General features: G+C 36.4%; 1 protein-coding gene across 2 annotated transcripts; it reads right to left on the reverse strand.

The window, feature by feature from the left end:
- Positions 1–17,507: 17,507 nt before the first annotated feature.
- Positions 17,508–118,093, reverse strand: ADAMTS16 (ADAM metallopeptidase with thrombospondin type 1 motif 16). Of its 2 annotated transcripts, none has more exons than XM_034411805.3 (23): positions 117,571–118,093; positions 117,205–117,292; positions 110,432–110,757; positions 94,112–94,385; positions 92,490–92,689; positions 91,024–91,107; positions 85,984–86,143; positions 85,299–85,404; positions 84,190–84,327; positions 83,228–83,381; positions 81,774–81,869; positions 70,810–70,958; positions 68,983–69,155; positions 67,617–67,747; positions 64,177–64,300; positions 62,075–62,319; positions 58,756–58,894; positions 46,582–46,708; positions 30,012–30,213; positions 29,050–29,244; positions 27,350–27,568; positions 20,372–20,519; positions 17,508–19,251 (listed from the first exon to the last, which is right to left on the reverse strand). In XM_034411805.3, the coding sequence occupies exons 1-23, from the start codon at positions 117,628–117,630 to the stop codon at positions 19,136–19,138; spliced, it is 3,654 nt and encodes a 1,217-aa protein (XP_034267696.1). In that variant the 5' UTR covers positions 117,631–118,093; the 3' UTR covers positions 17,508–19,135. The 2 variants fall into 2 exon arrangements, with proteins under 2 accessions (XP_034267696.1, XP_034267697.1); XM_034411806.3 differs by having other exon boundaries at positions 27,337–27,568.
- Between the last annotated feature and the right edge of the window lie 26,086 nt (positions 118,094–144,179).

Genomic DNA, 144,179 nt, shown 5'->3' on the forward strand with positions numbered 1-144,179 from the left:
AGATACTAAAACTATTTTAACAACTATGTCACTCTGTGTAAGTGACATACTGGTAATACCCAATTGTAAGAAGTAAAATGTGGATAGGTTTAATATGACATTAAGGAAAAAATCAGAGTCAATTCCTTGAGTGTCCCATGTGCTTTTTTTTTTTTTTTTGGTCCCTAGATGCCACCTCTTGCCATCATCTTTATTTCTGAGGATTCCTATGAGCTTCCTATGCAGGAATTTCTATAGGCATTTTACAGATCCAATTGCCCTTTGCCATAAATACCATGAAGGATACAATTTTCAGTGGCAGCTACTTACTATCAATGGTTACCAGTTGTGATACTTAGGTTCTTCCTTACACTTGAATTAAAATTCTATCCACCAGCTCTTGCAGAGAACTATAAAAATAAAGTTTATTGACATCATTAGTGGTCTTTATCCTGTCACAGGTTTTTCCTTTCAAAGGGGTGTCAAATTGGCGGCCCACAAGCCAGATGCATCACGCGCTGGCCACGCCCTCCCCAGCTCCACAAATGGGAACAACATCTTGAAACATCACGTGACGGCAATGTGACACGTTGACACCCATGAGCTACAGGATACTTCAAGGTCAGTTTCTAGGGGTTTATTTCCCCTCTCCCCAACACAATTGCCCAGCAGGAAAAGATCCAGCACTCTTTTTGAGATAGGCTTAGACAAGATTTGCCTGTCAAAACTTAAATAACTTAAAAACCAATAAAACTGGTTTTATGCAAGTGTTTGGCATGGGTGCCTTCAAAGAGAGCACAGTTTGAGATGAGCCAAGTACAGGAGAAGAACCCAGGTGGGATGAACTGGATTTTCCCATTACTTGAAATAGAATAGTCATGGAAGATAGTGCAGAAGAACCAGGGGACAGAGGGCAGATGCCCATCAGTCTAAATGAGTATATGCTAGGCTGATTGCACCTTCCAGGGATCCCATGATTGTGACACTGACTAAACAGTTACTGAAATTGACAGCACCCACAGCAAAATGGGCTTGTCGTACTCCTAACATGGAAAAGAGGACTTGAACTGTCTAATTGCAAAGGATGACTTTAGAGCTGGTTTGATCTGGTGGTTAAGGCATCAAGCTAGAAAGCGGGGAACCATGAATCCTAGTCCCACCTTAGCCATGAAAGTCAGCTGGGTGACTTTGGGCCAATCACTCTCTCTCAGCCCAACCCGCCTCTATTTTGTGAGGAAAATAGAAGGAGGAAGGTGTTTTGAATATGTTCACTGCCTTGAGTTATTTGTGAAAATAATAAAGGATGGATATAAACAGATAAAATAAAATTACTTTATGTTACTTCAGGTATAGATTGGGGATGAAATAAAATGATTCTTTAGGAGTTTCTTTTATGGCATACAGTTTTTTTTCATTCAGGAGGGTGCCAGATTTGTAATATATCCCCCATTGCAAAAATCTTTAAATTTCCCAGTAAGTTACCTTACAATCAATTGGGAAGATGCCACAAACCATAATGGAATTTGTTTGGTTTTGGCTCAGTGCAGGAGTTTTACAATACTTTAACTCCCTAAAAGTAGTAAATCAATATAACTGATCCCTCCCGGAATAGAACAAAGGATTTCTTTGAAATTAGTGTTGGGCAAGAAATCAATATACTTCTTTTAATCATTAATTGCTATATGTCAAGCAAACAATGAATAAATCTTAAAACTTTATAAAATAAGACCACTTTATTGGAAATAGGCAAGCCCAATAAAATATATATACATCTTTTTAAAGAAGTGAACTTTCTTACTTTTGCCTAAATTTTATAATTCTTTTGGTTCCATATTTATTTTTGATTAATATTTGCTTTGTAGAACAGCAATTCTGGGATAATTCTTATTTGATAGATAGATGATAGATAGATAGATAGATAGATAGATAGATAGATAGATAGATAGATAGATTTATTCATTATGTGCCATCAAGTCATTGTCAACTTTTAGCAATCACATAGATTTTTTCCATTGTGACCTATCTGTCCCTAACCTGGTCTTTCAGGTTTTCCAAAAGTATTAGCACAAATAAAATGTTGGCAATGAAATTTGCAATCATCTAAAATTCATAATGAGATCATGATAGGAATTTTCAAAGAGATCTCAGATCAATGATTTTTTTTTTATTTTTACTAAGGAGTATATCAGCTATAAATTTAATATCAACTAAAATAACAGATAAGAATACTGAACTTCATTAACACATAAACATCTACAATCTATGGATATACAACTATGCACCTATGCATAGTTGTATATCCATAGACTATATATAGTCTGTGGATATACAACTAACACATGGATATTTCTGAGAGAAACCGAACTTTGTTATTGATGGTCAGTATCAATGGGTTTCCAATATCTGATAATAGCTGGTCACATGTGAGATGTCAGTTGTTCCCAACTACAGAAATGAAAGTTTTGTCCATTATACTCGCATTAAAAATCCCATTCCACGAAATATTTACAAGCACCCCTTGTTTAACATCCCCTAATTCAGTGACCATGAAAAAGTTATGATGGTGTTGAATGAGAAGTAGTTATGATAGGTCTTCTTTTTTTTTTTTTTTTTTTTTATTGAAAAGGTTTTCAAATACAAATTTTTCCCCCTTTTTCCCCCCCTCCCCCCCTCCCTAACCCCCCCTCCCCACCCTTCCCCCCCTGTGACTTCTTCGTAACAAAAAAAAACCCTAATTCATAACAGATTACTTACTCCCTCCTCAAAATACTGACCTTTACTTACTAAAAGTATTATAAATCCCCCTTTATCCATACATTTCAGAAAAGAAGAAGAGAAAAGAAAAAAAAAAAAAAAGAAAAAAAAAACAAACACATTATACTATAACTATTATAAAATAACTCTAATTTAGCATAATAGTGTTTTATATCTATGCATTGTTGCAACAATTCAAAACCACCTTCCACTTTAAAACTATACAATAAGTCCTACTTTAATAACATTTCAAAGCGGGCTCCCCATAAAATCTAATTTAACATTTATTCCACTCTATCCATTTCCTCCACTCCCCTAAATGTATCACTTAAAAATCCCTTTTCTTAAACTAATCAGTCTGTAGCTAGCTTATTCACCCACTGTCTTACAAATTTACCATACACAACAATTCTTGATATCTTTAATTCACTGCCCACACTACTTAAAAATATATATATGTATATATTCCATTATATCTAAATAAAAAAAGAAAAGACAATAACTTTAAATTTATAGTCCATATAATATCTTCTTGAAGTCTTTCCACTGGATTGTTAAAACCAACATCCATAATAGGGTGACATAGCTTGCGGATGCAACAGTTTATTCAAGATCTCCAATCATATCTGCCCCCATCAGTAGTAAACATCTTCTTATATATATAAAAGTAAAAACAACCACCCGAGTGACATTATAATTGTATTCCGTATAATAATAATTGTGGGTTTCATCAGGATTATTAATTTCCATCATCGTATTGGGTAACAACCCGATCTTCTGCATGTCCCAATGTGATTCTCTTGCCTTATAATTCAAGATAATTATAATATATTTATCAACACAAAAAGAAGTTTCAAAGTAGATAATTCAAAACCATCAATTTGAGGCTCTTTCCATGTCCCAAAATTACGGCAATGCAGAGATCTGCCACTATCCTCAGGATGATATTGACCAATATGTCGCCTCCTCTATGTTTTCACATAATCATTCATATTTTAAAATCACTGGCTTCACTGTTGCTTGGGTTAGAAATTTCTATTTTTGTACAACCTATTTCTTTTTTTGTTTTCTTTTTGTGGGTTTGACCTCCATCCTAATTTTTTGTGTCTCGCATTTCTTTTTTATCCCTTGTATATCCTCTAATTGGTTTCCATGCTTGTCCTTGCCTTGATAAGTCATCACATTAAAATCAGATGGCACTTCTCTCAAATTTGTAGATAATCCAGCTGGGGTATCCGATAAATCCAAAGGCAATTTATCTGGTACAGTCTCTGTCTTTAGTTCCAGCTCCTTCTGCTTATCCTGTATTATATCTGAAGACGTTAAATTCATTTTCAACCTATTTTGATAAAATTCTTCCGCCCTTTCAACAGTATTTAACTGGTATCTTTCTCCTTGATATCTCAATATAATACCAACTGGGACGTCCCACCGGAATTGAATATTTCTCCTTTTTAACTCAGACACCAGAAAGCCAAATTTCTTCCTTTCCATTAGTATCTTAGGTGGGAGTTCCTTGTAAATCCAAATCTTTCTTCCATACAATTGCAAATTAGAATTGAAGGAATTTTGCACAATTTTATTCCTAATTTCTTTATCTGAAAAATAGATTACCACATCTCTAGGCAATTGCCTTTGCTTGGCAGTCCAAGAGTTTATTCGATAAGCTCTGTCAATCCTACAAAACACTTCCTCAGGTTGAATCTTTAAAATCCCAGCTAGAAATTCAGAAGATATTTTCCTTAAGTCATCTCTGTTATTTTCCTGCAAACCTCTAAGTCTTATTGCATATTCTGTGAAATTATATTGTATCTTTAGAACCTCTTTTTGAATCCTCTGTTCCAGATATTCTACATTACCAGACTTTTGGTCAGCATCCATTTTAAATTTTTCTTCTGAACTATAATCCTGAATATTTAACAAATCATTTTCAATTTTTTGAATTCTATTGTCCAATTTATCTTGAATTTCATCCATTTTTGACTCTAGTAAATTAGTATTTGTATCCAACCGAATCATGAATTCTGGCAATTTTAAAATTTTTTGCTGCAAAAAGTCAAACTTGGATTTCACCAATTCCTTAATTTCCTGCTTAAATTTTTCAAGTTGCTGATTCACAATCTCATCCCTTCTTTCAATCTCCTCTAAGAGAAATTCTATTATATTAAAATCAGGTTTCTGGGACTGAAGAGTTAAAACATGTTGCTTTAAATTCTTAGTGGGGGAATCCCCCCCACCTATTTGTTTGTCTGACTTCACAAACCTCAGTGCCATGTTTCCGCCTAAGCAGGCTTTGTTAGAAGAAGAAAAAAAAAAACAAGACAAAAGACTTCCAGCCAGCAACACTCAAGCCTCCAGGGAAAAAAGAGAAAAACAAAAACAGGAGCGGAGTTTTGTCTACAAATGTAGCCAGTGGTATTTATTCCGCTACATTGTAATAATAAAAAACGGAAGAACTTTCCCTCTCAAACTCTTCTCCAGCCACGGCAGACGCCATTTTAAAAAGAAACTTTTTTCCTCTTTCTCTTCCTCTATTCTCTTAAGTAATTTTTAAAAGATAAGTAAAATACTTGCGCTTCAGTATTACAGGTCCAGCTCACATTTTCTTTGAGTAATCTGTCAAATTCGCAAGCTTGCTTTTGATGCCTGGCTCTGCATTAGCAGAGGTCTCCCAAAGCCCGGAGCAACGGCTGGGGATATGGGGCATCTCATCCGCTCCATCCCAAAAGTAAAAGAAAAACTTTTGGGACTCTGCAGAGAGTTCTACCCACCCCTGCCGGCTCTATCTCCGTTTCCTCATGGGAACGGAGTTTTTTCGAGCCGCCGTTCCGTTGTGAAGGCGGCTCTGACAGGCAGTGGAAGCTGACGATCCCAAAGGAACGTCTGGCGGCGGCCAGCAGCAAACAGGAAGTCCTATGATAGGTCTTCTTAATTGCAGCCATTGCAGTGTCCCCAAGGTCATGTGATCACAATTAGGGTATTTGGCAACCAACTCACAATTACAACATTCCCAGTGTCCTGCAGTCACATCATCATTATCTGCAATCTTCAGTGCTGTCTTCTAGCAAATAAAGGCAATGGGGAAACTGGGAGGAGGTTGCAAATGGTAATCATATGACTGTAAAATGCTGCAATCATGTGGGTTTCACCAAATGAGGCCAACTGGAACTGCTGCAGCTGCCATTGTTAGTCGACATATGTGCCATATGACTGATTGCTTAGCAATGGAGTTCTCGGTTCTAATTATCCTTAGTATGTGAGGACTACCTCTGTATGTTAATCAAAGCAAATTGTTAGTTTTTGATGTAAAGACATGTGGTAAACAAATTAAAACTGAACCAACAGATCATTGAACAAATCAACACAAAGTTGTCCCTTGAGGTTCAAATGAGCAGGCTCAAATTAAGATATTTTGGCACCTTATGCAAAGACTTAGCTCTCGGGAAAAGGATCTAATGCTGGGAAAGGTGAAGGAAACAGGAAAGCATGAATAACAGCTAAGTGGTTGGTTCAATTACTATGGCCATATGGCCTGAAAAGTTAGGGGCAGATAATCTCGGAGAAAATATATGTGGTTGCTATCTTTTCTTGTCTCCTCATTCTCTACCTTTTCTTGTGATTCTGGAGATGTGAAGCCATTTTATTCTCTGTTTTTTCACCCCTCTTCCCCTTTGCAACATCCTGACAACATTATCTCTTAACCATGATGTCTCCCCTCTTTCTCCACACAGCATATGTCAGGGTTCCAAGTAATATACCATAGCAAACAGAACTCCAAGGCAAGCAGTTTTATCAAAGAACAAGTTTATTGGATATATCATATTGGCACACACAGCTGAAAATTGACTCTAAAGTTTCCCATGGTTTTCATCTAATTAAAAGTAAAAGTTTTCTCCCCTTTCCCAAACATTCAGTCACATGGTCCAATCAATGTGCTGTCCAGTTGCTTGGAAACTTTACTCCTCCTCTCTTCAGCCAACTGTGGGAATATCCTTGGTTCTCAGGGGAAACTATTTTGTTTTGGCTACAAAACCCCAGCTATCTCTGTTCCCCCCTCCCTATCCCTTAGCACCATTGTGGCAATACTGAAGCCTCAGTCAGGCTAGCTTCAAAGTTGACAGAATAATTATGCTAATATTTTAAGTTACCGGTAATTAATTGTTTCACCATTACTATCAGTATTGCTAATTTTATTTGCCATCCACCCCACAATTCTAGGCAACTCTGAGTTCCATACTGCATACTATAATGTTATATGTTGCTATTGTCAACTCAGAATAGTTTAGAGAGAAAATATGAAAGTGATTAGCCATTGCCTTTGTCTGGATTTTTGTTAAACAACCTAGTCTAGCCTACAACACTAGAATTTTCTTGTGGTATTAACAGGGTCAGGTTCCTTTTTTTTCTTCAGGTAGACCAGCTTTTAATTAGTAAAAGGATTCAACTATTAAACAAATATGTGGAAAGAAATTGTGAATTGTATAAGTTTAGCCTATTGAAGAGACCTGATTTGGATGCTGCTGCTGTCTCTTTCAAGAATTTTATTTGGAGATTTTTTTTTAAAAAAAGAGGTTTTTTTCTTAAGAAAGGAGAAAGTAATGTTTAGATTGGCTCCCTGCCAGCATCCCAGAGAGCTTCTTGTACAATTGAAACCACACACATAGAGCAGGTATAATATAGAAAGACGCCTGGGCTTCAAGCAACTGAGCCAAGATGCATCCAGCAGAAAGCAAGAAATGCTATTTTTATAGCACGCTAATGAGAATTCTGTGGGGCTAAATATTACTGCTTAATTGGCCTTTATTTCATTTCATTTACAGTCCCTTGTTGCTGAAGGTCAGTCATCTACTAAGCCTTCTAAAAAGTTCCCAAGCCAAGTGGTCAGGCTAGAAAGCATAACTGCTGTAGAAAAGAAAGAATGATATTATATTGACACTTATCAAAGGTTCTGGAAGAGAAGCGGATCAACTTTCTCTTCCAGGACAGAATGTGATCCTGCATGGAGGATATTGAATCAATGACTCATGTTCTGCTGAGCTGCCCATTGATCCATTCATGATACCCTGAATTAATATTAGCCCTCCTTATAGATCCCTATAGCTGTTCTATTGAAAACAAGAGATTCACCTGCCATAGAAAGGAAGGTGTGAAGCACATGAAACCATGGCTCCTATTCTGTTCTGAAACAAGTCTGGAAACTATACTCCCTTCTTCATTATATAGCTGCCCACACATTACCAAAGGGAATACATTAAGAAGCTGTTGGCTTATAGTAGCTCACACAGCAACGTAGTACATGGAGTTAACCTATAGATGGAGGTTAATGCCGTAGTACATGTAATGCTATTCAGCAGGTTCTGACAGGTTCTGGAGAACCGGTAGATGAAATTTTGAGTAGTTCAGAGAACCGGCAAATACCGCCTCTGGCTGGCCCCAGAGTGGGGTGAGAATGGAGATTTTGCAGTATCCTTCCCCTGCCATGCCCACCAAGCCACACCATGCCCACCAAGCCACGTCCACAGAACTGATAGTAAAAAAATTTGAATTCCACCACTGGAATTAACCCATATATAGATGATGAGTTTCTACATTAATTCACTTTTCTCTCATTCTCCTGCACCAGATTTACAAAGTGTGAAATGTTATGCCACTTAGTATTTGTGTGTCATGAAATTTTGCTTATGTTCAGGATTTCTGACTTCCTTGTTACCCAGCCTTCTTCAACCTGGATCCCTCCATATATGTTGATTATCTAGTCCAGCAAAAGATGAAGAATGTCCTGGCTTGGAAATGATAGATTAAGTCCAAGACATCTGGAAGGCCCTGGATGGGGGGAAACTAGAGCCTGCATTACTGTCTCATTTTCACAGAGTCTATTATAGTGCTTAAAAGATTTATGATATTTGAAAATGTATGATCATAGCAATGTTTATTAAATATCTTGAAAATGTAATGGATTGGCTTTTAAGAAACCACAGTATTTTACTTCTGCGGAGAAGTGGAATGCCTACCGCTGAATTTATGAGTCTGACTCTATGATAAAATGCCTCAATTGAAATAAATAAATTACAAGACATTTCATTTATTGCTAGGGAAAGAATAACATCAGAATGTTGGGTTTGAAAGTTTATTCTCTCTTCATGGCCAAAGCTCAAAAGTTAAGAGGTGATAGATGCAAGCCATATACTTAATTCTGCTGGATTTCTTTCCCTATAAAGCAGAATGTGTTGTAGTAAAAATTAAACAGTGTCTTATCCAAAATAAATAGAAAACTGGCAATAGCTTGATTTTTGTATAAATGATTTTTACAGAAAAGCCAGTATCTCTCAAGCAGATATGCAGTGTATCAGTTTATGCCAGAGAAATTATGTTTTGTGGACAATGTTATTTCAACCAGTTGTAGAATTTCTAGGTTGATGCACAGCTACAGAAAACCCACATTGACTTTTTCTTCAGTCCTTCTAAGGCAGGAGTGTCCAATTTTAGTAACTTCAAAATTTGTAAACTTCAGCTCCCAGATTTTCCTAGCCAGCCATGATCAGAATTGAACCCAAAATTTCTGCTGCTGAGCAAGACAGTTGTGAATCTTGCCCCATTTTATGACCTTTCATAAAACAATGTTAAAGTTGTTAAGTTTGTACTTGTCTTGACTTAGGGGAAAGTCATTTCCTTATTTTCCGTAACCCTGAAGATATGTCTTGTTTAAGATTGTTGTAAGTAGAAAAATAACTGGGTTGAATTTATTTTTCTAATAATGTATATTATGTCTTTATGTGAATTTTTCTAGTCAATCTAGAAACACATTAAGAAGGCAAAATAATGCTTATAAAGAAGTCCTAATAATTCAGTAATCAATATTAAAGAGGTTTTTCATCCATTCAGGCTTCATGCCCATTCTAATTCTTTTTAATTTTATATTGCAGCATTTATAGATCATATCTTAATGATCTAAATAAATATCACACAATATTAAGGATTCAGACCAGTATGTGACTTCAAACAAAACTGATAAATTAATACCTGTTTTTCAAATTTTGAAGAGTAGTCTACCTTAAAGCTTCCCTCCCTCCCTCCCCCCTTCCTCCCTCCTTTCTTTCTCTTCTTTCTCTTCTTTCTTTCTTTCTTTCTTTCTTTCTTTCTTTCTTTCTTTCTTTCTTTCTTTCTTTCTCTTTTCTTTCTGCCTGTCTTTCTTTCTTTCTTTCTTTCTTTCTTTCTTTCTTTCTTTCTTTCCTTCCTTCCTTCCTTCCTTCCTTCCTTCCTTCCTTCCTTCCTTCCTTCCTTCCTTCCTTCCCTTTCTTTCTTTCTTTCTTTCTTTCTTTCTTTCTTTCTTTCTTTTTCTTTCTCCTGCCAAAAAGTATGGGGCAATATTGAAAATGAAAACAGTATGGGAGATGAATTGTAATATTTGAATTTCATTTTGAACCTGGCAGATCTTATAATTCCTTCCTGTTATAAACCTAAATCTACAAATATGAAAGAATATAAATAAAATGATTTATTAATGATATTAAGTCTGATGATGTTTTTTTAGTCATAGTAACTGTGCTGGCATGAAATGCGGTGAACTAATGAACCAAAGCACTGAAGCATTATTTATATTCAATAGAGTTAATGATGCAGGGACATGTAGGGACATGGCAGGTTCATGTAAGCAGCAGCAGCCGTAAGGATTGCAGAACTGGAAATAGGGTATGAATCTTGCAATTAGGAATCAGACAGAGTGAATGTGGCACACTTTACAGCAATAACTGAAAAACTGGCAGCTCCATTCAATTAATCAAAAGATCCAAAAAAAAAAAAAAACCCCAACACATGGTACTTGTTTCATGTAATGAAATAAAAATGTATTAGTACATTTGATGGGATAAATTTTTGGAAATATGCCTGAAATGTTCTTAGATTTGCTCTAAGATAGCTTTTAATGAACTGCATGGATAAATGGATGTATGAAGTATAAAATTACCTGCATAGGATAATTTTGATGTCTCTATTGTTCTAATGACCCGTTATGTTTGAGATGATGGAAGTTAGAAGAAAGCAACTCAAAATAAAAACTGTGAAAGAGTAAATATTGACCCATGCAATTATTTTTAAATGAACACAAGATGAAATAATTACAGATATGGGGAGGAGGGGGACCCCTATATCTGTTACTATTGTTCAAGAGAAGCTATTTCAATTCCGGCTCCCTTGCTGATAACATACATTTGCAGAGATCCTAATTTTGTACAGATATTAAATTCGTAAATTCCATGTTCTCTTTGTTACATGATCTCCAGCTCTTTAGAAAGCTGCTCTCCAAAAACTGGCAACAACATTAGGTAGGGCAGTAAGGTATTCTACTCAACATCAATAATATAAAAGGGATATTGTAAAGCATCAGATCGGTAGTTTATCTGTCTATCCATCTATGTCTATCATTTATTTATTTATTGTTGTTTTTAGCATTTAGTCATGTCTGACTGTTGGCAATTTTATAGACAAGTGCTCTCTATAACAATGTATGTATGTATATATGTATGTATGTATGTATGTATCTATCTATCTATCTATCTATCTATCTATCTATCTATCTATCTATCTATCTGCTATTTGAGATGAAAAAAATATGCATTAGAGGAACAATCAGCATCCCTTCTGTTAGTTTATAGTATACTTTAATTCGTTCTTCCTTTTCAAGGAATCACATCAAAGGTCACATTTACATCATTGGGGGTAATTCGTTATCTTGGGAGGATGATCAGTGTTGTCATGCAGTATCTTCTATAAAGGAGAATATTTGTAGTTTAGGGTTGAAATGAGGGATCCTTGGTGCTCTCTGAGCAGCAGTCTTGCAGACATTTAGTTACCAAACTATATAAAGTAATCAGTGCTAGTCCTGATGATGTTATCTAGTTTGGGTAATAAAACATCTGCAAGAAGAGCCTTGGTAGTACAGTGGTCTAAAGCACCCTGTTATTAAGACCAGCTGCCTGCAATTACTGCAGGTTCGAATCTCGCCAAGGCTCAAGGTTGACTCAGCCTTCCATCCTTTCTAAGGTAGGTAAATTGAGGACCCAGTTATGGGGGCAATAAGCTGACTTTGTATAAATATACAAAAGGATGAAGGCTATTGCTTAGCACACTGTAAGCCGCCCTGAGTCTCCGGAGAAGGGCGGCATATAAATCAAATTAAAAAATAAATAAATAAAAAATAATAATAAAAAAAAAAAGAAATCAAGCAGGCTTGGAGAGCACCAAGGACATTCTTCTATAATGAGATTAGGACTTCAAGATCAAGCTCCTCATCCCTTTAATTATCCCCAAATGCCCATTTTCTGACTGCATTGCCCGTGTGTGTGTGTGTGTGTGTGTGTGTGTGTGTGTGTGTGTGAGAGAGAGAGAGAGAGAGAGAGAGAGAGAGAGAGAGAGAGAGAGAATTTATGCAAGACTGCCACTGAATTGAATCCTTAAGCTTATTAAACAGACCTTGCCCCAAGGCTGCACTTTTTGCTACTCTGAACCAATGCTTGATATTTTGCTGAACTATTAAGGTAACTGTTTCTACTGTCTGCATAGATAGGCTGTCTCTAATTGTAAAGGTTGCTAAAAGTTCCCTCTCTAAATGAGGAATAGTTCCTATGTGTGTCCTGACTACGGCAAAATATTTTTTTCTTTTTTTGAATGAAAACAAGTTTTAAATTCTTAGTAATAGATAATTATCTCTGTGTTTGGAGAGAAGTGGAAAAAATTATTCAGTGTAGAGAACGGGATGAGTAAATCTATGCTTTCCACTTTCCCCCCCTGACCCTCCTGACCTTAGCCATCATTTAGCTATTGCAGGATTCCAACATTTCCAAGAGAATAACTAGGGACAGGACCTGAAATGACCACAAAATGATGAGAGCAGCAGAATTCCTCAACTACAGAAAGGTATTCCCTGCCAAGTCCTGAAACCTGGGGGTGGATGAGTCAGATGTTTACATAGGAATAGATTCAGAAATGCAAGCTAGCTGGATTTCAGCTAGCTGGGGTTAAGATGACTTTTTGTTCAACGGTAAATGCTCTCTAAGAATTTACTGTTCCTGCAACTGTCATTGCATCTGAGATGTCCAGTAAGCAATGTCCCTTGTCTCCCAAAGGACACGAGGAGGTGCAAATTTTGTAAAATTTGGCTTAAATGGCTCGCTCAAAAATCAACAGCAGGGAACCCGATGGAATAGAAATTATAAAAGCGAAAATAATTTCTTCTTAGCAATATACATTCTTGGCAGTTATTTGGCAGTCTTGTAATTTCTCTCTAGCCGCTGCCACTTTCCCTATAACAAATTTAAATCCATGATCACCACTGGGATTCATGAAGTGCTGGCTAGTAACTGATGGATTAATTTGGTGGAGGACAAAGTCATCATGGGTTAAGTATAGTACTACTGCTGAAGGACTAATATAAATATTGAACTAATACCTGCAAACCAGCAAGGTGTCTGAATTCAAATTACCCTCTCTAATATCTTGCTCGGACAGTTTCAGAGGTTAGCTCATGAGTTATTTCAAAATAGTACTGGATGGAATTTTTGATGGGAAAACAGGAAGTAACTAAGCACAGGTGTGGACTCTTGCAGGGCTTTGCTTTACTAACTATATATTCTCATTGTAAGCATAAAATGTAACACATGCCATCAAAATTATGATTGACAAATCAATGTAATTACTACTCAGCATTATTCCTCTATATTATGTGGGGTGTCTATTTTCCAGTTCAATCAAGTTGGCTCAAACAGATTGTGTGGTCTCCACTCATCAATTGAGTCATGGGGGATTTTCCCCTTAACTACTTATTGGGCAGGTTGGGCTTCAGAGTTTCTTCACATTTCACCAGCAGCTGTGGCTGGCATCTTCAGAGGCAAAGTGATCTCCCTACCACAATCACCTCAGCAGGGATGGACTGGGTTCTGGTCTTATAGACAGGTGTCAAAACCTGGAGCGCATACATGCAAACAAAATACTAGCGTAAAGGCTAGTATGTATGTATCTGCATAAGTATGTGTGTGTGTGTGTGGTATGTATTTGTATATGCATAGACAGAGATACCTACAGAATATCTTATATTTTAAAGAGATGATGGATTTTTTGAGGGAGGGAGGGAGGGAGGGAGAGAGAGAGAGAGAGAGAGAGAGAGAGAGAGAGAGAGAGAGAGAGAGAGAGAGAGACACTACCGATTTGCCCAGAGGTTCAGTGTATGTTCTTAGATGGCAAAAAAAAAGGTTGAGACCACATGTAGTCCATGAGCCACATGAGCCCAGGGCCGGATTTTCCTATAGGCTAACTAGGCTTCAGCCTAGGGCCTCAAGATCAAGAGGGGCCTACATTCAAATTGTTAGCAAAATTAAAATTACACTTTCACTATGGGTGAAAGGGCCTCATAAGTGGAATAGCCTAGGGCCTCTTTTCATCTAAATCCGGCCCTGCATGAGCCACATAAAACAGGCAAGAATACTTTAATTTCAATTTAGAAAAGTAACATCAAGACAGTGTCTTAGCCCTTTTTCCAGATGCATGTAACCTCCTTTTAATATGCTACTGGATTCATAGTATGGAAAAATTAAGAAATCTGGATTCCGTCTGCAATGTTTATGCCAATGTGACTTAACAGTAACTTCAGGGTACATGTGCATGCCTATGTGGTATAGTTTTGGAAAAACACTATCGCTGGAAAAGAATTAAGTGTTCTTTCCCACACTGCATTGTTTATTTAATTTTAAAAAAATGAAACCCCCTTCTCATAGCAGGATAGCTTTGCAGGAATAAGGGATATTACATAATAGAGTTTCAGAAGTATGAAATGTTGAGCAGTAGAAAACTTCCAGCGAATAGTGCTAGGAGACAGTTGCTAGGCAGAATAGAATGGACTGAGACAGGGAATTAGAACAGAGGACAGAGGAAAGAAAGGGAAAAACGGGGGGGGGGGGAGGAGGAAAATATGGGACTCCTGACAGGCTCTATAATCTTCTGCTGAGATTATAAATTTGATTATAAATTTGTCATGGCACAAAATGAGAAGACTGGGAAGCCTCCTACATGGAAAACCATAATAGCAAATATCTGCATGCAAGGATCAGTTTCTACCACTTGGAAACACTGAACACGTACAACAGTAAAAATTAAGAACAATCAAGAAATGATATATTTTTTAAGCAATGGGAAATGGGAACTTTGTTCTTAGCATCTTAAAAATATAAAGCTGCCTTTCCTGGGACACATATATTCGCCTTTCCTGTTACAAAGCTGCTATGTAAAAATATAAAATGGACTGGATCTCTTAGCCCCTGTCACAAATGCCCAATTATATGAATGTCCTCATCTGCTATGGATCTTTACAATATTTTTTTAAAAAAAATATTATTCATACATTGCTTCTGTTCTAGCCTTCCTATCAAACAGGAATTGCCTTTAAATCAACAATGAAAAACTTGGCTGAATTTTGGTAGTAGGTTGTTTTTTCTAAGAAGCAACATAACTAATCCTCAATTTACAACAGTTTAATGAGCATTCAAAGTTACACTGAAAAAAGTGACTTATGACCGGTTTTCATACTTAACGTCCATTACAGCAACCTCTTGGTTGTGTGATCAAAAATAGGATGTTTGGCAAATGGTTCATACTTATGACAATTGCCATGTCCCGCAGTCATATGATCACTTTTTTGCAACCTTCTGAGAACTAAGTCAATGGGAAAACCAGTTTCACTGAACAATTATGTTACTAACTTAACAACCGCAGTGATTCACTTAACTGTGGCAAGAAAAGTCATAAAAGTCGTAAAATGGGACAAAACTCACTTAACAAATATCTCATTTAGCAACAGAAATTTTAGGCTCAATTGTGGTCATAAGTTGAGGACTATCTATAAAGTAAGAAAGACAATATGTTTGCTATTTAACAATTCAGATATACTATCAGACCAAATAACTATCTGCAGAGGTAACCTTGCTTGCATATGAAAAATACTGAATGTTTTATTATGTATTAGATTTTTATTACTTATACTGGATTTCTGATCAATGGCTGAAATAAAGTTTTGATGGATGGGTGGATCCTTCCTGTATCTTCCATTGTTTAAAAGATTTTCTGACATGTTTTGCAATGTATGTGCTATGGAAAGCCAATTCATAGTAATATTTAGCTGAATGTGGCTTTAATATTTATAATTCTATTTATGAGTAGTATATGAATTATGCATTCTCTAATTGTTAGGTTCATCAGTTTTGTCTTCACTTTCTGTTGGCTTTTATATGATTATATTCTAAGCAAGGTGTTGAAACGTAACCAAAGGGATAGGTAACAACTTTTCTTTTTGTAGCCTTCTAAATCTCCTCTGGTCATGATTACTGAAAGTTTATTTTCTTTTGAGGCTGGGTATTGATGAAAACTGAAATGCCTTAAAATAAAGATATCATAGTTAAAAAGCAACAATAACAAATGTCTTTACAATATCTGTAGTTTCCACCTTTCTTACATGCCTGATATTGCTCCATCTATTTTTCAGTCCTTAAGTCTGCTCAGAAGTATTAAATATGACTGTGAAAATCTTCAGCAATCCTGTGGCCTCCGAATATCTTTGCAACAATGAGGGCTAGAATTTTCTCAGTTAAAAAGGAGATTCGAGATGCTTGGCTACATTTTGTTGCTTTATTAGTTTAATCCTTTAAATTTAAGCAACTGCAAATCCTGCCTTTAGGGGAAAAAAACCCTCAACCCAACCCTCAGTAGAAAAGCTTCTGTAATATGGATAAAGTAAAGAAACAAACTACAGCATAAATGTATACAATCCTGTCTGCCTACAAGCCACATATTTGATGTAATATCTAATAAGGCTCAGGAGATAGATGGGCTTTAATATAGATTTTCACATACCTTTTTTAAATGCTTGGCAAACTTTCTCATATATACTGTAAATGTGCTGTTCCAGACCTTGGTAATCCCACAACATTGACGGTGCATTTGAGAGCTGGGCTGATTTATTTCCGGCTCAGTTGCAGTATATTTGAAACCAGAATAAAGCTAGAGTTAGTTTTCCTAAGGCCGAGCAGATCTGTTTCTCCATTTGTTAAAATTTCTAGCATGTCCTTTCAGTCCTGGACTTCAGGTCTTTCAAGTGGAAGGGTGGCTTGAGGTCTTTTCAGCTCTCCCTCACAGGAACCACTAGGATTTTATTTATGGTTTAGCAAGACAAATTAACACAATTTGAAGTAATTATGTGGGTGGGATAGGAAGCTACAATTTATTTTAGCTCCCTTTTCTTTTCTGTGGGGTTCAGGGTAAGGGACATTTGTTAACATGTATCTGTTTGGGTGGGGTGATGTTTCTTTGAATGCAGTGCACAAGCAAGAAAGCAAGATTTCAGCAGATAGTCTTCAAAACTCAAACTTTGAGGAATTGTGAGTAGAAATATATTCATATGTACTTATTAAAGGAAAAGAGTCTTACATTAATTTACATCTACATACATAACACAGATGCTGATAGGTAAAGGATAAACCCTTCCCTAGGACTTTAATTTATTTTGCCCCATGATAATTACTGAGCAACATTTCAATTTGCCTCTACGTCTTTATAATTCTACTATGGATTCTGGAAGTGGGACTGTGTTATCTCCGATGGGATTTAAGTGGGACAAATAATAAATGAGGCAAGAAAATGAATACAATAATGTAACCATAGTATCAGAAATAAAATGGTAAAATATATACTTCCAAATGAATCTTTCAATGTGATCAATGAAATAAATAATGAGATAATACAGAAACATTTTTATTAAATATCAGGTAATATAAATTTTCAAATTCCCATCTTCATTGGCAGCACCAAAAAGAAAAAAAGTTTTTTTTAAAAAATCTGAGAACAGCACCAATAAATCTGGACAAAGAAAAGCACCAATAATTCTGGACAGAGAAAAGCATCAATAATTTTGGACAAAGAAAAGTTGATTTTGCTTATGTTATACTAAGTAGTCCATATTTGTATTTTTTAAAAAGTCTGTCAATTGTATTCAGCTTTTGTTAATTTCTGTAATGGGGTTGGAATTTAAAGACAAATTTTATTCAATTCCACCAGCCATTGGGTGTCTAAGATTGTGCAAATGGATTGCACATGTGCATTTGAATATTCCTTTACAGTCACAAGGATCAGAAACCTGCTTTGTTTAGTGAAAACTAAAGTTCTCAGTGCTGTAACTAGTATTCTATGTGTTCACATTTTCTTTCAAATTGCAAGACACCTGTTTTCTAACATTGATGTTCCGTGTAGTTCTAAATTTGCAAATAATTTCTGGTTATGCTGAACAGCCATAATAACCAGAAAAGAAGAGGGGAAAAAATTCATGGGAGTATTATGCTACCCTGGTGCTGAAATCTAACATGACAGTACCTTGTTTTTAAATACAAACCACATACTTTTGGTATAATCAGCCATTTCTGTAACACTGATAGCAGAACACTCTTTTTATACTTAAGAGTAAAGCATAAAATAAGGACATTTAAATATGATTGCTCATTTGACAGTGATGAATGTAAAAGATCTTATTATCCAACACACACTGAAAAAGTGAAAGGAATCTTTAGGCTTTGCCTGCTTTCTTTGCATCCTGCATATTCAACAAAAGCTTCAGTTAATTTTTATTTATTAGCAATAGTGCCTCAAACACATTTCAGTTGCTGCAATCTGTTACAGTATTTATTCTTATAGGATCTTTGTAAGCAGGAACCTGCAGATGAATCATGCAATCTACTTCAAGGTTTCAACGAAGTGGCTGGTACAAGGCTAATAATATTGTGGACTTTTGTGAGAGCCCCACTAGTATGCTCCTCTACAACAGTGTACTTGGAATAGCTCTTGCTAATTTCCACAGGACTCGTGTCAGAAAAAAACTGCTGGTGGATAGTTCCCAAAGTATTTATTTAGCAGGAGAAACTGAGGTATAAAGAAAACTCAACCCTCAGTCTCCACCAAGAGCTCTGTTATTGTTCATAGATGTTCTTCTCTCATCAGCTCCTCAAAAAAATAGGTTATATTTTCAAGGATCTGCTTCCTTCCTATAATATTCAGACTTGTGGGGGGGGGCGGGAAATAAACCATGCCCTGTTTACATTAAAAGCACCTTCTTTTGATTTATTTTAAGAACAAGGTATCCATTCAGGTCACATTGGAATACTGAAAAGTATGTGGGATGTGACCTCTTCCATGCACGTAGTTCTTGGTTATGTGGATTTTTTAAAAAACCTGGAGTAATGTTGCTTGCCGAGAAAGATGCTTCAGAGCGTCCCAGTCGCTCTTGAGATTCTCTTGTTTATTCAGCTCAGATGCCAGTTAAGAAGTGAAGCTCATTTTGCATTCAGAGCTATGCCTTATATTTTAGAGATGATGCTCACAAATTAGAATTGATACAAGACCTGCAGCATTGCTTCCCATAGAAACTATGACTACAAACGCCATGTTGGGGAACCAAGTGGCACCAGTTAAAATAATCCTTACAGAAGATATCTAGAAATATGAGCAGAAAAGACATAGTGAATGTAATCAAATATACTGAATGAAGAGTTGGCTTTCCAAGTATAGTGAATAAATGTAAATGCAGCATTTAAAAATAAAAAAAAAGACTTGATTTACTTGAAGCTTGGAAGATAGGACATTTTAATTCACTGACCAATGTCAGTTTATTTAAGTGGGTTATGAAAGTAAGAAAACAAGGTGTATATATGCCTATATGTACTGATACAACATTACATAAGTTTAATAAAAATGAGAATAAAAATTGTTGAAAAACACAAAACTGTACACTAAGACAAGCAAATAAGATCACTCAGCTTCCAGACCTGTGATGTAATTGAAGGTGAGTCATATGTAACTCATGACATACTGTTTCGGTATTTGTGTGTGTGTGTGTGTGTGTGTGTGTGTGTGTGTGTTGTGAATATATATGTACTGTATAATTATATGTGTGTACATGTATGCCCCAGTTCTCATGATATATGTCCATCTCTTGATGGAAAAGATTAATGTGTTCACACATATGAATTTCTCTCTCTTTCTCCCTGAATATGGTTGAGATGCCGTTTACTTTGTTCTGTGCAGAAGTTCATCCATTTGACAAGTAAAGTAATTTTAGACTGATCTTCACAATTTGAAATATGTTTTTGAAGAATGGAGAATCTCAGCCTTTTTTTTTTCCCTGTTGGGGAGCTCATCTCAAAATCGTCTCCATTTTTCTTCAAATAATACAAAGATGTTCTCTAATTCCCTTTGTTTTAAACTAAATAGTTCTGCAACTAATTACGTACACAACCTACTCTTTCCATTTTTCCCCCTATCTGAGATTCTTTCTGGTTTTGGATTTTGAAATTTGAAGATTATGAATGTACTTGAAGTCTCTAAATGCTATTTGCTAAGCAGTCCTGGTGGAATACTCACAATATCTTTAATATCGGTTCAGCAAGCTCTCTAGAACCAAATTTTAAGCAGCCCTCCTCAATCTGACCCTTTTCATATGTGTTGGGATTGCACATCTCATGATTCCCAAGTAGCATTCAAAAGATATCGTATTGAGGAAAGGCTCCTTTAAAGACAAAAATGGAGTCTAGAAAAGAAAACTGTTTAACTCTACCTTTTGCTTCTGGAAGAGGACAGAAGTTTATATTACAGGCTTGTGATGCAATGGGCTTCTGATGCAAGAGGCATCCGGTAGCTGATCTCCCATTTGCTAGGCACTGAACAGACCTCACTTGCATGCCACCTCCACAGGTCACTGTGCACTGCAGGGTAAAACAAAGTTAATCAACTACAACTGGGCAGAAAGTCTTATAAAGATCTCCATATGGAAGTGGAACATCCAGTACAAGATCATAAATAATCTGCTGAGTTCACCAATGCATTTTCAGCAAGAGGTTCTGGACAGTTTTCAACTATTTATTCCCAATAAAACCTTTTCATAAGAAGCTCAATCTTATGTATGTTATCACATAGATAGGCAGATAGGTCCTGTGTACACAATTACTGGTTGGAGACTTGGAGTGCCAGCTGTCTTCAAAAGTACCTGCATGGTTCAATTTCAGATATTAATATTTACAAACCTATTAAGTTGTCACTTAATAAAACAAATATTGAACAACTAATCACACAGGTTTAAAAGAATTAAATCTCTACAAATTAGCACACAACTAAAAGAATCCTGAGGAAAAAGAAATATTCACTGAAGCAAATGCATCCATCTGTCTTAGAAAAAAATATTCTTGTTGTATTAAAAGAAAAAAGAGATGCTCTTTCCGGAATTTCTAACTTGTCAATCATTGACAACTGTTGCCTTGGTGTATTTGCATGGGAATATATGATTAAACCTAGAACCTCCTTAGGTTAAATTGATTTTTCTTGATATTATCTAGTTAAAATAATGCTTACTTATCATGTCCTTCCAAACAGATATATCATGAAACCTCAAAATGCACACTGCAGGGATTCCCCCAAAAAACTTGAATCTCCTTTCTCCTGTGAAATCTGAGTGGTTGGAATTGAGAAAAACATTTATCCAGTTTTCCTGTATCCATTCTCCACCTATACACAATAACCACAAGCACAGTGCTCTGCTGCACACAGGTGCTTCCTCTTCTTCTAATACTACCAAGCCAGCTATTCCATATCCCCCTTCTGATGTATCACAGTATTATTTCACAACAAACACACACAGACACAAAATGTGGGGCACAATGGGGAAACGGGAAGGATATATCATACCTAAGCATTTTGAGAAATTCTGTAAATGAAACAGGAGAATCGCACAATATATGTCTAGTCTAAAATTACCATCTTTAAGGGAATAAAGGTGATGAGGATAATGCATTGGCAGAAAGTAAAAGAGGGAAGTCAGAAGTGTTATTAAATTATATTAGTCAAGGCACAGATGTTGCCCTTCCCAAATAGATACAAGCTGCCTTAAGTATTTCCACACCAGGACTTTCAGTACTGCTTAATTGCATTGTTTTTCTCTAATTAATGGAAATGAAATGAAAATTGAGAATCTGCACAGTATTTAATATAATATTAAGTTAACCTGCATGCTCTTCTCCATGGCAGGATTATTTTGTAATGCTTACTTGTGTAAATTCACTACTGGGCAATAAAAGGGTAAGGTTTGCAGCCTCAGACAGATTTACATTTTCATACTGATCCAGTCTAGAGGAACAGTGATTTCTGTGTGAATGGTGTCAAGGAGAATTCTTTAGATCAAATAACCTATTATTTCACAGAGAAGGGGAATTATTTAATTTTCACTTTGCTCATTCTGCAGCAATCACTTTCAAGAAAACATGCAGTAAAAGCATGGAGTGCAACAATTCCTATGAGCCCTGAATAACAAGATAAAAGTCAGCAGCTTTGAGCCAAACCTGTCATTGTATGAGGTGAAGCTGAATCTCATATCAGCCCAAAGTCAAGAGGTTGGGGGATGATTCAGTTCTTTAGAAAGCCATCTGTTGAGTTGATAAACAGCCAACTACATTTTTTTTGAAAAATAAGTCTAAGATTGGGAAGTAAAGGAAGGGAGAAAGATACAATCAAATGACTAACGGTTCTTATTTTTTAATAATAAAAAATTGTTCAACAGGGGCTTCCTAATCTTCAAATGAATAAATTGCTAAAAAGAATGCTAAATGTATCTCATCTCCTCACATCTTATAATGAATGGCCATACAAAACTGCTGGAAGATTTAGGAACCATGTCTAAATCTAAAGGTTCATCATAGATAAACCAACCTCACAGCAATTCTGCTCCATCCTTTCAGGGATCCTAAGCAAGATGACTTGAGAAAAAACAACATTTCCCCTCTACATCCAGTGACCTTCCAATAAAAAAGTCCAGAGATTGCTGGCATAGTCCCTGTCATGGGCTGAGAAACGTGTCTCCTCTCCATCAATATTGCCCACTTACAGTAAATAAGGAAATGGGAAGATTCTTTTATACAGAAGTCTATCTTCCTTCGCATAATGTCTTCCCAATTTGTTTGCTCAAAATGTTAGAAGGTTTAATAGTACTGGAGCAATTACAACTTCAAATAGCATATAATTCTGGTCAGAGTTAACAATGTTGCAAGCATAAGTAAAGTGAAATAATAAAACAAAATCCTCAATTTATGACTGTTTGCTCAATGATGATTCAAAATTACAGTGGCCACAGAAAAAGTGTTTTATGGTTTGTACTTGCACTTACAACCATTATACCTACCCTGCGGTAATATAATTGTATTTTGAGTGCTTGGCGCTCAAAAAAAAAAATCCATTGGGAAGCTGGATTTGCTTTATGACCGCGTGAGTGCTTAACAACTGAGGTGATTTGCTTTGTGACTGCCATAAAAATAATCATAAAATCGAGTTTGGTCATGTGATGACTACACTTATGACTGTACCAAATTCTGGTTCCAATTGTGGTTATAAGTCAAGAACTACTTGTATAGTATAGTATAACCAAAACAGAGTTTAAAAGAATCTGGTTTTAATATTGCCGCACCTGTTGCTTTGATACTGGACACTCTTTAACCTCCAGAATTGTCTATTGCTCCTATAAAGGAGATTCTATACTTTGATACCCCCCCACCCCCCCCCAAAAGAAAAGATTAGAATAATTTCTAGTGGTCTCAGCCTGCTTTAATTCACGTGTTGACCTTGATTCAATCCTAAATTAAATTGATTTTTCCCCCCAAAGTGCAAATGAATCCCAAATTGAATCTTGGAATCAGAACTTACTCCTAAAAGCCAAGCTAAGAATAACAAAACAAATGTAACTATCTTCTATGTATTGTTCTTAATTTTTCTTTTAAAGAATACTGGAATAAGACTCAATATTCTCTAATACTTGGCAGATATCTTACAAATATGACTAGGTCCTTTATTGCAAACAAGAATGAAGTCCAATGAAACACTTGGCCTACTGAGGGAAAACCAACGTTACAGTCTCCCTCTTATATCTGACAGTAGTTTAAATGTAATTTGAGCATCCCATAGTAGTTTGAACATTTGAATAGCCTTCCTATTAATGAAATGATTTTTTGCTTGATGCTTGGCAGCTCTGAAGCCCAATAGTTTAAATAATTGCCAATTCTAGCCTAAAAGTAAATAAATCTTACCTTAACTTATAAAGACAAATGCTATACATCATAATGTTGAAAAAAACGATTTGGATCATTAGCTATTCAAAGAAAACATATTCACTAATCAATCCCATAAATGAAATCCATGGAAAATTACTAGTTGAACTGCCAAGAGGAAATGTTTCTTTTAAAGGCACAGGATTCTCCAGAAGCCTTAACAGCGTTTTGCCTACACCAGATAGGAAAGGATTGCTGTTGCATCTTATTCTATTCCATATATATTAAAAAAAAAAAAACCTTGAAAAAAATGGGGAATGAAAGTGATGACAGTTCTGGGGAAAAAGAGACATTTATTAGATTTTGATCTGCAGTCCAGCATTGAATATCTGTAACTGAATAAATTCGAATGAGCTCCCTCCAGTGGATAACAGCCATCACCAGGCTATGCCTCCCTCTCAGTGCTAGCCTGCCCCTCAGGCAGCCTGAAGCTAAATCGGAGGGATCCAAGTTAGAAAACACAATGCAGGCTTCTACACAAACATTGGGATTCACAGACTGGTGACCAGTATAACTCCAATTGGTTTGTGGGAGGACTGCTCCTTCCATCTGCCCACAGGGCCATTTCTGTTTCGGCTTCTGGAAATACCAAAATATCCCCAGGAAACTACCCCACTCCTACTTTTAAGTCCAACTAGCAACATTATCCTGCTGGAATATTTGTGGCTATTTCTACCAATAATGTTTTTGATTAGTTTTTCTCCTCTATGCAAGGAATAAAATCTAGGGAGACAGAGATCATTCATCCTCCTTACTCTACCCCTTATCTCTGCACGTTAGCAACCTCTAATAGCTGCAGCTTGAGTTGAATCCAGAGTAAATTCAATTTGAGCAAGTTTTAGGATTTTTCTTTAAGCCTGCTTCTTCTCTACACATATTCTGTATAGCTCAATGGGAAAGATGATGCTACATGTAACATAGTTAATGGTGTCTTTACAAGGTTATTGTTATATGTTAAGACTCCAATGCTTTATGTTTTAAATGGCTGGGGCAAAAAAAAGCAAAGAGAGTACCACCAGTGATAGGTTCCTTGGTTGCAATCCCAAAACATCTGGAGCACCACGTGAACACCATCCACATTGACAAAATCACCGGTCAATTGCAAAAGGCAGTTTTACTCGCTTACTTGCAATGATACCTTTAACAGGCTCAAGCAATATCTGCCTATCCCAGTCCTTGATAAAGAATCTCTAGGTAGATAAAAATGCCAAATCTAGTCTAAACATGGGGTTGACTGAATGACAAACTATAATAATAATATATTTAATCTGAAGCAGCAATCGTCTTCCTCAGATATTGCAGCAGCACAAAATTGCCTAACAGCATCCAAAATAAAGGCCCAAATATTCCTTCTTCAACTATTTTTCTGCAGTGAGTTTAGGACGATTGCTAAAATCCAAGTTCCCTTGCAAGCAAATAGCAAGTAGTTAATTCAGTTAAGCTGCCTGTGTTGATTTTATTTAGAATTCTGTTTATGTGTTTGATACTTTATTGTTCTTTATTATATGCCCCCTTTCTCAGTAATCCCTTTTATACAGGTTGGTTGGACTAAAAAGTAAAATTCTAATGAAAAATTTCCCCATCAGTTTTCCCACATGCAAAACTATAGTACAAGATTTGTTCAGTGGTTACTTTTTCTTGAAGTGGGCAGAAGGGAGAAATTCTTGGTAGAAGGGATAAGAAGTCTGCAGCCAGGCAGTAAAGAATATGTCCAAAGGTTTAGCCTGATGGGATAGCCTCCTATAAATACCTTAGAAGAATTGTTTTCAGTGAAATTGCAAGTCAACTCTTCTTGGTCTTTTCACTACTCACTTTGGTAACACATGGAGTCATCAGCATGTCATCTGGAGTCCTGAAATAGGGCTTGCCACTGGTAGTCTCCTGGCTGAAAACTGGAGGTCAACCATAAATGGTCAGCCATTTATGTACCATATCATCATGTACCAGGGATGGCAGAATTGTAATCCAATTCAGTTGGAGGATAATAATTAAAGAAAGTATCTCCTGCTTCCCAATTGATGAATCAGACGTCTTCTGACATTAGTCGTATTTACAGTCTTAACATATATTATTATTATTATTATTATTATTATTATTATTATTATTATTATTATTTAATCTTTAGTGAGATTCACAGCCTTTGAGGCTGGTTAATAGCTCAGCAGCTCAAGTCCTAACCAAGGACCTAGGAACTGTTAAGGTATCGTCGGAGGATGTAAGCTGTTCCGAGTAAGGTGGTTTTTTGTAGAGTCAAAATGTTCAAGTCCGGCAAATTTAGAATTTCTAAATAGCGGGGTAGCCCTTTGGGTATTGCTCCAAGGGCTCCAATTACAATCAGGACAACACACAATTTCTTTTTCCATAGTTGCTCAACTTCAATTTGCAAGTCCCGGTACTTTGTGATTTTTTCTTGCTGCTTATCTTCAATTCGTGCATCACCAGGTATTGCAATGTCAATGAACCATACTTTTTTCTTTTCAACTATTGTTATGTCAGGTGTGTTGTGGACCAAGTGCCTGTCAGTCTGAATTCTAAAGTCCCACAAGATCTTGAGTTTCTCATTCTCTAAAACTTTCTCAGCCTGATGTTCCCAGTGGAACATTATCATCATCATCATCATCATCATCATCATCATCATCATCATCATCATTATTATTATTATATTATTATTATTATTATTATTATTATTATTATTATTATTATTATTATTATTATTATTTGCACAGTCAACCAGATGCTCAAACTGGGTTTGGCATTTTTGTCGACCTATTGAGCCCTTACTAAGGACCTGAGATAAGCAGATCTGGATGTTTGATGGTGTTATAGATATCGTTGCAGGATGGAAGCTGCTCCAAGTAAAGCCGCCTTCTGCAATTGACTGATGGCGAATTTTCAGTGTCAATGGTGTTCAAGTGGTGCTCCAGTTGTTCTGGGATTGCACCCAAGGCGCCTATTACTATTGGTACTACCCTTGCTTGCCTTTGCCACAGTCATTCTATTTCTATTTGTAGGTCTTTGTATTTTGTTATCGTCTCCAATTCTTTCTCTTCTATTCTGCTGTCTCCAGGCACTGCCACTTTCACTATGCAAACTTTTTTGTCTTTCTTATTGACAGTTGTTAAGTCTGCAGTGTTATGTGGCAGATGCATTATTGTCATCTTTGTTGTTGTTATTTATATAAACTGACTCTGAATTTGGAAATTATACATCATTGCCAATGGTTTTTAGTAAACTTCTACTTCATGAATTGTTGATGTTGTGGACTTTTGCCTACTTCTGCCCATGCTCCATTTTATTTGAACTATATGATTATGAAGGAACTATAGTTTTGTGAAGAATATATTTGTGCTACAGGTATGAATCTAGGACATTGAAACCATTGGAAGAAAAAATGATAACGAGACTTAGCATGAAACTTAAAATATTTCAGAGTTACCTATGTCCTTTACCTGAGACCAAGAGGAGGAAAACCAGCTGCCTTGATTTATTGATAAATATACAGAGTGCTTGTAACAAGGATGTAGGATGCAAACTTTTTCCATCTCTATGTTTGGTTTCTGAAGATAGGAACATTTTTTAGGGGCAAGTTCTCGATACTTTCCAGTAAGATATTTTTCAGCACAGTTCAGTGTTCTCCTCTGTATTCCCTTTCCACATGTCACAGAGCACTGAAAAGAGAATTTAATAACAACAATTAGTGCAAAGCAAGGTAGTCCCTTGTTTCATTCCATGTGAAGCACTTTAACTTTTCAAGTCAATATAAACTTGATTTTATTTTGACTTTGATCAGACATATGGGCAACCTCAGAGTGATTCCCAAACTCAATAGGTTACATTTCAATTCACTTAACAGGGAATTACTTGTTCCAAACAACACATCCTCTTCTAATATACTCCATTCCAGCTGTTCATCCATTTTTCTTTTTCAATTCTACAACCATTATATATGGATCATAGTAACTGGCATTTTTTCTTTCTCATGTGAGTCTCAATAGAGGTAAAACCAAATTCCAAACAGAGAAGGATAATAGGCGTACAACAAAGATTACAGAGCAAGATTCTTAAAACTTTGGATTGTATCATTTCCAGAGTTCAACACTTTTTAGAGACAGAGTTGGATTCCATTTAATAGGAGGCTCAGCCCTTTGTTCTAAACAGTTTGGCAGCAGCCAGCAGCAAACTGCTACTATGACTTCTGGTGAAATTTATTGTTGTATTTGAAGACTTCTGGACATGGAATGAATGGGCGTATGCTTAATATCTTCATGCAGTGGGCAAAGTAGATTCCTAAGTACAGATAGTCCCCAGTTTAAGAACGAGATCCATTCCCAAGATCTCTCCTTAAGTTGAATTTGTATATAAGCAGAAACAGTATTATAGCACAAGACTATGTAAGTATTGTGTAATCAGCTTGAACCATTATGTATTTAACAAATTTTGCTACAATAGGCTCTGTTCTTAACTGGGTCATTTTAAACCAGGGCATTCTTAACCTGGGGACATGCTATGTTTAAATACCTTAGACCAGCAGTCCCCAAGCTTTATGGCTTGAGGGTGAGAGGGAACTGGCCCACCGCTCATGCAAGTTGAGCTGTGCACATATGTGCTGGCCCACCATTTGCTCAAGTTGAACTGTGCATGTGCACACATGTGCCAACCAGTCGCTCAAGCAGTCTGGTAGTGGGCTGCAGCCTGGGGGTTGAGGACCCCTGCCTTAGGCTGTTGCATTTACATGCTATTGATGTTCCAGTTATAATGGCAGTTTGGGTATATAGGACAAGTTTGGTTTGGAATATTTTTTTTCTTTTTTTCATTGCAACAAAATGTTTCAAGCAAGCTTCACTGAAAGTTAGTGAAAAGATTGAAGCAATGTTGACACATAGTGAGATGGAAATAGGAGTGTTGCTTAGCATTAATGGGTAAAACTCTCCCTTGGACAGGGTTTTCAGGATGTAAAAATTAAACAAATATGAAACAAAAAATACATTCCTGTTCTAATAGAAGAGACAATGCATACCTCAGGATTGAACTGTTACCTATTTGGGTAATGAAATTTCTTCAAGAAACAACCATGTTCAAGAGCACCAAGGACTCCATAGTTATCTTCTCATGAATGGAAGATATTGTATATTCGTATTTTTTTTCTCACCTCTGTCCATGCGGACACAAACCATTGAAGTTTCTTATTTTTATAGCATCGTTTCAGGAGGCAGGTTTCTTGCATCTTTGGTTTCAGTTCTGCGGCACAAGCAACATCTGGTAGAATTTGATCCCAGCGAGAGGAAGAGAAGCTTTTGCACAGAACGGTTCTTTTCCTCCAGCCTTTCCCACAAGTTCGAGAGCACTGGGAGTGTAGAATGGACAACGAACATGATAGCAAAATGTTTCTCAAAAATAAGAGAAAATAATTTGAAATAAATAAAATATGTAGCAGTTTAGGGTGTCTTATATACTTTGCTTTTTCCAGCAGAATATTCTTACATTCTCAGAATATGTAGAATAGAATTGAAGAAGAATCAAATGCCCATTTAGTCCAGCATCATATGGAAGGAAAGTGGGCAAGCATGGCATCAGGACGATGAACTTTTCTGCATTATTTCTAAATTTATATTACAGCATATAAATGTAAATGATAACTAATTCTTATTTCTTAGTCTGATTTCTTTTAAACTGAAAAATACTTACTTTAAGTAAAAAAATAAATAAAAACATACTGGAATTAAATCCACCCTACTGATCATAGCAGAGTATAGGTGCATTTTTATCTAAAGTGTATTATATTTTAATTGCTGTTAAAAGTGGCAGCTGACTTAGATGTGTATAATATCTGATGACTAACTACATTTCCAGTAATGAATTCTGATATAACTTTCCCTGAACTATCTCTCTCATACCGGGGGTGGGTGGGAAAGGACCCCTCTTTACCCACTTCCAATAGATTGATATTCAACTCTACCAAAGTGTGACTGGTTATCAATTACGATAAAAATGAGTTTCAGAAGGTCTATTACAAATTTTATCCAAGAAATCAAAGTTACCCTGAAATACATGTAGGTATTTATTCATCTGTTGGCTGTAATTCTGAAGTATACAAGTGTGAATTTAATGTACCTCAGACCATGGCCCGGTGCTCCACATAGGTGGACATCTTTGAGTGTTACATAGCTCCCTGGTGACTGGGGCAGGGATTTGACAAAGGGAGTCTGATACCCTTTCTGGTTCGTATTGAATTCTCTGCATGCAGTGAACATCGCGAAATCTCTCTCCTCCTCCACAAGTCAAGCTGCACCCAGTCCAGTTCCCAACAGACCAGCTAGAAGAGGGTTAAAAAACACATACACACAGTTTGCACTTGCAGATCTGACTAGCTTGTCTAACCCAGTATAAGGAGAATTTGATTTATTTGTAGGGATCACACTTATACCACAGCTTTTCTCCAAACATTTAAGAGCTTGATTTATGGCCATAATTGAGCCCAAAATTTCTCTTGCTAAGCAAGGGACTTGTTAAGTGAGTTTTGAACAGTGGTGGGTTGCTCCCGATTCGGGCCAACTGGTAGTGGCAGTGGTGGGAGGCTCTGCCTACCCTTCCAAATGTCATCAAAAATGCTCTGTGCAGAAGCGCAGTGCACTCGCTAGCGAACCATTAGCGCCGAGATTTGAAACCCACTACTGGTTTTGAACCTTTCTTGCCACAGTGACTCACTGCAGTTATTAAGTTAGTAATACAGTTGTTAAGTGAATCTGGCTTTCCCATTGATTTTGCTGATCAGAAAGTTGCAAAAGATGATCACATGATCCTGGGGCACTGCAGCTGTCATAAATACATACCAGCATCCAAATTTTGATCACATAACCATGGGAATGCTGCAACGGTTGTGGTGATAAGTCACTTTTTCCAGTGCTGTTGTAACTGAACGGTCACTAGACAAACTATTGTAAGTCAAGGACTACCTGTATTTTATTTTCTCTTTATGATAAGAGAGTAAGCAAAAGACACCCACTTTCAGTATATTCCATAAGTTCATGAAACCTGAAACTTCAGATGTTATATCAGATTGTGTTTAAATTTCCATTGTTTTAATACTCACATCATATAATTTGGAGAGCGAGGAAAAAGAAGAATGAAAAAGAAGAAAAGAATACAGCAGATACAGATTATTACTCTTTAATGATGGAAATACGTCACTTTTCTAAACATAAATCTGACATTCTGAAATGCATTTTGCAAATTAAAATATGGCAATGATTCTACAAAGGGAAATCAATGTATTTAAATCATTCATTTTGTCCCTATCAATTTTTTAATTTAGACTTTTTGGGCAAGCAGGAAAATTTTTGACAATAATTATAGTATAATAGCAATCACAATATGTTCAGATACTTTACCACAATGAATGACAATGTGAACATAATTAAGAGCATGATTTGAGAGCCACACCTCATTGAGTCAGTTTCTTCTTATATAGGAGCTCACTGGATGATTATATGCAGTGCAGTAACTGAAAGGATGCCACAGCAGATGGCAGCAAATGGCTAACCTGGCCTAATCCGAAAGCTAAGCAGGGTTGGACCTGGTAAGTATGTGAGTGGAAGACTACTAGAAAATGCAAAGTGTATAGGTTACACTGGGAGTTTGAAAATACAATTCCAGAAAAGACAATAGCAAAACTTTTCTATATCGTTTTTAAGAAAACCAGAAGAAAGTGTCCATGCGGCCCTCCAGAGCTGGGCTTGACTTGAAGGAAATTGTATCTTCTAACTGAAAACAACCCAAGGCATTTCTCTTCCACACACCTATAATATTTCTTAAAATATGAAACCTTGTTGCTTTTCTATTAGTGATTTCAAATACAACACCGTAGAAACAAAATATAGATTATATTGTTTATGCCTCATCCTAATCTTGCTACAGGAGAAATACAGATAGTCATTATCACCATAGTTGAACCCAACTTTTCTTTTGCTAAGGAAGACATTTGTTAAGTGAGTTTTGTCCCATTTTATGACCATTCTTGCCACAATTATTAAGTGAATCACTGCAGTTGCTAAATTAGTAACACGGTTAAGTGAATCTGGCTTCCCCATTTACTTTACTTATCAAAATGTCACAAAAGGTGATCACGTGACCCAGGGACACTGCAACCATCATAAATATGAATCAGTTGCCAAGCAGCCAAATTTTGATCACATGACCATGGAGAGGCTGCAACGGTTGTAAGTGTGAAAAACGATCATAAGTCACTTTTTTCAGTGCTGTTGTAACTTTGAATGGTCACTAAATGAACTGTTGTAAGTCGAGGACTACCCTGTTAACTGGAATTTCATCATATATTGGTAAGTAAATTTACCAGAATTCAGACTTATTTTGCTACCTATCATAGTCTCATCCAGATTCTGCTTTTGCTGCTATCTAAAAGAATGAATATGCAATTGCAGAAAAAAATAGAAGATACACTTCTGTCACATTTTCCCCAGTTCTTCTGTTTGAACAGATGTTTAACTTACTGACCTTAGGGGCAGGTTTCAGAATCCCCAGAATGCTCTTTTCCCAAGTTACTGCCCAATATCAAACCTTGGCATAGAAAAGATGGGGGTTGATGACAGGTGATTGGCAAAGAGCATGGAAAGACAGACTCCTGGAACAGTAACCCAAGCCCTCAATTAGTGATCTAAAACATTCCCATCAACATTTTTGGATTCTTCACAGTTCCTTTTTAATTTTAACAGTTTATTTCATTTGTACCCTATAATGGGTAGCTGCTTGTGCACTTGATAAAGTATGTGAAGGCTCTATTAATTCCTATCAACACATTGTATTTTGTGGACTACAATAATAAACTAAATCCTAGGATTGGAACTGTTAGTATTTATAGATATCAGACAGAAGAAACAAGCTATCCTTCCTTACTCCCTCTCCTTGTTCCACCCATCCATCTTTGATTACACTTTAAATATGTTTTTAAAATGATTGTTGATGGAACATTCAGATGACAATGAGGATTGTTAGATACAGCTTTATGTGACTGCTGTTCATTCTGGACTGCTGCACCTTTTTTCCCCCTTCTAATAGTGGACTTCTAATAGGGACACGGTGGCTCAGTGGCTAAGATGCTGAGCTTGTCGATCAAAAGGTCGGCAGTTCAGCGGTTTGAATCCCTAGTGCCGTGTAACGGGGGTGAGCTCCCCTTACTTGTCCCAGCTTCTGCCAACCTAGTAGTTCGAAAGCACGTAAAAATGCAAGTAGAAAAATAGGGACCACCTTTGGTGGGAAGATAACAGTGTTCCGTGCGCCTTTAGTCATGCCGGCCACATGACCACAGAGACGTCTTCAGACAGCGCTGGCTCTTTGGCTTTGAAACAGAGATGAGCACCGTCCCCTAGAGTCGGGAACAACTAGCACATATATGTGAAGGGAACCTTTACCTTTAATAGTGGCTAGAAAATGTTGGGAGATGTTGAGACACACAAGAGAATGCCATCTTGCAATTTATGAGGACACCATAAGGAATTCTTATAATGCAAACTTTATCACCAATTAAATTATCTACGTAGAGAAGAAGCCATGATATGAGAAGGGAGCGTGCCTCTTTCAAGGCCTATACTTGGCTTGATGCCAGGATAAAAACTAAATGCAATGCCATGATTACTTACCAGTTATGCATTGAGTGTTTTCCCTTTTTTAGAGTAGTTAAAGCTACAGTTTGCTAAAAAAAAAAAATATTTTGGTGGTCTCTGAGGATTCACAGCTTTGAGGGCTCACATGCAGTCTTGTGACCTCAGATTGTACAGTTTTCCACTGAGGGTCTAAATCAAAGAGGTCATTAGAAAGGGGCTCATGTTGCTATAGAAAACCTCACAGAGTACAGATAGATGTCGAATTACAACAGTTTGTTTAGTGACCATTCAAAGCTACAATGGCACTGAAAAAATGACTTATTACTGTTTTTCACATTTACGACCATTGCAGCATCCCTATGGTCATGTGATCAACATTCAAATTCTTGACAACTGACTCATATTCATGACGGTTACAGTGTCCCAGAGTCATGTGATCACCTTTTGTGACCTGACAAGCAAAGCCAACGGGGAAGCCAGATTCATTCAATTTTAATTCATAAAATTAGGCCGGGCTAGCCTAATTTTAACAGTTTTAAATTTTAAATTGGATTTTAATGGGATGTTTTTAATTATGGGCCAAAGTATTTAATCTGGTTTTAAATTGTTTTTAATTTTTATATTTATGTATTTGATCTTGGCTGTTCACTGCCCTGAGTCCTTCGGGAGAAGGGCGTTATATAAATATAATTAATAATAAATAAATAAACTGTGTTACTAACTTAAACACTGCAGTGATTCACTTAGCAACTACGGCAAAAAAGATCATAAATGGGGCAAAGGTCACTTAACAAATAACTTAGCAACAGAAATTTTAGGCTCACTGGTGGTTGTAAATCAAAGCTATCTGTATTTTCATCCAAACCATAGGTCTGGGCTGCCTGTTTCATTACATTAATCTCAATATCTTTAACCTTTTTAAAAACATGATTTGGGAATGCTAGTAAATTCTTCAATAGAGGAAAATTCAAACACTGTCAGATGTAAATGCCTTATTCTCCAATGTGTAAATAATGTATATATGGAACATCAGAGGTTAACTTATTCTTTGGACTTTAATGTATTCATAACTTACCACTCCCATTCCTAGCTCCACCCCTTGTATATATAAGGAGCCACCCTCACCATTCTCGTTGCTTCTACCTTGAATATTCAGTGAATATAGAATGCCTATCATAATTAAAAAGAAATATATTTAAAGCTCTAACTCCTATTATCTTTATTGAGTCTGATCCTGAAAATATCGCAACAAGCTGGTAGCAGAGGATGGTTAATTGACTCAATAAGTAATTAAAAATGTCCAAGAAAGATAGGCCCAACACCAGGGCCTACAGCAAAGAAATAGAAACTGATCAAGAGATGATCAACGAATCCACCAATGCGATTTCGAGAGAATCCGAAGAATACACCACTGAAGAAGAAGAACTAATGAGTGAAAATAATGACCAGAAAGAAATCGAAATAGAAAATAACGAACTCAGGTCAGAGATATTAAAGATACTAAAAAGCCAAAAGAATGATGAAAGTCTCATCGCGGACCTCCAGGAGATGCTGAAGAACAGCGGAGCAGCGAGAGAGAAAAACGTCTTTAAAGAAAAACCCAAAGATCAAAAAATCGTAAGTGAGATGACTACTGAGAAAATAGTTGTTAAAAAGAAAAGATGTGATCCCGCGCGAAATTTTGAATGGCAGCCATCTTGGTTTCAACGAACTTCAAAAGAGAATGGAGCAGAGCCAATCAAAACGCTCAGTTCAAAATTTCTGGCGCGAAAAACACTATCAGACGAAGAAAGTGAGAAAGAAGTCTCAAACTCTTCAGATGATCCAAAATCAGAAAGTGAAGACGATTTAACAAAATCTCAAGTAAAATCAGCAATGAAAACGCTTTTTGCTGCTTTTGGGCCAAGACTGAAAATTACCAAGACATCTACGAAGAAGCAAGAAATCAAACCGGCGACTCAAGACCTGCACGCTCCCATCCTGACTTCGAAAGCGACGACGCCCGAGCCCAGAGAGCCATGCCGATTTCGCCCTACACCACAGACAAAATCGAATACCAACGCACACAAAAAGAAGAAAAGAACCGTCACCACCACCAGAACCCCAAAAACCGAGCCAGAGACCGACTCATCTGAGGAGGAGCGGATCGAGAGAGCTGAAAGGGAGAGAACCTTCCACGACGCCACCAAAGAAAAAATGAGCAACGCGCATGTGCGAAACTACGTAGACGACCCAGAAGGACTTGAACTGGCCAGAGAACCGCGCAGACTCATTGCAAGCATCCCAATGCCGTTCTGTAATTTCCTGCACTTGAGAGATCACGGACTGCCCCAGGTTGTAAGTAATGGACAGAATAATGTAGGTAACTTACCCAGTGACTTCCCAAAACTTAGAATTGATGGCATTAATTTACAAGAGTGGTATCAACAGCTTCAGGTTATTTTCATGAAAGAAAATTTACTATTCTTTATAACTAGCCCTCCAAGAAGACCTTGGACTTTAAAAATAGATTGTTTACATCATAGAGCATTTTTCATAATAATATCTAGCGTGTCTCCTGCAATGTATCATAGCATCAAACCAAACCTAACTGTATCAGAAATAATTCAATGCATGTTTAATCTATTTCACAGCGATAGCGTAGCTACAACCACAAGAATGTCTAAGGATTTCTTTTCCTCTAGAGTAAAACCAGGGGTTTCTATAAGTGAGCATTTGATAAATCTAAACAAAATAAGAGCTGAGCTACAATTGAGGGGGGAAGTGATTTCAGATCAAACAATGAAAAGTGTTATTATCAATTCACTTGATCCATCATGGGATAGCTTTATGTCACACTTAGATACCATTAATTTGGGATATTTATCCATAGAAAGTCTATCTAACAAATTGATAGCAGAAGACAATTCAAGAAAAAATCGATCCAGTAACCAAACAGACCACAAACCTTTTAGGAAAGTAGTTTTTCAAGATAAACATAATGAGGCCTTTAGATGCTACAATTGTGGATCCAGGGAACATAGTAGAAGAGACTGCCCCAAAGTCTCAAGAGAGAGACATAGACCAGAATATAGGAGCAAATATAATTACAGACAATCTTCCACAGATAGACACAAATATAGAAGCCCACCAAATTACAAAGAAGGTAGAGGGGGTAGAGAAAATTCAAAAGAGAGGAAATCTGGGTCACTGAATGGGCTAAATAAACAAGACAGCACCAGAACACAGCAGGATGAGAATAACAATTGGCTTATTGATTCTGGTGCAACAAATCACACCACCAACAACAAAAGTATATTATCTTCATTTATAGAAGATAAGTTTGTGATAAAGGTAGCTAATCAAGAAAAGGTTCAAGTACTAGGCAAAGGAAATGTGACCTTGCCTGGTCTAGGGAAAATAGAGGGGGTATTATTAATCCCAGAAATACCTCACAACATACTAAGTGCCATAAAATTAAGCAGAGAATCTGATATCAATATAGTTTTCTCAAAGGGGAAAGCAACTATAGAAAAGAACAAAACAAATGTAGGTACTGTAATGATAAAAGGAGGTCTACCCTATCTGATAACTAAAGAAAGATGTTTACATAACATTGATTCAAATATGGAAGATTGTATTGAAGCAGATGATGAAAATGTCAGTAACAGTGACAATGATGAGTGTAGAATAACTCATGATCACAAAAATACATGCAAGGAAAAGAAACCAAAAATAGGTAAACCAATTCATGATGAGTGTGCTCACATCTTACACAGGAAGTTAGGACATGCAAGCTTTCCTGTAGTACAAAAAATGACTGAACACGCAGAAGGTGTCAAAATAAAAAATTGTGAAAATTATTTGGAATGCTCAGTATGTAAGTCCACCAAACTAAAAACCAGTCCCAGACCAAAAAAATCTAACAGATCAACTAACAATATTTTTGATTTGGTACATATGGACTTAGTTGGTCCATTAAGTCCCTCAATTACCTATAGAAAACGTTACTTCCTAACAATAGTGGATGACTACAGCCGATATGGTTTTGTTTACACATTAAAGCACAAGGATGAAACATTTCAGAAATTTAAGGAATTCTACAAACGTATAGAAACACAACATAATATCAGAATAAAGCAAATTATGACAGATAGGGGATGTGAGTTCATGTCTAAAGAATTCTCCCAATGGTTAAAGGATAGAGGAATGTTACATTTCACGTCCAATCCTTTTTCTGCATTTCAAAATGGAGTTGCAGAGAGGAAAAATTCCACACTACAAACCATGATTAGGTGCACATTAGAGGATGCTGGTTTAGGCAAACAATTTTGGTCAGAGGCATTACATTATTCGAATTACACTCAAAATAGAACCTGGTCCAGTATTGTGAATAAGACACCATATGAGGTGATGTACAATAGAAAACCCAAATTATCACACATGCACATATTTGGAGTCACTGCAGACGTACACATACCTAAACAATTGAGGAGAAAGGGAGAAAACGTATCCAGGAGATTAAGATTCATGGGATACGAAACTGGAACCAAAGGGTACAGATTTATTGATAGTAATAACAAATTTATAGTATCCAGAACAGCTGTGTTTCATGAACAGGCCAATTGGTCAAAATTGCACCTTAATGAAATATTTCCTAATAAATGTAAAGATACGATATCTTGCGAGGAAGGAACAACAGAAAATCAAAATATTAACAAAAGTAAGAACAAAACCAAAACTTGGACTAATAGTCAGCATAAAATAAAGACAGACACATTAACAAAAAAGGAAGCTAGATATTTGCATGATAACCATAGCAAGCCTGAAAGAACTATTAGAAACAATAGAAACCAAATACCAAATAAATACAAAGATTACATAATGCATATGAATGGAGAACAAATAACACCTAATACATATGAAGAAGTATTGAAACTTCCACATGAAGAAAGAGAAAAATGGGAACTTGCTATGGAAAAAGAGATGGAAAGTTTACAAGGATTAAATGTATTCACACCTGCGATCGCACCTAAGGATAAAACAATTATAGGTACCAGGTGGATTTATAAAATTAAGAACTTAGAAGGAGGCAATACCTTATACAAGGCTAGACTAGTTGCACAAGGCTATGCACAAAAATATCCAGAAGACTATACTGATACATATTCACCCACAGTGAGAACAGAGAGTGTCAAAACAGCCCTTGTAGTAGCATCTGCACTCAATCTGGACGTATTCCAATATGACATACAGACCGCATACTTACATGCAAAATTAGATAAGGAAATATATGTAAGAGCACCACACAGTCAATACACTAATAAGAACGAAATTTGGTTATTAAATAAGAGTCTGTACGGATTAAAGCAATCTGGCAAAAGATGGTACGATTGCTTGGTAAAAGTACTTAAGACCATGGATTTCAACGCCACCACTGCTGATAACTGTTTCTTTGTAAAAAAGAATAATGATCATATTGAATTTGTATTAATTTACGTGGACGATATTTTATACATTGGAAAGCATAAAGAGAGCAGGGAAATCTTTGTAAATAAGTTAAATGAACACTTTTCACTGAAATCTCTGGGTAAAGTGAATAAATACCTTGGTGTGCAAATTAACAAAACTAAAAGGGGATTCAAACTTACACAGAAAGATAAAATCATCGAACTCCTAAACAAATGTAACTTAAATAATGCTAAAACCTGTGACACCCCTATGCAAACTGATTTTCTTAGAAACACTGATGAATCTTCCCCTGAGTTTAAAGACAACACATTTTACAGATCAGTTATAGGTTCACTCCTTTATATATCTAATTGGACTAGGCCAGATATTGCATTACCTCTCAATCTATTGTCAAGATATGTTAGTAAACCAACCTTGTATCATTGGGAAGCTGTCAAAAGAATTCTAAGATATCTGAAGGGTACATTAGATTTTTGTTTAATGTTGGAACCCAATAATGACAGAGAACCAAAAATTACTTGTTATGCTGATGCAGATTGGGCTGGTGATACATCATGCAGAAAGAGTACTTCTGGTTATGTTTTTCTATTGAATGATTGTCCAGTTTACTGGTATACTGGTAAACAAGAACTAGTAGCCACTTCTACTACAGAAGCGGAATATGTTTGTTTGTCCAAGGCTGCAAATAACCTTGTATGGTTCAATGATCTGATCACTGATGTTTGGAAGAAACCCACCTTACCATTTATTATGCATGAAGACAATAAAGCGGCCATTGAAATATCCAGATCCGATGCAATTGGACAAAGGTCCAGGCATATTGATATAAAGTTTAAGCATGTGAGACAACTGTCTCAAGACGGATTCATTAAAGCAATACATTGCGATACTTCTGAACAATTAGCTGACATATTAACAAAACCCTTACCTTCTAAACAACACAAATATTTAACTTCTAAATTATATGTATTATATTGTCCTGAATCAGAATGTAATTGATGTTGTGTAACGAACCGGCATTTAGAGGGGGATTTGTCAGATGTAAATGCCTTATTCTCCAATGTGTAAATAATGTATATATGGAACATCAGAGGTTAACTTATTCTTTGGACTTTAATGTATTCATAACTTACCACTCCCATTCCTAGCTCCACCCCTTGTATATATAAGGAGCCACCCTCACCATTCTCGTTGCTTCTACCTTGAATATTCAGTGAATATAGAATGCCTATCATAATTAAAAAGAAATATATTTAAAGCTCTAACTCCTATTATCTTTATTGAGTCTGATCCTGAAAATATCGCAACAAACACAATGCTATGTTTTAAATCCACTGTATGTGAATCAGTGGTGGATTGTCCCAGTTCGCAAGAACCGGTAGTAAAACAGGCGGGGGCCCCCGCTCACCGCCCCAGATGTCGTCATCCGTGATCTGAGTAAGGCGCGTGCACAAGCGATCCCGTTGTGAACTGGTAGTAAAAGTAAGTAGAACCCACCCCTGATGTGAATGTACTAACATGCAATCAGAATATTGGCATCAATCTTCAGAAGCATTATAATAATGCTCACTTACAAATTGCCATTCAAGCTATGAGACATCTGTATGCTGAACATAGAGGAAAAAGGGTGCTGTATTTAAGTGAATTTTAGCATCTATATTAATAAGAGTTTCTGATTATTAGACTTTATGGTAAGTCTAAACCTATATGCATATTTACTAAAAAAGAAAGAACATGAATTGAAATTAATAGGATCTACATGATTTTATTTGGTTTTTAATGAAATTCCAAGATTAGCCTGTGAATAGATTGATGTGGTGGAAGAAACATGGAACAGTCAGAGAAAAAGCACCATGCTCTGTCTGGGCCTGGAGAATGCAATGGAATACTTGGATATTCCTTCCTTCTATGAAGTCTATGGAGTATCAGTAAATTAAAACATGTTTATTTTGGCTTAGAGCCAAACAACCTGATAAATAAGGCATTTTTAGAAAATTTCTCTCCCTTTCTCTCTCTCTCTCCCTTTCTCTCTCTCTCTCTCTCTCTCTGTGTGTGTGTATGTGTGTGTGTTGAAAAACACAGTAATAGATATTCAGCTAGTATACAAGAAAAATATCCAAGAGAGTCATCAGCTTCAAGGAACCTATTAGAGAAAAGCTTCTCCAAAATTGTACAAAAGAAATGCAAGGTTACAATACAGGATACAGAAAAAGATCTCTGAAATATATAGGCTAATACCATTTTAAGATCAGATTTTTGTTTAAAAATATTCTCAATTAACAACATTGCAGAATGAAGAAACTGGCTGAATTGCTAGATGATAAAAGAATTAAAGGATTAGGACATTGAAAAGAAGCTGAGAAAATTATTTTTATCTTTTTTCTAAATCAGATATGTTGATCATTGGTGCCCCACCAGTGACTAGATTTAATGGTCTAAATTCAGACAATAAACTAATGCTGAATCCTGATAAGGGTTGTCTGAATGAGAAATTCTTATATCTAGATTTGGACTTCAACCTATTCCAGATGCAGATGAACTTTCGCAGAATACCTTGATTTAGTTTTGCCATTTGAGACCTTAGTGGCTTCGATGGCTAGGAATGACTTTCATCGGTCTTGCTTAGTTTGCTAAAGAAGTGATATAATTTGACCCCAATTATTTATGTTCTCACAACATTCTAATTAGAGAAGCTGATGCATACCACATATTGTCATTGCCTTAAATAACTTGAGTTCCACATTTCTGAAGGAGCTCTTCTCTTTCAGCCTTTCTCAGATTTAAAATAATCAGGGAAAGCTTTTCTCCAAAGATCAGAGATAGTCAGGACAGTAGATTAGACTACTGGGTATTCCAAACAACCTAGAAGGCACAATGACAAACCACTCCCACCAAGAAATCAGAACAGGCATGTTTTTTTTTTTTAATGAATCAGGAGTTGAGCTCACCCAACAGTACCCACCAGAGGTGGAAGGTAGGCAAAAGAGGAAAAATTGTGGCTGTGACATTATTATAAAGACCTGACACTTTGATACAGGGTGTGATGTCAGTGCAGTGAAGCTTTGATGGCAAACTCTGATTGCCATATTGCCCACCTTACTGAGGTACAACCAGCATTGACATTTTATTGCTTTTTGGGGGTTGGGGTGGGAGTTCAACTTTGTTTGGCTAAGCATTTGAAAAGTTTTAATTATTACAGTATTCATATTTGCCTTTTACTGCTGCATCCTAATATGGATTTATTAAGTTAATTTTACACATTTTAAAATTAATTTAATTCTCTTCTACTGTGAGATGAAGAGCAATATTAAAATACTTTCTAAAAAAATAGCAATATATTATAATGCACACATTCAGAACAAGGTTTTGCCATCCTTTTCTACTACAATCCCCCATGTAATAGAAATGGAGGAGTTCCTCACTGAAGCCAGGTCCAGCTAGGATAGAGTGATGTTCTAGTAGTTCCTCTTCCTGTGATGGACTCTATGGTGATAACTGTCGGTAAGAAAGAAAGGAGTTCTCAGGAAGAATTAGACATGATGAAATCTTGCCTCAACCTGTGGAGTAGGGGGCAGGAGAAAGTGGAACTTTTTAAACGAACATAGTTAAAATTAGGCTACAAAATATACACTGGGCAACACAGAAGTGACCCAAGAAAGCTCTGGAATTAACACATGTTTTTGGAGCTGTCAATCATGCAGCAGCAGCAGCAGCAACAGCATTAATGGATTTAATTGGAACTCTATCTTCAGCTTGTAATATTATATGAGGAGAACATAACATAAATGTTTATGGTAGACAGTTTTGGGGCATGATCAACAACTAAATAACTGGCTTAAGCCTAGCTAGTGTAAATCTAATATTTATAAATTTAATGTGTTAGCTCAGTTAGTTTAAATGCTCAAAACTGGGATAACAGCCAACTTTGGAACTTGTGGACATGAATTCTAAAATATCTTATGCACAACATAGAAATGATGTCTCGAGGTTCCAGACGGTAAAGCAATGTCTCTTTTAACTTGATAGACGGCATATAAATGAGATAACCCACTATATCTGCATAAGGAACCATAAAATAACTGCTTATGTATTTCTGGAATGTGTTGCAACTAAATAGCTGTTTTACTATGATGATTCAGGCTCAATGAAATTAGAAAGGTCTTCACAACTAGTCTGAGTGCCTAAAAATTAATCAGACACATTACTTAAACAGAAATTCTAACAGCTCTGAGTAGGAATTGTTTATTTGTTTTATATATATATATATATATATATATATATATATATATATATATATATATATATATATATATATATATATATATATGTTTTCGTAGATTTTCATGGGTACAGGTATGCGTATGCGTATATATACACATACACATACAAATATATTTGTATTTGTATGTTTAATATATATATATTTCTACTCAGAGCTGTTATACACACATACATACAATAAAATAACAATAACAAGCAAGAATAAAATAGCAAATCTTCTTATACACCAAGAAGAAGAAAGACACTGTTAAACTACCAGAGGGAACAGATTTATGATACATCATCCCAAAGGTTAACCAGGTTTTAATAGTTTTCTTTAATCCCAGTACTGAGGGAGCCAAATTGCATCTCTGAGAAGGAGTTCAAATTATAGCTTGTCATATATGTTATAAAGACAAAGTCCCCTTAAAGGGGTATTGCTTTTTTGCAAGTAGTCTTAAAATAGTTTGCCTTTACTTTCTTTCTGGATTATTTTGCTTTCAATTTGCTTTCAATTTCAAATTGAAATTTCAAATTGAAATTTCAAAAAGCAATTTCAAATTGCTTTCAATTTCCCAATCTTATCCACATTCTTAGAATTTCTTGACATAACCTGCATTCAAGGTTCAACAATACTTTTTTATTTTATTTTTTGTGATCAGCAAAAACTGGTTAGGTATTGCTACTTGATGTGACTTAAAAAATATTAATGGAATTCTAACATATGCCAGAGAAACATGGACACTAACCTCACAATCAATACAAAAACTATGAGTGGTGCAAAGAGCCATGGACAGATACATGCTTGGCATCACAAGACAAGATAGAAAAACCTGTACATGGATTATCTCATTGTCTCTGTCTCTCTGTGTCTCTGTCTGTCTCTCTCTCTCTCTCACCCTTGGATTGCCACTATTGGGGTACAGCCAAGGTATCTCTAAGGACAGGAGGCTGTTGAAGCACCAAAACTGGTGCCAGTCCTCATTACAATTATAAGTATTATTTCCTTCTTTAAGATAGTACCTTGGAGAGAAGGATAAAACTTAGGAACAATAACTTTAGAGATTCTCAACAAATGCCAAAATTAACATGAGTTTTGAACTGGCACTCCACAGATGTTAGTTCATTGGCTTGAATTCTATGGCATTTCTCGATCTACATTGAGTTAATGAGGGAGACAATTCCTATAAGGGGATGCAGGTAAACAATCTACATCCAGACTAGTTCGTTACCAAAGAAAAGGAGAGGTGGAAACCATCCCCTCTGCCAAAAAAAGAATGATGTCAAATCTATCAGACTGTATGGGCAGGAGAATTAAGCACAAGAAATTGATATTTGATTTTACTGAAACCACTATTTCATTTGATACATAGCAGTTACTGAAATTCTCCCATAAAACCTACATCAGCTTCTCTGAGATACACCTCATCAGAAATAGTATGTCCTTGAATGGCCTGGTACCTGCCTCCATCCTAGTGTACACAAGAGAAATTGGCCAATTTATGATATGACTGGGGTCATTTATACTATATGACCTATTTTAGTCCATTCAGATTATAATGAAAGGCTTTATTGTTATTCATAGATGATTAGGGTATTAATGATCTTTGTTAAAATTTTGAGTTACAAAATCCATCACAGTTGGGAAAGAACAACCCCCGCACCCCCACTAACTTCTAAATTATTTTTTTACCATTATACTCTTATATGGGACTGCAAGAAGGTAGAGAGTGTTAACTGAAAACAAACGCATTAATTAGTAGAATCAATAAATAAACATCAATTGCAATGCAAAGCTATAAGACACCATAGCAATAGGGGAGTTAAAGAGCTAAGTAAAATTTAAGATACGATGGAACCTAATTTGTTATCCATAGCATATTTAAATGCTAACAGTGAGGGAAATGGGTCTTCAGGGGAAGGGGCAACCTAAGTTATCACTCACAGCTTAGATGACCTAAGTGAAAAGGTTCTATCCCACATATAGGCAATCAGCTGATTGAGAAGAAGATGGGGAACTCATCTTCTCAGCTGAACTTGGGGTCAAAGCCAAGAGACAAGTTGTTAAGACTCAAGTAACAAGCACCAATCAGAACAAAATAATAGAAAATGAAACTACAGAACAAGCAGGAAGAAGACAGAAAGGATACACAGCACCACAGCAGAGTCAAGAACAGTTTGTTCTTCAGAAAAGGTTCCAGCCTAAGCAGGAAGCCTTTCAGGGTCCAGGAAGGCAAATAGAAATACCACCCCATAGCGCTTTACAGCACTCTCTAGGTAACTTATTTTGCATATTGCCGCCAACAATCTGGGTCCTCATTTTACAGATCTTGGAAGGATAGAAGACTAAGTCAAACTTGAGCTGGTGTTGTGATCTGCCGGCGGCCTGCGGAGCTGGCAGCAGAGTCGGACAGTGAGGAGGTTGGGGAGGAACCTGGAGTCTGGGGAAGGCTCGGATGAGGGCTCTGCATCTGAGGGAGAGAGGGGGCCAGGGCCATCTGGGAGGTGCTGCCTCCAGATCCTCCAGGGTCGGACATCAGTGAGGCAGAGGAACAGGGGGAGCCTGTTCCCAGTGCGTGCATGCGCAGAGCTGCCAGAAGGCAAGAACAGTTAAGATAAAAGGGACAGCTCGGGAGTAGGGCTTGGAGATGATTGGCCCTTCTCATAAGACATAACGGAGAAACAAAGGCACGTGAGCCTTTTCAGGAAGCAACTTTGTTTGTTCTGGTCGGTTTAAATTCTGAAGCTCCATTTTGACTCTGTGCTCCATGTGGCCTTGCAAAGCTAATTGCCAATTAGGTGTTTGGCAGCATGCCAGGGAGATAAAGGTGTGTGCTTATCAGCCTTATCCCAAAAAAATGTGGCAGACTTCTGTCGGACTCTTTACAAACAATTTGTGATTCATTACGGGCTGTGAATGAACATAATTCATAGCTGTTGAAATAAAAAGAGGGTTTTTGGGACCAATAGGTGCTTTTTACTGTCTCAGGAAGCCTAGGTCAGAACAGCTGGTCGAACTCCAGGCTGTGGGCAGAGTTTGCCTGCAATACTGTGCCACTGAGGCTCTTCATGGCCAGCTTTGGTATGAATGTTCAGTACAAAGATTTAGAAAATGTTTTGCTATTGGTAATATATTCCAGCCTAGACTTCCCAAAGTTTATCACACTAAGAAGTGCATATATTCCTTCATTTGTGAAAGCCTCATAAATTATGAGCAGGACTTGAACCATGCCTGGAAACAAACTGGAAGCCAGTGCATATTACAAATACATTCCAAACAGAGTTCATTGAATGGATACATGCAATGCCACATACTTTTGAGGAAATACACACTTTGTTGTGCATTTTATTACCTGGGAAGACAAGCTGGCATTTTGCAAGGGATGGTTCCAGTAGCTGGTCGGTTCTTGGAGTCACATAAAGAGGCATCGACTTGTACTTGAAAATCTTTGTAGCAGGTTTCTTTTGTCACCATTTGACCTGCATACAACACAGCACAAATGGCAAGCACAAAATCATGAATACCTGCTTACATTTGAAACTCCATCTCTTGATATTCTAAACCCACTGTGTGCATTTTACACAATCCTACACAAACAATAAAGACACTTATATGACTACTTTCCATGGTTTTATTTCCCAGGTCAAAGACATGCTTTGTGCCTTCAGCATTCACTAATTTCATACTATTTGACAAACAATTCTGGGGACTATGATATACCATTTGCTCCTAATTGCTGCTCCAAAGTTGTCTTTCTTTTCTGCAGCCTTTTCTTGTTTCCATCCATGTTTCTTGACTAAAATGTAAACTCAGTTGCGTCTATACAAACTAGCTTGTTGTTAGTTCTATATTAGCAGAAGAGGGATGCAGCTTCCTTTTTCAGTCACAGGGATGTACAATTCAGACCAATGTCTTTAGAGAAAGGAAACAAGGGGATTATTTAGAAAGTTCTCCCAGTTCAAATGTTTTGATTTTATTTCTGGATTATTTCTTATTAATCCATTACTTTATTTCAAAATTTTATTTTCAGACAATGTGTGCAGTTTGTTACAGCTCTCAATTTACATTTCTCACCCTATTCTTATACATCATCAATACATATATCTACATACAAACATCAATTAAATCACAGCACAAAAGAGATTTTGTGATCTGATAATGACTGATGTTTTATCAATGATTCTGATAACTTTAGAGGAAAAAAATGAATTGGAAACTAATACTCTGAGCACATACCAATTCTCAAGTATATCGGAAAGTAATGCCAAAGGATGAAAAGACAACAAACTCACAATGAAATGAAAAATTTATAAATCAACTAACTATCAAAATGTAGTATGCAGAATTCAAGTACAACAGTATGGATCTTATATTATGAGAACAGTTTTGTTGACTACATTTGAATTAGATAAAAGTTTAGAGTATCTGATTTGAAAGTTTGCAAATAGGGATTATCTATATGTCTAAACCAAATGTTTCATTTTTTTAATTCAGGCATTTAGCTCAGTGTAGGCAACAGCTTTATTGTTCTGTGAAGCTGTGACTCTAATTTAGAGTTTTTTTCCTTGGAAATCTGTGTACATTTTTATGCCTTAGAATATAAGGAGAGGTTACATAGTGATCAACCCTCATAAAATTTGTAAAAACAAAATGCAGTTTGGTCTGACACACACTGCTAGTCTGAAGGAATGTTTGACCCATTTCACTAAGGTGTTTAAACTTACATTCCACTATATATAGTTTGACAAAGTTTATGTAAACAGCCTCAGGATGAGATAGATGATCGGCTGGTGGGCAGATTTATTAGCATTCCACTTCTCCATCTTACTCAGCTTCTACAGCTCAAACTTGTCTTTAGTCTTTCAAGGATTCCCACTGCAAGGAATGACCATATTATAGTTACTGAATCTACTGATGCTCTATGAAGAAAGAAAGGATGGGATGGGGCAGGTCTCAACCTATGTTGACTTCAGCTGGAAGAAACTCAATTGTCATTATTTGGTGCCTTCTCCACTGAGTTCAAGTCCTCTCTAAACATGAACACTCATAGTCCCCTGTTTTTATCCTCCAAACCTATCTCAATAGTAAGAGGGCCTTTAGAAAATAGTTACTAGGGAGACTTTGCCTGAAGGGAACCACCTCAGAGTACTAAGGTGGGTATGGCAATCTATGTGGCAAGCTTACTCTTACTCTCCTCAGCTTTTATCGTCTACTTCTCTCCTATTGTGGGGTTTTCCCCATTCTTTCATCCCTTCTATGAACACTTCTTTTAGTGTAAGTTTATCCTCTTCTTTACAGATTTCTTTGTGTATGTACTTTTTTATTTCATAATATTTTGCATGACTGATATAAACATTCAGAGATGGAAGGACTCTATTCTACAATTTATTTTAGTTCTATTATCAGCCTCTTTTCCAATGTAGTCTCCCAGTGCAGACTCTGCTATTTTTGATAGTTACATAATATATGGCTTGCCAGACGTCCAGACGACTTAGTCATGCATTTTATGGACCTGCCCATCACATGCTGTCTGTGCAATGACTAACAAGAAGCTCGGAAAATAGCTGGCAGCATGTCATCTTCCCAGCAAGGTGAGTGACTCTGAATTGCCCTGAGAAGCAAGCATTTGGGAAGAAGGCAACAGCAACCATTTAGTTTGTCAAATAAATCAGACTCCAAGCTCACACTGGCTCTGCTCATATGTCTTCTGGACTGAGAAGAAATATGAGACCATTATAGTATTTAACACGAATATAAATAATTGCTGCTATTCAAAAAGTTTCCAATTAGTTTTAATTTATCTTTATAAAAGCTCTGTGAAACCTAATAGTAGCCTAGTGCTTTATCAATGCATCTGTACGTTATTGCTTCACAACTGACAGTTCCTCACTGATAATAACAACACCGAATACAGAGCCCAAGCATGTTAGGTTTATTGCAGATAGACATGCATTTTTTAGTTATGCTGCTAATTACTACATAAAGTAACTATTCAATGTTACTGAAGATGACCAGAAACAGAATAATAGAGTTGGAAGGGACATTGGAAGTCGAGTCCAACCTCCTGCTTAAGCCATTCCAGACAAATGGCTGTCCAATCTCTTCTTAAAACCCTCTGGGGATGGAGCAACTACAACTTCTGGAGGCAAGCCTTTCCACTGATTAATTGTTCTCACTGTCAAGAAATTACTCCTTAGTTCTGGATCTCTCTTTAATAAACTTCCATACATTAATTTTTGTCCCCCCATCAGGTGTTTTGGAGAATAGCTTTACTCCCGCTTCTTTGTGGTAGCCCCTTAGATATTGGAAGACTGCTATCATGTCAGCCCTAGTGCTTCTCTTTGCTGGAAACTAGGCATGACCATTTCCTGCAATTGTTCATCACATGTTTTAGTCTCTAGTCCCCTAATCATTTTTGTTGCTCTTCTGTGCACTCTTTCTAGAGCAGGGGTGTCAAACTCGATTTCACTGAGGGCTGCATCAAGGTTTTGTTTGACCTCAGGGGGCCAAGGAGGCATGGCCAGTGCACTGGAGGGCAGGGCCAGCTCAATGTCACTCATCAGGGCTCCATTTTTGGCCATGACGGCCTCTTGCAACCCTCTGCCAGCAAAAATGGACCTCAAGGAGGCCATGTGCAGCCTGCCCGGGCTCCTTTTTTGCTGGCAGAGGGTTGCAAGAGGCTGTTGCAGCCAAAAACAGAGGCTGCAACAGAGGCTGTTACAGCCCTGGGCGGGCTGCATGAGGCCTCCCCAAGCTCCGTTTTCATTGGCAGAGGGCTGCAGGAGGCCGTCATGGGCATGCCGTGGGTGGCCCTCCCAAGCTTTGTTTTCATTGGCAGAGGCACCACAGGCCAGTCCTTTGCTGTTTCCAGGGTGGGCCTGTGGGCCAGATTTATGCACCTGGTGGGCCAGAACTGGCCCACAGGCCTTGAGTTTGACACCTCTGTTCTAGAGCCTCAACTTATTTTTTGTATTGTGGTGATCAAAACTGGATACCATATTCTAAGTGTGGTCTTCCAAAGCAGTATAAAGTGTTACTGACACTTCATGTGATCTTGATACTATCCCTCTATTGATGCAGTCTAGGGCCACATTTGCTTTTTTGGCAGTTAAAGCAAAAGAATTCAAGGATGAATTCTGCACATTAAAGGTACATACATTCTTAATTCTTTGGCATTACGGTATAAAGAGAATCTTTAAAACTTTGATTAAACAAGAGCCTCCTATGTCTTGAGAGCGAGGGTCTTTGACCCAATTTATATGATCTCCGCGCTGTCTCCGAGCGATTGTGCACTCCGGCCCCCAATGCGTGACTTGTGTCCTGGGCTGTGCAGAGTCTCAGGCCCAGGGTCTGTGTCTGATGTTGTGTAATGCCAGGTCGGTGGTTAATAAAGCCCCCCTCATTTGTGATCTTATTTTGGAGGGGGGTGCGGACCTGGCAGGTATTACGGAGACCTGGTTGGGCCAAGAGGGGGGGTCCCCCTGCCAGGTTTCCATGCATTTCATCAGCCAAGGGGAGGGGTGGGGGAGTGGGGGTGATTATTAGGGAAAGTCTTTGTCCGAGGGAGACCACTGTTCCTCAGATAGCTGGATGTGAGTCCCTTTGTGTGAAGTGGGCCGTGGGGTGCAGATGGGTTTGCTGACTACGTACCTGGCTCCCTACCACGTGGCAGCGACCCTGCCCAAGCTACTCGACGTCATTGCCAGGGTGGCGGTTGATACCCCCAGACTTATTGTCATGGGGGATTTCAACCTTCCATCTGTGGGTGAGGCGTCAGAGGTGGCTCGGGAGTTCATGGCTTCCATGACGGCCATGGACCTGACCCAGTTAGTTCAAGGCCCCACTCACATAGGGGGACACACTCTGGACTTGATTTTTATCTCTGGTCAGTGGTTGAATGATCTTGGTAGAGGGGACCTAGATGTCATGGACAGATCATTCGCTCCTCCACTTAGACTTCCCTACCTCCTTCCCCCGCCGCAGGGAGACGGAACCGACCAGATGGTTCCGTCCCAGGTGCCTGATGGACCCTGAAAGGTTCCTGACGGAGCTTGGGCCATTTCCTGAGACTCTAACACACGACTCGACTGAAGAGCTGTGGCCGCCTGGGAAAGGGCAGCTGCTGGAGCTTTGGACCGCGTCGTGCCTTTGCGGCCTCTGACCCGATGCCGATCTCAATTGGCTCCTTGGTTCTCTGAGGAGCTGAGAGAGATGAAGCGTAGGAAAAGATGCCTAGAGAGAATTTGGAGGACTAGTCAATCCGATTCCGACCAGACACAGGTGAGGTCTTATATCAAGACCTACCTAGTGGTGATAAAAGCGGCAAAATCTAACCATTTTTCTGCTCTTATCGCATCTGCAGAGAACCGCCCAGCTGCCCTGTTTAGGGTGACCCACTCCCTTCTTCGGGGGGGGGGAGTGCGGGAAGATCCCTTGCAGGGTCGTGCTGAGGATTTTGTGCAATTCCTGCACGATAAAGTTGCTTGGATTTGGGATGGCTTGGATTCCGATTGGATGAGTCCATGGGAGGAGACGAGGGCAGGTCCTGAGAATGTTATCTGGGAGGAGTTTGATCCTGTGACTCCCGAGGATGTGTACAGGGTTCTGGGTAAGATTAGTGCCACCACGTGTTTATTGGACCCGTGTCCCTCCTGGTTGGTACTGGCCTCCCGGGAGGTTACACGAGGCTGGCTCCAGGGAATTGTAAGTGCTTCTCTGAGTGAGGGTGCCTTTCCTGCCACCTTGAAAGAGGCGGTAGTGAGGCCCCTCCTCAAGAAGCATTCCCTGGACCCGGCTGAATTAGCCAACTATCATCCAGTCTCCAACCTTTGTTTTGTGGCGAAGGTTGTTGAAAGCATGGTGGCACGACAACTTCCCCGGCACCTGGATGAAGCTATCTATCTAGACCCGTACCAGTCGGGCTTCAGGCAGGGGTACAGCACAGAAACGGCATTGGTCGCATTGGTGGATGATCTCTGGAGGGCTCGGGACAGGGGTTGCTCCTCTGTCCTAGTCCTATTAGATCTCTCAGCGGCTTTTGATACTATCGACCATGGTATTATGCTGCAGCGGTTGAGGGGGTTAGGAATAGGGGGCACTATTGAAGTGCACTCGGAGGCTCCAACTGGTCCAGAATGCGGCCGCGCGGGTGGTTATGGGCGCAACTCGTTGTGCCCACGTGACACCCCTCCTGCGTGAGCTGCACTGGCTCCCAGTGGTCTTCCGGGTGCGATTCAAGGTGTTGGTTACCACCTTTAAAGCGCTCCATGGCATAGGACCCGGGTACCTTCGAGACCATCTTCTGCCACCAATAGCCTCCCACTGGCCAGTCCGCTCCCACAGAGAGGCTCTCCTCAGGGTGCCATCGGCCAAGTTATGTCAGCTGGCGACACCCAGGGGGAGGGCCTTCTCTGTGGGAGCCCCAGCCCTGTGGAATGAACTGCCCCCGGAAATACGTAAGATCTCCGACCTCCGGGTGTTTCGCTGCGCACTGAAGACCCTGTTGTTCTGCCAGGCCGGGCTATCAACATAATAATTTTAAATTGGGGTATTTTAAATTTCTGGGGTTTTAAATTGAGCCAAATCTATTTAATCATTTTAAATTTTTAATTGTTGTTTTGTCTTGTGTTTTTAAAAAGGCTGTACACCACCCTGAGTACTTTGGGAGAAGGGCGGTATAGAAATAACATTATTATTATTATTATTATTATTATTATTATTATTATTATTATTATTATTATTATTATTATTATTATTTATTGGTTAATCTTTAGTGAGATTCACAGCCTTTGAGGCTGATTAATAGCTCAGCAGCTCGAGTCCTAACCAAGGACCTAGGAACTGTTAAGGTATCGTCGGAGGATGTAAGCTGTTCCGAGTAAGGTGGTTTTTTGTAGAGTCAAAATGTTCAAGTCCGGCAAATTTAGAATTTCTAAATAGCGGGGTAGCCCTTTGGGTATTGCTCCGAGGGCTCCAATTACAATCGGGACAACACACGATTTCTTTTTCCACAGTCGCTCAACTTCAATTTGTAAGTCCCGGTACTTTGTGATTTTTTCTTGCTGCTTATCTTCAATTCGTGCATCACCAGGTATTGCAATGTCAATGAACCATACTTTTTTCTTTTCAATTATTGTTATGTCAGGTGTGTTGTGGACCAAGTGCCTGTCAGTCTGAATCCTAAAGTCCCACAAGATCTTGAGTTTCTCATTCTCTAAAACTTTCTCAACCTGATGTTCCCAGTGGTTTTTGCTGTACTCAAATCCAAACTTCTGGCACAATTTCCAGTGAATGATTTTAGCAACACGGTCATGGCGTTGTAGGTAGTCAGTTTGTGAAATTTTGCTGCACCCACTGATCAGGTGGTCAACTGTCTCTTCTTTTTCATTGCAGAGGCGGCATTTGCTGTTGGTGGTAACATGTTGAATTTTTGCCTTCATACAGTTTGTGGCTAGGGCTTGTTCTTGAGCTACCAAAATAAAGCTTTCTGTTTCTTTTTTCAGTACTCCTGATCTTAACCAGTTCCAAGTTAGTTTCTGGTCAGTTTTGCCTTCAATACTTTTCAAGTATTGGCCATGCAGAGCTTTGTGTTTCCAATTTTCAGCTCGCTGCTCAATTACTTCTTTCTTATATTCTGCTTTTGTTTATTATTATTATTATTATTATTATTATTATTATTATTATTATTATTAATAATAATAATCATAATAAAAGCATTTGATTTTTTGTCTTCTCGGCTGTCGGATTTTCAACTGCAATGGATACATTATTTAAAATATGGCTGGTATGTTGAAACCACAATTTTGCTTTCCCATAGTTGCAAGGAAGCATCCTAATATTTAGAGTAAGTATTGGAAAGTAGTAAGTGATGTATTTTGCAATTTTAAAAACCTTCCTTTTTATTCACTAATTAACTAATTATTTTATTTTATTTATTTATTTATAAAATTTATAGACTGCCCATCTTAACCTAAGGTAACTCTCAAGATATTTGAAATTAGTCTGGGATGACACTGCCAGGTTAGTTACAAATTTCATATAAGGTCAAATTTAAGTGGCAATTTCCAAAGCGCAGGGGTGAAAAACTCACGGCCCGTGGGCCGGATGCATCACGTGCTGCTCCACCCCTGCTCGGTTTAGCAAAGGGGGAAAAAGTCCCGATACGTCACGTGACACCGCCGTGACACCCCTGCCATAGTGGTTCAAATCATACAGGAATGGAGAAAAATGAGGGAAACATTGTGAGGAATCCTCAGAGTTTCTGCTTCTTACTTTCTTATTCCAACTCTCTCAATTATTTTTTTAATTATATCTCCTTTTCTCGTTAAGTGCTTTCATTCATTTATTTAAAACTCTCCAAACCATTTAAAGAAAAGGGAATTCCTTTATCTGGCTGATTTGAAGATTCCACCTACCCACCCACCCCCACAAAGTAGGTACAAACATTCAGGGGAAGAAAGGGCTCCTGAAATCATAAAATATGGATCATCATTTTAAAAAAGTGATATAGGATGAGACTATGTTCAAATGAAGCCCCATTTCATAAGTTGTAACTCATTAGTGTATCTGGACTCTAGGGTTGTTTCCATGACTATTTTTAAATCTAGTGGAGTAATTATCAAGGCCATTGTGTGACCTGTAACTTTTCCTTGTTAAAGTTATATGCAATGCTTGTTTAGGTACATCAAATACACTGCTTTGATTTTAAATAATTATTAGATTATTTTTTAGAAAATTCTGGCCCACTCACTTTCACATAATTGTCACATTCTCCACCCAATGTACTGTATCATTGAAGCTGGGAAAACAATATCAGATAATGCTTGCCCAGGAAAGCAATATTAAGTGTAGCCCTCAGACAACAAAAGGTTATCCATCTCTGTTCTGTCTGAAGTGTCGACTATAACACCGTACAATTATTGAGATGAACGAACAAACAATATAAAAATGATTAGCACTCAGTTATGCACATTGCTACAATTTACAAAGGTCAGAATTGCATAAGTGGACCTACATTTTAATGAAATGAGTAGATCTCTGGAAGCTAAAATTGACAAAAAACAAAGAAACTGATAAAATACTTGGAACAATAAATATCCAGCTGCCAGTGTGTCCAGCTGTGCTTCTTCACTGAAGAAGTACTTAACTCATCCCATTCCATAGTTTGTTCACTGCAACTTCCTACTTGGCTTTGAAGGAGGGGAGATTTTTTATTACAACCCAAAACAAATTGGGCTCAAGGTGAAGGAAACCCTTTCTTGTTTGCCTTTTGCCATTCTTTTTTCTTTTTATACTTTCAGCAGAAATTTTCTGCAAGAACGCTGCCTACTAAGCATTTAATTCCAGCCTTAGTGATATGTAATTTAGTAATGGTTAACTAATAAATCCATCCAGGTGATACAAACACATACATATACATAAAAAATCTAAAATGAGATTAAAAGGAAAGATTGAAAAGGGCAAATGAACACTTTAAAATCCTGCTACAGTTTGACAAGCATAGCTCTCTTAGGACAAAGGCAGAATTATCTGTATTGAAGGTACTGAGACAACAATCAGCTTCAGTTTTTAAGGATCACAGTCATTTTGACCTTTATCATTTTACATGACATCACCTCTTCATTCTCCAGGTGGCAGATGTTTATACAGAACAAGCAGTAGCAGATTATTGCCCCATAAATAGACAGCTCAGATGCAGATTCTGGCCTCTAACAATGTAATGTTCATCTTATCAATCCTTGGTAGCTACCCAGACTATTTAAGTGACAGCATCTCAAATGGATAATATAAACATGTATCTTCATGGGGATTTTCCCACCCTGTTTTCAGATTAGATCGAACTTTAGCTCCCTTCATCTTAGTCCACAAAGCAATGACACGAGTTGTAAACTAATACATTTGAAAGGAATAGTTTGGGGGATATTACTCTTGAACAGAGGAAAGCAGCTAACTATTTCAGGGGTCATTTTGAGCCTCCGATTTTAGCATCTAGTTCTCAACCTGTCCAAGCTCCTCACCTTTTGCATTATTATACCTTAAGCAAAACAGAGTCCTTTAACTTCCTTCTTCAGTAACATAAAACAATGCCAGAAAAGAAAATTACTGTCTTTTGAAGAATAATAAAAGTCTAGTTTCGACCTATCCAAAATTCAAAATTTTGCTCCAGTTAAATAGATTTGTAGATAAATAGATACACCTTAGATATATTGTAGATAAATGCATATACTATAAATAGATACACATATGAAATATTTCAGATTATTGCCACTCCAGACCCAGTCAAAGTTATCATTATGTTGAAGAAAAAATAACTACTTGTAAAACCTTTTGAGAGGTACTCTTTAATTTTGGACTTCCAGATAAGAAATAGCAGACTGAAGACCACTCCATGAAAAGTGGTCCCAACAATTTCAGCAGATGAAGAACTGGCTAGTAAACTGGCTCTATGAAACCTCTATGGACTTGAGATGGCCCACAAGTGCTCCAGATAGATCACAAGTAGACCATAAGATTAGTGGCCTCTGTGAATTTAGAGTTCTGTGAGATGAGCAATCTTGCTCAAACCAAGGTCAGTGCCTTTGAAACAACACTACTTTGCATATTATCTCCTCTAATCACTTTTGGAAATTGCTTGTTATTGGAAACACCTTATAGACTTTTTGCATAAAACAGGAAAAATGAAATTATGATGTATGGTTATATAAGTAAGATTATAGAAGGAATACAGTCATGATGTAACTTTAGATAAAGAGGCAACTTTATAATTGTACTTATTACTGCTGTAAAGAAGATCAGAAACTACTTCTCCCTATTTTTCTTTCTTTCTTTTCTATTTTATTTTTTCAATCTCCACATATATATGGAAATTGCATATTAACTGCTTTAGCAATTAGAAATCTTTGGATGGATAGCACTGGGTGAGTTTCCTTCAATCCTTAGAGAAAGGAAGTTTTAATTAAAACTTTTAGAACTTAAATTGGAATAATTCACAAAAGGGTGACTAAAACTTTCAGAGAGTTACAAATGAAATAAAGGTCCAAATAAATTTGAAACAAAATTTTGGAGTTAATTCTAAAAAAATCCTTCCTATGGAAAAATATTTTTGCTTTGATTTTTTTTAAAAAAATAAGATTTAAAAATTAGGCAATAGAGGCAGAAGTTATTACAGTACATATTTCAGAATTGGCTTTTTTGGCAACTACAGCACACCACTGGCTCATACAGTACTTAAGTAATTGTCTACTAGGACTCCTAGATTCTTCTCAAAGTTACTGCTGTTGAGCCAGTTACCATGTATTCTACGCCTGCACATTCAGTTTTTCTTGCATAAGTATAAAATTACAATTAGACAATTGCAATAAAGAAGACGAATTCACAAATCTGAATTATAGTAATGGAAGAGAACAAAATAATCTAACATATGACATATTGAAGGATATTTTTGAAAAATAGACTCAGAAATTAATTTTATCGTGTCAACAGAGACATGTGCCTGAGAGGAAGGACGGTGTATAAAAGATGTTATGGAAGAAGAACAAGTTTTACTTGACAAAATTGAGACTAAGTTACAAAGGTCAAGCTACAAGAATGACATGGAAAAAATGCTGTACTGTACTGGACATACAAAAGAAAATGTCTGCTTTTTTAAAAATTAAAAGTGATATACAAATAATAAACCAAGAAAGTGACATGGATAAGTTTCCTACATTGGATTTACAAAACAGACATTAAAATTTTGAAGAACCTCATGAGAAGGAACAAAAAAACATGAAAAGAAACCAAGTGCTAAGACATTATTGGAATGAACTAAAGATTACAATTGTTAAATAAAGGAATATATATGTTGTTATCTCTGGTAAACTTTAATGGATTTTCATTGACATCAGAACTGAAATGACAATGCTTTATGGATTTATTTGTAGATCAGAGATGGGATATGGAAAGAAAAAAACAATTGTTGTTTAAGATGTGATAAATTACTAAAATTATTTATACTTCTGTTGATGAAGGTAAGAACTGTGTGTGTGTGTGTGTATTTCTTTACTGTATTATTTTTCCTTCTTTTGTATTTCTCTTTCTTCCTTGTCTCCTTCTTTTCTGTATTTCTACTTCCTTTTTAATTTTCTATCTTCTTAGTTCATATTCGTTTTTACTGTTATAATCTTTATTAAAATTACTATACAGACATTCATACTCTTTAATTTTTGTCATCAATTTCCTGTTCAAAAGGTAGTATTAGGGTGACATTTGAAAATATTTTAAATTCTAGAAGTATGGTGCATTGGTATTATCTTTTCAGTTGGTTAACAAATATGATCATCATAAGGTGTCTTTCTGCTTTGCCTCAAATATTTAAGATAAAACTTCAGAGGTATCTTAAATAAATTGCTCATTAAGGAGATTATTATCCAAATGGACTATACTTCCGAATCAACTGAATGTGCCTAGGAAGGTTTGATTTCTGAAAATGGAACAATTTGTAGTCTGCAATAAAACTATATTTTAAAACATTTTAGAGATACCTTACCTGCTCCACATGACACTGAGCACTTAGGACGGATGATGGCCCATGTATAGTTATGTTTTAATATATGTGTTCTTTTGGTTTCCACTTTAGGAAGAGAATATTCCCATGCAATTCCTAGATTTTTACCTTGTGAGAGAAGCTGACAAAAGCAAACAAAGGAAGCTATCAGTTCATGCTTAGTGTGTGCTAAATAATAAAAACTTCCATAATTAGGAATTCCTGGCCAGATAAATAAATACAACATTTGAAAATATTTAGAATGACTCAGGTAGAACTGAGGTGAATCTAGAGAATTATAATATTTGTGTAAGTACAAAATGCATAAATCTCTGGAATAGAAGTAAGGACCTGATTTTGTTTCTTCGTTCAAGAAAAATGGATTTGCTTAGCAAAGTAGAGCAAGTGTGACTAGACCTGGTCCATCAGCACAAGCTAATAAATATCCCATCTACAAAATTTATACTTAAGTGTGTATAAAATTAAACTATTTGATCATCCTGAAATGTTGTGGGTGATCTATTAAATGCTGTTTTCATTGCTCTTGGAAGGATGGAATAATTCAAATTGGCAGCAGCATTCTGGGGAAGAGGTACTGATTATGGTGTGGCCAGTGGATGAAGGTCTTAATACCTCAGGATGAGAAAGTTCACCTTACTAGCCAATAACTGTTTGTTAGAGCCTGAGACCATAAGAGTGATCCAAATGATATTGGTCAGAAATCTGGGCTCCACACCACCTGACCCTGACATTTTTGTTTCTCTGGCAGCAAGTCTTGTCTTAGGTCACACCATGATATGGAGAATGACTTGAGCTGCTGCATTAGCACAATTGCTCCATTGCATGCTTAGAAGCCTGCTGGCCATTTGGGTATTCCCATTAAATTCCCTACAAAGTGATAAGACACATTAAAACAGGTTTAAACATCAGAAAACACACACACACACACACACACACACACACACACACACACACGTATATATATGTATGTATATATATGTCTATATATATACACACAAACTCATAGAACAGCCAGAATTAAGATCAATCTCTATCTATCTATCTATCTATCTATCTATCTATCTATCTATCTATCTATCTTAACTACTTTCTTTTTTACAAATAAAATCTGATGTCATTGGAATCTGTCTTGTCTGTTCACAATTTTAGATATGACTAATGAATTCTTTTCTCCTATTACAGTTCCTCAGTTCATGGGAATGTGTTGAATATCTAATTGGCTATGCCTGAAGGAGGCCACTACCCATAAGGATAGCTTGCTCAGTAAGTGCAAGTTTGACTAATCTTCCAGCTGTTTAGCACTGAAGAAGTAGACGTAACTGTGGGTTTTTTTTTCTAATTTTAGAGGCATTGATTTAGGATATCTCTTCTAATAAGGTAAATTTATTTATAGTCTGTCATTCCAATAAAAGCTGTGACAAGTTGATTTTGGTATTTAAAGTAGTATACACAACAAAAATAAATAAATTGACAGCAACAACCTCCCAAATATTTGTATTCTTTTGATGATGGCATGCTATGTGGGAATTAGATTCATGCAGACTGTTGAAGAAATGCATGTTCCAAGGTGACTCAGGACCATTGAAAAGGAATTGGCATAGGGGTTGCTATGCCAGGAGGACAACATGAGATAGAATTTGTGTACCTTGCACAGATAACTAAAGAAAGAAAACAAAACAAGAAAGAAGATCCAGGTTTTTCCAGCTAAGTTTTAACTACAACCCCTTAATTAACTTGTTTGGGGAATTTAGCAGCAACTATATTATAAGATAAACACATTTTAACAGAAGCAATACTGTTATTTGCAGAGAGAGAGATAATTAATATCTGAACTGTAGAGCAGTTAGGTCATAAACTAATGACAGCAGATACAGCAGGAATAGAGAAGTATATCCCCTTCTCCAAATCCAAATTGTTTATAGGAAGGACCTAATCACTCCTGAACATTCATGACACAGAATTTTAATGGACTATTTCATTAATTACTGCAATTACTTCATATTTTACAATATAGCTGCTACTACAGCTGCTATAGTTGTTAATCAAACCTATTCTGTCATTTTTGTGGGGCACAATTTACTTTGCATTTTTCTATATAAGCTTCTGGGAATAATTTTAATGATAGCAGCATAGAAATATGTTTAATAAATAAATAGATTTTCAGAAAAAACAATTGTATGGACATCCTATCCCATACTGTATTCTCCATAGTTATCCAAGTTTATTACTATTCAAGGGCACTGCAGAAACAAAACTGCAACTCCCCTAACAATTTTGAAGGGGTAGAAAATTGGGTCATTTTGTTGTTTTGTTTGGAAAGTGAAGGGGAAAAAATTCAGAAATGTTACTCAGAAATGTGTTTTGGAAAATAACATCCCTGCTCTGGTTCAATATTTCAGCTTCAATGTTCTGTTTCCTTGGAATAATCTAAACTGTCCCATGCTTCTGGGAATTTTAGAGTAGGAACTAATTTCTTTCCTTCCTTCCTTCCTTCCTTCCTTCCTTCCTTCCTTCCTTCCTTCCTTCCTCCCTCCCTCCCTCCCTCCCTCCCTCCCTCCCTCCCTTTTTACTTGAATGCTCTACTTTTAATTTGCCTTTTATTTGTTTTGAGATTTTGTCCATAGATATCCCCAGTCTTTTCATTTCAACACATACTGTAAGTATACTCTATACTACTAATTGAATTTTTTTTTAAAAAAAATGAATTCCCATAATAGGGGACAACTTAGATTATCCCAAGATTATTATTCATTAATTGCAATCCAACAACATGTGAAGGTGTACAAAATGATCAGATTCTTTTTCTATTCTTTGTGACCTCATTGTCTCCTCTCATTGAGATTTGGTCTAGCAGCAGCAGGAAAGGGGAAAAGCAGTTAAGTTGTTCTCTAGATCTGTATAAAATATATGTAATGTTTATAAAAGAACATTAGGAATTGCTGAAGCTTGTATTTTGACTACATTGCAAATTCAGAGACAAAGTCATAATGTCAGTTATAAATATCCATGACTTGCTAGAGTATAGGTTAAACTGCAGTAGGTCCTCATTTCAGGAAGGAGGAACAGAGCTATGAAGCCTAATAAAATTATGTTCCTTATTCAACATATTATTTTCCAGTATTGTATTATGACTGTTCCAAGGTGAATCACAATGGAGGGGCTATAAAGAGAGATCAAGTTTTGTTAACCTGCATTATCCATGTATTGGACTTTTCAGTCGACATGATAAAGTAATATGAGTCTTTCAGGAATTCTAATTACTTTTATACAGTGAACAACATTCCATGACAATATCACTTACCTCTATTATAATACTCTCATTTGTAGGTCCAGAAGCACTTAATGTCTCTGGGTGGTTATATGGTCTTTGATAGACAAACAGAGTCCCAGCAAATTTATATTTCCCAGGCCAGTCAACAGTCCAATAACCATTGAGGTGGTACCTTTTACTGGAAGTGCGAACAGCAATATAGGAGTTGGATACATTCATCTCATACACATTAATGCTTCTTGCTCCAGCAGGGATTGTGACTAATGTGTAGTACTCTAGATAAAGGAAGAAGAGAGACACTTCATAATGCAATAGCCGGTTCCAGATGATACTGTGGACTTTAAGAAATAAGTAAATAAACATCTATTAACCCCAATGTAGGTTTCTGCTAGGAATTTGGAGACTTAAAGTGAAGACATCATGATGTAATTATTTTATATATAAAATCCTGTATATAGTAGAAAGTTCACTGAAAGATATACCGGTACTCAGAATTGCAGCTTTAGGCATGCAGAGGGCCAAAACTGTCGACCCTCGATAAATGTTTTCCATTCCCTCCCTCTTATATCCCAAGGATTTAGGGCAGAGCTAGCTTGAGTTTCTTCACAATGCTTTCTTCATTTTCCAGGCTTAAAGTGAGTTTTTGTATCTGTTGCTACATAGTTTCTCCAAAGTCATCTCTTTAGCATTTCTACTATATGAATTCAGGCATCTTTAAGCATAGGACACTGAAATTGATTCTTGTGAAAAATGGTTACAGTCCTCCAGATAAATTCCTTTCCAAGGAGATGCAGAGCCTACATGAGAAGTCTATTTCTGAAGTCTTGGCCAAATTTCCTCTCACCCCTGATCCTGCCATCCTGAAGTCAGACTCTGACATAAGGGCACAGGCATGCATATTAATCTTTTTTTTTTTCTGAATTAAACACTGGAAAGCAGAAACTAGAAAGAAGTGCCACATTTCTTGGGAAAAATAAGCCTCCTTGAAAATAGGCTGTTATCTCAAGTAGATAAGCACTAACAATGGGATATAAGCAACACCAATTGTGTTACAGTGGGATAAAAGCCTGTCCTTTGTTTATTCAACACTGAAACATAGTGTTTCAGTTGAGGCCAACCTGACCTAGATTTTTCTGTGTTTTGAAACTGTGATAACACGCCATCTACTCCTGAAGTTTCAAATAGCAGTACTGTAGAGTCATCATCTTGCTGGGCACATAAACTGCACATGAAACATTTGGGAAGAATTCCTATACTGTTTCTATACCTGAAGGATGCAGCCTTTTCCCAAAAGGATGCTGGGTCTTGGAGATACTTGAAAAACAATAGCAAGTCTTTCTACTATCTTAAAGACTGAAACCAACAGTCATAGCCTACTTTCACCTAAGAAGTAGATATAATACCAAGCAATGATGTTGGGCCTTGAGCTCAATGTTACACTAACCATGTTCTTGCCTCTTATTCTACAGGGAAGAAGGGTAAGAACATGATAAAAGGACTGACTTCCAGGAGCCCTAAGCATCATGTCATTTGAACATGAATTATCTGGAGATAAAAGAAATTTGGAGTCAAGATGAGAAATACAGTGGGGAGACTATAGTATGACATGGGGTCTACCTCATAGAGTAGCAGAGTCATTTGATGTTTTTGAAAGCATATTGTGGAATTTCTGTAAAAAGCAGAAATTTGGCTTGTACAATTGGCTGCTACAAGGATATGATCGATAACAGACCAATTTGCAAGAAAGTAAACTGAAAACACTGAACCCCATCCACCTCTCTATTCCTCAGTAGACTCATTCATGTTTTTATCCAGTTGAGTGGTGGGTCTCTGCTGAGATCTTTTACAAGTCATTACCTTTAATCACAGACACACATTAAATGTAGTTTTCTAGCCTTCAGAGAAGAAAGGCCAAAATTTTTTATAAAGCAGCTTTATTGTCAGTTGTATGGAAGTAAATCATATGTGATGATCTGTCATAAAACTGCTCATTTAATTTGCTTTTATCATTCTTATTTATATAGGCATGCATGTCTTTTTCTGCAAATAAGCACAGAAATATTTTTCCTCTAATAATTTCCTGTAGATAATTTTAATGATGTATTATATTGAAAATATTTTTAAATTCTTACGATTTATAGAGTGTTGTTTTGTGTACTGCCCTTTATAAATTCTGCAACTTGAATTATCTCCTTTGCATACTCCACAAGCATCTTCTACAGCACTGGAGCCTAAGACATGATCACAGCCAACCACCTGGAAAAGAAAGACTTCCTTGATGTATGTAAACTTACATAACATACAGTAGTTTAATCTAAAGGTTTACAAACAAGAATCAAAACATTTCATTTTGCTGGACATTTTGGTGTAGCCTTATAGAGAAAAAGCCTGCATCTTTTGTTTACATATTTTTGCATTATGTGTATGTATTATGTCCATTGTTTATATTTTATTAATACAAAACTATCTTCATTTGTGATCGATCTAAAACATGGCTTCTCCCTCTTCCACATATTGTGATTCTTTTCAGAGTGTTTACCTGGCTCTTCTTGCCATTTTAGGTTGTCCAAACGTGAAGAAAAAAATAAAAAGAATAACACAGTGCTGAGCATTTTATTTACCGTTTAATAGAGAAATAGCTAATACCTTCACCATTCCCTGCTCATCCCAAAGGACCTCACACTACATGAGTATTTCTCTTGAGTATTTTCTCCTCTATCATAATTCATAGCTAAATTGGAGAAAAATATTTGAGGAAAAGGATTTGCAGAAATGCTATTGATAGAAGGAACGGAGGCTTCACACTTGCATTTTTTATTTTTATCCTCTTCTATGTAAAGGTTTGGAGCAGCATTTGGGACATTAGGAAAGAGCTTAGCTGTTTCCTAAATAGCCCCTACTATTAAAAATGTAGTAGTTTCATTGCTGACTGCTGACTGTTTCTATGTAATATTTTATGGTAGGTGTTCTGAAATTCTTTGAAATTGAATTGAACTTTGAATTAGTTATAAAAGCAGCAATTTTTGTGAAATAAATGGGAATAACCATTAATTTGAAAGGTGAATTCTCTGTTTGTTCATAGAACTACAAATTTGGCCCTCTTCATACCCAGAGAGTCATTAGTGCTGGTAAGGGCCACTTAAATTCAATTCCCTGCCATTGCAGGAATCCATTTTTAATTGTTTTAAATTTATTTATAACAATTAAGAACAACAAAAATACAAATGCATATAACAACATTAAGGGATCAACACAATTTCAAAACTGATGAACAAAGCAATTAAAAAGTAGATAAATTAAAAAATCTTGGAAAGTAAATCCAAATTAAAGCATCCCAGGCAGGTAGTTGTCTAGATTTTCCTTGAACATATCCAGTGAAGAAGAATCCATCATTGTACCTTAAATCCATTATTCTGAGTCCTGCACTCTGAATGAGAGAGAATAGGTCTTGACCTTCTATGACATCTTTCAGGTATGTGATGAATGCAATTATATGCCCTCAGTATCCTGCTCCTTCAATCTTTCTTCACAAGACTTAGTTTATAGACCTCTCAATATCAGTATTGTCCTCTGAGTCTGTTGCAATTTCTTAGAATTGTTCTTCAGTTCTGATGCTTAAAACCCAAAGCAGTTTACAGGTAGTTCTTGACTTATCACCATAATGGAGCCTGGAATTTCTGTCATAAACCATAAGATCATAAGTTGAGGCACTTACTCAGTGGAGGGCTGCTGCCAGTTCAGACCGGTTCAGGCGAATCGGTAGTTCCAGCAATCAGCTGGCCCCACCCGCCCACCCCTGCTCTATTCTGTCCTATATTTCCTTCTTTCTGGCTCAGCTGATTCGCATGGCACAGTTTATTTCTGTGCCTCCTCTGTGCTACTTACCAGGGCTGCCTTAGAAGATAAGCAGCTGAGCTTCAAATTGCTGTATTTTGAACGCTGCGTGCAAGTGCATTAGGCACATGTGCACGCAAAGTGCACGCTCACAGAACCGGTTGTTAAACCGGTTGCAGCCCACCACCGCACTACTTAATTGGACCTGATTTTATAACTATGATTGTGGTGGTTACTAAGTAAATGCTACAGCTATTAAGTGAATCCAGCAGTTGTTAAGCAAATGCCACAATTTTTAAGCAAATCAATGTATTCCTATGGGTGGGTGGTTTTTTTTTTTTTTTTTTTGCTAAAAACCAGCCGAAAAGGCCAGAAACTGGCACAAACCATAGTAATTTGCAGTCATGTGACTGCTAAACACTGCTACTGGCTGGAAAGGTGATCCAATTGCCATGTGCCTTAAATGTGGTCTGCAGGGTATGTGCAACCGTTGGAACTCTGAAACTGGGCTGTAGATAGCTTTTGGAGGATGTGTCATAACTTTGAACCATCACTAAATGGCCAGTCATAAATCAAGGACTAATTGTAAAGTGAATGATTAGTTCCCAAAAATTGGAAATTATAATTCTGTTGATACAACCTAAAATTACATTTGCCTTTTTTGCACCTATTGCATTACTGACTCATAGTCTCAGTTTGAGTCAATTAATATTCCAAGAACTTATTCCTGGTATTCCCTATATATTTGATTTAACTGAAAAACTTCATCTGATTATGGAGATTTGAGCTCTTTCAAAGTAAAAAGATATTGCCTAAGCATATTTCTATCCATCTCAAGCTTCATTCCTGCTCTTCCTCCTGCTCTTCATAATTTTCTAGCAAAAGACATTTTTTTCTTGGAGACAACTGAACCAACGTAGGAGTTGAAGAGCTTTGCCTTTTCTTTGTAATCTTTTAGCATTTTGTCTTCTTCACTAAGCATATATAGATTCTTGCCATTTCCTTTTATTTTGAAAATATTTCAATATTTATGGAAACCATTTTTGTTATTCACCAACTTCAGTTCATTTTAATATCTTGTAAGATATTAAAAGCCAAGACATCAGCCTGGCAACCAAATATAGGTTGGTCCACTTTATTGTGTGTCTGCTACCTATGGTTGTGAAAGTTGGACCTTAAAAAAGCAAGACAAGAAGAAAATTGACTCCTCTGAGCTGTGGTGCTGAAGAAGCTCCTGCGTATTTCTTGGACAGCAGAAATGACTAACAAGCAGCAGAGGTGACTAACAAGCAAGTATAGACATGCCACTAGAAGGCAAAATAACAAAACTGTATCTCACTTATTTTGACTATGTCATGTGCGGGAATTCACTGGAGAAAACAATTCTGTTTGAAAGAGTTAGTGATAAAAGGAAACCAGGCCACCAAAGAACCCAGTGGTTGGACACTATGAAAACTGACACCAGCTAGTCCATAGAAAAACTCATAGCGCAAGATGGGAAAATGTGGATTTTCATCATCCATGTTATTTTTAGAACCAGAGAGCGACTTTGGGCCAGACATTTTGGGCTGAGAGAAAATGATTGGCCAAAGATCTTCTTTAAGCCTAAGGCAGGACTAAAACTCACAGTTGCTCAGTTTGTACCCTAAATCACTACACCAAACTGACTCTGTAAATACTAATTAGAGATATGAAATGCATATTATCAGCAAAGAAAAGTACCTAAGTCCATCATTACCTCACAAATACCATCAATACAAACATTGCGGCTATCCTCCAAACAGGGCGTCCCGTCTTTTACTTTGTTTGATAAGGAAAAGAAGAAATCAAAGCCTTCCGCAATACAGTATAGTTTGCACAAATATTGTTCTGAAATGGAAAGAGAACAAGAAGCCTTTTATTTTTATTTTTTTCTACATCGCTAGAACTGGAAGTAAAATATGAATAAACCTAAAGTTGCCTAAAGACTGCAAGCGATCCAATGGGGCATTTTTCACAAATCTTTCATTTTTTAGAAATTGTAAACCTGGTAAATGAAATAAATTGTATCTTTCTACTTTATTGGTTATTTAAATTTGTGATTTTTAAAAATCAACATAACTCTAAACAGAAGAAGGAAAATATATAAATCAAAGGCCCGGTGCAATTAAAAACTGAGTGTTTATTAACTTAAAAGATGAGAGATTTCACATCATGCATATTCTCCAAATGAAGTAAGTTTACATTTGCCTGAATTAAGTCCTAAATGAATGAATAAGTGCTTTTATCCTGCTTTCAGTGCTATTTAAATGGAATATTTAAATAATACATTTAAATAAGGATACATTGAAGTGTTGATTTTAAAATGCATTTGTAATTTTAAAGCTGTTGAGAAAAGGGCAAACCATTACAATGGCATTAACCAAGAAAATTATGCAAATTCGTTCCATGTTCTTTTGGGGGAAGAATTAAAACATATGTTTCTTATATATACATTAATAAAGCTTATGTTATTGCATTGCTTTCTTTTATTCTTTTTCTTTTCCTCCTAGGTTATTCTATTCTTTTTCATTTCATTCTCTTTTATTAAACAAATAAAGCAGGAGGGGAGGGGGAGAGGGAGGGAGGGAGAGGGAGAGAGAGAGAGAGGGAGGGAGGGAGGGAGGGAGAGAGGGAGAGGGAGAGGGAGAGGGAGAGGGAGAGAGAGAGAGAGAGAGAGAGAGACAGAGAGAGAGAGAGAGAGAGAGAGAGAGAGAGAGAGAGAACATGAGTGAATGCACCTATTTTCCCCTTATTGAGATTCCTGGAAGGCAACAACTTTAATATCCCTAGATTGTGATCTTCCTTCTATGCTTTTCCTTGTGGTGGTGCATTCTAAGACATCCCAAACACTCCCTAAATAGGGTGCTTAATATTAGAGGCCATCTTTATAGAATACATTCTTTTGATGTTTAACAATTACATTTGCAAAATGAACCATTTCACAATTTAAAACAGAAATGTATACAATCCGAAGCTGTATGGCTGAATGCAGCTGGTCTGATTTCTTGAGGTTGGGGGTGGGGCTGGTCCTATCACACATGCAATTTCATTCTTCTGACACTTTCAAACATATTTAAATTCACCTTCTACTTGAGTGTATGGTTTCCACTTGTAGTGCCATCCTCTGAATCTCTTGCTGTTGAATTCTGCACACTGAGCAGCTCTAAAGCTAATGCTGTTTAGGGGACATTTCTGAATGTTACAAAGCTTCAACATCCGAGAAGAACCTTCACAGAATTTCCCTCGATGCGAAGGTCTACAACATTAATGGAAAATCTACCTCAAATCATTTATTAATTAATAACATAAATTTAAATAACCCAATAAACAATAGAAAATACATGAGACATTCATATAGAAGCTTGTGATTGAAATGTTCTTATACCATCAGCCTAATATGTATATAATTATGATAAAAAAAAGTTTTACAAAGTAGTTGCTCTCTGAATAAAAGCTACGAGGTTCAGTGTGAGACACAGGACAGCTCCCCATTTACTCACATTCTGTTCACTGCTTTCCATATGAGCATGCTTAATCTAGAAATAGACCAAAATGATTGCCCCTAATTTGTCACCCAATTCACAGGCTGCTGACAGTTGGGAAATTAACACCTTCAAGTGGTGCAATGACAGAATACTTGCTACAGTCATTTTTCCTTGCCAGAAAACCTCTGAGAAGGACTAGAATACAATTTTTAAAAAACTGTCCATAATTTTCATTTTTGAGAGGTGATATTGATGTTGAACTACACTGAGAATTTCTCTTTCCATCATGAATTGATTCTTTTTCTATGAAATGGAGAGCCATAAAATTCAAGGAAAAATGATATGCAAACTTTTATTCCTGAGCATTGTTTGTGACATTAACTCATCTATTACCACTCCAGCTAGCTTTACTATGTTCGCTGCACTTTCACTAAAATATGTAATGGTATTTTGGAAACTTGAAAAACCCAGAAACATTATTTTTGAAATTAAGACTATGTATATTCTCCAGTTAGGTATGTATCATGATAAGGGGCAGAAGGTGCTAAATATTTTTCAACTATTGCTCCTTGGGCCAAGGAAAGCCAAATGAGAAGCTTAGTAAAGTGGATTGTGTAATATATCCTAAGCGTACCACCTTCAACTAAAATGCAAGCATTTTCCCCTCCCTATTGTCAGTTGTATCCTTAGCATTATCAATGTGGTGAAACAAAGCAGACTCCTGAAATGATGGATCAGAATGCATCCCTTGCAAATGCAAATAGAAATGCAGCTTTTAAATAACCTCCTCTGCCATTTAAAGATTTTTCATTTCAGAGATTGTTCTGAGCATCTTAATTCTGAATGTACATGAGTGCCTCTTAATTCTACTCACACCTCTGAATCTAATTCTTGTTCACAAGTAACAATGCATGAGCAGAGCAATGGACAGTCCTGGGTGCTTAACTAAGGACAGGAACTTATATTTAAAATTATACGGAGATATAACAGGGGTGCATTTGAGTAGATTTTCAACACAAGAATTTAGAATTTAGAATCAAGCACCAACAATAAATTTGTAATCCTGTGCAGCAATGATTTGTATGCCTGCTTAGTCACCTTCTCAGATATTAATTTCAAGTCCCTCAATTTCCCTTCTGCTTTTTATTTTTGAACAAAACAGGATTACTTCATATTAAAGATTCTACCTTTACAATCCTTCAAGTAAAATACTCTTCTGCACAAGAGGATCCATGGCCAGATGAGTGAACTATTAGTTCAACAAAGAAATAGATCCAGTACATCTTTTGGAGGTCCAACATTGTGTCCTAATCCTGGGCTATTTTTAAAAACAATTGTTCATACCATAAATAGTTATGATTAGCTTTAACAATTTAGATTGCATCTCAGAGTGCTCAGACCCGAAACATAGAAACATCCAGTCACCTTGGATTAGAACAGGTTCGTTCTCGATGAGATATACCACCTCCACAGGTTCTAGAACAGGATGACCAGCTGGACCACTCAGACCAATGTCCATGGATTGGTTTTGGTCCTTCATCACCATATTTCACACATTGGCCACCACGACACCACTATAACGTACAAGAAGTTTGTTTGTGTGAGAGTAAGCAATTATTAATAGATTGCAAATTCAAATAATATAGGGCTTGGCAGTACTTTGTATTATTTTGGAAACAAAATGGGGGCCTCCAACACTGAACAGTAATAGAATAATACCACACCAGCTATAAGCACTTGATAGCAGACTAGTTAATACATTCAGGAGTAATTGCAGATTTTGGATGTTTTTGAGATGGCCCAACTTAAAGTAGTTTTGCTATGTAATACATCTATGTGAAAGAACTACAATAAACTCAGCTTACTGAACTTCTGGTTGACATCACAGTGAGAACAGCTTGGAAAATAGTGGGTTCCACCGAGCCTTGTGAAATCCAGTCGGTAACCGCTGTTGGGAGGCCCTACAGGGTCAAAGCTGCCTTGTAGGGGTGGTGAAGAAAGAAGAGGCCATAAGGAACTCACTTATGGACCATAAGGAACTCACTATTTCCTCATTAGGTCCGAACGACAGCAGGGACAACGGCTATTTTTGGCAGTCACAAGCTGGGACAACTGGGACCATAAGATTTCTGCTGGAGTGGTCCGTGGACAGAGCATTGAAACTGGTTGAGATAACTTCCAACTCTTACTCCAAAGATTTAATTTAAGTACAACAATTTTAAAAGATAATCTCTAAGCATTAATTAGACACATGGAGAAAATTAAAGATGGAAAATTAAGAGGCGAAAGAAACGCTCAAGGGAAGCTTTAAACTACAGAAAGCCTGGAAAAAAGCTTAAACAATTTGATTTTTGGGAGAAACTTATGGACTTATTGCATAATCAGCTGTTTTTGACATACTGTTTAATTTTGGACTTGGGAGCAGGATAGCAATCTACTGGAAGAAGGGGAGCACTACAGCACTACAGCATCAGTACTTCTAGTGAAAGTGAGGTCCAATACACATAAAGTCTAATACACAAAATAGAAGAAAGTAAATAACACTTGGAAGGCGGAGTGACCTTGACTCTATTCTAGAAGACAATTTGAATATTTTGAAAATACCTAATGAGTTTCTTTTTCCTCTTGAAGATTTCTAAGATGAACTAAATTGCAAATAATTAAACTTTATTGAAAGTGGCTATTGGATTATGAACTTGAAAGATTGGAGGAACCTAGTGGATTAATTTGGATTTGGATTATTAAGGCTATTTGACAGAACATTCTATGAGACAAAAAAAGAAAGGTGATAGAAGAGAAAAGAAGAAAAGTTAAATAAGACTAAAATTTGGACAATTGGGAAGATATGCAATTGGAAAATCACAAGGCTATAAACCACTAAAGAATTTTAAAGATTATAAACTTAGAGGATTTGGAGGTGTAACTATGGGATTGATTGAATTTTATTAAGGTGGAGTTTTAAAATATTGAGACATTGGAACCAAAGAAGTATACTGAGCAATCTTTATTAAATTGTTACAAAATGGAACTACAGGGGATAATAGAGGCAAATGAAGAAATAATTTTGACGCTCAAAAACTTGCATGAAACAATAAAGAACAATAAGGAGACAAGGGAATTGTCTAAAGATAAAGAAATGAGTGTAGAAACCACTCAACAATTGGGGGGAAAAGATGAACATGATATTCAGGAAATAGATGAGAAATTAGAAGAAACAGTGGAAGGAAAAAATCAAAATGAGATGCAAGAAGATAAAGATAATGAAGAGAAAGGGTTAATAAGAAGGAATCAGATAATTCCTTAAAAGCTTATAATAGAACAGAGAGAAAAAAGGGAAATCTCTACAAAAAGAGAGAAAGGTTTAGAGAAAAAAAAAAATCTCTTTTAAAAAAAGAAAGTCTTACTGATGGGTGTCAAATAATACAGCAGAAAGAGAAAAAGGGCAACCTGAAGGGAATGTTCAGTAGGTATAAAAATATCAAAAAGAGTTATAAGACTCCAAGAAAAAGAAATAAAAGGGTGATTAAAAAGTCAATAAATGATGGAACTCCAAAAAGGTTAAGAGATGATGGATAATGGATAATGATGGATGATAGAGCCTGGAATGCTATATCCAACTCTGTTGTTACAACCTCAAACTCTCCCAGCTTCAGTCACAAACTGTCTAATGTGGACCTCACCCCATTCTTAAGAGGTCCATAAAGAGGGTGTGCATAAGTGCACCAACATGCCTACCGTCCCTGTCTTACTGTCCCCATTTATCTGTATTTACTTCTTTTGTTCATGTTTATGTTCATACCTATACTTGTTATCTTGTACATGTTTGACAAACAAATAAAATAAATAAATAAATAATGATAAAATATATTATTATAATAAAAAGAAAAAATAGAAAATACAGATAGGGAAAACAGTAGCATACATATTAACAGATAATAGAATCTATTATAATTAAAAATAAGCTAAACTTAGTAGGTGGAAGTTTAGGATTATGTAATCTAATTGTATTATTAATATTAATAGTGTGTTAAAGTATATTGTGAATTTAAACTTTTAAGGATTAGAAATTGTGGGAATTTTGAGATATATTCCCGGAATTGATTAAATTTTGTTAATATTTGGCTTTAGTAGTCCTAGACATTTGGGATATTGAAATTATGGTAGAATAATGAGTAATTTTCAAAATATTAATATTAGTAACTTAGTAGGGGATAACAAATACATGGTGCAAAGAAATGTTATTTATGTTTAAATGAATTAATGGAAAAAATGATAAAGAATTATAAAGAGAGAATGGTACTGTTGAAGTTGGAAAATCAGGACTATGCATACTTATTTGTATTATTATTGTTAGCATTGTTTAAAAAAGATTTGACCCAATCAATACAATGTCCAAAAAATATGTATGGTGTGTATTATATTAAAAAATAAAAAATATATATAAAAAAATAAAAATAAACCCAGCTTTTTACCCAATTTATAATCATCAGACAGAAGCACCCAACCAACTTTATTTGAGCTCAGAAGCCAGGCAAGGTTGGGTCTGGTGAATTTTGTCAGCGGTAAGACTAGATTGGCAAATCACTTCCAGACGGTTACCAAGAACCCTGTTCCTGAAATCAGGAGTTAAGATTAATTTAAAGAAGAGTTTATTTTTAAGTTACAATCAACATGCAAGTAGGGTAATTCTACATCTTTAATAAACATACAGATAGGATGCAATTATTTTCATACACCTCCCCCCCACTCATTGGCTTTCTGCAATGTGGTGGATTTTTCAAAGAACAAGGGTCTTAACAGTAAAACTATCTTATTTTGAAAGCCTGCAATCCAATCTAGACTGGTTTTACAGCATTTGAATTGTAATGTTATCTGTGTACAACCATAAGCAAAACTCTCCAATATTAAGTATCTAACATTAAAAACAACAACAGCTCATAGCAAAAACTAAAAACTAAGCACACAATAACATCACTTTGTTTGGATCCCAGCAATTACTATAGTACAAAATTTGACAATTTTTTGTATAATATATATAAAACTTGGCAGGGAATGTTAAATAAAACTCCCCGTTGACACCCCTGAGGGTGAAGCATTAATATATGCAGTGTAAAGACTCTTTCTTTGAAGGCATACAAATGTTGTAAAACAATCTGAGGGTATTAAGAGGCAGATGCATGACTAATTTTAATGAATAGAGTATCAGTTCTCTATCCTCTGCATATCTAAGTCTCTCTACTTGACCTAAGTCCAAGTTTTGCCTAGATCCAGCAGAGATCTTAATAATAAACCTGCAACAAGCCAAATCAAATATAATTTAATTTTTCCATAAGCCTGTCTATCAAAGACAAATTTCTACACTGCTTCTTCTGTCTACAATTAGTGGGAATAAATAACAATGTACTTATTATTAGAGGTCAGGAACCAAATAAATTACATTTGGATGGTTTACAGAAGCCCAGCCATTGTTTTGAAACACCATAAGTCTCCTGGAAGTCCTAATGCACATTGTTTCAATGGCCTTTAACGCCCTTTCATATGCTTGATGCCATGATGGAATAATAGGAAGGAGACTAAGTGAAAACACAGAATTTTCTTTTCAAAAAATAATAGTTTTTCATACATGGTAACTTTCGTTTTAGGTATATACAAAAATACATCACATATGAAAAAAGTCTTCTGGCCATGCAATTATTAAAAAGATAGATAAAAAAAGTTTCTAAACCTATTTCTAATACAGATTATTCATTTCTTGCTATGAAGTAGTTCTCATACATGTTTCCAAATGGGGTGGTGGCTTTATTCTTAGTCAGTTTCCTAAGCAGAACAAAGCCCTCAGTCAATTATAGGACATATTTTATATAATTGTTTTGTTAATTTTCAGGCATCATTTTACTTCTGGAAATTGCTTCTAGAATAACTTTTCAAAATGGCATCTCAACTAGGTGTTATTTGGATGAGGAAGGAGCTGAAAGCTTTAGAGCAACTTGTGCCAGTCTCTTCCTAGTATGTCCACAAACAGAGCTGAAGGCATGTTGAAGACAAAAGATAAGTAGACTAGAATGAAAGCTCTACCACTTTTCTCCTCTTCATGCATTTGTGATAGAATATGAAAAAGGCTTATTTATTTATTTTATTTTATTATTTATTTATTTTGTTATTTGTTTATTTTATATGTCATGTTTCTAGACTGCCCATCTCTCTCAAGGATGGGTTTACTTTACATGTAAACATAAGAAATAGCAAATATTAATACAAATGTTGCTGCTAAACACAGTCCTAATATATGCATCATGTTTGGTGATATGTCTATGTTGAGAAATCAACATTCAAAAAATTTAAAAGTTCTGTACCCAGTTTCTAATTTGAAAGGTTTTGAAAAGCTAGAGTTCATTTAAACTGATTTATTACAATTCAGAATTCCTGCTTCAGCTGAGCTATAACTAAAGCATGAGATGCTTGAGATTTAGTTGACTTCATTTTTGCAAGAAGATTTATATTTTCCTCTGAGACACCTGGTCTTGTGATAAACTACAGCATGCCCAAGGTCACACAGCTTGTCCAGGGGACAAAACAATAAAAATTTCATTTCTTTTCACTATACCCACACCTTCAGTTGTGATGTTATTGCCATTGTCTCAACTTCAGTCATGTTTGTTGTAAAAATAGAAGATGAGTGGTCAATGTTAATTTTAATTTCTGTATGCTTTATTGTTATTACTAAACTTAATGCCCATAATGTCAATCCTGGGAAGTGAGCATTGAAAAGTAGTACACCTGTATATATCACTACTAGTAAAATGCAGTCATTGTTGCTCCACATTATTTTTCTTGAAGACAAATACCTTGATATGCAGAAACACATAAATGTTTTAAATGTATATTATCTAACTTTATCTTACTATATATTATCTAATTTATTGTATATTATCTAACTTCTAATTCATAGTTGAATTTCTAAATGGCCCATCTCCCTCAAAGAGGAGCTGTGGGTGATGCACAGTAAAATATCAAAATATAAAACAATATACAAAAATTAAAAAGTTAAGAGTTAAACTTTTATATATATTTTTTAAAAATATAAAAATTACATAATGATTATAATTTAGGAACAGTGTATGCAGTGTATATAAAATTGTGTATAGTTGCAAAAATATGTACATTTGGAGTATAAAATTTATACAATATGGAAACATTTCTATATAATAATAATTGCTGAATGTTCTGTTTCGTAACATATAGCTCACATTGACATTGATAAATTATATTGATATAACTGCCTCAACCAGATTTGGACCAACCAATATTTTCCTATCTTCATCCACTACTTGTAATAATAATTCCTAGGCACTGAAAGGATAAGAATCTTTTATTTCCTGGTGAATGAGTTAAAAAAGAGAAATATCTCCTACAGGTGGGACACCCCAGTGGGTATTATATTTAGACACCAAGGAGAAAGATATCAGCTAAATACTGTTGAAAGAGCGGAAGAATTTTATCAAAATAGGTTGAAAATGAACTTAACATCTCCAGGTATAATACAGGATAAGCAGAAGGAGCCGGAAATAAAGGTAAAATATCGAATTACAGAGACTGTACCAGATGAATTGCCATTGGATTTATTGGATACCCCAGCTGGACTATCTACAAATTTGAGAGAAGAGGCATCTAATCCTAATGTGATGACTTATCAAGGCAAGGATAAACATGGAAACCAATTAGGGGATATACAAGGGATAAAAAAGAAATATGAGATACAAAAGCAAAACCAACAAGACCAATCTACAAAGCAGAATAAAAACCGACCAGATGATACACACTTTATAGAAAGGGAACCAGGATGGAAACCAAACCCACAAAAAGAAAAGAAAAAAAGAAATAGGTGGCATAAAAACAGAAATTTCTAATCAGGCAACAGTGAAGCCAGTGATTTTAAAATATGAACGATTATGTGTAAACACAGAAGAGGCGACGTATTGGTTAATATCATCCTGAGGTTTGTGGCAGATCTCTGCATGGCCGTAATCTGGGGACGTGAAACGAGCCTTAAACTGATGGATTTGAATTATCCATTTTGGAATTTCTTTTTGTGTTGATAAACATATTATATTATCTTGAATCACAAGGCAAGAGAATTATGCTGGGGCATGCAGAAGATCGGGTTGTTACCCACTACGATGATGGGAATTAATAATCCTGATGAAACCCACAATTATTACTATATGGAATATAATTATAATGTCACTCGGGTGGTTGTTTTTACTTTTATATATATAAGAAGATATTTACTACTGATGGGGGCAGATATGATTGAAGATCCTGAATAAACTGTTGCACCAGTAAGCTATGTTACCCGATTATGGATGTTGGTTCTACCAATCCAGTGGAAAGACCTCAAAGAAGATACTATATGGATTATAAATTTAAAGTCATTGTCTTTTCTTTTTTTTTATTTAGATATAATGGAAAATATAGACATATATTTTTAAGAAGTGTGGGCAGTGAATCAAAGATGTTAAGAAATGTTGTGTATGGCAATTTTGCATGATAGTGGGTGAATAAGCTATTTAGTAGATTGATTAGTCTAAGAAAAGGGATTTTTAAGTGTTATATTTAGGGGAGTGGAGGAAATGGATAGAGTGGAATAAATGTTAAACTAGATTTTATGGGGAAGGCCGCTTTGGAATGTTATAGTAATATATATAGAAGATTAAATGTTAAAGTAGGACTTATTGTATAGTTTTAAAGTGGAGAAGTTATTTTATAATGTCATAGTATAATGTCTTTTTTTTTTTCCTTTCTTTTCTCTTTTTTGATATGTATGGATAAAGGGGGATGTTATAATATTAATAATATTTTTAGTAAGTAAAGGTCAATATCTAGAGGAGGGAGTAAGTAATCTGTTATGAATTAGGTTTTTTTTTTTTTGTTATGAAGAAGTCACAGGGGGGGATGGGTGGGGAGGGGGGGTTAGAGAGGGGGAGGGAGAGGGGGGAAAAAAGGGGGGAAAAATTTGTATTTGAAAACTTTTTCAATAAAAAATAAAAAAAAAAATAAAAAAAAAAGAATCTTTTATTTCCAGATATACAATGAATATAGACTGAATGCTTTCTGCCTCTTATCCATGAAATGAATCAATTTATAAGTGAAATGGGAAACAAAAGGCTCTCCCTTAAAAGTCACAAAAGGAAAGAATGAATATGGACAAGAATGCCTTTTGCATTGTATATCTTGATAGTTTTAGAAGGTAAAGTGTTAAAGTTGCACTAGAAGTTAATGGTTTATGGCTGAGAGTGAGTTTCATTTGACCGTTTGAAGCTGACTGTCAAGCACTTAGGTCTGAAGCAGCTCCATATCTCAAATTCTATCCCATAAGCTTCACAGTACAAGTCTGAGATTTTTCCATGCATCAGGTGAAGTGGATACCATCAACACACATCAGTTAAACCAGGAAGGTCTTTTTAATCTTATATGCTTAGACATCAGGCAATATATACATGTGAGATAATTGAACAGCAGAGGAGTCTATTATATTCACTTTGCTGGAAAAGACACTTTTCATTCACAAAAATAAGTCATGTATTTTTTTTAAAAAAAATTAACCATTGTTGGGAATATTTCTGATCCTGAACAGAGATAATAAATCATGTGGAGAAGCAGGATTTTGTATATGTATCAGATTGAATTTGAATGTGATGCGTACCTGAATGGGTGCTATTTGTTATGTTCAGTGTTTGTTTTGTTGCATATTCAAAAGGATGCCTTCTGAAAAGAATATAGTTCTGAGAGGCAACTTCTATATTTGGGTGTGCATTTAGGTGAATACAGCAGCCTGCTTCCATATTAGATTCATGGCTTTTCTCCCCCACTTGGACCAGGGGACTGTGTTTAGAATCTTATATTTCAAAGAGACTATCTACAGTCATCGTGTCAGATTTTATGTTATTGTTCTAGATTGTATCCCCTTATATTTATGAGAATGATTTATGGCAAGTGACATGTTAAAAATAGTAAATGTGCACATAGTAAAGAAAGCAAAGAGATTGTGTGTGCTATCTGATTTATAAATGAAGTCATTTGTTTGAGATTGATTGTTCCTGTCTGTTATTCTTAGACAAACATACACACTCACACACAGCACTTCTCTTGGGACTGTCAGTCAGGATTACACCCCATTTAACCTAAAAGTACACACTGGCTTTGATGTGAAAGTTTAAACTGAGTCTGTCTGCATTCACTTGACATGTGCCTTGTTTATGATATATCCTTGAAATCTTGTCTGGAGTCAAATGACTCAATAGTTTTGTTTGGAAAAAGAGCCCGATATGATATTTCTTCTTCTAAGAACTGAAGCTAAAAATAATCATAATGAAAATGATTGGCTGCTTTGAGATAGGCAACCTGTTACTCTTCGCGTGATAATGAACTACAGCTTGCATCATTGCTGCTCATTGACCATGCTGATTGCAGATAATGGGTAACTTGTGTCCAGCAACATCTGAAGGGCAAAAAATCCGCCTATCCCACTATTTGTAATGATGTTTACACCTCACAATTTTAATTTTTTTCATTTGTGTCTTCAGAGAGACAGTGTTTGCAGCTTGTTGCAGTTCCACAGCATAATTCTTCCTGTGTTTGAGGCTCAAACTCAATATTATTTAATTCATATAAATAATAATTCTGCAATGATTTTGTAATGCCATGATGGGAAGGAGTTTTTAATTTTTGTTCTCTGCTGTAATCTTGATACAAATCAGATCCCCACGTATTAGGATGAAAACTTCCACACGTGTAAACAGAAACTTCTTCTGGAATAAATTGCAGGTGTTAAGACTCCTCCAAGCCTCTGTCAATTCTTTTTACTTATCTGGGTCAAACCTGGGTTGAACTACTTATATCTGAGATTTGATGCTGAATTACTAAGAACTACTGGGAGAATGCTGTTACATACAGGATTAGAAGAAGCCATTTGAGACAGGCACACAGAAGGAAGACAGACAGGCAAGAGGAAGGAAAAGCTGAGAGATGGGATTGCAAAGGGGTCTCTATGCTAAAGCAAGAGAAGGAGGATAAGGGTCTGTGGAAAAGAAGGAGGACATAGGGTACAAAATTAGATGCAGATAGGTTAGGGAAAGATAGAGTGAATAAAAATGTGCCTGTAGAGGAAAAGGTATTTATGGGGAGAAGTTGGAAGACTGAGTACTAATAGTGAATGGATTAAAGAGAGGGGAAGAATTGTTAAATGGAAAGAAAGAAACGTGGCTTCTCACTGATATTATTGTGACATAGCCCTCTTGAATAAACAACATATAAAAAAGAATCTTCAGTGATCTGAAGAATTTTTTCTTAAATAAATGTGGGAATAGAGGGAAAACAAGGCTGTAGAAACAGGACAGCAGAGGCAGGACATAGCAAGGAAGTAAAGAAAATGAGTCCAACAGAACTATATAAAAAAGTGTGACCAATTGCTGCTTTCATGTATAGATTTTATACAGAGAGATGAAAGCTTTTTCACCAGCATTACATTTCCATTGCAGGTGTTATGCTGGTTCCTAGCAAGTGCAACTCAAAGTACTGACCTATAAAACCCTACTTTTGCAATCAGCATGGAAAGCCATTTATATTTCTGGGTTAACTGTTGATGGATTGAGCAGAATATAAGAGGTTTAAATAAAAACAAAACTCGATTACTTGATTATTCCAGACTTCTTCTCATGCAGTTTCTCTTTCAAAAACTATTCTTTGTTCCACAAGGCCTAGGATTAATCAGTGATATGATATTCATAGATGTGCATTTCCTGGTACAACCATCACCAAAAATGACAGGAAGCCAACTAGAGCTTACGGAGTTAAGAGAGTATTTAAACTTTCTTCCTATGTGACTTCCAAGATCACATGAGGACACTCAGGACCATAACTTGATCCCAAGGGTGCAGTGATTCTAATAAAATGATTTCCCATACAACCTAGTCTATCCTTTGGGGACAACCAAACTTTCTATCAGATGTGGGAAAGCCTGACCAGCATCTTACATTTTTAATACTGGCATCACTGAGGAAAGAGGATGCAAGTCTGCTCTTCAATACATCAAATAATCAAAAGAATACTTATTATGCATAAGATAATATGCAAAAACTCTAGGTAAGGAAAGGAACAAACATATATCTAAATTCAAATGATTCAAATGTACTAAAAGTGATTAACAGATACTGAATGTCTGTATATCTAAGCACTCTTGGCAAAATAAAGTATTTGATTCAATTCAGTTCAGTTCAGTTCAACTTAAATAGCGATGCAATGCACTTTATTTCCCATTTCAACTCACTTTCTTCATAGCTCCCACTTGTACTCCCACTTATATAAATAACATCTATCAAATATTTTCTTACCATATCGTAACCACAGATTGAACCTTCTGCAGCTGGCATAAATTTGGTTTCACATTTTCTGCCAACTCGATGGCACCACAATGCTTTACAGATATCCTGGATGGAAAAATAGCAATAAGGGAAGAATTGCATTAAAAATGATTTATTTACAAATGTATCTATAGTTAGAACAAAAATAGTGTCAGCGTTCCAGAAAACCCCCCCAATAACCTCCAATTCTGCCAAATAGCTTATAGAAGGAAAGCAAAGTGGTGCTCTTAGAAGCTACATATCATACAACATCTACCTACAGAGTTGGGGTGGGGGTTTGCCTATCTTAGAACAGGATAAGAACTACATGGTGGGGCAACAATGGCAATGACAGAACTTCTGCATGTATAACATCCATGGAATTCCATGGAATGACAAGAAATGTGATTGAAATACAGGTGGTCCTTGATTTACAACAGTTCATTTAGTGACCACTTGAAGTTACAATAGCACTGAAAAAAGTGACTTATGACTGTTTTTCGCACTTATGACCATGTGATCAAAATTTAGATGCTTAGCAACTGACTCATATTTATGGCAGTTATAGTATCCCGGGGCCATGTGATCACCTTTGTGACCTTCTGACAAGCCAAATCAATGGGAAAGCTAGATTCACTTAATAACCATGTTAGTAATTTAACAACTGCAGTGCTTCACTTAACAATGGTGGCAAGAAAGATCATAAAATAGGGTAAAACTCATTTAACAACTGCCTTGCTTAGCTACATTAATTTTGGGCTCAATTGTGGTTACAAATTGAGGATTACCTGTAACTGAGTTTTCTATCCAAATATTATTATATAGGGTCAATACAAATGTTTCACATCAAACCAAGATATTCTTTTCTGGATTTCTATCCACAAAGCTATTAGGAAAGGGGTTTCCCCCGGGATGTCAATCCAACTTTGGATTGCTCTTTCCCAGGACACTGCTCATTCCAAGGTCTTTTCCAGCACAAATGAATACTTTGACATCTTCATGCCGTTAGCTAGCTTTTATTTTCTCTATCAGCTCTTTTATTCCACTATTCTAAGCTGTTCTGAAAACTAATTCAAATGGGGAAGACATATGAAATAGTATGTATTTATATATGTAAAGTATGTATATATATTTACATATATAATTACATACTATCATATATATATATATATATATATATATATATATATATATATATATATATATATAATCTGAAATTATTTAAATCAAAATCAGTTTAATTAACTTCTAATCTAGGTGGAATAATAGTTCACGAGAATTAGGAGATTCACTATTTTCAAACTAATGCATCTCACACTTTCCTGTGGGAATAAAATGAGGAAGAAGATATAATAATACACATACATTAATCTAGAGCCCCTAGATTAAATAATTTAGTAAATTTAATCTAGATTAAAACTAAATTAAATAAAATATTTTTTAACCTTTTTAAAGTCCATCATGCATAGCTTAGCTTTTTCTCCAAACTGCCATTTGCACTGAATAGTTGCATCATAAAGCTCCCCTGGAAGCTTCTCTGGATACTTGTATTCCTGCACAGGCTTAGGTTGATCAGCAAGACACAAGGACTGGGGAGAGCTAAAGAGAACCAAACAAGACATCTTTGGTTATATCGAATTCAGATTTAAAAGTGACCTTTGTAATAGCTACTCATTTCTGAAAAGAGGGCAGTTTTATCTAACCATTGCCTTTCTCTTGTCCTTAAAGGACATTTCCTCTGCTTTCTACATATGTCCATTAAATGGACGGAAGCAGGAATATGAGGCAGCCAAGCTTGGGATGAGGCATATGTAGAAAATGTATGTTTTTCTGCTACATGACTCAGATCAATGATGGAATTTTCCAAATAGGAGAAAGAGAAGCTAGAACTTCGATGTAGACTTCTTAGTTGTTTTGCAATTATTATAAAACTTGCACTTATAGCTGCCATTTAAGATGGTGCTAAAATATATTTATTTATACATAAGAAATATGAGTCTTCTCCATCTGCAGGGACTAAAGTCCCATGTTGGGTGGCTGAGAACATTTACACTTGTATTTCAACTCATTTGGAGAGTTCCCAGGAAAGATTGGAGGCATGCAGTCTCCTCCCTCATATGTTCCTTGAATGCATTAACCAAATTCCTGCAATATGTTCCTTTCTCCCAAAAAATAAACTGAGGAAATGTAATCCATCAACAGCTATTTTATGAACCATATAGAATCATACTAGATTTATCACTATGTGTAATCTGAAACGCTGAGCCTGAAACTCCCCAGATCTCACTGCATGTATATCAGTACCTACAGCCTTCTGTAATGAAACTTTCCCATTTTAAGGGACAAAAGCAACTTTCTCAGAGCTTATGCTTTTTCCTCACTGAAATGACTCACTTAGCACATGTACCTTAGAAATGTGTAGAGATATTGACGACTACAAGCTGACCAGGAGAAGACTCCATTGTGTCCTGCTAGTGTGGGTGACATAATATTACCTTCAGACTTTTTGCAAATATTTCCTTCTCCATCATGGACCATGCCAAAGCTGTAAGAGGCAAAATGTTAATTTTATACCTTTACAAATACTGTCTCATAATGCCAGAATTTAAATTGAGCAGAAGAGGAATCTCAATTACTGTTTTCAGTATTGTGCACAATCTTAATCTGGTTATACTTTTGAAACACAATGATTTTCCAATACATTTCAAGGGGCCCTTTAAACATTCTATCTAAATAATTTTATTCAGCATAAATGTAGAGTTTAGACTACATAGCTTCACATATGCTTATCAATGTTTGTGTTTTTTACAGGCTACAAGTAATTTTAGGCAGGAAAGAATTTAGGTAGATAAGCAGATTGATAAAAGAAGTTGATTTATTTGCCTCTACTCAACTGTAACCTGTATTAAACTGGGCTGGCCTAATTTGTTTAATAATATGCATTGGATCCAAAAAACATATATCCAATGGTGTATTCAGTGAGGGTTAACTGCTGGTAATTGCAAAATACGTTAATAGACCAGATTATGGCTTTATACACATATACATATGCATATGCATATGCATATGCCTATACCTATACCTATACCTATACCTATACCTATACCTATACCTATACCTATACCTATACATACATACACACAGTATAAAATTTTAAGATACATTACTGAGGTGTTTATAACAAATGTCATTGGCAAATTATGACCATGAGCCAGAACCTATAGTTTAAATAGGATTTTTAATATTTTAGTTATAGCCACTGCCGCCACTCTAAAGGACAATCCTGGGAGTCTAAATGCTAAGAAGATGGAACATGGGGCAGATCAGCAGCTCCAGTATGTTTGCTTTTATACTTAAATATCAAAGTGTGATTAAAATGTAAGCAGTAACCCTGCTTAGTGGAAATCACACAGCATGGTTGGATATCTAAATGAATCATCTATTGGTCATTTTTTGCAGGAAGGATTTTAAGTTTAAAACTCTTTTGCTCCTTCAAAAACAGGTTGACAAACTTACTTATGTCCAGATTCATGAGCAATAGTAAAAGCAAGTCCAAGTCCAGTATCTTCATTAATAGTGCAGCTGCGGTATTTACTGCACATGCCACTTATCGGTGCAAATCCTGGAGTGTTTTAAGTGAAAAAAGAAGATAAACAGCATGCCTTGGGGAAAAAATTGGGATTAGACAATTAAAATAAGATAGGAAGAGATGTCTCCCTTTTTTAATCACGAAAAAATGGTAAAAGTTGATAGCATATAGCTGTTGTGTTTGAGTCATATATTTATTTCCTTCAATCCCTAGAAGCTTCAACTGAGATGCATTACAAGTCCCATGGATGCATTAGAAACCAGATTTGTCTTTGAGTAGAAAGATGCTGGTGCAGAATATTCTCATTCATTAATAAGATTGGTGTTCTTTCTTACTCCTACTTTGCTACTCCAAGTAGCATTACAAGGAGAACATGGATAAATCTCTATGTACTTGATATTATTTAGTCTCTGTTTGGAACTGCAATCACTAGATATCATTGCACAAACATTTTAAATAATGGAAATGCTGCTTTTCTCATCATCTAAGCATCAAGACTTAGAAGATGTCTACGTCCTGCTGATTGCAGGTATATAGCACCTGAATTTGAAAATATCAGTCTTGCCAAAGGCTCCTTGGTGCATTTGTGGCCCAGTGCATGCAAAGACTTACCTAAAGTATCACAAGGCTCATTTTTCCAGGAACAGATGTCAAAGCCAGTTAGTAAAATTGCATGGTCGTGTCGGCTGCCATCCTTTCCCATCAGCCCAGACTGCCACTGACAAAAGCTACTCAGGGTATGGTCAGCATGGTGATTAATCACAAGGCCTGGCTGCAGACAAGTCAAACAAAGGAATACCTCCACTCAGTTTTTTTTTTAGTTGGAATGTAAAAATGAACAGGGATTTTTTTAAAAATACAGTTTGCAACTGAATAAAAACAGGCCAGCACTTTGGGGCAAGTTTTGAGAAACAACAGAACACCAATATTTTTCTTCTATGAAAGCAGCTTAGACAAAATAAATTGATGTTTTGGTCTACTTTGCAAAATCAACTTGACATTTTTAGGAACTTCAAAGACCTATTGTTAATGTAAACTCATTAGAAAGGATTGTATTGCCTAATGCAACTCACCAGCCAAGGTCAGGTAATCCATCAGAGCCTTCATACAGGAGTTCTTTCTAGGACTGGAAAGCCAATATATTTATCAAGCCCTTAGCAAAGTACCAGACTTGCCTAGCAAAAATATTTGGCTTGGATGCACCCAGATTGGTAGGCCTGGTTTGCATCCTGCCAAGTGATCAATAAATAACGAGCATTGATTATTATTGCAGAAACTCTCTTCAGCTGATTCATTAACTTTCTTTTGTGGCTTATCCAATGGGTCGATATGGCACCTTGGAACACAGAATATTGTATTTGTTGTTTTCTCTTTCTGAAATTGCAAGTTAGCAACAATGTTTCCCACTAGAAACAGAGAAACAAAAGTATAGAGTACTGTTTTTAAATCTCACCTATTTATTTCACCAAATGATGTAGTGCTAATAAGGAAAGGAAAAGGAAAGGTGTCCTTGCAGATTTTACTCCACTGAGTATTGCTGACTGTAGGGAGTGGCATTCATCTCCTTTTCAAGGCCATTGAGCCAGTGTTGACTGAAGACGTTTCTGTGGTCACGTGGTCAGCATGACATGGAGTGCGGTATTCTCTCCATCAAAGTGGTACCTATTTATCTACTCACTTTTGCATGCTTTCAAACGGGCAGGAGCTAGGCGGGCTCCTCACTCCATTGCACAACTCTCAGGTCTTGAACCTGGGCTGTCAGCTTTTCAGCCAACAAGCCCGGTGTCTTAACCACTGAGCCACTGTGTCACCCAGTGCAAATAAAGATTATGAAAAGTATGATTACAAGAGATAATAGATATGAGATTCTAGAATTTTTATTATTTTTACAAGATTAGTGGCAAATCTTCACTTTCTTTAATTAAAAAAAAAACAAAACGGTTCCACCATTTTCAGATATTTTCCAGAAACTTCCTCCTGAAAACATTTTGACTTTCCAAAGTCATAATTTCCTCCTTGGAATTACCAGACTCCAGCAGATTCTAATTCTTCATTAGTTAATTGTATATGCATAGTGAGGTTTGTGATATGTACAGTTTATCTGTATTGCAATGGACTATTTGCTTTGTCCTTGGAAGTCTAATTAATATATTTTTGATCAATAAGGAATTTCTAATAGTCACCTATAATTTTTATAGTAGTGGAGAAGGGACCATATTCTGAAAAATGCAGTATCTCAGTATTCTGCATATGGCTGGGTGGCATAGAAATGTTCAGATTAGGACCACTAGACAGGGTGGTGCTAATTCCTCTATGCTTGCTTGTACTCAGGGTTCGGGTTTCTAAAATAGTTCTCAAAAACTATGTTAAGAAATCAAGTACCTCCATTTGTTTAGGATATCACCCTTCATAGGGGATGGCTGACTATGGTAACTAAAGCCATTCAACTTTCACTCCAAAAACTCTGGAAGAAAAACATACTGGGTTTAATATTATCTCTTTTCTTTTATCTTTGCTGCTGTTCTGTATACCTAAGTACCTAAAATATCTTTGATCAGGAGAGAAGATTGTTGAACACAGAGAGGATATATGAAGCCATTTTGATCTTCTTCTCTAATATTGAAGCAAGATGCCTGGCTAATTGGAGAAGAGGTGAAGTGAACTTTGTTTTATCTAGGAATTTTGTTCAAATATCTTGGAAAGTGTTATTGCATAAATGAGATTAATGTCTGCATTTATGAATAAGTTATAAGAAAGAAAAGACTTTATGATGAGTTAATTAACTTTAAAGGTTAGAATTCAAATAAGACAGATTGACATGAATGGAACCTTTATTGATATTTTTGTACCCATTCAAGCCCTTGATACATATGAAATACAGTAAGCCTTTTGAGGAACATGACTATATACTGTTTCAGTCGCTATCAGCTCCTAAAAATTGGCCATAGCTACTGCTGGATCTTGTCCACAATATTAGCATAATGTAATTTATACAGCAAAATCAGTTGTTTCCCAAATGTGTCAACTACCAAAACATCAAGTCCAAAATGTATGGTTTCTGAGCATTAGACTTAAGCATGGATATTGAATAATAAATTAATCCAGAAGACACAGCTACTTTAACAAAGAATGTCAAAAAATCTTTAATGTCTTTACAGGGAGGGAGATAGGCAAATCTCTATAGAGATTATCATATTATGTCTGTCCAATAGTATTACTTTCTCTTAGAATAATGCGTAGGGACAAAATTAGGGAAAAACAATGGGAAAGATCTGCCAAAGGCATTTTCCTATGAACAATTTCAAGTGATTAATCAATTCAAAGCTAAACTGTAACTGTAAAATATAGTTAGTTTTAAAGTAACTTTTTCCCCATTTGCTAGCTATTTTTTTAGCTCCTTTTGCTCTGTTTATATCATCAATAGCACACATATGTAGTTATGGATAGTCTCAAAAGCAACAGAATAGCAAGCAAAAGATTTAGAGGAGTAGCACTTCCAAGCCAGAGATATAAAAGAAAATTATGTCACAGGTGTAAGATCAAAAGATTATTCTTCCTACTCTTTCAGCTTGGACATGGTCCAAGCATGAAAATCTAAACATTCAGTGTAATTAAGCTGTCATGTTAGGAGCCCTGATCGCTCAGCACATAAAATGAAGCATTACATTGCTAGTAGAGTTTTCTACTGCACAGGAGTTTGGAATCAATTCAAAAGCTAAAACAAAACAAAAAAAAAAAAAAAAGGAGGGAAATAATTGATGGGAAAGTAGAAAATATACCATCAACATAGTTGTAACAACTGGAGATATGATAATCTGGAGTTTTTCTTTCATAGATTAGAAGGAAAGGATGATATCTCAAACTAACACATTTAAGTGCCTTCAAGTATTTTATTGGATACTCCAGAAATGCACTCAGAATAAAAATATTCATTAAAGATATTGGAAGAGGATAAAAAACTCTGGCTTTTCTTTTACTATAAAACACATTTCCTGAAAGGGCTATGCATATATAATCCTTGAGTGGTAGACATACTTATTATTTCCTTATTAATATGCAGATTTTTCCTTCATGTTTGTACCTGGCCTCAGGGTTGTAATAAATTTGAAATTCCTTCATGCTTGTGATACTCCCATGGTTCATCATGTTTCATGACAACTATAGAACATGGTTAACAATTCTGGTTCAAATCAGTCTAGAAGTGGCAATCTTTCATAACCGAGAATGAAAGAGGCCAGAATGGTCCTTGAAATGAGGAGGAACTATGAGGGAATTGAGCTAGAAGTCTTGAATCATGCAGAATTTCTGCCAGAGAAGCCTATCAGTCTGAACCATTCAGTCAACCAATTCTAAATCATAACACAATTCTATCAACTCTACGATATTCCAATCTAAATGTGCAATTTTTTTTGTCTTTTCAAAAAAACAGTCTTACCTGGTGAAATGCGCATTCCCTTTCTCAAAATTATCACTCCCTTTGGAACTTGACCCCTGCCCTGGCATTCTCTGTTTCCCTCTAGCTATGTGAATTTCAGCTGCAGCTTTTGACACTTGATACCTTGCTTGCCTGTTATTGCTTACACAAATTAACTCTTCTTTTTGCTGTGGGCTGCCCTATTCACCTCTGGCCTCACTGGACTGAGATCTAGTTCTCTCTGAACTTTGGCTACATAGAATCTGACCTGGGTGAACCCCTGAGAGAATGGCTCTTCATACAAGACACAAAACCATACCGAGGTTGTTTGTTCTTGGCTTGACTGGATGTACAAATATCACACATTGTAGTTTAGCCAGAGGTGTGAATCAGCCCCTAATTATTTGTTGACCTGTGGTTAAAAATATTCTGGCTAAACACTTCTGTGAAACAGCCAATGTGTGATGCTGTGGTCTGGCCCAGATCCTTTGAACATCATTAAGCAATTTTGCTTATAGTTCCAGACTTCTATGAGAGAAGAGCCAAGCAGCTTAATTTGGTCTGTCATAATGGGACTCCTTTACCCCGAAAGCACTTAAAAAATAGTTTTTTTAAGTGACAAGCCTGGTGCTCCAGGATCCAGGCCTCTTCCTTTGCAATTGTCCATTGCTCAAAGGAATGATCTGGTGAAGCCAAAGAATTAGAAGCTATGTTCATACCATACCTCATACTCTGCCTCTGATCTGAGAAGATTACATTTAGCCTCAATTGGGACAGAGGATAAGGCATTGAGCTTGCAGCATCTCTGAGAACTAGGGCCAAGTTTCAATACCAAATATTCAGAATGTACATTTATAAAAAAGAAGACAGGTTCTTATGATGGGAATGAGTAGTTTGAAACATAGAGATTAATTATACAACATAATTGGGGCAATAAATCAACAAGCTCAATCCTGAACATTCTGTTTCAAATGTTTATTCTCTTTAAACTTACATTTGCATAAAGGTAAATACAACTGTGCACAAATGCTATGATGATAAAAGGTAGTTCTAAAGCTGCCTTACAGCATGCATTTTTAGAAATTGTGATTTGACACATCTGGCAGGCACCAAGCTAAGGAAAGATTGGCTTCTTCTTATAATGCTACTTCTGCACTGAGATGTCAAGAATTGAATCCAGGAGCAAGATTAAAAATCAAGATTAATTATTCTACTTTAAAATATTGAATATACTCTACCTGCTCTTCTTCCAAAAGTATCAAGCCAACAACTGCAATGTTGATATTACCTCCAATTGTTCCATCTCTGAACAAAGCAGAAACCTGAAACATATTTTTAAGAAATCATGGAACAATTACTTTGTTAAATGAGCGCCATCAGTAAATTATGATGAAAATATAGGTAGTTCTCAACTTACAACTGTTTGTTTCCTGACCATTCAAAGTTACAATGGCACTGAAAAAAGTGTCTTATGACCACCATTTTTCACACTTACGACTGTTACAGTATTCCCATGATCATATCATCTAAATCCAGATGCTTGGCAACTGGTTCATATTTATGATGGTTGCAGTGTCCTGAAGTCATGTGATAATCTTTTGTGAAATTTTAGCAAGCAAAGTCAATGGGGAAGTCAGATTCACTTAACAACCATGTTACTAACTTAACAATTGCAATGATTCACTTAATAACTGTGGCTAGAAAGACTGTAAAAGATTTTAAAATGGGGTAAAACTCACTTAACAAATGTCTCATTTAAGAACATAAATTTTGGGCTCAATTATGGTCATAAGTTGAGAACTACCTGTACAATGTTTGATTTTCATCCATAGCTATGATGCAGTCTATTTTTGTCTTTAAAACAATCTATTTAAATAGCACAGAAAAAGAGAAGGAGGTGTGTGCATGTGTGTGATAGTATATATTGTCTGTTATTTGTTTCTTAAACATGTATATTTGTAAAGTTTTACACAGCAATTTTAGTGAAAAAGGTTCATATTTCATGGTAATTATCCATACACAACCTCTATGCTTCTATGCATTGAAAGGTATTTGAGAAAATGCCTGCATGTGCTTGTGTCCATCCACCTGCCCATATAGGCATACAGAGAAGCACTTTTGCACTGAGGTCAGCAACGGAAAACAAGATGTGTCTTTCCAGCTGAACGATAGCTACAGATGAAAAACCTAAGTTCCTCCTTTTTTTCTGATACTCATTTCTACCCATTAATGTTATGAAGGTCCTAGAGACATGACGCCTTCTTTTGGTCAAAGTGACCCTGCAGGTTCTGCTTCGAGGATTTCCAGTGGTTTGAAGTGGCTGTGCTCATTTCTTGCTTTTGTCAAAGGGAAAAATAGGAGGGGAGCTGAGGTTTAAGAAGAGTCATTGCAAGAATCTTATGGTGCCATGAAGAATGAGTGAGGAACAGGTGAGGCATCAGTGTGGGGTTATGTGTTCAAGCAAAGGTGTGGTATGTTAACATACTTGCTAAATGTTACTCATATCCAAGACGTGAATGTTGTTATGTCTCTATTACGTTGGACTCTATTAAAGGCAGCACAGAAACCAAATGTTTTCAGTATCAGAAGAAGAAACTTTTGTCTGGGAGCAAGGGGAGATACATTCTTATTGGAAGAGTCTTAGACAATTATAATATGGATTCTGTATAAATGTTCAGTAAGAAACTGAAGGGAACATCCGTACCATATTAAGTACAGTTAGAACATAAGTAGTAATATTCTCATAGCCATGGTTTTGCATCATCTTTCTGTCAACCACCACCAAAGTCTCAACATTGAACTCTTTGGTTTTATGGACTTTCAGAAGTGACCGCTTGTTTCTCAGCAGAGGGTTATATTCATCTGGCAAGATATAGGTGTCTCCTCCTGGAGGCTGAGGCATATCTGCAACAACAAGACAAAAAATGTTCAAATAACATTCAGTTATATAGGTTCACGTGAATGACAAAATCAAACCAAACCAACAAACTGAAAATAAGGAAGAATAAAAGTCAAGGATATTATGATTTCCAGTGTCATAATATGGAGATCTATATGTACTCCCAAATTTGAGGCTGCACTAACTTACAATTTTTAACATGATCCATCCACCTATTATAGGTTCTCCTCAATGTACGACCATAATTCAGTACAGAATTTCCATTGCTAAGCATTCTTTAAGTCATACCAAATTTTTACAACCTTTTTATCCATGGTTGTTAAGTGAATTACTGCAGTTATTAAATGAATCATGCAGTCATTAAGCAAATCCATTCTCCCCCATTGACTTTGCTTGTTGGAAGCTAGCGGGGAAGGTTGCAACTGACAATCACATGACCTGGGGATGCTACAACTGTTGTTAAGTACATGCAATTTGTCATGTACTTAATTCTGCCCCTCGGAAGCTCCATTACGGCTTGCAATGTGCTGGGGGAAGCCCGTGGAGGCCCGAAAAGAGCTTCTGAGAGGTAGATTTGCCCCTCAGAAGCTCTATTTTGACCTGCAACATGTAGGACGAATGTTGCAGAGCCTCTGCTGTTGTTTGTAAGGGCGACCAACTGCCATGGTGCTGCAAGATTCGTAATTTTGGGACTTGTTCATAAGTGCTAGGGGAGCGCTTGTTGCACAGCTTCGAACTTAGCTCCAGGTTACGAGCTAAGGGAGTGCTCATAACCCGGAGATTACCTGCACCATTGATTTAAATTGTGAATTAATTTTCCCTGGTTAAATCAATGCAGTTTAAGAGTGCTTCATTTGTCTGGGTTGGGCCAAAGATGCTTAGATTGAGTATAATTTGATAGTCTGATTATTTTAAAGGTGATTTAAACTATGTCTTCTGCCCATTGCTGGGGACTGATGGGATTTGGACCCCATCCAAACATCTTTCATATCAGGTTATTTCCTCCTAAGATTAAAAAAGGGGAAATATGCAGATGTATTCAAAAGCCAACATAAATTCCAGCACCCTAATAATAATGAAAAAAATAGAAGAAAGCATTAAATACAGCACATCATTGATTGATTGTTCCCAGTTAAGGAGTTAAAGCATTAGGAAAAGAGAATTTTGAACGGTGAAGCCTAACATGATAATAAATTTACACTACAAACAGTGATGTCAATTTGCTTGTACATTTGATATGGAATTACATTAGAGCAACCTCTCACACATTTACATTATACAAAGCAGTATGTTCAACTGAATTTCATTTCTTGATCACATCTTATGTGTGAAAACATTTATTTGCTGGAAAAAGCAGAACTGAATGTCAAATTGGCAGTCTTAAAATACATTAAGTAATAAACAGAGGAAGAGACATCTTTACATACATTTTTTACGCCTTCCACAAAAGTGCTGTTTTTGATGCCACTCAGAATTGCGAGATGGTTGGCTATCTTGAAAGACATAATTGTGAGCCTCTTGCTGACTCTCATCAGTCCCAATTACTTCATTATTTTCCATTACTAGTTTACGTTCAATCGATCTCTTATACAGTACATGAGAACGGTGACCACCAGGAACAGAAATGTTATGTTTAAGTGCAATATTTGGAGGTAGTGGTTTCAAAAAGTAATCCGCTTCCTGTGTCCTGATCAAGCCTGACTAGAAAAAGAAAAAAGAAAAAAAAAACAGTTAGGAACAAGGGCAGTGGCTGCTAACAATCCTAGAGAAAAGGTCCCTTCAATTCTTTTCCCATGTTCAGCTTTCAAATGTCCCTTTTACAATTTGCCTAAATCTCATGGTGGTTATACACAAACCGATATTTTCAAAGCAGAAAGCCTAGGGATGAATATTGCCTTCTCTCTAAGTTATTTTTTCTCACTATCTTGTCACTTGTAACAACGACCAAGTATCTTTATTCCAATGCTAACCACAATTTATACCAATGCAGGTTTCAGTAGCTCTGTACAGGGGTTAGATTGAACAAGGTATAGTAATGTATGTAAGATATCTGGAGCATCATTCAAGCCCCAAATTCCAGTTCAGTCATTGATCTTTGCACTTTGAGGATAAAGATCTGAGAGAAGTCTATCGGCATTCACCTGAATGCAGTTATAGGTTTCCATGGGACAGGAAGTCTTGCTTGTGTCAAACAAGTGTAAGCTCTCATTGGGCCATTTCTTTGAATAAGTGAAGATCAGAGACAGAGGCATTCACCTACCATGAATAATTCGGTGCCTAATCTTATTGTAAATAGGAGAGTGGAGGATGTAGTGAATAATATATTCCACTTGACTGGCACCATAGGGACAGAACCATTGTTCAACAGGCCACTTGCAAATCTCCCTTCAAGTCATGCTGAAGGCATGGACTGCATGTGAACATTGGTAAACCCTTTTTAAGATATTGGGAGAGACAATAACAATCCAGCTGAAAGACATTACAGAAGATATCATATGGATTACAAGCTTTAAGTCTTTTTAAAGAGGATTTTAATTTACATAAGGGAATATTTTTTAATGGTGTGGGCAGAAGAATAAAGATATTACGAGTTATTAAGTATGGTAGTCTTGTAGGAAAGTGGGTGGAGACAGGCTAGTTTATTGATTGTTTAGTTTAAGAAAAGGGATATTACGTTTACATATGAATATATGTAAAAGATTTGAGTTAAGAGATATATTGATGGGGGTGAAGGAAATGGGTAGACTATGAATTGAATAAATGTTAAATTAGGATTTATTATATAGTTTTATAGCGGAAGGTTGCTTTGAAATGTTATATTAATATACATAAAAGATTTGATTTAAGAGATATATGTATGGGGGGGTAGAAAAAGGGTAGAATATGAGCAGAAATCACTAAACTGGGAGATATAATAATATTATTATGCTAAATTAGGAGTTATTATATAATGTTATAGTAGAATGTCATTTTGAAATGTATAGTGTAAGGGGGATATAATAATATTATTAGAAAGAAAGGGTCAGTATATGGGGATGGAGCAAGGGGATGGTAAAGTATTATATAATCTGTTATGAACTTGGGTTTTATTATGAAGAAGCCACAGGGGGGAGGGGACGGTGAGGGGGGGTTAGGGAGGAGGGGGAAAAAAAGGGGGAAAAATTTTGTATTTGAAAAACTTTTTCAATTAAAAAAAAAAGATATTGGGAGAGACTTCTATGATTTCTAAAGTGATATTAGCCTCTCCCTAATATGTTCTATCCCAAGAACTAAGTCCCCCCCCCGCCACAAAGTGGATTTACAGTATATGTATCAAAGGTTTGCCCATTGATTCTTAGCTGTGTAATGGAGAAAACAAAGTATGGCAAGGTAGGATTCTTGTAAGCTTTTAGTTTCTTACAGTGTTCCAAAATGCAAGTTGCTGGGTGATGTTCTTTGGTAATGATGAAGATGTTCTTTGGTGATGATGAAAGGTAACCCTACCTCCATCCTCAGGTAAAGCCCACAACTACCTCCTAGCAATTACATTCCATATTGCAAAGTAACCGAACACCAGATTGCAAAGGAACTGAAATGCAGCTTCAGAAAGAGGAGAAGGAGAAAACATCCCCATAGCATATACAGAGAAAGGCCACAATGATGTTTTTTTATAAAATTGTTGGTAGAGTAAGAAAAACCAAAGTGAAGGCTGCCTTAAATATAATCATGTCTGTTCTTATAGTGTCCTGATTTCAGCAAATCATAAAAATCTGAGAACATTCCAGAGTAGCATTTCGTGGGTGTTAACCCGCAATCAGAACAGTTTCAGAATAAAACTCATTATGTAGAACTCACCAGTTACACACTGACTATAACATTTTCTCCAGAATTATAAATTTTCTCTGTCTTCATTCCATATCAATGCCTGTTGATAGTGAGGAAAAAGGAACACTATCTAACATCATTTTCAGGCATATAGGTCATACTTACATTATCAAATTCTGCAGAACAACATAATTTTGGTGGCAGATCTATTCTCACTTTAATGTACAGGAGCAGGTAAGATTTACTGCAAAATGTTATTTAATTTTTCCCAAAATCGTAGTGGCAGGAATTTTCCTCATATTATAAAGGCATCCACCTCTGTAATGTTGGAGTTATGCAACCATTGAGATTTGATTGCCAAGAGGCCTTCCAGAATGAGTGAGAGCCCAAATGTACCACCTGTCTATAACTCTTAAAAGCAGCTTTGCACTGCCATATGGTCCAGAAAAAAAATACAACTGATTTAAACTATAGCAGATAAACACTCTTCTTATGCCCCTGTATGATTCAAAGAATTATTTAGGAATTAAATATGAAGCACTACACAGGGCTATTTAAACAGTGGAAAAAGTGTAGAAATCTTGTCATTTGGAAATTCCAAAATGACACTTTAAAAATCCTATCAAAGGAAAATATGATAATGGAAGGCTGAATCAGCTAATAGGTCTTTTGCACCACTGACCACTATGACTTTATATTTCATAATAATAAGGTCAAGTGTTCTTTTGTCTTCTGGGTCAAACCTATAGTATTTTTTGGAGTTCTCAAGCTTTATTTATCAGGAAAGACTCCTACTTGTTATTGTGTTGCCATAACAACTTACAAACTTACATCATGGACCTCAATATGCTGCATTATTAGCATACACCTGATGATGGTGTGGGAACCCTAAATGAAAGTTCCATATTCAGGGAAAGTTATGACTAGGGAGAAAAAGAAAATTGAAACTGAAATCCAAATTGACAAAATGGTCTTTGGTTTCAAATGGAACCAAAGACCATTTGATTTCAGGAAGTACTGGATTAGTTCTTGTGACAAGATATGAGATAGTTCAGATATTTCTTTTTTTTTTTTTAGATTTTAAAAAGCAAAACTTTATTCATTAAAAAACATTTAAAACATACAAAAGCTTGATTAAGTTAAAAGTTAACTTAATCAAGGAACAAATTTACATATACATATACAATAAACGACTTCAACTACTAACTAATTTCTATTATTATATATACATATATACAAACCTACAGTGACATATTTCATTTTCTATCTATCTGACAGTGCATTTTTAAAATTATGTTAATTTCCTCTAAATTTCATCTCAACCCATTTGGTCTCCTCTGATTTATCCACTGGTACCATCTATTCCATATTATAAAATATTTTGAGTCCTCCTTATCCTGTAACTCTAAGGTTAATTTGTCCATTTCTGCGCATGTGTACAGTATATCTTTTGTATTAGCTCCTGATCAGTTGGCAATCTATTTGTTTTCCAAAGTTGTGCTACTGCTAGTCTAGCCGCCGTTATTATGTGAAGTATTAAATATTTTATGTCATTCCTAATGTTCTTTTTAATCATACCTAATAAAAAAATTTCGGGTTCTAATTCAATTTCATAATCTGTTATTTCTGCTATCCATGTTTTTACCTTGTTCCAATATTTCTTAATTTCTGGGCAGAGCCACCAAGCATGATAAAAAGTTCCCTGTGCTTTTTTAGACTTCCAACAGGTCAGATTTACATTTGGGTACATTTTTGCTAGCCTTGCGGGGGCCAGATACCATCGATACCACATTTTATAGTGATTTTCTTTGTAGGCTACCGATTTTGTCATAGTATAGTTATTTTCCCACGCTCTTTCCCATTCTTCTAGTTGTATACTGTGTACGATGTTCCTCGCCCAGGCTATCATCTGCCCTTTAACCAATTCTTCTGCCAGATCATATTCGAGTAAATATTTATAAATTTTCGAAATTAATTTCCCTTCTTTGGATTCTAATAATTTGTCCAATCGATTTTGTCTTAAATCTATTCCTCCCTCCTCCTGATACTTCCTATATCTTATCTTTATTTGTGAGTATGGCCACCAGTCTATTGCTATTCCTTGTTCCTTTAATTCTTCTCTGGTTTTCAGTTTCCCCTGTCTATCTAATATTTCTCTATATCTTAATATTTTTTGTTTTGATAGTATATTGGGATGGGTTATTGCTTCTATTGTCGATAGCCAGCCAGGAATTTTCATGTAATGTTTGTGTTGGATTTGTTGCCATGTATTGATTAAAGATTTCCTAATAGTGTGGTTATTGAAGTGTTTATATATTTTATTCCCGGTGTTCCAAATAAAGGCATGCCATCCCTTCATCAGGTCATGTCCTTCCAAGTTTAACAACCTTTGATTATCCAAGGTTATCCATTCTTTGATCCAAAGTAAGCTTGCAGCCTTGTAGTATTTTTGCCATGCCGGGAAACCAAATCCGCCTCTAATTTTATCGTCTTGCAATATATTTAGTTTTATTCTTGATTTTTTCCCTTCCCACACAAATTTTGTGGTTATTTTATCCAAATTATCGAAAAAATTCTTGTCCAATTTTATTGGAATTGTTTGGAATAAATAAAGGAGTCTTGGCAGTATATTTGATTTTATTGCTGCTATTCTCCCCAGCAAAGATAGTCTTAATTTCCCCCATTTCTCTAAATCCTCTTTTATTTTCTGGACTAAAGGTTCATAATTATCTTGTTTTATTGTTATAGTTCTAGCCGTCAGATGTATCCCCAGATATTTCACTTTTTTAACTGCCTGTAATCCTGAATCTTTTACTAATTTCTCTACTTGTTTTGTTGTCATATTTTTTGTTATCATATTTGTCTTTTCCTTATTAACTTTTAGACCCGCTACCTTTCCAAATTTTTCAATCTCTTTTATTAATTTCAGGGTTGTTTCTATTGGGTTTTCTATGAAGAAGACCAGGTCGTCGGCGAAAGCTTGGATCTTGTACTCCTCTCTCTTAATCTTTAATCCTTGTATTTCTTTGTTTGCCCTAATTCTAATTAGCAGGTTTTCCAAGGTTAAAATAAAAAGTAGGGGTGATAGCGGGCATCCCTGCCTTACTCCTTTATTTATTCCAAAAACTTTTGTTGGATCTCCGTTTATCAAAATACATGCTTTTTGGTTCTGATATATTGATGTTATCATTTTAGTAAATTTCTCTCCAAAATTCATGGTTTTGATTTGTTGTTTCATAAATTGCCAATTTACTTGATCAAACGCTTTTTGTGCCTCCAGAAAGATCAGAGCCACCTGTCTCTCTGGATGCACCTCGTAATATTCCAAAACATCCATTACCATCCTTAAGTTATTTCTTATCTGTCTTGTGGGCAAGAAACCATTTTGGTCCTGATGTATTTTGTTGTGTAATATTTTTTTCAACCTATTGGCAATTATACTCATGAAAATTTTGTAATCGGTGTTCAACAAAGAAATCGGCCTATAGTTTTTTATTAATGCGGTATCTGCCCCCTCTTTTGGTATTAGGGAGATATACGCTTCTTTCCATGTGTTTGGTAATTTTGCCTCCATCAGCACTTCATTGTATATTTCTAATAACATTCCATTTAATAATTCCCCAAATGTTTTGTAAAACTCAGTTGGTAGACCATCGGTCCCCGGAGTTTTATTATTTTTCTGTCTCTTCAGCGCTTCTTTTAATTCCCCTATTGTAATCTCCTTATCTAATAGTTCTTTTTCTTCCTCTGTTAGTATTTGCACTCCCTCTCCTTTTAAATAATGTTCAGTTTTCTCCGTTGTTACTATGTCCTTCTCATGGAGTTTTTGATAATATTGGACTACTATCTCCTTTTTTTCCTCTAGGCTCTGATGGATCCTTCCCTCCTCATCTTGTAGCTTCTGAATTGTCTTTTTTTCCTTTTCCTTCCTCAGTCTGTATGCCAACCACCTCCCTGGTTTGTTTGTGTGTTGGAAGTAGTTCTGCCTTATATATCTTAAAGTAATTGCGTATTTCCCTTGCTCTAATATGTTCAGCTTGTGTTTTGCCGCTATCCATTTTACCCTTATTTGTTCATCCCCTGGCTTTCCTTGCAATTTACTTTCCCAATTTTTAATTTCTTCTCATATTTTATTATATTCTTTTTCTCTCTCTTTTCTCCGTTTTGCATTATATGCTATTCTAAGGCCTCTTACATACGCCTTAGTTGTGTCCCATAAATTTTGTAGGGAGGTGTGTTGTTTTGTGTTTTCCTTGTAAAACAATTCTAACTCCTTTTCCATATAATTCTTATATTCTTTTTCTTTCATCAACTGTATATTCATTGTCCATCTGTTTTTCCTTTTCTGCTGCCCCTTCCACATCATCATTATTGGGTTGTGATCCGCCCAATCGTTTGATAGAATTTCTAGCGCTTCTATTTCCATCATTAATATACTGGATACCCATGCCATATCCAACCTAGACCAGGACTTATGTGGATTCGAATAATATTAAAATTTCGGGGTTATAGAATCTCCAGCTATCTATCATATTTAGTTCTTCCACCATATCTATAAAGGTTCTGGGCAATACATTTTTTTTATTTTTATTTTGCTGGACACATTTATAATCTTTTCTTGCATCTAAGATAGCATTGAAGTCTCCAATCAGACATACATTTTCCACTTTTTGATCCATAATTTTCTCGTGCACTTTTTTATAGAATTCTAATTGTTTACTATTTGGGGCATATATTACTACTACCACCTCTGTTTTCCTTTAATATTCCTTCCTCCCTCTTCTTTACTACTATTTGTTGCCTCGCTGCCCGTCATTTGGTCGTATAGTTCCCTTGCCTTACTCTGCGAGTCCACCTTTATTTTCTTTCCCTGCCACATTACTAACATCCCTTCCGGCGTCGTCCATCTAAAGGGAATATATCTCCTATTTAGCAATGTAGCCAGGAACCAATAGTCTTTTCACAGATCTCTTATCCTTTTGGGAATTTGTTTCAGCGTAATTATTTCTTTATTCCTGTAGAACATAGGTTCGTCCTTTGTTATTTTGTATACGATATCCCTCACCTTTCTTCTAATGAATCTTATGTGCACCTCCCGGGGAAGTTTATTTTGTCGGGCGTAATTTGTATGGACCCGGTATACTTCATCAAGTGCATTAATTATTTCTTCCTTTTCTCTTTGAAGCGCCTCAGCAATCATCTCTGCCATTATCATCATCAAATCTTCTTCCCTCTCTTCCGCCACATTTTGGAAATGCAGGTAAAATGCCGCTTTTTCCATTTCCAGCTGCGCCACTGTGTTCTCAAGTTCCTTGTTTAATCCTGTCATTTTTGTATCCAGTGCTTCCAGTTTTTCTTCTGTCAATTCTGTTTTTTGTTCTATTTCTTTTATCCTTTGGTCATTTTTTTGAATAATTTGTTGTATCAGATCCATTTTTTCGTCAATTTTTTGGATATCGTTCTTTACTTCTCTCTATACCTTGTCCATGTCCTTTCTGGATTGCTCGTGGTTCCTGGTCATACATTCTTGCATTTTGGCCATGGTTTCTTGGATTGTTATTAATGTGGCTTGCATTGTTGGCATATTGGGCATGCTGGGTTGCTTCTCTGATGCAAACATTCCTTCCAAGGTTTTCTGTGACACTGGGGAGGCTGTTGTTCCTGCTAAGATTGATGCTATCTTCTTCCCTGTCTTCAACATTGTTGTGGTAGTACTCGTCATCTCTTTCAAAATTCTATGTTGCGCCAGCAATATTTTATCAACTTTCTCCCAAATCACCATCCAAATTTTATATAATTTCTTTCTCTCTCTTTTCTTTTCTTCATAAAAAATTCAATTCAATAATCTCTCACTCACTTAATCTTTTTCCTTTAAGCAGATTTCTTTAAATAATCTTTAAATAATTAAATAATTAATTACCTCTATAAAATACTCCATAAAAATGTGGCAGAAATGTAAGTATAAATATAATATAAAATAGCAATATAAATATTAATATATGTATAAATATATATGAATATGCAACTTAGATAATCAAAAACTTATTCAATCAATCAATTCTTAATGCTTAATATTTAGTATTCAATAATTAATAATCAGTTAATAAATATAATGCTTATAGTACTTAAATTAAGAGCAAATTTCGCTATAGTTCTTAATTAATTCCAATAAATAAGTAAATAAATAAATAAATATCCAATAAATATCAGTAGCAATTATCTATTTTATCTATGACAATCAGTAACAATTATCTATGTCTAAATAAAAGAGGACTATATATAAGCAGTTTATTTCAAATGTTCTATGAGTCTTGTTTGTTATATCCAACGAAAAAGCAAGTCTCTCTCTCTTTTTTTTTTTACACTGGAGTCTTTTCCTATTTCAGTATGGCGACCTCTAATCTGCACAGTCACAGTTTGCAATTTTTACTTTGCTAAACTACCTCTCTCCTTCCGTTAGGGCAGCCAAAAAAGGAGGTTACAAAGAATGTCTATTCGTCTTCAAATCTCCACAGTTTAAATCCACTTCTTCTCACCTTCGTTTTTGCTGTTTTAGTGTTTTGTGTTTTTTATTCTTTCTCTACTGATCTATGTTCCGTCCTCTCCCTTTCTGCTCGCCTCTACAGTTGCCGCCCGTTCACGCTCTGAGGTCTTCTCTTTTCACGCTACCCCTCCGGAAAAATACTCTTTCCTCGATTTGCGCCAAATTATTCCAAATTATTGCTTCTTGCTTTCTGCTCACCCTCCACGATCTTGCACTGTACTCACTCCTCTGCTCCTGATGGTCTCAATCGGCTCGTCGGGCCTCCGGGCCAGCTGTGCTCGTCGCACCCGCTGGTTTCTCCCGAGTCTGGAATGAGGGATCCTCGTGGTGTGGCAAGAGATCGCACCTCTCCTCGCCTCCCCCAAAGTTTCCCCTTCTTATTCCCGATCTCTCCAAGATCGGTCTCCGCCAAAAAAGGCACCAAAAGCTCAGAAATCTGACATCAGAGAGAGAGCGTTTCTCTCCTGTGCCGCCACGACCCTACGTCACCGCCGAAAGTCAGCTCAGATATTTCTAAGCTTATATGTCATATACACAAATATTTGTCCAAAATTTGAGGAATTCACTTTTAACAGTATCAAAAGTAATAAGGGTAAGATGGTATTGGTGTACAAATATGTCTTTAGACCTATTGTAAATTAACCCAAGAACAAGAATCCTGGACACAGGATTAGTTCATGTAAATAATAAAAATAGTTTCTCAGATTTTTAAAGGACATTTTAGAATACTAAAGTGCTAGATTTACAAAGGAATTTACTTTCTGATAGTGCTAGAGATGATCCAAATAATTTCAAATTCTTTACTTCTTTACTACATTTTTTTTTGCTGAAAACCCAAATTGTTTGTCTTGAAACTCCTTCCTGTCTTTTTCTCTTCTTCCTCCTGTTTTTGTTCATTGCCCATCTTAAGGAAGAAGACTTTTATGGAACTCAGAAGCTTTTTCTGCTCTATATGTTTCAGTTGGTCCTTATAATGACATGTCATGCTCGTTGTTTGGGCTCTGCATTTGTGAAAATTTCAGTGTCTTGACATGACGTAACATGACGTGAGTGCAATTTGTAACGTTTCCAGTTGGTTTCTGATAAGTAAAGTCATTGGGAAGTAAGATCCAATCTGGGTCTGTCACTGGGATTAGAGGTTTAGCCTTCTGAGCTGTCCGGTATATTCTGGTAGAGAGAAGTTCCCTGAGAATGGGCTCCAGCATAAGTCTGAAAACTCGGAAGACTGGTCCCGGTGACTGACCAAGATTGGATCTTGCAACATTATCCTGGTACACGTATGTTTGCCTTTATTCACTGGAAAGTCATCAGGGAAGGTTGCAAATTGTGGTCATGTGATATCTTCCTTAAAAAAAAAAAAGACCAGGGTAATTTGCTTAATGACTGGGGCAAAAAAGGCTATAAAATCAGGTGAGGTTGTCAACTTGCAAAGCTTTCAAGTTGCCATGAGCAGGAGGGAGGGAGAACTGATTACTACATTATGTGGATGTTTCATCACAGATTCACAGACAGATTTTTTTTTTCTTATCCAAAATGGAGACACTCATTTACTAAGTTGTGAAACATGTACAACTAAACATAAGTCAGTTCCTGGTGCTAGTTTTATAATTAATACAACTTGAGATGTATAAGTAGTCAAACTGAGAATATAAATCTTGGGAGCACAAAATTATTTTGCTGTTTTATAATCACTCAAGAAGAGGAAAGACTTGTTAAACAAATCTCCAAGAGTTTGAAGGGGGGCCTAATTAATTGCCCCTTTATCACGTATCATTATTTTTATACTTTGAAAGTGGAAAAAGTCTCAAATCACCTTGAACATTATGTTTCAATAAATAATAAGCTAAAACGTAAGTACTTCTGGATATAAATTAGACTTTCTTTCCTGGGTGGAACCTATGGGTGGGAGTAAGGGATTTTGGTAAAAATAAATAGCATAATCCTGGCATTCTAACAAAGAGACATCATGTTATCTCATGACAAAATGTATCTGTAATTAAGTGAAGTCATCTCCCTATAGAACATTAAATCCACTTCACAAGTTTTTAATATTAATATACAGATACTGCAGTTCATAAATACACTGAATAATGACATGTATTAATATGAAGAGTTGGTTTTTTTCATAATGTGGATAATTTCAAAATATCTTCTCATCTATGCATCTTCCACTGTCCATTTTATAATGCCATTCCTTGGGCATTCTAAAAGTAAGATGATTTAGCAAGGAAAAAAAGTTTAATGTTTTTTTTAAACTTAAAATAGAACTAACTTTCAGAGCACCGACTTCTTTTCTTGGCTGCCATGGGGTCAACTGATGTTATATTTTCTACCAAAATTCCAGGAAACACATGCAGTGCAAGGAGACTGAAACATTTATGGTTTTAAAATGAATTCATAATTATCATAATATAATTATTAAAGAGCATACAGATTTTCCACTCACATATTTTTTATGAAATTTCCCATCTCCGCAGAAGAATGGGAATATTATTTTTATGAAATGGAGAATTTCAATTAAATTTCAAATAGGTTAAAAACACATTAACAGAAGCTTACTAAGTAGCACAATGCTGGCCCATACAGTGAAAAATGGATGTGCACAAATACTTTAACTAACATCTTCAATAACCATGTATCAAAGTATCAAATAAAATATGAACAATATTCAAAACATTATATCATTCAGTTAATTTTTCATTACTTGCTAGTTAAATGTATCAGCTGAGTCGCCACTAGGATGCACTATTTACTTAGTCTGTGAAATTACACCATATTTATTTGATGCTCTTGTCATCATCTACATGTCAGGATGGTGATCATGATTGCATCTTCAAAAACATAATCCCCCTTTTATATTCATGTGATGTTAAAAAGTGCCAGGCAATCAATCAAGGCCTTAAATTGCATAGTCATAACCACAGTTTGGTTCTTGGATGCCTCTGGTCATCAAATAATGAAAATGCAAGTCTGAAATCCACCGTATAGACAAGTGTAACCATATAGACAAGTCCACCGTATAGACAAGTATAACCCTAACAATAGTAATAAAATTATGCACAATGACGAGAAAGCAGACAAAATCTTCTATCTTGTCATCACACTTGATTACTTGTCCACTTGAATGATTATTCTGCAAACAGATAAAAGAATTACTTCTTTCACTATTGATTTAGGGGATTTACAATCAAGATCAAGTGAGGTACTAATACCATTCTATAAAGCCTTAGTAAGACCATACCTAGAATACTGCATCCAGTTTTGGTCACCACACTATAAAAAATATGTTGAGACTCTAGAAAGAGTGCAGAGAAGAGCAACCAAGATGATTACGGGACTGGAGGCTAAAACATATGATGAACATTTGAAGGAACTGGGCATGGCTAGTCTAGTGAGGAGAAGGACCAGGGGAGACATGATAGCAATGTTCCAATATTTGAGGGGCTGCCACAGAGAGGAAGGGGTCAAGCTATTTTCTGAAGCAGTTGAAGGCCAGACAAGGAATAATGGATGGAAACTGAACAAGGAGAGATTCAACCTGGAAATAAGGATAATTTTTTTGACAGTGAGAGCAATCAACCAATAGAACAGCTTGCCTTCAGAAGTTGTAGGAGCTTCATCACTGAAAGCTTTCAAGAAGAGACTGGACTGCCATCTGTCAAAAATGATGTAGGATCTGCTTGGGCGGGGGTTGGACTAGATGATAATAATAATAATAATAATAATAATAATAATAATAATAATAATAATAATTTAAGTGATAAGTGATAAGTGATGTTGACCGATTATATTTATCAAGAGCAGAGGGTGGTCGAGGACTCCTACAAGTAAAGCAGACTGTGGAAGAAGAAAAATGCAGCTTGAATGATTACATCCAGAAAAGTGAAGAACCAATGATTAAGGAAGTAAATAAAGGAGGCCTTTTAAAGACAACTAAAACAAAAGCAGAATATAAGAAAGAAGTAACTGAGCAGCGAGCTGAAAATTGGAAACACAAAGCTCTGCATGGCCAATACTTGAAAAGTATTGAAGGCAAAGCTGACCAGAAACTAACTTGGAACTGGTTAAGATCAGGAGTACTGAAAAAAGAAACAGAAAGCTTTATTTTGGCAGCTCAAGAACAAGCCCTAGCCACAAAATGTATGAAGGCAAAAATTCAACATGTTACCACCAACAGCAAATGCTGCCTCTGCAATGAAAAAGAAGAGACAGTTGACCACCTGATCAGTGGGTGCAGCAAAATTTCACAAACTGACTACCTACAACGCCATGACCGTGTTGCTAAAATCATTCACTGGAAATTGTGCCAGAAGTTTGGATTTGAGTACAGCAAAAACCACTGGGAACATCAGGTTGAGAAAGTTTTAGAGAATGAGAAACTCAAGATCTTGTGGGACTTTAGGATTCAGACTGACAGGCACTTGGTCCACAACACACCTGACATAACAATAGTTGAAAAGAAAAAAGTATGGTTCATTGACATTGCAATACCTGGTGATGCACGAATTGAAGATAAGCAGCAAGAAAAAATCACAAAGTACCGGGACTTACAAATTGAAGTTGAGCGACTGTGGAAAAAGAAATCGTGTGTTGTCCCGATTGTAATTGGAGCCCTCGGAGCAATACCCAAAGGGCTACCCCGCTATTTAGAAATTCTAAATTTGCCGGACTTGAACATTTTGACTCTACAAAAAACCACCTTACTCGGAACAGCTTACATCCTCCGACGATACCTTAACAGTTCCTAGGTCCTTGGTTAGGACTCGAGCTGCTGAGCTATTAACCAGCCTCAAAGGCTGTGAATCTCACTAAAGATTAACCAATAAATAATAATTTTATTTCTATACCGCCCTTCTCCCGAAGGACTCAGGGCGGTGTACAGCCAATTTAAAAACACAGGACACAACAATGATTAAAAATTAAAATAATTAAATTAATTTGGCCGATTTAAAATCCCAAAAATTAAAATACCCCAATTTAAAATTATTATGTTGATAGCCCTGCCTGGCGGAACAACAGGGTCTTCAGTGTGCAGCGAAACACCCGGAGGTCGGAGATCTTACGTATTTCCGGGGGCAGTTCATTCCACAGGGCTGGGGCTCCCACAGAGAAGGCCCTCCCCCTGGGTGTCGCCAGCCGACATAACTTGGCTGATGGCATCCTGAGGAGACCCTCTCTGTGGGAACGGACTGGTCGGTGGGAGGCTATTGGTGGCAGAAGACGGTCTCGAAGGTACCCGGGTCCTATGCCATGGAGCGCTTTAAAGGTGGTAACCAACACCTTGAATCGCACCCGGAAGACCACTGGGAGCCAGTGCAGCTCGCGCAGGAGGGGTGTCACGCAGGCACAACGAGTTGCACCCATAACCACCCGTGCGGCCGCATTCTGGACCAGTTGGAGCCTCCGAGTGATGACCTACAAGGTCCCTTCTAACTCTGTATCTGTATTAACTCTGTTAATCTATATCTAAGATACTCAGTGATGGAAATTGCCTTAAAGAAACTTCAAGAATTAGCTCCATTTAGGATCAATCTACTGGGTCCAAGAATATAGTCATAATCTTCAATCAGAATGTATTGTTCTTCAATCAGTATTGTAGCTAGAATATAACACATGCTATTGGTAAAAAAGCAAAATAAGGAGTTATGCATTCATAGTGTATAGGAGCCTCTTAGCACACTAGTCAATATAGAACTTCGTTTAAGTGATTGCTATCACTAACCAAATCTAAATAGTGAGCCATATTTGGCCTAGGTTATGCTAGAGATATTCCCCTCTAACTCAACATGATAGAGAGTGGGAACTGGAAAAATTAATCCAGCATTGTGAAAGCCCACCACAATGCCTCTTTTGACCTTATTTTGGGATGGGGAGGACTGTACCAACCCCCCCCAATTTCTTTCCCAGTTTTCACTAACTTAAAGAGATTGGCAGCCAATATAGCAGAACCCTTTCCATACTTAAATGGGAATAGGGGCCGCTGAAGTCAATATAATTTAACAAAGAGTAAGCATATGTAGATTTGTTTGCTTTCCTGAACTCTAATTTCTACAGTCCCTCTGAGAATATTTATACTTGCGGTTGAGAGGATAACTTTTCTGTGAATGAATGTTGTAGATATGAAAATGGGGCTAAATTAATTTTATAAATGGAATGCTATATTTTACAAGCAATTAATCTTAACTGACAGTGATTAGTACAATTCATTGTAATTTAATATTTTGTACTGGCCCTGTCTTTTTTGGGAGCATGGATTCTGGCAAGTGTAAGGGTATATATGCATAGCTCAATACAAGTATGTCACATGCACACTTTAATTGGAGGAATAAAATCTCCAGGACTGGTCTCAGTGGGAGTTAATAAGAAGTTATGAAAGTTAGACTGTTTACAGAACATTTCTGTTTATTTATAAGTTTTCTGGGTGGTCAAAGATTTTTTATGAGAAATTATTGTGGTTCCATAGTAAAGCTGGAATAGGTACTTAACTCGTCTTTTCCATAAAACAAATCAGTCAATCAGTTGGCTAACAACACAAAAGGGCTCAGGATGGGAGACTGGGTAACAATAAGATAGAATGACTGATAAAACTAAATATTTCTTTCTGTCTCCAAGATCTTTGTTCTCCTTCCCACATAAGGTGAATGAATGAATGAATGAATGAATGAATGAATGAATGAATGAATGATGGTCTGATCACAAAGTATGCTCTTATCTGAATCACCGCTGAGCAACAAATTCAATACTTTCCCTTCTTTTACTTCCTAGTATGGTATTATACTTAATCAAACCTTCCTGCCCCCAATGTATTGGCACAGTTATCACAGGATCATTCTTCACAGGAAGTCAGAGCTGTTGTGAGCTAGTCAGTAAAAAGCAAGGAATGAACAAATCTGATTATTGTCAAAACATAGATAAAATGGAAATGAGCCAGCTTGCTCAAAAGAGGGCACCAAATTCCACCTGCTAGGGTGGGCAAGGATATATTTTAAAAACCCTACCTAAACGAAGGCTTGTAACATGACTTTTTAAAGAGGGTTAATTTTCAATTTCAATTCTTGGGTTTTTTTTTTAAACTTTTTGGATGGGATGATGATGAGCTTATCTAAGTGGATCCAGTCTTGTTTCCAACTCTGAAATGCAGAGTTTCACAGATGATTCATTACTGTTTTTGGTAAATGAAGATCTATTCAATATTACTCTATTCCATTTCATGATCCAAATCCTTCTTTGTCCAGTCGGATGAACACCCAACACAACAGAGTTCTTGATTTATCACAAATGATTATATGTACGACTTGCTACCGAAATGCTCACAAATATTTTACCTATATAAAACATTTTCTTTCCAATTTGATTTCCACATAACTTAAATTGTAGCATTTGGCACATCTCTACTTACCAAGCCTCCACATGTTGAAAGTGCTACAGTTGAGTTTTCGTGCAATCGCAAAATGCCTTGATAAAAACAGAAGTCTTCAGATGGGAATGTCTGTACTGTCTTGGTTCTCCCCTTGCCCAGAGTTTGTATTGTAAATCCAGGTGCCACAAGAAAATTGGAGGTCTTAAGATCAAATTGGAAGTCATGGCCAAATCCTTGGAGATGGAGATGTAATGAATCAGTTGATCTTCCTGAAATTGATCGCTTCCTTCTTTCATGGTGTGCAATTGCATGGCTTATATAATCTCCATTTTGATCTACTTCATATGCGGTCACAATGTCATATTCTGTAATCAGTTAAGGCATAGAATCAGATTGCAAATGGCAGGCCCAAAATGCAGGCACAGTTCCAAGCATTTACAAATATAATTAAATTTGCAACTTAGCTCTTTAACTAAATTAAAACTAAATCAAAACTCCAGATAAGTATCATTGATATATCCACAAGAAGACAGTGATAATGAGATGTAAGGGTTAAAGATGAAAGAGTGACTTGCTTAAGGCTGTGAGACCAACTGAGTGCTTCATGCAGCTCTATCATTCAGCTGCAATCAGCAATGCAGATCTTCATGAAAATTTTCATTTGGCATGTACCCTATATTGAAATATAGAGGACAAAAGTATTAACCCACAACACATTGGTTTAAATAATGTTATATATTAGTTAATATATACCATTAGTGTAAATATTTAAAGGCAACATGATCTTGTGTTATATTATTTATATCGAAAAACATCCATACCAAAGTAGGAGGTACTACAAATCATTCATATACTAACTTGGGTTTCAAAAGAACTGTGTGTGATATATTAAAAACTATTTTTCAGTAGGTGCATAGGGGTATCTTCAAGTTCACTACTTATTCATTCCATTTCATACAGAGACAATTCTAATTCAGAACTCCCAGAATTATATTCTGTTTTCCTAAAGGAGCTGTTTGAACTTAATAGAGGTGTGCTATCTTGCTAATATTAAAGGTTCAAAATTTAAAGGAAAAAAGATTTCATTAAACTTTTGTTGAGATTCACTTAGATGTGCAACCAGAGGTTATAATCTAGAAAATAGGCAATTACCTGCAGTTGGGCCATTTTCAGCAGAATGGGATGAACGTTTTGGATGAAAAATTGAAAAAAAAAAATCCTGCATAATGGATGAAACATTTTCTACCATATGTTATACTGATCGTATATAGCATGCTATATGAAAGAACATGAAAAAAGTATGGTTCAACAAAAACCACAGGATCACAGATAGTGGAAGGGTGGAAGAGAATGTAAGTGCAAACTTGTGCCCAGTTTAAAAATGACTTAGTAATTGAAAGCAATTTATTGACTAGTCAAATGCCTCTTGATCCAAAGATTGAAATGAATAAAGTAGTGCAAATAAGTTTCCCAGGTGATCTTTTACCAAATAGACAATGCTACTCCTGATAGGTTATTTTAGTATTTGAAGTAATTTCAGCTTCCATTTACTGAAATACAACTTGACCAATCAATACAATGCTGTAACCCAAAAAATGTCAGACAAAAGAGGCCAAGAACTCACTCTGAACAACATAAATAATAGAAGAAATAGTATAACATTTATATTTAGGCTATAGTCTTATGCAGTGTTATGTCAGAGGATGTCCCAGTAAATTCCACATGGCTTACATCTCAGTACACATATAAGTTGTTGCTAATTCAATCATTTTTATATCCTTTTTCAAAACATTTCAGGAGGGTGTACTTGGCTGTTATTAAGTGTCCCAAGGAAATGTGTGGATAAGATTCAGTCCATGAAGCAATTTGCCTGTGCCAATATTTTGGGATGTACTGAGGCAGGAGAAGTAGGTATCAGTGCAGACAAGGGATCAAGAACACATCCATTCTCCCTGCAAAGAATGAATTAAGCAGTTCCATTTTCTCCCTGCTACTTGTCACTCTTTGCCATCTTCTCCCATTATTGGACTAATCATTTCTCTGACCTTTTTCTTGTTTTTTACATTGAAAGAAACTTTTTAAAAAGTATTTTTGACATTTGTTGCAAATCTTAATTTGTTCTGAGCCTTAGCTTTTCTGACTTCATCTTTGTAGTTTTGGACTATATGCTGATATTCTATTTTAATTACATGTCTCTCTTTTTCCTTTTTATACCTGTCCTTTTTGCTTTTTAGTTCATCAGAGAGTTCTTTATGTAACCATGCTGGTTTCTTCTGGGATCAGTTATTTTTTTTTTAGTGGTATTGTGCTTGACTCTAGTCAAGCACAATACCACTGAAAAAAAATAACTGATCCCAGAAGAAACCAGCATGGTTACATAAAGAACTCTCTGATGAACTAAACATATAATCTCATTTTTCAGGGTTTCCCAAGCTTCTTGAGTTGTTTTCCCCTTAAATATTTCCATCCATGGAATCCTGCTCAAGCTCTAAGTTTGTTGAAATCAACTCTCTTAAAGTTTAAGATACTAGTTTGATTTTGTTCTATTGCTTGAGCCGGCATTATGTTGAATTCCAATATCACATGGTCACTCTCTCCCAAAGTTCACATAACTTCAACCGCTTCTATCATTTCATCTCTTTTAGTGAGAATTAAGTTCAGTACAACCAATCCTCTAGTTCCATCCTTTACTTTTTGGTAGATAAATTTCTCTAATAGATTCATCAGGAATCAGTTTGAACTCCAACTACATGCAGAATTTTTCTCCCAGTTGATGTCAGAATTATCAAAGTCCCCCATTGCGATATATCCTGCACACCTCAGCTAACTGATTAGCAAAAAGTTCTTCTATTTCCTCTGTTTGGTTGAGTGGTCGGTGATATGATAGTGACACTATGGTAATGTGTCTTTTCCCTTTTATATTAACCCAAATTCACACTTAGCACCCTCTAGTGTTCATTTCTTCTCCATTTGTATATATTTTCCTTTAACACACTCTAGTAAATTATCACCCAAAGGATTGCAAACTTTTTTCACTGGTCTGCCTTTTCCTTTTATCAGGGACTTCATCCTATTTTCCAGAAACTCTTATAAATCAGTGTCAAACTAACATATTTTTTTCAGTCAAAAAATCAAGTATTCCTGCCTCTTTCACCAGTTTATTTGCTTTTCATGCCAAGCACACAGGAAGAGTAAAGATGCAGAAGACATTATCCTTCTATTATCAGTTATGAAAGATGTTTTCATTAGTGTTTCTCAATCTCAGCAACTTTAAGATGAGTGCATTTATATTCCCAACCCAGGCTGGGTAATTCTGGGAGTTAAAGTCCTACCTCTTAAAGTTATTGTGAAACCCTGTTTTATATTTAACACAAATGCAGAACAGATAGGTAGCCAAGAAAAAGAGACATTTCCCTCTTGGAGACTTTTCACATTAGGGATCCTTAGCAAAACCCCAATTCTTGCTATGTTGATGTAACATACTAATGTCATGATTCATGGTTCTGATCTTCCCTCCTGTCCTATATTTTTAAGACTGATGTTCTCAAGATGTGTTTATGTACTGTCTGCCCAGATAGATGTACTCTTCCCAGTTAGGGGAATTTATATGTACCATAACACTAGTAAGCACTGAGGTAGCTTAATAAAGAAGGATCAGATGTTTGGTGGTTCCCAAAACAGAAGGACAAGAGTGCCTGAGATTAAGTCAATTGGGTGCTTTGCCTTTGGTGAAGGCATTGGTAACTGTCTTGAAGGCAATGAATGAATGAATGAATGAATGAATGAATGAATGAATGAATGAATGAATGAAATGAATAAATGAATGAATGAATTGAAATGAAATGAAGACAAGGTTTTCTGAAGACAGGATCACTCATATTCATTGGCAATTAAATGGTACATGGACAGAATCTAATATGAACCATGGGGCAATGTCTTCCACTGTCTCATAGGACTCATTTGAGTTTGTGGAAACTGAGAAGTGGATAGGATCATCTGCAGCATGAATCAACATGTCTTTAGTCCCATATCTTCCTGGCTCTTCAAGCATCTAGAAGGCATGCATGCCTGAATTCAAGAGATAATTGATGTTTTTTTTTGAGCGGTGGGAGGGGGATGTGATGTCATCAGCCTTGAAAAAAGTGTGTTCTCAAAGAAGCCATATCTCGATATATGTGGTTTCCAATACCCCCTTTGGTGAATGTTGCTGAAAAAGTTGCAGTGCCTTAATTATAGAAGACTCTAGATGAAAATGATTCATTTGGGCTTTTGCCAGGTTTCAGATCAGGACAGAAATAGTATTGGTTACTCTTGTGGATACCAGCTGGGTGACTTTGGACAGTCACACTCTTTCAGCCCAACCTACCTCACAGGATTGTTGTTGTGGGGAAAGCATTAGGAGGAAAGAATATTACGTATGTTTGCTGCCTTGATTTGTTGATAAACAATAACAAAGGCAGGATAAAAACCAAACCAAACCAAATAAATAAACTATAGCAGGATCTCGATGATATGAGTATGACCCATTTTGTCATGTTAGATCTCTCAATGGTTTTTGTTATCATTGACCATGCTATCTTGCTGGATTGCCTACTGGTGCCAACCTATGGTGGTTCCATTTGAAGGGGAAAGCAACTGAACCAGTGAGTGCTGTAATTTGGATACTACAGGCTTGGTATACTTCCTACTACATTTTAATATCCACATGGAACTGTTGGGAAAGCTCTTCCACCATCTCTGGTTGAGAAATTATTGGTTTGGTGATAATCCTCATTTGTGCATCATCTCCTCAAGTTAGGCTCTAGTAATTGTGACAGCTTAATCTGTCTAGAATTGTAAGGATCTGGACAGGTAGAAATAAGCTCAGAACAAATCTCAAAAGATGCTGTAGCTATTGATCCAGAGGCACCCCAGTTCACAACAATTCCATTGTTAGCTCTGGATGAGGTCATCCTTGAAGCAGGGAGGGGCTGCTGCAGCTTCCATCCCTGCATGAATAGGGTTCAAGAGGAGGAGTAAGACACATGGGCCCCAAAGTAATCCTTTCTGTGGTTAGCCTCACACTCTTGAACTCCTTGCTCTGGAGACTTGCTTGCTCCTTCTTTATTGACCTTCCACAAACTGGCAAACATAGTTCACAGATTGGGTGAACTTTTTTTTTGAAGCATTGTTTCATTGTCAGATGTAATGCATAGTTATACTGTATGTTGTCAGTACTTTAACTGTGCAGGTCACTAGAAAAATACAGTCAGATAACATTAGAGATATTATGTGCCATCAACAGATAAATGCTTTAGGTGTTTATGCCAGTCAGGGAAGAAGGAGATTCCACTCTTCTCTGTCTACCCTAAAAATGACTTGCTAGAAGAGGACAGAACATCCCAACACTTTTTACACCAGATCTTCTCTTGCATATTCAGTAGAAGAGGGGCCAAGCATTGGTCTCCCCTTTGGAAGTATGTTCACTCACTGGATTAATACTCCTTGGCACTTAAAATGGCTAGATGAGTAGTCAAAATATTACTATTCATTAATATTAATATTAACTAAGTATTCAAAAATATTAATATTTGTTATTTACTATATTTACTGTTATTTATTGTTATTATTGGGATAGTTTTATTGTTTGCTTGGTTGTTTTATGATTTTAATAAAAGTTGGACTACCTGATAACCTGGTTGTGAGAAAAGGGTGCGTATGTTTGTGTTCTCACACAGGACAGTTGCTCACTTATTCTGAAATATTTGCAAGGCAAACAGAGCAAGCCACTGATTGGCTCTGATCTTTATTAGGTTCCTATAGCTATGTGATAAGACCTCACTGAGAGCAACAGTTATTCATTAGCTTGAATGTGTGTGGGTGTTATTTCCTCATCCATTAAGTTATTATTGTTAGGTTTTAAGTTGCAGGGCAGCAATTCTAGACTGGAAGAAAGCCAGTAACAAATATATCAGTTTAATTTAAGAAAGTCATGTTCAATCCTTTAACACAGAGTAATGAAACACATCAAATATAGCCCACATTTCACAATTATTACCATGCCAAATATCAGCAGATAAATTCAATAATTCAGTCTTACTAATAAAACACAGAACTTGACACCTATAACAAGCAGCAAGATTTTTTAATAGCCTACTTGTAAGCATTTTATTTGAAATTAGTCTCTCAAAATTCAATATCACTTACTCCCATGTGGGTTTACAACAGGATAAATTAGATTTAACAGGTTAATTGTTTATGCTTTAAATGTTTAGCTTATTCTTATCTGAATCCCCACAGAATGATACAGCCAATATTATGCAAGTTTAATTGACAGCTAGTCTCATTATTTTGGTGGGGCTAAATTCCAAGAAAGCGTACTTCCCTCTGTGATTACAATGGGATATATTTCTAAACATGCTTAAGATTAAAACAATGTAAACAACCCCAGTTTTACAGTTCTCCTAGCTCTGAAACAGGAGCTTTTGAACTGCTCATAGGATCACATTAATGTACAAAATTTCAGTTAACTTCTCTGAAAGTTCATACAAAATAGTACAGCACATTAAATTTGCAGTCCTTGTAACCACACTACTAAACACTATAGTATTCACTTCCAAGTAAACATGCACTGCATTTATACTCTGGAGATGGATGCTATCAGTGAAAAGTTGGTGCATTTGCAAAAGATTGTAAAAGAAAGTCAAAAGGTTGTTTTCAGGTATCATTCACTTTACATACAGTAATGCTATTCTTTGTTATGTAATTTGAGCTGTTAGGAAATTAGTAAAATTCAGGTGCCTTGACAAATATTCCAAGTTCTGTTAACTTACCACTATTATCAGTGAAGTGCAGCAACTCTGAATGCAAGGAGGAAAACAGGAGAGGTTGGCTTCCTTCAGCTGTTTGACCCACACATCCCTATGAAATAATAAGTAAAAAAACAAACAAGAAACCAAGCAAATTTGAAAGAGACCAACAATCTTTTCCCCACCCTCAATATTTTGCAAAGGCTCAGGGAATGCAGTCACATTTTACAAACAAGCAAAAAAAAAAAACTTTTAACATTGTTTCGGAGAACATCCCCGAGCCATTCGCGTTGACGTCATTAATGCGGCGGTAAGGAAAGCGAGTCGGGTAGGGTGAGAAAAATGCGGGAGGCAAAGGCTTCAGCCCAGTTGCTCTCTGGGCGAACGTACCTTAACCTGTATTTCAAAGAAAAGCCAAAACCACAGCCCCACTAAGCTGTTTGAAGGCATCCTCCGGAGAAGTGATGAATTGTAAGCTGTGGGATGAATCGGACGGAGGGAGAGAGGCTGACTCCTGGTTTGGAAAGGGAAGTGGAGCCCTCTTCCAAGGTGGCAAAGATCTGCATCTGCGAGGGGGAGCTGTGCAGAGAGGCAGCCTAAAGCGACTTTATGACAGGAATGAACAGATCTCTCTCCCGGCGGAGGCTCCGCGACGAGGAGAACGCCCAGCGGCTGTTAAAAAGTGCCTGACCAAAAGCGGCGGGGCTGATGGTGGTGGTGGTGGTGGTGGTGGTGGTGGTGTTGTTGACGGTGACGGCAGCGGGCGTGGAAGGATTGGAGGCTCCTTGGCGCGCCAGGTGTATCTCTCCAGCCCGTCGCCCCATGCGAGCTTCTGCGAGGACCTCTCGCTTGCCGCACGGGTGAGGGTAACCAGCCGGCTCCCGCTGAATGACAGTCTCTTCGGCCCCGCCCCTCCCGCACCTGCAGCTGCCGCGGAGAAGCGGCGCGCTCGGATGGAGAGGTGGGAAGTGGGCGGGGCTTTCCTCCCGCCGTCCGGCTAACTCGCCTTTGTCCTGCTGAGCCAAAGAGGCGGGCAGGTATGGGAAAAGGCGGACGAGAGAAGGGTTTCGAGACCCCAGGGCTCGCTACGCTCTCCAGCCCTGCTTTCGAGGAGGGCTGCCCTGCAAGAGCTTTCGAGCAGGTGCAGAGGGCAAATGTCTTCTATCCTTTAGAAAGGACAAGTATATACACCCGAAACCTCCCCCCCCCCCCAAGGTGGCAGATTCATACATTTCAACTCTACCATTCCTGAATGTAACTGTGTATGGGGTATGGAGTGCTGGGAGAAGTGCACTTTTTAAAAATTACCCTGCGTAAAAATACTAATAAAACTAGCGCAGAAGAAAGCAAGCCAGGGTGAAGTAATTCTTTTCTTTTTTTTTGAAGGGAGGCCCTTGCCCTTTGTTTTAATTGAGAAGAGGTGCTTGGAAGAGCTTCAATCTCTTGAAACTTTTCAAAATCTCATCTTGATCTGTTGATAAGATAAAGACCCAGTCATTGACAGCACAGAAGTTTAATTATTGTCAATAACTGAGCTCAGTTTCTTCCTGGTGAATTTAGGTAGGGCCTTGTACTGGCAGCCATTTTAACGTGCTTCCTTCCCATCTGTAAAGGAGCACTAAAATATGCCATTATAATTTGCTCTGTCCTGACAACTAAATACTAATTTGCTTGACAGTGACATACATGTATGTATGAAAATGAGTAAGATGGCAGAAGTGGCATCATGATGCAGGCTTTCTGTATATGTACTGATGTTGCATCCATGTTCAAAGGGGTATCATAACACTCCACATCCCAGAAACCACTGCGCCCTCAGAAACAAGGCAGTACAATGCTGCAGCATCCATGTGGGCCATTAAGAAAATCATTTGCTTGATTTCCCGCCTGTAGGGAAAAGATCTGTCAGTCTTCCTACCTAAGATGTAGAGATGCTGGTGTAAAATATGAGCTTTACATAAGTCTAGGCTCATGGGTCTCTCCCACTTTTCCAGGAAGCCTCCCTTCATCCACAGATCAAGAGCTACAGCAAACATTCATCCTCTAGTCTCGATTATCTGCAGATTACCTATCTTGCTTGTTACCTCTTTCTATCTTGATTTTGGTTTCCTACTTCGTCTGTCTTGATTGTTCTCTTGCACACTTCTCATTGGCTTGTTTTTGCTCATTCTTTTAAATATGGCTGATGGGTGGACTCTTAATAGGCACCGGAAGGTAGACTCCCTGCTACTTCTGCCATCTCCCTAGCTCCATCATTGTAACTTCTTTTCCAGCACTTCTGCTGCCAGAATAGCATTCAACAGCAACACTCACTTTAAAAAAAAAGGATTTTGAAAAGTGGGAAGGTTCCTATTATTCTAGGTTCATGTGCACCTCCTGTAACCAGTAAGCTGTTTCACGGAAGCATTTAACAAATGTGAAGAGATAATTTTGCACAGGGCCCTATTCTTTCTTTCCAAAGATTAAACCCCACAGGCTGGGCCTGAAAAGTGTCAGTATCTATGCTGCAGTTGAAAGCAGCCACAGAAGCTGGGCAGATCCCAGTCCATGACTACATCATCACCATGGACACCACCAAAGCACTGTAAAGTGAGCATACAGCAAAGCATGTGTCTGGAAAGAAAATGCCACTTAGACATTTGATCAGTTTCATATAGAATTAGGCAGGAGGTTCATATGTGGGCTGGATATGAGACAAGGACTACATCATGAACACATGTCCTTAAAGAATGGTTAGCAACACACGTTTGTGCCACAGTGAGGGCACATGTGGACAAGCCATTTTCAAGATCAGCAAAAATTTGTTATGAGTTGCCACTCTCTCTAGCCATTGGTACTTATTTATTTATTTGAAAAGACAGTTCTAAAAACAGCCCAAAATTATAGGCATCTCTATATATCAAAATTATTTCAATACACACTTATGTTGAAATAATCGTGGTTTCTTCAACAGATAATGTAGAGATCCTTGTCTGCATGCAGACTGTGGCTCTGCAACTAGAAGCTGTGGACAAGTGTAGCAAAATAACAGAAGATAATTTTTCTGTGAATTTATCTTTCTTCCTATAACCAGACACTGGGAATTATTGACAACAATATTTCTTCTGCCTTTGCCCCAGTTTATTCATGAAGAGGTCTCTATAAATGGCCATGCAGGATCTTCTGTAAGTTTGAAGTCTCCAAATTTGGAGAGTACCTTTCCCATACACAGTGCTTGCAGTGCATTGGGACAAGAAGGAGAAGTTATACAACAAAGTGCATTAAACTAATTGCAAAGGAATGCACCAATGCTTTGCAATGGGATTTGGGGGTCGGTCTGATTTAGTATGAGTTAGATTTAAGAATTTATTATGATGGCAGCTGGAAATGGATTGTGCCTAGCTTTTCCATTTGTCCTATTCCACTTTGAAGCCTTAAGTGAGGCTTATTTCCAAATGCACATTAAAGAATCAGTGTAACACTCACTTGCAACATTTGCTGCAGTGAATGGCAAAACCTCTTTGGGCCTTTTTTTGCCGCCTCCTTTATTTTAAAGCAGGAGGATTTTAAAAATCCTTGTTTGTCCACCTATTTGTTCTCTAGACAATAGTAAAAAAATGTTTAGATATAAGATAATCCTTGATGCTAACTTACTATGTACTATGAAACTCCCTGTTTGCTAGCTGACTAAACCAAAAACATGAGAATAAAAATATTGGCATGCTGTAATGCATGACATAGTTTTCAGCGCTGTGACAAATTACATGGTATTTGGCTGCTTGTAGGAGCGAGAACTTACCCAGAAGAGGGAGCTGGGAACTGTACAGACCATATAGTTGAGTCAGCATTAGAATGGCTCTTCAGTAGACTCTCTTCCCTAAACTCACACTAAAAGCATTTAAGATGGAGCATAACTCCTATTTATGCTTACAGCTACAGAACAATTTATAATTCTCTGTCTTCAGTGGAGGGAACAGAAGATGCAAACCAAAATAATTCAAATGGTCATATAACATCTAATTGATTGGGAGCTGCCCAGAGTTGGTTAGAAGATGGGCGGTTATATACGTTTTAACTAAATAAATAAATAAATTCTAAGACTGGAAACCAAATAAAGACCAGGAAAACATTATCCTTCCCTGGGTTATATGACAACTCTTCTACTGAAATTTGCACCAAGGAGGATCTTTAATACTTTAATACTTAATTTGAGATTGGAGAGTTTGGCAAGTTTAATAAAAAGTAAAAGTAAATGTTTAGTGAAAATTAAACAGAAAGTAAATGTTTAGTTAAAATTTCAGACTGTATTGCCCTGATAAAAGGGGTCTGCTTGATGGATGAAAGAACCATGAGTTTGTGAGGAAGAATAAATATAATGAAAATGAATAAGGCTTCAAAATTGATACAGTATTTTGAGAACTGTTCCTGTGTCGGTTTCCTTAAATATTTTAAGTAAATTGATAAGCTATTGATAAGATGTTAGTTTCTTGATTTTAAAGTATATCATTGAACAAGGCTATTAACTTCAATAACATATTAGAATGAAAATGATATTAAATATATACTACTGTGGGACTAATTTGAGAATTATATTTGACATTCTTGAAATGCTGGCAAGTGCTTGGTTCCACTTCTTAATAAGAACTCCAGAGATCTTCCAGCAGACTTTAAGGCAGTTTGACATATTTAGGCTTTATTGGAAAACAAATTAAAATTTGATATTAATTATTATGAGAAAATGGCACGTTGGAATAATTTAAAAATATAAGTAAATAATTTACTTCTATTTTACTTCTATTTGTTTGTTGAAAAACAAACAAAAATAAAACATGAAGTGAAAATGAGATGGTTACCCTTAATAAGTATTGACACAATGAAAATCTGTGAAAAATATTAAAAAGAATATAATTTCCCCCAAATAGCTGTGTAGATATATATCAGATAAAATATTTGTTTGGCCCAGATGCTGTTGCAGAATCTGACTCTGGTACCTTTGAATGTATTACAAAAGTTTTTGTAGGAACTAAATTTACAATTCAGTACTATATATCTCTCTGTCTGGATAATATGCAAGGAATTTAGAACAGCGAATTGTTATAATCTATATAACAATGGCAATGTTCTCAAATTTTAAGGAACATTAAATACATTTTGGGGGATTTAAAAATTAAAGAATTGTTTAATCAAATAAACAAAAATTTATTTGAGTATATTGCAGATGTTTAAAAATAGCTGAATCTTTCCTACAATATGCTGGAGTTGTAAAAAATCTGAAGGGACATTAATGTATATGCCTCAGTTATTTCTATTAGCAATTCTTTTATGGTTAGTTATTATTACAACAGTATTCTTGGGAGGAATGTAAAATTTAAAATATTAACGTAGTATTAAATTAGATTCCCCAAATCTGAATGTCAATGAAACACTTTGGATATATCAATGGATCTCTTCAGTTTAATCAGGTTCCTTAGATTAAACAGTGTTATTGTGGGGATTAAGAAAATGTGCCTTTTCTATTACAGCAGCTGCTCTCTAGAACTGGAGTCTCCAACCTTGGCAACTTTAAGCCTGGCGGACTTCAATTCCCAGAAGAAAAGCTGGCTGGGGAATTCTGGGAGTTGAAGTCCGCCAGGCTTAAAGTTGCCAAGGTTGGAGACCCCTGCTCTAGAACAACATCCTCTTCAAGGATATAGTTCTTGTCCAGATGATGTTCAGAAAATTGTTGAGAACTTGGCTATTCTCCCAGGTTTTGAAAGATGGTTGATCTTTCTCTATTATAGAGAATTTCCTCCCTCCCTCTCTCCATTCATCCCTCCCTCTCTCCCCAGTATTATCTGTTTCTTTTATTGTTTCTTCTTTTTTTGAGTCTGTTCCTCCATTTTATTCTCATTTTTAAAAAAATACTGTTTGGCTTTTTCCTATTTAAAAAAATATTTGACTTTTGTATGGTTAAAATGAAATGTGCCCTTTTTGTATTATTTGTTGTCATTTGTATTGTTGAAGAAATTTAACAATAATTATAATTAAAAAAGCATTAAGCAATTTTGAGGGGGATCAGAAGGAACACTTAGAATGTTGAGATCTTCTCTTACAGAATGGCTGCGATAAGGAAGAGCTTGCCTGAGTTACCATATTTGGATTGAAAAAATTTGGAGCCCTTACGTGGAAGGAAAGGGTTCTAGTTTTCTTTGCTGCCATCTAGTGGTTTCTCTTAGAGAGCCAGTTTGGTGTAGTCATTAAGGGATCAGGCTAAAAACCAGAAGGCTATGAGTTCTAGTCCTGCTTTAAACACAAAGCCAGCAGGATGACCTTGGATCTGTCACTTTCTTTCAGTCCTAAGAAGAAGACACAGTGTCTGATAATTGGACACAATTGAACAAAAAAAGGAAAAAGGAAAAAAATTGATCTCTTAATATCATAAAGGTTCTTCATTACAAGTGCATTCTGGATAAAAATTAAATCTTTCTGCTGATTGGATTGCAAAACTGGGTGAGAATTTTTCTTTCACAAAAACTGCTAAGAAGTAAAACTGCATCTTGTAAACCAGTAGCTTCATTTCTCTCATTGCATAGTGCTGTTCCTAATCCTCTAAAATTATTATACCAGTCACCTGGAAAATACTCAGAGACAGAGAAGATGTATAGCATTTGTTATTACATGCTGGTTAGAGAAGTGTGAGATTTCCAGATGCATCAATGGCTCAGAATGTGGGCTTGGCAAAGTGTAAGTTACTTGTGGCTAGAGGTATCATGGGTAGTAATCTTTGATAAGACTATTTCCTCCACTGATTTGTCTTTTATAGTTAAGTTAATAATCTTGACTATATTTTGAAATAAAGCTGTTCTGATTTTTTTTTTTAAAAAAAGGGTTTCACACTTCATGTAAGCATAGCACCTCTCAGTTATTCATTAAAGCATAATTCACCTTTTTCTGAACAGGATTGTTTAGAAAAAAAACAATTTGAAGAGGAACAGTCACAATTTTTTAAAATCACACAGCTATGCGCCAATGTGTAGAACCGATGTGCCAATTTCTGATCTCAGTTACCCATTTGCTCCACTGAACTCATCTTGCAGCTGTTCAGATGTGGGATCCCCCCCCACACACATACACACACAATTCCTTGTGCAGTGGACAAATTATTCTATTCATTAGATAAGAAACAAGCTACACCAATATCAGCCAACATCAGCAAAACAGATCACTATCTCCCAGGATTTCTGCAAAGGCCAGGTGTAACAAACTGGTTGTGATAGCCATGGGAACTTTAGAAGCTTATCATTATGTGAAACTGATCTCACCACTCCCAACTCTCTGTGTGGTCTTACACTTAAATCAGGGGCTGAAGACAGGGAGTTTCCCATTTATCTTTACGGAAAGTCTGTAAATTAGGTAATATTTGCAACTGATATATGATTCCTCAGACAGCTTGCTCTGTGGAGGGAATTGTTCAGTATTGGTAAACTGAATTCAAACCAGAAAATTAGTTTTCTTTTATTTCCTATTCCCTGTGGAAGGAACAGCTACAATCATTTCTCCTAGAGTTAGTTTTATTGCTAGAAGGAGACTAGACTTGTACCCCCTGCCATGTTACAATGTAATGCAGTCCCCCAAGTTGATGTTGTCCAGATGTGTTATAACTCTACAAATTCCCTTCTACTATCCTGCTTTTGTGGTATGTGGGTATGGTTTCTTTTGTCCTTCCCAGCAAGTCTAAAATAACATGGAAAGCCACAGTGTTCCAGTGTCGGAGGGAAGCTTTATTGATGTGGAACTTTTGGCTTGACTGATGGTGTGATAGCACTTGTGTTATGTATTGTGTTATGGTAATTCCTGAGGTTACATTGGGAAACCAAGCAGTGTGTCAGTGAGTATGCATGAAAGCTTGACTTCAGTAATGCTTCCCTACTCACATGGTTAGGTACATTATAGATCAGCTTTATATAAAGATAGGTATGCCTAAACTGAGTGAAATAAATAGGTTTCCAGCTAAGACAATTTTATGGTCATGTACCCTTACAAATTGATCACATGTTTCAAGAGGGTGCTAGGTGTCTTTTCTTGCCCAATCTTGGGCAATCCTGCAGGCTTCAAGTGAGATTCCTGTGGGGTCCCACTATGTACCAGCAATGTTGCATTGCATCTGATTTGTTCCCAGCATGGCTGCTTTTAATGTAGGTTTCCAACAAATTGTTTAACCCCCTATAAGCAACCCAGAGTAGCTGATTTGTGAGCAGCCAGTGAGAAGAAAGTTAGATGTTTCTGCATTTTCCCGTGAACAATATAGTAAATACTGAATCACTTTTGTGAGATAAGGAGCTATATGAATCATTTAAATACCAGTAAATAAATTAGTGCTATATAGTATTTGGATCCTTAAACAAAGTACTTCAATACTCACATTCCTCCTCTTGTTAAAAGAAATCTGAGGAGTGATTAGTTTTTGCTACTTTGTCACAGGTGACAAAGCAGTTAAGAGCCATCCAATGAAGATGCATTGATTGAAAGAAAACACCCAGCCCCGTCTTACCTCTGCTCAAGGTAGGACATGCTGAAAACTACCCTGTTTTGTACCCAGTTGCCATATCTACTTGTTGACAATAATACAAAAAAATCTCTTTCCCCATTGATAACAAGTGAATTTACAAGTTACATGTTAGGGTTCCTCTTTTTAAAAACTCTTTATCAATCAGCATAACAATTATTGCCTTTTTTTAAAAAAAAAAATCTTAGCGGCTTACATATGGACTGGAGGCATAAGTTCCTACTATGATTATTCCTCAGGAGAATGAATATTTCTGACAGTATTTACTGTACAGTCTTTCTCAGGCTTGTTTCTCTTGGAGAAATTAATTGTGGCTTAAGACAGCAAAACTGATTAGAGCTGTGGTTTGTAGGAGTAAGGTTTATGACCCTCTTCTGACTTATTTTCTCTATTAAAATTTCTATTGGATTCCCTTTTTTTTCACTTCAGTGTGCCTTTTATTTTGTTTTTATTAGCATGCTTGAGGCAAAGGCAAAAATTACAGGCAATAATTTTTGGTAGGAAATGCCAGTGGAATGCTTATCTGATACTAAATTCCTGAATTCTACAGAGAATTCTAAGAAAAGGATCTAGAATACACATATTTACCCACACAATAGATGGAGATTGTGTTCACACAAATGACTAATGAATTCACAGTTTTGGTTTGCAGAAACATAACCAAACTATATATATACAGTATGTTTATGTACTACCATATGTATTTGTACTAACAGGTGTATACATTTACGTATGTATGTACGTATGTATGTATGTATGTATGTATGTATGTAGATATACTATATACATTTATACACACACACACACACAATATAACAGTATCTACTAACTAATGGATAACAGTCATTAAATTTAGCATGTTAGTGATGTCTGTATATGTGCTGTTCAAGCACACTGTATGAGCATATTCTGAATGTATGTACACTCCAATCTATCCATCCTGCAACCTATGCAGAGAAAAAAATGTTGGTAGTGAGCAGGATGTATATTAAGGACATCATTTGTCCACACTTGTCCTTTTCACTGAACTTCTCTAAACAGTTTTAAGGAGCTTTCCTTTGCAGTTTTTAGCTGCTTTTTGAAAAACAAAATAAATTTAAAAGAACAGTAATTGATGGGTCCGCATGTTTTCCACTTTGTAACACAATTTATTCAAAATAAAACTTGATTTGTCAACTGTCATGGGAATACTAATATTCCCACTGCAGCCATACTTTTCAGGGCCAAAGTACTAAGCCTAATACTTATGTCACATAAATTTGTGCCTATAAAGTTGTAAAAAAATGGAAGTAATTCAATTCAAGTTCTAAGAGCAATATTGCATGTCCCTTGTTGCATGTCAAATGTAAGCTTAAGGCTAGAGCTATGTTGCATTATCAATAGAAACCTGCATGGGGATTTTCCAATTGAAGTATTAAGTAAATTTATTTATTTCATATTGATCTCTATCACAGTTAATCCTTGTCTATGAATTTGACTCATGGGAAAAAACCATTGTTTCATCCTTGATCTATTGTAGATTTTCAGTTCAATGACTGGAACACTAGAGAGGGCCTTACAAGAGAGTAAGCAATGTATCTTGGATCTAGACTTAATAGAAAAAACAGGAACAGAATTTCTGATCACTGTAGTGTTGGCCTTTGGAACAGGCCTTTATCTACTCTTTTAAGTATTTATATAACATTATCTCCACTCATAACAGAAGAGTTGTTAGGAATGGAGATTATGTTACTGTTCCCAAGCTTAATGCTTTGCTTTCAAGGAACCAGAAGAAAGGTATAGCAACGTTCCCTTACAAATCTGTTCTTGTGTGAAATGTGGGACTGAATCAGCACTGCATATTCTGCTAAACTGTCCATTATATTTGTCAGTTTTGGAAGTGCTCTGAACTGATATCACCATCAGCTTCTCCAACTATACCATGAAAGTGAATACATCTATCCCTAATCTTGTCTTTCAGGTCTCCAATGGTGTACTTATTACTACTGTACCTGAACACATTCACTTTGCTGCTGGTTATCTTCTCTCTTTCCTTCTACCTTTCTCAACATTAAAGCCTTCTTTAGGGAGCTGGATCTTCAGATAATGTATCTAAAGTAATTTGAGCCTGATCATTTATACCTCAGTGAGAACTCTGGATTGATTTGTTTGATGATCCATCTCTTTGTTCTCTGTCCACAGCATTCGAAGAAGACTTCTCTAATGCTAAAATTTGAATGCATTTTGAAAGTTCAATACTACTCAGGCACAATTGCTTCTAATGAAATTTGGGCGATAGTTGAGTTCTGATTATTCCATGTCAAAATACAATTAGTTGCATTTTCTCTTAATAGTTTGTTGCTTAATGTTTTGCACAAAATATTCTATAGGACTGTGAATAAAATTTGATCCTTGATCCACATACCTTTGTAACTATCCTGTGTAGCAGGAAATGTAGTGCTGGGTGATGGCTATATTTCAAAAATATTTATTGTTCACAACAGACCTTTTTCTACTGAGAGTTCTCTTACCAGTTTTTTAAAAAAATTCTTTTGAAGTGTGCACCTGAGTTTTTAAATAAGCCAAAACAGAATGAAAAGAATACTAAATGGTTGTTCCTCCTATTTTTCACTTACCATAACAAACCCTGAGAAGCAAACTATTCAGTGATAGAAATGGCAAAGATGTTGGAATTTTCAAAACGCAGGTCATTTTTTGATTATTTCCGAAAGATTAGTTTTTAAAAAGAGGTTGAAATTCCATTTATGTGAAAAGTTCTCCTTTCAGTTCAAATCCTGGTGACTAGATGAATATGTTCTTGTAGTTATCTTGGCTTGGACATTAATTTCTTCCATGATGTCTTTTTTTCAACTTCCCAATTTATCATTCTGATATGTTCTAGTGGTCTCCCATATTGTCCACTTCTGATGCTGCTATAAGTATTGAATTATTGGCTTGGTCTACAGAGTTTAAAGCAAGCTAACCTCCTATCTTCTAAGGACTGACCTTCTCTCTATTACTTCATTCCAAGTCACTTCTTTTGATTCCTGGGGAATATATATGCCTATGTGCAGCAGTGATGCTAGATTTTGGCCAACAGGCATGCTTGATGATATCCATGCTTGTTCCTTCCCTTAGACATACTTTGCAGAAATGAAGGTGCTGTATAGCACCATCCCTATTACCATTTCCACTTTTTAGAAAGTTGTAAGAAAGAGGAAGAAATAAGCATGTACAGGATGGGAGGAAAGAGGGAAAAGCAGAATGAGCAGTAGGGGAGAGAAAGAGAAATAATAGTATGATTGACAGAGGGAAAAATGGAGGGGTGGAATATCCAGAAGGATATGTGAAGGGCAGGGCACTCCGAAATGGGTTCATCCCAAAAGAGGAGCCCGCGCCTTGGAAAGTGCCACGGTTCTGGTGGCGTCCGGTGAGGTCTCACTGGCCCTTGAAAATCTGAAGGGAGTGGGCACATGTTTTCTACACATACACATTATGTGTGGAACTAAATTTCACACATAATCTCAGTGATCCATCTTTTTTCTCCTGGAATAGACCGGTGGCTGAATACATTTGTGAATTCCGGAGTCTAGTTGGGAAACTGAGAGACTGGTTGGAGCGGCTCCTGGTCCATTACTTCCGAGGCAGCCTGAACCAAGAGTTGTACCACATAGTTGTACAAGAGGGATTACGACTGGTAATCCAGAAACAACTCCCCCCCCCTCCCCCCCGGCTATCTGACATCTATGCCTGACCCTCTTCCTTTAGAAGTGATCAATCTATGTTTTATCTCTCTTCACCTGGAAACATGAAGGATTAGAGAATCCTTAGATCTTTCCTTCCCTTTCCCTTTCCCTTTCCCTTTCCCTTTCCTCCCCTCCCCTTCCCTTCATTTTCATTATATCTATGGGACTACTCTGATTTTTTTTAAAAAATATGTAGATTGCATTATAAATATTTTAAATTTTAAATTGAATCAAGTAATCTACAGTTTTTCCATTGACAAGGATGGTTATTAAAAACCACAGCATTTCCTTAGGGATTTGTTTCCCAGGCTTCAGTTTACAACATTTTCAGATCGACGGAACATGCTATTTTAAACTTTTTTTCTCAAAATAAAATAATGAATTTAAAGAGGAATCTATGCAACTCTGCTGTGCCATACACATTTATCTGTGCTCAGAACCTCTTTTTAGCATACTTCCAATGCTTACTTCTTTGCAAGAAATAGAACAGGAAATGCTTTAAATAATAAATATGTACATTCATTTTTAAGGATTCAATCTCATAAAAAACAGAATATAATTAGATTCAGATGATTTAAATTGAAGAATTTAGCACATGGTTAAAATCATAGTTAAATCAGTTTGACTTCATAATTGTATAATTTTTTACATTTACGATATATATATGTTTGAACTTGACAATAATATTGTCAATTATATCATGATGACATATATTTACAATGCAAGTACATCATGATGACATATATTTACAGTACAAGTTTATTCTAATTACTTTCAAATTTATAACCTCATTAAAATGCTTTTAAGAGATAAATAAAAAGAGAAAACAAACTAAAATATCACTAAGCAACAAAATCTCCCTCTTTCCCTTTATACCCTCTCTCTATCCCCCCTCTCTCCCTCTCTCTTTCTCTCTATCTCTATCTCTGCCTCTCTCTACCTCTACTTCTATCCTTACCTCTACTTTTATCATAACATGGCAGAGACTTGGAATGAGTAGTCCCTAAATGATAGCAGGTCAGCCCTAATGATAGCATATGGTGGAAGGCAGTGGTTGGATTCAGCCAGTTCGCACCACTTCGGGAGAACCGGTTGTTAACTTTCTGAGCAGTTTGGCACACTGGTTGTTGGAAGAAATCATTAGGGAAGAGAACTGATTGTTAAATTACCTGAATCCCACCACTGATGGAAAGGATGTCTTTGTTGTTTCCATATGATGGTGAACATTTGCAATTCCTTGCTCTACCCTGGAAATGAAAGGCAGTAGGTCCAATCAGTATGAATGCAACTGAAGGTCTAGATTTGGGAAATGTGATCATCTAAATGATGAGGATGAATGTTTGAATAGGGCTAAAGTAAATTAAATTATACCTCAATTAGACAGGGTTAGCAGACAAACACTTCCTCTCCTATTTCAGATGAATGATCTAGATGATGAACATTCTTTGGTTGACCTAGGCCTTTGCCTTGAATTCCTGAAGCCGCTGTCCTCTTTATTATAGTATAAGTCTCCAGCCATTCAAGAGTGACCTAAAACTATGTCTTAGTCAGGTGCCTTCTACAATGGAATCTGCCAGCATTCCTCATGAAATAAAAATTTTTGGTCGCTTTCACTCTAGGGCAGTGGTCCCCAACCTTTTTATCGCCGCGGACCAATCAGCCTTTGATAATTTTACCGTGGCCCGCTGAGCGCGCGCAGGGGTGGGGGCTTTGGGCCACACGTGCGTACCTGCGCGGGGCTCTCTTCCCTGGAGCCTTTGTGCACGGCCCAGGAGCTTTTGCGCACGGCCCAGGAGCTTTTGCGCACGGCCCAGGAGCCTTTGCGCTGCAACGTTCATGTCCCCCGGCTGCTGCGCGGCCCGGTGCCAGGTACTCCACGGCCCGGCACCGGTCCGCGGACCGGGGGTTGGGGACCACTGCTCTAGGGAGTCTGTTTTAGAGATTTAGATAACATACAAAGATCAGAGAAAAAGTAAGCAATGGTTCATATTGTGTTTTCATTACATATAGAAAGACTGCCTTATGCTAGTAAACTGGAACTAAACTCTAAGATGCTGCCAAGGAATTGCCTCATGTAGTTTTCCTACAGAAACATAAAGATGGAAATGATATCTTATGTATAAAATGTTTTTGGGTGTTAGAGAATTGACAAACTTATCTTAACCTCAATTTTCTTAAAACATTTCTTTGATTATCAAAGGAAAATCATGAATAACATCTGTGACATTGAAATATATACTCAGAGCAATTCTTGCCAAGTTTTAATTATTTAGGATTCCCCCCTCCTAGACAGCCATTTTTGTCTATGACAGTTTGCTGTTACTATTCCGTTGTTCTAGAGCTAGTGTAAGATAAGAGGATAGGATTATTATTTTTCTGAATTAAATTGGCCTGAACTAGTTCAGAAATTTCTTGGCTATCTTTGAAAAATCATTACCAAGTTAATTGAGATAATAACATGTGTGACTGCACTGTTCTCCTTAGAGGAAAATGTATATTTAAATATTGTGTTAATGCTGTATGGCAAGTTTACACTCTGGTTACCTAGTAGGCAGTAGGTAGAGTGTTTATTTTGGAAAGTTGGACACAAATATTCTTTGTCTCATGATTTTGATGTAGTTCCAACATAGATGCCAGATTGTTAACTATATGACAAAGAGGCAAGAAAAAAATAGACAGTTATTATCCATCTTTCTAGTGTAACCTATGTAAGTTACAGACATTACTATTCTATTTATTCCTTTAACTCTTAAAGTGTCTATGCAGTGTCCAAATATTGTAAAAGGCATTACTTCCAATAAAGGGGGCATCCAATGAAATTAAACCTCTTTGGCTTTCCATGAAATGCCTCTCTACATAAAGAACACACATATTCTGAACCATTCCATATTATTGCTGCTACTGCTGCTGTGCCAACACAGGGAAGTTACGAGCTGGATTTTGATCCCTGTTTTGTGGTAGTTTGGGAATAAAGTATCTGTAAATTGGTAGGAGTACACTTCCAAACAGCTGAAGGATTCTTGACTGACCTCCAGTTTTGACACTAAGACTACTTGATGGCTGACACTGTGAGATTTGCCAAGCGTACCAAAATCATGACTTTACATTAATACAGGAAAATAAGTCTTTACAAGACAGCGCCTTTCAAAACACTGTGTGTGGCATTCTGAAAAAGGCCATCCACTGAAGTGTCCAAAAATATGTCACTATTAGGAACTGAACTGTTAGGCATCCTTAAAAACATCAGCTCTGAAAACTGATAATATTGGTATCCCCCAAATCAACATTGTTTGCTGTTTGAGGCAGTTTTACCAGGCTAGGTTTGCAAACAACAGTCCAGTTCAGGCATTTACCAAGAGTCAATTATCTCATTATCTCATTTGAGTGTGATAAAGAAAAAAGAATACACTGTAAAACTCTCTGTTTTGTCCAAGTTGTAGTGCAAGGGAAGAACAGCCCGTGTAGAAGGGGGTGATACACATTGAACCACAGATTGTATGATTCTTCTCCCTCAGAAAAAGGGACTATGTAAATTTGGCTTTTGTATGTATGTGTTGGGATGGACTTTTGCCTCATGTGTTATTATTTGTGTTGAAGAAGATAACATTGTGTTGAAAAGCCAATGGAAATTTTAGCATCAAAGCCACTGAAAATTCATAGTAAGGTTCACAAAAGATTAGCTGGGGGTAGCAGACAGCAAGCTGAAATGTGGATTCTACTTAATTAGCTTTTTAAGGAACCAGCCCCATCCATCGCCTTCTCTCAGTAATTTTTGAATGCTGAATTTGCTTGTTTTTCTCTCTTTTCATCCCTGTTTCCTCCCACCCTCTTTTTTCCTCCACAAAGACTTGTTTATGGTCCTTAACCAGCAGAAAGAAAAACAATATGCAAATATCTGAAGCTGTATCAACAATTTCAGAATAGTAAGGAGAAATGCACACAAAGAATTTTGACTTAAAACAATATTAAGGAGGAGCCTGAGTGGTGCAGCAGACTAATGCTGCTGTTAAAGGTAGTATTTAGCTTCCAGCTGCCTGCAATTACTCTGAGTTCAATTCTCACCAGGCTCAAGGTTGACTCAGCCTTCCATCCTTTCTAAGATAGGTAAAATGAGGACCTGGTTTGTGGGGGCAATAAGCTGACTTTGTATAAAATATACAAAAGTATGAAGGCTATTGCTTAATGCATTGTAAGCCGCCCTGAGTCTCCGGAGAAGAGTGGCATATAAATCAAAATTAAAAAAAATTAAAAAAAATTAAAAACAGAGTGCTCTAATATGCTGCAAAAGAGATAAGGGATTAAGATTAGCAATCAGTGTAGTATGAATTATAAAATGGTAGCATAAAATTTGACAAATAAAGCAATGAAATCATCCAGATAGGATTTGAGGATTCTAAACTTCACTTATAATTCCTTGTCCAACCTGAGAAGAATAGAGTAATTGAGATGGCAGGTATACCCCAACAGATAAAACCTTCAATGGGCCAATAAGTATCCAAGAGTTAATGGTTGAGACTTGTTCCAATGGTTGGGACATTGGAATCTTAGTGGTATATTGAGTAATTTTTTAATATATTAAACTATTACAAAATGACTCAACAGGAGACAATAAAGATGTATGAAGAAATGTTAGTAACGCTTAAAAGTATTTATGAAAATGTGAGAAAGAATCATTAGGATATGATGGGATTGTTCAAAAATAAAGATGTGAGTATAGAAGATCCTCAACAAATGGTGGAAAAAGAACATAATATTCAGAATACAGATGAAAAATTAGAAGGAGTTGTGGAGGAGACAAATCAAAATAAGTTACAAGAAGACAAAAACACTGAAGAGATAGTAACAATAAATACTAAGAATCAAATAGATAATTCTTTAAGAGTTTACAATAGAATAGAGAAAAAGAAGGAAGATCTCCCAAAAATAATGAAAGGCTTATGTATGCAAATGATGCAGCAGAAGGAGACAAGGGGTAAGGCAGAGGGAATATTCAGTCTATGCAGTGGTGGGCTGCAACTGGTTTAACAACTGGTGCAACATTCAAAATACAACAATTTGAAGTTCAGCTGCTTACTTTCTACGGAAGCCCCAGTAAGTAGAACAACGGAGGCACGGATATCAGCTGTGCTGATGAATCAGCTGAGCCAGAAAGAAGGAAATAGGACAGGATAGGGTGGGGGTGGGCGGGTGGGTGGGGCCAGCCTACTGGTTCATCTGAACCGGTCTGAACCAGCAGTAGCTCACCACTGAGTCTGTGCAAAAATGTAAGAAAGAAACATAAGATTCTAAAAGAGAAACATAAAAGAGTTATCAAAAAGTCAATAAATGATGAAATTCTAAAAAGTCTAAGAGATGATGGATAGAGATAAAATATCTTGCAATACAGTGACTGTATTAAAAACTAATAGAAAAAAGTAGAAAGTATAAATTGGGAACATATTGACATATAATAGAATTTACTATAACCACAAATACATTAAGGTTAGGAGGTCGAAGACTATGATTAGGTACATTTAAAATTTTAAATGTATTATTATTGTTAACAGTATATAAAAATATGTTGAAATTTATAGCTTTTAAAGACTATAAATTCAGGGGATTTAGAGATATAACCCCGGGACTGATTAAGAAAATTTCTAGAAAATTGAGATATTGGAGTTATGGTGGAACATTGAGTAATATTTAAAATATTAAAATATTAGTGATTCAGCAGGGGACAACGAACACATTGTATGAAGAATTATTCATACTTATTGACATTTATATTTATGGAGAAAGTGATAAAGAATCTTTTTTTTTTAATTTTTCTTTCTTTTTTTTTTTATTGCAAAAGTTTTACAATTACATTTTCACCCCTTTTTCCCCCCCCGCCTCCCCCCCAAACTTCCCAACCTCCCTAACCCTCCCTAACCCTCCCCTCCCCCCAGACTTCCCTATAATATATTCATACTCATAAAAAACCCTTAATATAACACTTATATGTAAACTTGAACCCCTCCCTCCCCTGTGTAATTTTTCTCTTTACCTCATTACATTAAAATATTTCCACTACATTACATTATTTTCAAATAAAAGCTATTTGATACTTTCTAGTTTGATATTTGTTCTGAACATATTCTATCCACCTTTTCCATTCCCACTCATAAGTCTCTTGTGAACAGTCTTTTAAATATGCTGAAATCTTCGCCATCTCTGCAAAACTGGCCATCTTCAAAGTCCATTCCTCAATAGTGGGCAAAGCTTCATTCTTCCAATATTTACCTATCAACAATCTTGCTGCTGTTATCATATACAATATCAATTTTGTTTCACCCAATGTAAAACCCTTAACTATACCCAATAAAAACAGTTGTGGAGAAAATTGAATTTTTTTCTTCAAAACATTCTGCATGACCCACCAAATTTTTATCCAAAAAGCTTTAACTTTCCTACAGGTCCACCAAACATGATAATACGTAGCATCCAAACATTCACATCTCCAACATTTTGGCTGAACATTAGGGTACATACATGACAACTTTTTGGGATCTAAATGCCATCTATAAAACATTTTGTAGAAATTTTCCCTCAGATTCTGCGACTGTGTAAATTTAACATTCTGAACCCAAATTTTTTCCCATGTTTCCAGCATCACTGGTTCTTCAAAATTCTGTGCCCACTTAATCATACAGTCTTTAACTAATTCAGTTTCTGAATCTCTTTCTAGCAAAACATTATAAAGCCTTTTGATATGCATTGGACCTTTCTCTCTTATATGTCTAACCAATTCTTCCTCATGCAACATAATACCAGTTTTTTGGTCCTCTTTCCATCTCAATTGTAATTGATTATACTGTAACCAAGTTAAATTAATCCCTTCGTCCAACAGTGTCTGCAATGTCTTCAACTGCCATCTGCCCGCATCTGTAAAAAGAACCTCTTTATATAAAAACCCCCCGAGTGACATTATATTTGTATTCCACAAAGTATGACCAAGATCCAGCCATAGCGGTATTTTATAATCCCATTTGAGTCGGTGCTTCTTCCAAACTCTCATCAAAGAGTCTCTAAGTATATGACTTTTAAATACTTTATCTACTTTGTCGTCGTAAAATAAGTAAGCATGCCATCCAAATTCAAGATCAAAACTTTCTGCGTTCAATATTCCAGTCTTTTTCCTTCCAAACCAATCACTTGTTAAGGTTAAAGCTGCTGCATCATAATATAGTTGTAGGTTTGGAAGTTTAAGACCTCCTCTTTCTGGAACATCTTGCATAATTTTCAATTTCACTCTCGGCTTCTTCTCGTTCCAGACAAACTTATTCACTCCAGATTGCCAAACTTTCAATTGTTTATCACTTTTAAGCACCGGAATCATTTGAAACAAAAAAAGAAATCTTGGCAAAATATTCATCTTAACTGCTGCTATTCTTCCAAGTAGAGACAGCTGCAGTTTTTTCCAAGTCTCCATATCTTTCTGCACCTCTCGCCACAACACCTCATAGTTATTTTGAAACAATTTCATATTTGATTCTGCAACCTGAACTCCTAGATATTTTACCTTAGGTACAGTCTCAAAACCTGCCCTCCTTTCAAGCTCATGTTTACGATCTTGTGTCATATTTTTAGCTATCATTTTAGTCTTTTTTGGATTCAATCTAAAACCTGAAACTTTACCATAGTCTTGTATAATGTCCTTCATCAAGATTATTGATTCCATTGGTTGTGATAGGGTAACAACCAGATCATCTGCAAATGCCTTTATTCTGTAATCCTCTTGCCTAATCTTTATACCTCTCAAGATATTAGAGTCCCGTATTGTATTTAGCAAGACTTCTAATGTTAAAATAAATAAAAGTGGGGACAGCGGACATCCCTGTCTTGTTCCTTTTTCAATTTTAAACTCTGTTGTCAGGCTTCCATTAATAATGATCTGTGCCTTTTGCTCTTGATAAATTGCCGAAATCGCCTGTATAAATTGATCCCCAAAGTCCATCTTTTTCAAAGTCTTTAATAGAAAATTCCAATCCACTCTGTCAAAGGCCTTCTCTGCATCCAAGAAGACCAGCACTGCAGGGATCTGTTTATTCTTCTCAAGATATTCCAATAAATCTATTACTTGCCTTACATTGTCCTTCATATATCTGCCCTCGATAAATCCCGCTTGATCATCATGAATCACCTTCTGAATTACTGGCATCAACCTGTTGGCTAGTACTTTCGCAAAAATTTTATAATCTGTATTCAAAAGAGATATTGGTCTATAGTTCTCTGGTTTTTTAGGACCGATTTGTTCTTTTGGTATCAAAGATATGTAAGCTGTTGTCCATGATGGGGGTATTTTACCCCCTTGCTGAATATTGCAAAATAAATCTCTAAGTTGTTCCACCATTTCAGCTTGCAAAGTTTTGTAATACACTGCAGTCAAGCCATCCGTGCCAGGAGCTTTGGCTGTTTTTAACTGTTTAATTGCTACTATTATCTCCTCCTCTGTTATGGAATAATTCATTCTTTCCTTTTGTTGATCAGTAATTTTTGTAACTCTTTTATCATTTAAATATTTTTCTATAAGTCCATTCTGCACCTCCTCTTTGGCATATAGTTTAGTATAATAGTCCACAAAAGCTTCTTTAATTAATTTTTGTTGAAAAATTTCTTTCCCTCCAATATCAATACTATCAATAGTCCGTATACTTTGTTTTTTCCTCAATGTGTAAGCCAACCATCTGCCCGGTTTATTAGCGTTACAAAATGTATTATGCTTTGCATATTGTAAGTTTGTTGCAACTTGTTCCGCCATAAGCATTTGAAATTGGTCTTTCAAAAGTTTTATAGCACTACGTATTCTTTCATCTGTTGGATTTTTAATAAGTAACTGTTCTTTTTTCTTTATTTCTATTTCCAATTCAGATCTTTTCTTTTGTCGGAACAGTCTATGTTTAGAGTTCATATAGATAAGTACCCCTCTCATATAAACTTTACTTGCATCCCACACAATTTCAATTGGGGTACCTTTATTCAAATTTATTTCAAAAAATTCTTTCAAATGCTTTTTGAGTTCTGTTGTATTTTTTTCATATCTAAACAAATTCTCATTTAATCTCCAAGAACGTCTCTCAACCTTGTCCATCTCAATTTCTATCCATACAGGGCTATGGTCAGTCAAAGTTCTTGGAAAAATCTTTGTTCTTTTTGTCTTAACAAGTAAATCATCTGTCAACAAAATAAAGTCAATCCTAGAGAAGGATCTGTGTCTGTCAGAATAAAAAGTATAGTCCAATTCTTTTGAATTATGTATTCTCCAAACATCTTTTAGTTCCATATCTTCTTTCATGTCAAAAAAGGTCTGTGGTAATCTGATTCTAGACTTTGCCAAACTCTTTTTATCTAATTTAGAATCGATTACTCCATTCCAGTCTCCCATAATTAAAATAGATCTGTAATCCCATTGCAATATTTTAGTATGTAACATCTTATAGAAATAGTCCTGTTGTTGATTGGGAGCATAAATCCCAATCAGAAGAATTTGGCCATTTGCGGTAGACAATTCAATTGCTACAAACCTACCATCTTCATCTGTTTCTATAACTTTAGCTGTTAACTTTTTATTCACATAAATTACCACTCCATTCTTTTTTTGCGAAGTTGAAGATATAAAATGTGTTCCTAGTTTGGAGTTTATCAAATATTTTTGATCTTGAGTTGTGATATGCGTTTCTTGTAAACAAATTATATCATTATTAAATTGTTTCAAATATGTAAATAATTTCTTCCTTTTCTGTGCTGAATTCAACCCATTAACATTCCAGGATAAACACCTAAAGGTCATCAGCCTCTTTCTGGAGCAAAGAGCAAAATAATTGAAGATCATCCGAAATCTTCGATCTCGCTCCTCCCATAACTCCAATCTCTTGTGCAGTACTCTTATCTGCCTCCTTGTCTTGTCTTTCCTGTTGTTGTTGTTGCTTTTGTTTAAGTAACTTAGCTTGAGCTCGAGTTATACGTTGATCCTTAACTTCAATCATCCGAACCGGATCCAAGATTGGAGAAGATTCCAGCAAGGGCTCATCCAGAAAACCTCCTTCTGCACCTTGCACTTCTTCTAATTCCTGCTTAGACTGTTCTTGCAGTTCTCGTTGAGGTTGCTTCTCTTCACTCTCTTTAATCTCCAAAACTGTAGATGTACGTGGAGATGGTGTTCTTTCCTTAAGAATAGTAGTGTAGAAGTGCTGTGCCTTCTCCACGGTATTCAAACGATATCTTTCTCCCTTGTATCTGAAAATTATGCCAACTGGTGCGTCCCACCGGAAAGATATCTGTAAATTTTGCAATTCCTTAACAAGAAAGCCAAATTCTTTTCTAGCTTTCAGCATTTTAGGAGGTAATTCTTTATAAATTCCAATTCGTGAACCCCCCACTTGTACAGAAGTGTAAAAGGATTTTTGCAGGATATCGTTTCTTATTTCTCTATCTGTAAAATATATGACTACGTCTCTAGGTAATTGTCTTTGTCTGGCCACCCAAGAGTTCACTCTGTAAATTTTGTCTATTTTGTGAAAAACCACATCTGGATTAACTTGTAAAATCTTAGCCAGGGCCTCAGAACAAACTTGTCTCAAATCCTGTCTTTCCTCCTCTCGAATTCCTCGAAGCCGTATAGCAAACTCCATTGCCCTGAATTGTATCATGACAATCTCGTCTTCAACTCTCTGCATTTTATTGTCAACATCAGCAATTTTATAATCATTGTCTTTCATCTTAACATTAACTTCTGATTTAAGTTCTTCAACTTTAAAATCAACTTTCCCAATAAATTCTGCCAGGCCAGATGCCACTTCTGATATTTTTTTGGTCACCTTGTTTTGATTCTGTTTCACCATATCTTTAACTTCATTAATTTCCTGCATAAATTCCTGGTGTGATTTTTGAAGTTTATCATCTATCCCCTGATGTGATTTTTGAAGTTTATCATCTATCTCCTGTTGAGATTTTTGAAATTTATCATCCAAAGTTTTAGAAATAAATTCTTTTAAATCTCCCACATCAAATTCTTTTTTCTGAGTCTGTAACTGTTGAGCAGGGGGAAGCTGCGTTTCATGTTTGTGTGTGGGGGATCCCCCCCCTGTTGCCTTCCCTTCCTGCTTCTTTGAAGTCATTCTGCCACGTAGGCTAGTTTTTCTGAAGAGGGAAGTTCCTTTTCCTTTCCCTCCTGGACAAAGACTTCTAAAAAAGTCCCCCAGATTTAATCAAATAAAACTGAAGTAAAACAAAGTCAAATTTTTTTAAAAAAGAATTTTTCCTTTAGATAAAGCAACTTTGTGGCAGCTCTGTAACTTTATAGCAAGGCAGGAAGGCTTCACAAATCCACTTTCACTAGCTCGTTAACTCAAATGCTGGGCGCCATATTTTTTCAAATCACTTTCACTCACTCACTTTCTCTTTTGGTTTAAAAAGTCAACAAAGCACTAATACTTGCAATTTTCGAGAAAGTGATAAAGAATCTTAAAGAGAGAATGGTACAGTTTAAAGACAAAGATGTGAAGGTAGAAGAACACCAACAAATGGGGGAAAAATGAGTGCAAATTGGGAAAATAGTATTATATACACTGATATATAAAAGATGTACAATGTACATCTTAAGGTTAGAAGTTGGAAGACAAAGATTATGTATATTTAATTGTATTATTAATGTTAGCATTGTGTAAAAAGTATATTGACCCAGTCAATAGTGTCTACAAAATACGGTTATTACAGGAAAATTACAAATAACACACACACACACTTATTTATTTATTTATTTATTTATTTATTTATTTATTTATTTATTTATTTATTTATTTATTATTCAAACTTCTATACCGCCCTTCTCCTTTCGGACTCAGGGCGGTGAACAGCCAAAATAAAAACATTTATACATAACATTGCAATTAAAAATAGATTTAAAATAATTAATAAATTTGGCCCATAATTTAAAACTTGTCAATTTAAAATCAGTATCAAAATTTTAAATAAATATAAAAGGAGCACATGAGAAAAAATTTATATCATTGCTATCATTTCTTATGGAAATCCTTTCATTGGAAATATTTCAATGGTGGGTTGTTTGAGAACTGGTAGTAAAAGTGGTGGGAGGCTCCGCCCACCTGCCCGGACATCAGAAGGTATGATCTGCGCATACACAGAAGCTTCTGCGCATGTGCAGAAGCGCACGTGCGTGCTCCTGTTGCAAACCGGTAGTAAAAGTAAGTAGAACCCACCTCTGAAATATTTGTATTTGTATGGGAGTTGAAGGTGGCTTTCAGAAGATTGCTAGGGATGGGATTTATTTCCTAGATTTCCTACTACTCTACTACTTGTGCTATTTGAGTAGGTTTTTAAAAAAATTCTATCTATGATGACAATTTGCTCTATTTATAAACTGTAAATCTGAATTTGGCAGTTGTTTCATGCAGGCAGCCATCTTGCCTTCCTGGGGTAAAAGTTCATTGGGCTTATCACTGATCTTCCTTGGGTTATCCCTTCTCATATTTTCAAGTGTTTATGCCACTGTCACTTTCATAATAAAAATCCTATCAATACACAATCTTATCTTTTGCTAAAGCTCTTTGGTTAGAGAGCAAAGAACTTAACCTCCTTTCCATCTAGTGAAAGAAGGTCAGTGTAAAACTGTTTTTATGAATCCTTAAATTAGCTTGGTTCTTCAGATGCATGAGATAAGACAACCATTATCAGCTTTACACATCCCAACAGATCCTATCCATCTTGCCACAGATCTAACATCTAATCTGACTGTTTTTCCCACTTGCTAATACCTGATGTCAGCTGTTCCTTCTCAATATCCAAAAGGGCACTGAATAACAACAACAAAAAAGTTTTTCTGAAAATGCTAGGGAAATGTTTGCATGTAGTTAAATAACAGAATTGTTCTGTACAACAGTGTCATTATTGAAGATAAAGCAGGCATCTAATAGTGTCAATAAAAGACAATGTCACCAGAGAGAAATATAGTAAGGAATTCTTTGCATAAAATAGGAGGTGCAGATTTTAAAGAATATTGCAGTCTGGAAGTAAATTAAGGATCACACTATCAAACAAATACTAACGTTCTATAGATACTTATTTAGAAATGAAGCCCACTGAATTCAGCAGGGATAATGAAAGGGAAATGGGCCTAGGACTGTATCTGCAAGCTTCGTGCAGCTTGGTGTTGTCCCAAACTGACTTTGAACACAGATACAAACTTTTTGTTTTTTTCTTCGCAAAGAAATCTCTTTGAAAGGAGTGATTTGGAGCCAGATACATGTGTGCGTGTGTGTGCATACTCATATGGGAGTGTGTCTATGTGTGTTTGGATTGGCAAATACTTTCCCAAGCCTAATTTGATTTACATAATTACTAATTTGCATAATGTACATATAGAACCGCCCAGATTGAGAGAACTAAAATAAGTCAACCATATGTTCTCATAGGATGGAAATGCCTCATGATGTTTGAACTTGGTTGAAATTAGATTCTACCACCCGTCAGAAAAACTTCTTAAAACCACTGTGGGCGTTTATAGTTTCAGACAGATTTTGGGAGCTCAAATTTCTTCAGATTTTGCGCATGAGAAGATTGCTGTGTGCCTGCCCTTTGCCAAAGCTCTCCAGGCAAAGTGTCCATTCCATCACTGCTGGAGGTATTTGGTGTGTGCACACAAAGAGTGCTAGTAAAGGCCTAACTCACTAATTCTTCCTTATCAACACTTATCAATAAGCTTGTTAACACTTGCAAGTAGGAATGAATAACAGCGGACTAATGGGGGAGATACAGAGATTTAATATAGGAAGATGTGCTTTGTGCTTTTCCACCCCTGAGACTGAATGATGTTCTAAGCTGCTACCTAAGCACGATCATCCTGCAATGAGACTGAGCAAATACCAGACCGAAACTGACCATATGACTTTCTGATATTGGCTGAATGCCATCCAGAAATTATCAGGTTCTGAAAATCTTGGGCAGCTAATTAAAAAGGACCACTCTCTAAGAGCTGCTTGGCTCAGGACAGAAGCTCAATTGTGTGTTGCATCATTCTGGTCCGTCAGATTTAACCCCAACTTGGCCCTTCACTGTATTGTACAAAATGCTGTGTTGAAGAGAGGAGCAGAGGAGACTGAAAACCCCATTTGTAGCAATGCAGCTAAGTTTTCATCCTCTATATTATCAAGTCATAAGAAAGAGCTTGTCACAAGTAAATGCCTTATTCTCCATTATGTAAATAGTACATGAACAGGGTATCAGGGGTTAACTTATTCTTCACCTCTTAATGTATTCATATTTCACCACTCCCATATCTAGCTCCACCTATTGTATATATAAGGAACCGCATACGTCCATTTTGTGCTTCTATCTGTGAATATTCAGTGAATATAGAATGCCTTATGTAAATAAATAGTGATTTATTTGAATTTATAACTCTCAACTTATTTATTGAGTCTGATCCTGAAAATATCGTAACAATCTGGTAGCAGAGGATGGTTGAATTGACTCAATAAAAACTTAAACATGTCTAAAAGAGATAGGCCCAACACCAGGGCCTACAGCAAAGAAATGGAAGCGGATCAAGAAATAATCGATGAGTCCACGAATGCAATTTCGAGAGAATCCGAAGAATACACCACAGACGATGAAGAAATAATAAATGAAGATGATGACCAAGAAGAAAATGAAATAGAAAACAACGAACTCAGGTCAGAGATACTGAAACTTTTAAAAAGCCAAAAGAGCGATGA

Source organism: Pantherophis guttatus, chromosome 3 (assembly GCF_059756535.1).
Source record: "Pantherophis guttatus breed Tessera chromosome 3, ASM5975653v1, whole genome shotgun sequence".
NCBI classification, from domain to species: domain Eukaryota; kingdom Metazoa; phylum Chordata; class Lepidosauria; order Squamata; family Colubridae; genus Pantherophis; species Pantherophis guttatus.

What these genes read in the sequence shown, in the direction of transcription:
- ADAMTS16 (XM_034411805.3), bottom strand. Translation starts at nt 117,630, where the DNA reads ATGCCTTCAAACAGCTTAGTGGGGCTGTGGTTTTGGCTTTTCTTTGAA. An exon ending in GCACTTCACTGATAATAGTG is followed by an intron (nt 110,758 to 117,204) that starts GTAAGTTAACAG and finishes AACTGATTACAG; the next exon opens with AATATGACATTGTGACCGCA. An exon ending in ATGAGAGTATTATAATAGAG is followed by an intron (nt 58,895 to 62,074) that starts GTAAGTGATATT and finishes TGCTTTTGTCAG; the next exon opens with CTTCTCTCACAAGGTAAAAA.